The 144179-nt window shown below is 45.9% G+C and overlaps 1 protein-coding gene across 2 annotated transcripts; it reads right to left on the minus strand.

Moving 5' to 3' along the window:
• Window positions 1-23621: 23621 nt before the first annotated feature.
• LOC146186757 (uncharacterized) lies at window positions 23622-108649 on the minus strand. 2 transcript variants are annotated; one of them, XM_084607389.1, is made up of 8 exons: window positions 108502-108649; window positions 60527-63507; window positions 55184-55215; window positions 53694-53826; window positions 51225-51343; window positions 46334-46513; window positions 35454-35648; window positions 23622-28896 (listed from the first exon to the last, which is right to left on the minus strand). In XM_084607389.1, exons 2-8 carry the CDS (start codon window positions 63492-63494, stop codon window positions 28717-28719), a joined length of 3807 nt encoding a protein of 1268 aa, XP_084463515.1. In that variant the 5' UTR covers window positions 63495-63507; window positions 108502-108649; the 3' UTR covers window positions 23622-28716. The 2 variants fall into 2 exon arrangements, with proteins under 2 accessions (XP_084463515.1, XP_084463516.1); XM_084607390.1 differs by lacking the exon at window positions 23622-28896 and adding an exon at window positions 30844-30967.
• Between the last annotated feature and the right edge of the window lie 35530 nt (window positions 108650-144179).

The following is a 144179-nucleotide window of genomic DNA, read 5'->3' on the forward strand; positions in this document are numbered from 1 at the left end:
TAGCCAAATCTTAGAGGTAGTCCCAAGCGCGGTGATGCGCGTTGAAGTCACTGAGGATGAGGAAGGGTTGCCCCTGCGCCATCAGCTGGGCTTTGAGGAACAGCGGACCGAAAATATCCTTATGGGCTCGGGGCGGGCTGTAAACATTAATTATAAACAGACTAGTGCGACGTTTACGTGACGGTCGAGGCAATATTTCTAAGACATGTTTGGTGGAAGTTGGATCAAAATTGTGTTGGAGGACAGTGAGATTGCGTTTGACGAGAGTTCTAGTCGAGGTTTTACTCGTTCCGATAGGTATGTACTGTAACTGGCAATTTGCGTGTTCTTGTCGCCTTCCGAGAAAGCTATTAGTTCGGGGCGATCACTCGCGGTGAGGAACTGCTGGAGGACCGAACCCTTACGCGCTAACCCACGACAGTTCCACTGCCAGATAGTGGTGTTACCCGAGCTGCTCGCCATGATTAGGCTGGGAAAGTTGGGAGGTTTGAGCGGGTGTCGGCGCAGGGGCCGCGGGTACCACGGCAGCAAGGAGTTTGCCCTGTGCCGCATTGCTCTTACTTTTTTGCTCAGTGTCAGCGAGGCAAGGCTTTATCATTTTCTCAGTCGTACAAGGTGCTCCGAGGAGTATCTAAAAAAGATCATGGCCACTCGCGTCTGTTTTTGCAATGTAGGAGGTCTAGCTAGCGACTTTCTGGAGCCTTACCTAGGTGTTTCTTCGCCAAATCTAAATTGAGCGCTGAGGGGGCAACAGGCATTCATAGTTCGACGGGTGACGAGCACGCTTGCAGCTACCGCTGCCGCAGTGTCTGAATTCTGTTGCGCGTGCAGGTGATACCAACAAATATTTCATTTCTGTGCCACATACGCCTGTTCGTTTGTACCTTCGACATTGTCACACCACGTGACAATATGTTGCAGGCATGTGCACGTACTTGGTGCGGCGGGCTTGTCGACGCAATTCACAGGATAAAATTTGCTGGAGGCAGTTCGGACCACTAAAGTGTGGTGAGGTCAAAGCCCTTAAGTGCGGTTGTAGCGTGTGAAGCGGCTACGATACGCACGACCGCTCTTTTTTCCTATCCCGCCACCGCTCGATCTCCCCACGACGCATCGCGCCACCGCCTTCTCCCATGATGTCACTTTGTTGCTAGGATGCACCATGACGTCAGCGGCGGCGGTCTCCATGGCAGCCGCATTGGCATGACGCTAAAGAAGGAGAACAAAGATACGTCTCTCTCGTGCCTGGTGCGAAATACATAGTTTTAGCCAAAGATAGGCTACCGATTTTATGCCTGTATGTACTTTGTTGACCGACAATAAATAAAAAAGAAGTCCGGCATTTGCTGCCTGTTAACGCGCTTCGCTGGTGGTCGGAGGGATATTAGCTCGACTACCACTGGAGTACAAATTTTTTATTAAAGGTTACATGGTGCGGCGTTTGAGGAAGCACCAAACGAAAGGCTCAGGATGATTGACAGCTCTGGTGTGATAAGAACCTAAGCTATCCGCGGCGGCGCGCGCATTCGCAGTGCGGAAACTAACCTTCTCGTCCCCGCACCACCGCGCGCATCTGCTGAGGGGCCGACGCCCTCCTGCTCATCCGTGGGAAGCAACAAGTGTCTGAGCAGTCACTGGGCGACCTGAATAACACAACTAGAGAGAGCGAGCGGTTGGAGCTACAGTCAGCTCAGCGGCTAAGATCACTGCGAAGGGCGAAGGTATGGTGGCCCCGTGCCTACCGTTAAAGGCCCCTGCCAAGGCAGATTTGACATTCATCTCTGCATTCAAGAATTGGAGCTTCGCTCTAAAATGTTGGCAGAGTATGCAACGTGCCCCGCCGCAGTGGCTAAGTGGTCAAGAAGCTCGACTACTGAATCGGAATACCCGGTTTCGACCCTGGCAACCGGCGGCCGTGTTTTGATGGCTACGCGTTCGTGTGCTGTGCGATGTCTTGTATACCGCCTCATCGCGAAGTGGCGCCAATAGCACGGTAGACGAAAACAAGTAACACGGACGGAAAGAACAAACAATGTCGAGACATGGTGACACCTCTAAAAAATAGCGGCACGTACACAACGGCTAACCAATGATGATGATGATGATGATGATGATTATGTACTCAAGCACGCTATTGCCCCTTGGTAGCGCACACACACACAACTAGGCCAGCTAGTTTCAGTAGCGTTTCAAAGATGACGTTTGCTACTACTAGCAGGCGACTCTCGCAGTGGTAATTTTTGTGGTGCGATGATTATGCGAGAAAAAAAAATTCAAATTGTTGACAGCCAATGTGGAGGGCGCGATCATTATGCGAGCAGCCCAGCATTACGGATCAGCGCAGCATCTTTCACACTTATTCGTGGAAAAGTGAACTGCGCACTAGATGTTACTTTGAAGCCTGATTTGACCTTCAGCGCTGCATGCGGGACGTAGAAAATGACCTCTAACAGAGTGGGTATCGGAAGGAAAGGCGCAGTATCTGTCGCACTTTCTTCGTAGACACCGGAATCGCTCTGGAGACTTTCTCCGGGATCAGAACAGTGACCCCGCGGTGGTGCACTGTTTAAAATGCCTGACTACTGTGCCAGAGTACGCGCTCGATCCCGACCGCCGGGAGCTTCGTTTCAATGTAGGCAAAATGAAGAGGCATCCGTGTGCTGTGCGATATCAGCTGCTGCTGCTGTGGCTGTAGGAAGACAGAAAAGAAAATGCACGGGCCTGCTACTGTTTCTGTAGCTGAGCCACCTCCGCTGCCTGGTGCGGACAGAAGAGAAAAATAGGCAAAAAAAGAAGGCGAAATAGACGCGCGCCGCAACAACAGCCGTCGCCCACCACCACCGAAGCGGTGGCGGGTGCAATGACGGCCTACAACACATAAAAATCAGCGTTGACCTACCGTCCCAGCCCCGTAGGGCCAGGAGCTGCCACCCTTCACTACCTCCTCCTCGCGATGTCAGCAGGTGGTGAAGGGCAGTTCTTGCCTTATAGAGCTGGGACGGTAGGTCAATGCCGCCTGTGGTGGGGGCTAGCCAGGCACCAATTTTTATCTGTTGTAGGCCGTCATTGCACCCGCCACCGCTTAGGTGGTGGACGACGGCTGATGCGGCGCGCGTCTTTCTCTCCCTCTTCTTTTTCTTTTTCTCTACTTTCTCTCTCTTCTGTCTGCACGAGGCAGCGGAGGTGGTTCAGCTACAGCCCCTGCCGGGGTGGTGCAGTGGTAAGACGCCGGACTAGGTAAAAATGTTTAGTGAAAATCCGGAGGTTGTAGCGGTGGTTGGAGTCCTCAGTCCGGAACCCCATTGGCGTAGGCTGCTGTCCTCGCTCTTTCGATGAGTTCTTTTTGACTCCTGGCGTCCGAGCTGGTCAGAGCTGCCTCCCACCCCTCCTGCGTTGGCTGGTTATTAATAGTAACAGTCTGATTTTGCTGGCATGCTCACACCACGGCCGCTCAATGGAGGCGCACTTGGGTGCGGCCCGTCGCGTCGCCCAAAAGAGCCGTATTGCGCCTAGTTCTCATCGCCACCGCTCCGGGACGACTCTGGGCGGAGAGCTGCGCGCAGCGGCCGTAGCTGTGCTTTCGTTTCGGCGTCCACGTGGTCGGCGCTTGCTCAATTTAGGATTATGAGCGGCGTTTCACACATTATGTGATGCTACGTGCAAGTTTGCTATTGATAAGGTGATAGCGGCAAGTCATCATCACTAGGCTTTTCCAAGTCATTCGTGGTCTTCCGTTTACAACGAGAATGAGGCAGTCGTGTGCTTCGCTAAGTGCGCACCCATTTAGTTGCGCTTCAACCACTGTAATAACGTATTAGATATTACAATCTTGAAATCGGGACACGGTTTGGGGCCATTTATTCAGCGTGCACTTTTCTGGAAACTTAAAATTCAGGACGTAGTGTTCAACATTATTATTCAGCCTGTTCCTCCGTTTTCACTGGAAATAATATTCAAGTGGGTACCACCACCAAAACATACTAACACAAACTGTTGCAAAAGAAACAACACAAGATAGCCAGTTCAACGACACGCCCGCAGGCTCAGGCAATTTTTTTTTCTCGTTTGATTATGAAGCCGCGGGATGCACAGAAGACACGCAAGCTTATTTTACAAGCGTTTCTTTTCTCGAAAAAGTTTATGTGCAAGCGTGATTTTTTTCCACTGTCTCATTGATGTTGCCTGTCCAGTTGGTCAGCAGTGGTCGCATTAGTTTGGTTAGGTCCTTATAGTGTGACTGCGGTCTTCTCTCTCGCAAATCAACTCCGGAAATTGCACAAAATAGGGAAGAAGGAATGAAATTAACATGTTGCATAGCTTGCTGCTCCTTATGACCTGCGGGAACTTCATCACCTTGCTAACAAAGGTGCATGGTGATTTTCAGATACCTTAGGCGTCCATCATTAAGAATTTTGATAAGTCCAGGGTTTTGCAGGAATCACAAGGCACAAAGTTAATTAATGGATGGGGACTAATAAAATAAAATTATTGACACTCTAAAGTAAGCACTAGAAGTTATTTAAACTTTGGTAATATATAAATAATGAAAACACGGGCAGGCACTGAAAACAGAATAAATAAAAATGTTTCATGAGATTCTGTAAAACTATTCATACTTTCTCTTCAAATGGACGTGCAAGGTAACCAGCCAAGAATGCAATCGGTGCTAACTCTATGTCAGCTGCTGGTTCACACCACACATGAATTAATCCAAACTGACTCGAAAACTCTCTCGCAGCAGACGTGATATGGCAGTTGGCAAGGTACGACTTTCATAATCACGAATGCCAAGTTTTATAGCTGCCTATTGTTGATAGGTGCATTTGCAGACTGATGCTTGCAAGATGCCAACGTGCACAAAGCATGGCAAAATGTGTACAATCTCAGTCGATATTTTTTTTTTTTCGCTAGTGGTACCTTCAGTATTTTCTCCGAGGTGAAAACTGCAGCCCTTGCGTCAACTTTGTCGTTCCCGCCTTTTAATTGCCTTAGGCTGCTAAAAAGCAATACTATAGACACGCTTTCAGAACCTGCTTTAGGGCGTATCAGAAGCTGAAAATAAGATTCGGTTAAATGCAATGCACTAGTAAGGCACACAGAAGACATTGTTGTAAGATACTTGATGTGATCAAGAAGGTACTTAATTTGCGCCACTGTGGATCTGGTTGTCATGATTGTTGCTTCGTACGTTTGTTTCGTTAGCCTTTGCTTCGACGTGCCTCCTTGGACCTGAATGTCTTCAATATGGCAAAGTCCAACTCTAACCAAGAGAGTCACTCGTCATATGACAAATAGAGCGGCTCCTCTTGGTGTCTCCATGGCTTCACTTATGCGATGTTGAGCAAGGCACACCATATTTGATATCATCGTCATAAAAGTGATCATGGCGCAGCTATCTTGAAACACACATGCTTCAGGATGACACGGGGGGTTGTCCAGGAGGAAATGAAGTGTAGCTATAACAAGTGGGGAAAATAAAGTTATTGACCTGCGCACATTAATTTTTTCAAGGTTGTTTGGTTCAATGCATGAGCCCACGTGAGTAACTTGTAATGTGGGCAGTTCGGGAACACGGAGGGGACAGCTGAAGGAAGCAGGATCTTCCGTTTTATGTTCTTCCTGTAATCGTCATCTGTGAAGTGCAGTGAGTATACTAGTGACTTGTCACTCGGCTCCCACCGGCTTCCTTTTCCATCCTAGCGCTCCCGAGATATGTTTTTCAGCCATGCTGCTCGACGTTGTGAATCGCACGGGAACTCATGGTAACCGATCTTTTCTTGCTTTCGTGGTGCACAGCGGCACACAGCAGTTGCCTGACATGGTGCTGCATACGCTTAGGGCGCTGTTATGCTGAGTAGTCAAAACAATAACACGCGCCAACCCAGCCAGCGCCCTCCTTCCGCGTCGTCTGCTCGTCCGTGCCGGCGGCGCCCTGTCCTGGAGTGGTGGCGCCCCCGCAGAGAATGACGGCGGAAACTGTAACTTCTCCCAATACGCGCTTCCCCAGCCATTGAGGCGCGACGCGACGGGCCGCACCAAGTGCGCCTCCATTGAGCGGCCGTGGCTGAAGTATTTGAGTGTAGGTTAGCAATGGGGTAGCAGGCTCCACAAGATCCATATTGGGTCCCCGAGGGAGGAATGCTTGGGCTGAGGCGTGTGCGCTCTTGTTCCTTGGGATGCCCTGGTGACCTGGTACCCATAATAAGTGTTTATGCGTGGGTTGGTAGATACGGGTGTAAATATCTTGCAGGATTTTAGCTGCTAGCGGTGCAATCCTGCCCCTGAGGTAATTGCGATATGCTGTGATTCGGTAAAAATTTATTCTGAGGTAGTATGTGTTTCAGCTAGGGCAATCGCCACTTCTTCCGCAGCCACTGTGTCTTGGCTGAACAATATTAGTTCATTCACTGTGATTTTGGTGCACTACCGCAACGACCAACATTCCTCGTTCAGGACCCGCAGCATCGACATAGAACATGCCCTCGCGCCCGCCACAGTGCCTTTTTATAGCTTCCGCTCGTGCTTTTCGTCTTGGTTGGTGAAAATCGGGGTGCATATTCCTCGGCAATGGAGTTGCCTAGAATTGTCCTCTCCACGAGGCTAGGATGTCGCTTTTAGGGTCTAGCCCGACTACACTGCTGGAGTACCCGGGTTTGAACCCGACCTCGACGGCTGCGTTTGGATGGAGGCGAAACGAAGAGGCGTCCGTGTGCTGTGCGATGTCAGCGCACGTTAAAGATCCCCAGGTGGTCGAAATTACTCCGTAGCCCTCCACTACGGCTCCTCTTTCCACTTTCACTCCCACCTTGCTCCCTTCCCCTTCGGCGTGGTTGAGGTGTCCACAGAAAAGAAGTGAGACAGTTACCGCGACTTTTCCTTCCTATAAATCAATCAATCAATCAGTGGTAGGCCCGTTCATTTTCGTTTCCTACTGCCTGCAGCCACAACTACTACTAGTATTCAGCGCACGTTAAAGCTCTCCAGGTGGTCGAAATTACTGTGAAGCCCTCCACTGTGGCACCTCTTTCTCTCTATCTACTTTCACTTCCACCTTGCTCCCTTCTCTTACGACCCGACTCATGTGTTCACAAAGCAAGTGTCACAGATACTGCACATTTCTCTTCCTGTGAAACAACTATTATTAACATTACGGCGGTTCAGGTGTCCAGCGGCTGCGTTCTGATGGAAACAGAGAGGCGTCCGTGTGCTGTGCGATGCCAGCGCACGTTAAAGATCCCCAGGTGATCGAAATTACTCCGTAGCCCTCCCCACTGCGGCTATTTCTCTCCTGCCACTTTGACTCCCACCTTCCTCCCTTACAGTGAGGTCAGGTGTCCACAGAATGTGCACACATACTGCGCCATTCCTTTCCTGTCAACCATTTATTATTCTTTATTCAGGTGCCCGCAGAAGTAGTGACAGACACGGCGTCTTTCATATCCTTGTACGAATAATTATTTCTAAGCGTGTATTGACTTTCAAATGACCTTTATCGGAAGGGTTTATGGAATGAAATGGCGGAAATCGGATAGGCGTCGGTGTGCTGTACTTTTAAGTGCACGTTAAAAATTGAAAAATTGTCAGGTGGTCGAAATTATTCGCGGCCCTCCACAAGGGCAACTATTTCTTTCTTCTTTGACTCCCACCTCCCTCCACTCCCTTGCGGTGCGGTGTAGGTGTCTACCCAGAAATGTGGCAGATGAATTGGTTATTTTTTTCCTCAAAGCCAATCAACAGTTTATCGCCACGGCCTCCTGAAATTACACCCATGTTACGATTACAGTGATCAGAAGTCCTCGGTACGACTGTCTCACACATATTAAAGCTCGACTCGAGTAGCAAATTTGTGTTCATTAACCCAACGAACCTTAACACCGGCCCAAACCTCGAATGACCGCCATGAGACCACAATTTTGAACCAAAATGCCGCTCCCCGTCCCCGCTTTGTTCAGCACCATGAGTTTGGAATTAGGAGCCGCCAACAGACCTATAGAATCGCCAAACGTGACATGAGCTTAGGTTCTTAAAAAAACACATACACGAGTAAATGAATTTACATTCAAGGTCATCATCATTTGGTGACCAGGGGATCCTTAGGATAAAAACAAGACTGTCTGCAGAGAGGAGCAGACACTGTTAACACATACACCCGACATTGAGAACTTGAATGTTCCCCTCACCTCAAGCTGAGGGCAAATTCAAAAAATATATGCTCATCCTCGTATAGCGGTCGCTTGACAGAGGCCCAATCGTCGCTTTATATGCAGCGGGAAATATCGACGGGTGGTAAGCAGGGTGGCCTTCTTCATTAGATTTCACACCACCGACGAAATGTTTGCTGCATATCCTGCTATGCACTGCAGGTCTCCAGTTGCAGCCGTCATTGCTGTAAAAGCAACACATTCATCGTTAACGCACTTGGAATATTGCCGGAACATAAAACAGCTTACTTCTGCCGTCGGACGAGCGTGATCCAGCGGTAACGCAGTTCTATTTCATACGGTCGGCTCGGAAACCTATAAAACTTCGTTCCTGGTGAGTTGGTGTACGTGCTGTTGCAGCCCACGACGCAGCAGTTCGTGTTGCATTTCGGCATTGTTCCGAAAAGGCAACAGCTACGCGCGAAAGAGCCCTAAAAGGCTTTCCGAACGCCAGCGGGCCGATCGTATCCTTCCGAGTGTGCGCTCGCCGCCGTGAGGGGCGCCCGAGTCGGCGCGGGAACGACGTTCGCTACGAGCCTATAGACGTCTACATAGGAGGGAAGAAGATCCCGGAAGAGTCGCAAACCAAAATGCTAGGCATGCGGATACAAAGCAACTGCCGTGTAGATCAAACAATCAGGCAACTAATAAATACAACAGCGTAGATCACGCGAATGATCGCAAGAATATCCAACAGAGGACGAGGCATGTGCGAGGACGACACATATGTAGGCTGGTACAGGCCCTCGTTGTAAGTCGCATTGTATATGATGTCCCCTACAAAATTACGCTCGAACAAGAAAAGAAAATTGCGCTCTTGGACTACCGGTCAACACCTTGGCGGAACAATTCTCTAAACTGGGCATAAACAACACAGTGCAAGAGCACATCGCGACCCACCTTCTCGAACAGAAAATAAGACTCATACAGACGAAAACGGGAAGGAACACGCTGAATATACTGGGAATGAGAGATGCTTGCACAGAAATAAATAGCACGGGGAGCATACCGAAGGAGATAAGAGAGATCATTAAGTCAACCCGATTCCGAAAAACATGCATCTGAAAATACACAAGGCCAGAAGAGAGACACGATCAGAGGCACACGAAAGAAGCCTCGCAGGTGGGAAAAAACATACTTTACGTCGATGCGACCACATACAAAGAAGAATACGCAGCGGTAGCCAGCGTTGTTGATCAGCAGCTTAGGTATAGCTTAGGGAAATCAACTGCGTCTCGATCAAGTGCAACAACATTCTCGAGGCTGAGGAAGCTGCAATCGCTCTCGCTATCACCCACCAGGGTAAGGAGGCTACCAAACAAATAATTACGGACTCGTAAGAAGCATACAAAGTTTGGTGTCATCGATGATACCAGAACCATGGAAGAACACAAACATTATCTTATTTGATAAGAAAGGGGACGCTAAGGATTTGAAAAATTACAGACCAATTAGCTTACTGTCTGTTACGTATAAGGTATTTACCAAAGTAATTGCTAATAGAATCAGGGCAACTTTAGACTGCAATCAAGCAAAGGATCAAGCAGGCTTTCGGAAACGGTACGCTACTATCGATCATATTCATACCATGAACCAGGTGACAGAAAAATGCTCGGAATGTAACCAGCCCTTATATATCGTCACGTGGTGGTGACAAGGTCGATGACAGAAATGATGAGTCGGTGATTGCACTGAAGAAACTCTTTATTGGGTTGACTTGCGCCCGCAAAGGAACTAAGCAACTCGGCGGCGCCGATAGCAACAAACGTGCTCGACGATCGTAGAACAAAGAATGTCCGTCGCACTTGTCAACACTCAATTTAAAGGCTGCTCAGAGCAATCTAGATAATGTCGCAAACTGCTAGTAGCACAACCTGGAACATTGTAGAAACCTACGCGAGTGATCGGAATTTTCGAGACAGATCTCGGCGCATTGTTCGCGACAAAGAAAATGATAACGCGTCGTATAGCGACAACGAGCATGAACAAACTCGAGATACAGAATTGATAAGCACGCCAGAATAACAATGATAAGGCCGCATGCCAGCGGCTGTCGAACAGGAACAAATAAAGATTTAAACTGCTCGCGGCATTAGTCCCCCCCTTAAAAACATCGCCTCGATGCTTCAAAATAAACAGATATAAATTAGCATAAACATTGCAAAGCAAACATGAATAGCCTTTAGCGTGCATAATATGGCTTAAGGCGTACAACATGCACAATTTCTGGATGTACTCGGCGCCGCTGTGAGGCTGCCGCGCCGTTGGGACTGACCTCGTAGTTCAATTGTCCTAGTCGGCGAAGCACCTTGTAGGGGCCGAGGCATCGGCGTAAAAGCTTTTCGCTCGGTCCGCGGCGGCGAATCGGCATCCAAACCCAGACTTGATCTCCTGGCTTGTACTCAGCATCGCGTCGTCGTAAGTTGTAACGTCGGGCGTCGGTTCGTTGCTGATCTTTAATGCGCATATTGGCGAGTCTTCGGGCTTCCTCTGCACGTTGGAGGTAGGCGGCGACGTCCAGGTTATCCTCATCGCTTATGTATGGCAGCATTGCGTCAAGTGTCGTCGTGGGCTCCCTGCCGTACACAAGGCTGAACGGGGGCGACCTGGTTGTCTCCTGGACGGCGGTATTATAAGCGAAGATGACGTAGGGTAGAATGGCGTCCCATGTCTTGTGCTCGGCGTCGACGTACATTGCAATCATATCCGTAATAGTTTTGTTGAGACGCTCCGTAAGCCCATTTGTCTGAGGATGGTACGCAGTAGTTCGTCGATGACTTGTATGACTGTATTCTAGTATGGCTTGCGTCAGCTCTGCCGTAAATGCCGTTCCCCTGTCCGGGATGAGGGCTTCTGGGGCGCCGTTCGCAAGAGAATTTGTTCGACAAAAAACTTTGCGATTTCTGCCGCAGTACCATTGGGCAGGGCTTTTGCTTCGGCGTATCGGGTAAGGTAATCGGTGGCCACAATGATCCACATGTCACCCGCAGATGAAGATGGAAAGGGGCCGAGAATAATAATAATAATAATAATAATAATAATAATAATAATAATAATAATAATAATAATTGGTTCACAGGAAGGGAAAGGCGCAGTATCTGTCACACTTGCTATGTGGACACCTGAACCGCGCCGTAAGGAAAAACTGATTTATTTATAGGAAGGGAAAGGCGCGGTAACTGTCTCACTTGTTTTTTTGTGGACACCGCAACCGCGCCGTAAGGGAAGGGAGGAAGATGGGAGTGAAAGTGGAAAGAGAGAAAGAGGAGCCGTAGTGGAGGGCTACGGAGTAATTTCGACCACCTGGGGATCTTTAACGTGCGCTGACATCGCACAGCACACGACGCCTCTTCGTTTCGCCTCCATCAAAACGCAGCCGCCGAGCGTAAGGGAAGGGATGAAGGTGGAAGTGAAAGTGTAAAGAGAGAAAGAGGAGCCGTAGTGGAGGGCTACGGAGAAATTTCGACCGCCTGGGGATCTTTAACGTGCGCTGACATCGCACAGCACACGGACGCCACTTCGTTTCGCTCCATCGAAACGCAGCCGCCGTGGTTGGGTTCGAACCCGGGAACTCCGGACAGTAGTCGGGCGTCTTACCACTGCACCACCCCGGCGGGGCGGGCCGAGAAGATCCATCACAATTTTTTGAAAGGGCAGGGTTGGGGGTGGTATCGGGTTCAGTAGCCCAGCTGGCCTGATCGGCGGCGTCTTGCGTCACTGGCACTCAGAGCACGTTTTTACGTAATGGGCAACATCGGCAGGCAGTCGCGGCCAGAAGTACTTCTCCTGGATTCAATGCAACGTGTGCGTAAAACCGAGGTGCCTTGCTGTTGGCTCGTCGTGCAACGCATGAAGAATTTCCTGTCTGAGGTTTTCAGGCACGACAAGAAGCTGCGCTGTCTTGTTGGGAGCGAAGTTCTTCTTTACGATGACGTCATTGATTAAGGCGAACGACGACAACTGACGCCTAAACACAGCAGGAGGAGAAGCGGTCTTGCCTTACAAGTAATCTACTAGGTCTTTTAGCTGAGGATCTGATCGCTGTTGTGCAAAGCTGCTGGCGCTTACTGGTCCCAGAAAGGCATCGTCGTCATCGTCCTTCGGAAGAACGTCGACGGGAGCGCGGGATAAGCAGTCTGCGTCTAAATGCTTGCGGCTCGACTTATAGACTACTGTAACGTCAAATTCTTGAAGTCTTAGGCTCCATCGGGCAAGGCGGCCGGAGGGGTCTTTCAAATTAGCCAGCCAGCAGAGCGCGTGGTAGACTCTTACCACCTGGATAGGTCGACCGTATAGGTATGGACGGAACTTAGAAATGACCCAGATGATCGCGAGGCACTCCTTCTCGGTGGTCGAGTAATTTACTTCGGCTTTGGTGAGGGACCTGCTAGTGTAGGCAATTACTTTCTCCAGTCCGGTACTCTTCTGGGCGAGAACGGCTCAGGCCCAAAGTGCTTGCGTCGGTGTGAATTTCGGTCTCGGCGCTTTCATCAAAGTGGCCAAGGACAGGAGGGGATTGCAGGTAGCGCTCAAGTTCGTCGAAGGCTGCTCCATGCGGCGCTTCCCATTTAAAAAATACGTCAGCCTTTGTAAGCTGCGTCAACGGTTCGGCGATGCGCAAAAAATTTCTGACAAATCGTCGATGTTAAGCGCATAGCCCAAGGAACCTGCGCACGGCTTCCTTATCAGCAGGCGGTAGAAATTGTGTGATTGCAGCTGTTTTCTCCTAATCTGGCTGAACACCATCCCTGCTAACGATGTAACCTAGGAACCGCAGTTCCTAGTAGGCGAAGTGGCACTTCTCTGGTTTTAACGTTAGTCCCGATGATTTGATGGCTTCCAACACTGTCTGCAGCCGTTTCAGGTGGTCTTCAAAGTTTGGCGAAAAGACAACGACAGCATCCAAGTATACCAGGCAAATCTGCCACTTCAAGCCCGCCAGCACATTGTTCATTAGTCGTTGAAATGTTGCTGGTGCGGAGCAGAGCCCAAATGACATCACCTTGAACTCGAAAAGGCCGTCGGGTGTGATGAATGCGGCCTTCTCGCGATCTTTTTCGTCGACCTCAATTTGCCAATATCCGCTCTTCAGTTCGATCGATGAGAAGTACCTTGCATTGCACAGCCGGTCCAGTGTGTCGTCGATGCGGGGAAGTGGGTAGACATCCTTCTTAGTTATGCTATTCAAGCGGCGGTAATCGACGCAGAAACGAAGTGTGCAGTCTTTCTTCTTCACCAAAACGACAGGTGCCGCCCAGAGGCTGTTGGATGGCTGTATCACGTCATCACGCAGCATTTCCTCAACTTGATCGCGTATGGTCTGGCGTTCTCGTGGCGATACACGGTGGGGGCTTTGACGTAGCGGTCGAGTGTTTTCGTCCATGATGATGCGATGCTTTGCCAACGGAGTTTGCCGCACCTTCGACGCTGAAGAAAAGCACTCGCTGTAGTTTTCAAGAAGAGTGCGAATGGTCTTGTTGGCCTCGGGGGAGCGCTGGGTTAATGTCGAAAGTGGGCTGCTTGGCTCGTTTGGGTGCATCGTCTTCAAGTTGGCCGGGGAGGGCGAAGACTTCTCGGGTGTCCGCTAGCTCGTCAAGGAATGCAATTCTCGTGCCCTTGTTCAGGTGCCGGTATTCGTCGGTGAAGTTTGTGACGAGGACATCAGCTTGTTCATGACGGAAACAGACGATGCCTCTTGCGATATGAAGTCCTCTGTCCAGTAACAACTGAGTGTTTCCTTCGACAACCCCTTCCGTGATTTCGACTTCTGTTGTAACCACAGGGACGATGACGCTTGATCGGGTCGGTACGGTCAATTCTCCGTCGAGGACGTTGAGAGCGACGTGATGCGCCGAAGTTTTTGTAGTAGGTATGGCTTTGTCGGTCGAGAGCTTGATTAGTTTGGATCGGAAGTCGATGATCGCTCGATGTTCGTTCAGAAAATCCATGCCAATAATAACATCGCGGGAACAGTGCTGTAGGACAACGAAGCTGGTAAGGTAGGTACGTCCATTTACTGTAACCATTGCGGTGCATCGCCCCGATGGCGTAATAAGGTTACCACTAGCAGTGCGGATTACCGGGCCGTCCCAAGTGATCGTCACTTTCTTGAGCTGGGCGGAGAAAGCTCCACTGATGACAGAGTAGTCGGCACCGGTGTCCACTAGGCGGGTAACCATCCGTCCGTCCGTCGACAGCAATCTCAAGGTCGCTTGTTCGCGTTCTAGTATTGCGCGTTGGCTTCGGTGTTCGATCTCTGCTTCGTCTCGTGCTGGGGTCGCGGCCGGGGCACGCCGTCGTCACTTCGCTGGACGGCAGTGGTAGCTTGAAGTTTGGTCGTGTCGTCTTGGATGTTGACGTCGGGCGTAGCGGCGGTGTCACCTTGAAGTCTGGGCGTGTCGAGGACATCTTCACAAGTAATGTGGGCGTCATAGCGGCGGCGTCGTTATTCGTCGTCGGCGGTGGAGGATATTCGTTAGTTCGCCGTATAGCTACCTCACCTCCAAAGGTTGCTGCCTTTAATTTCCACTGCGAGGGCTTGGGGACCTTCAACGCACACTGTCATCGTAACTGCGGCCTGGCGACGAAAAGCGGGCCCAGTACGGCGATGGCGACCTGAATCGACGGGTTTGTGGCGCCAACACAGCCCTACGTAGGTAGTTCTAGATTTCCTGAGGGCGTTCACCGGGGCGGGGTCGTGGGGCGTCGACTGCAAATCCGCGGAGGCCGATTCTTCGGTACGGGCAGTGGCGTAGAGTGTGGCCGGCCTCACCACAGCGGAAGCATAATGGCCTGTTGTTCGCAGTCCTCCAGGCGTCGCACTTCCTGGTACTTGGAGGTCGTTGGTAGGCTTGGCGGGCGGGGGCCAAGGGGCGGCTTTCAGGAACAGGACGGTAGCGGCGAGGGCTTGGAAAGTCATCACGTCGGGGCGCAGGGCGACGTAATGCAGCAGCGTAGTTGATCGTTGTTGCCTCTTGAGCTGGAACTGTTGCAGCCGTCGCTTGAGGAACGACCAGCGCCTGCTGGACTTCGTCACAGACGATGTCCGCGAGCGTCGCAACCTGGGGTTGTTGGAATGGTGGCAGTAAGCGACGAAGTTCCTCTCGGACGATCTCACGGATGAGGTCGCGAAAGCTTTCTCTGCCTGCAGATGCGCTGTGGTAGTGGCTTCAGTAGCCCGGTTGAAGTGGTCGCTCGTAGTGGCGGATCCGGGTATCCAACGTCTTCTCGATGGTCGATGCTTCCCTTTCAAATTCGTCCACAGTTTTCGGTGGGTTCCGGACAAGTCCTGCAAAAAGCGACTCTTTACCGCCTCGCATTAAGAATTTCACTCTATCACCTTCGGTCGTGTTAGGGTCGGCGCGGCGAAAGAGGCGCTTCATCTCCTCTAGTAGACCCGGACGGGCTCGTTTGGGAGTTGAAGTCTTGATTGAAGGATGACCTTGGCTCTTTCCTTCCGAACGACACTTGCAAAGGCAGTCAGAAACTCTTTCTTGAAGATCTCCCAATCTTTCAAAGCTGCCTCGCGATTTTCGAACCATATACGGGCAGATCCTTGAAGAGCAAAATAGACTTGCCTTACCTTCGCTTCGTCGTTCCAGCCGTTGAATTCTGACACACGATCGAAGAGGTCCATCCAGTCCTCCGCATCTTCAGTGGGAAGTCCTTGGAAGATGGGGGGCTCCCGGGGCGGCACCAAGACACCTGGTGCTGTTGACTGGACCATTTTTAAAGTTGATGCCTTCCGATGTCTAACGGGGCATCAACAGCAGACCGTGTTCGGGTTGTAGCCCTTGAAGACGGCGGCTGGCTCGGTGACCTGTTGGCTGGTCCCCCAGGGCGACAGGAACAAGGCTGGGGTCTTCGCTTGAAGGATGAAGGGCAGCACCTCCACCAGATGTCACGTGGTGGTGACAAGGTCGATGCCACAATTGAAGAGTCGATGATTGCACTGAAGAAACTTTTTATTGGGCTGACTTGCGCTCGCAAAAGAACTAAGCAACGCGGCGGCGGCGATAGCAGCAAACGTGCTCGTCGTACGTAGAACAAAGAATGTCCGTCGCACTCGTCAATGCTCAATTTAAAGGCTGCTCAGAGCAATCTGGATAACGTCGCAAACTGCTAGTAGCACAACCTGGAACATTGTAGAAACATACGCGAGTGATCGGAATCTTTGAGACAGATCTCGGCGCATCGTTCGCGACAAAGAAAATAATAAAGCGTCGTATGGCGACAACGAGCATGAACAAACACGAGATACAGAATTGATAAGCGCGCCAGAATAACATAAATAAGGCCGCATGCCAGCGGCTGTCGAACAGGAACAAATACATTTAAACTGTTCATGGCAATATAGCAATCATTGATTATGAAAAAGAATTTGACTTAGTAGAAACCTCAGCAGTGATGCAGGCATTGTGAAATCAGGGTGTAGACGAACCGTACGTGAAAGTGCTGGAAGATATATATAGAGGGTGCACAGCAACCATATAGTTCTGCATAAAGGAAGTAGCAAAATTCCTATAAAGAAAGGTGTTAGGCAAGGAGACACGATCTCCACAATACTATTCACATCTTGTTTAGAAGAAGTATTCAGAGACTTGGAATTGGAGCAGTTAGGGATAAGACTAAATGAAAAATACCGCTGTAATCTGCGGTTTGCTGATAACATTGCCTTGCTACGTAACTAAGGGAATGAATTGCAACGAATTATTGATGACCTAGACTGGAAAAGTAAAAAGGTAGGCTTGAAAATCAATATACAGAAGACTAAGGTAATGTTCTATAGCCTAGGGAAGGAACAGCAGTTTATGCTAGGTAACGAAGCACTGGAAGTAGTAGGCAAATATATCTATTTAGTACAGGCAGTAACCGCAGATCCGGACCATGAAAGGGAAATAACAAGGAGAATAAGACTGGGATAGAGCGCATTTGGCAAACACTCCCAGATTATGACTAGCAACTTACCGGTATCGTTCAAGAGGAAAGCACACAACAATAGCATCTTACCTGTACTTACCTATGGGGCTGAAACGTGGACCCTAACAAAGAGGGTTCTACTTAAGTTGAGGACAATGCAGAGGGCAATGGAAAGAAGAATGGTAGGGATAACGTTAAGAGATAGGAACCGTGCAGAGTGGGTCAGAAAAATAACTCAAGTCAATGACATTCTTATAAATATCAAGAAGAAGAAATGGGCATGGGCAGGACATGTAGCACGAAGAAAGGATAACCGATGGTCGATTAGGGCAACAAACTGGATTCCAAGGGAAGGAAAGCTTAGCAGGGGGCGGTAGAAAATTAGGTGAGAGGATGAGGTTAAGAAGTTCGCAGGAGTCAAGTGGGTGCAGCTCGCACAGGACCGGGTTAATTGGAGGAATATGGGAGAAGCTTTCGCCCTGCAGTGGGTGTAGTCAGGCTGAAGATGCTGATGATGCTGATGATGATGATGAAGAGGAAGCACGCAGAAGGTATAGCAGCTTACGCATATCCACCGTGGCCATCCGCATACTCAAGGCTAGAAAAATCACCTTTTCGAGATGCTTCATAATGTGGACAGCAATCCATGAGACTGTCAAAGGTTACCAACGTGCCGACGCCAATGCCCTAGCATGCGCCATCCGAGGGACGCACAACGACGGGGAACTGGATGCTGTCACTTGGCGCTATGGAGCCATCCTTGAGCATCAAAGATCCTTAAGGAGGATCTACCCACCTCCCCACGAAGACCTTAATAGATAGCAATCGGTTGCCTGGAGACAGCTACATACTAACACATACCCCAACCTGGGTCTACTCAGTAAAATATTGCCACGTGCCTAACGCCGCGCGACAGCCGTGTTTGGTGCCGACGACGACGAAGCGGTGGTTGGCACGAGCGGCGCGCTGGTGCTGGGCTCTGTGACTGTGTGTGTGTGTGTGTGTGTGTGTGTGTGTGTGTGTGTGTGTGTGTGTGTGTGTGTGTGTGTGTGTGTGTGTGTGTGTGTGTGTGTGTGTGTGTGTGTGTGTGTGTGATATATTCCACAGCATATGAGAACAAATGCCCACTATGCGAGGAACCTCCTACACTCTACCATGTTACATGGGCGTGTGAAAAAACACAGGTACGACAATAAACATCACACAAACACCGGAGCAGTGGGAGGCTGCGCTGTTCTGCTCGACACATGATGACCAGCTCAAACATCGACAGAGCGCGCAAGACGGCAAAGGCCACTGGGGCCCTGGCCTCAGGGCCCAAACCACGCCGGAAGAATTTCCTTTGTCTAAATAAAGTTTTTCATTCATTCATTCATTCTAGAAAGGTCATCGTCTTCGCCTTCTGAAGGAAACGCCTGGCCATTGAAGGTTTTGGGATTTTCGCTTGCTCTGACAAGAAAGACATTCAAAGTGCACATTGTTTAATACATACAACGTACAAACTTTAAAGCGCCTGAAACGAACTGCTCCAATGTAAGAAAGCTTTCTGGCTTCTACACATTTAAAATGATACGTAACAAAGCTTGAATAATCTGAATGCACATTATCCAGTTCAGAAACGCTTATAAAATGGCAAAACCTTACCGGTGTTACTTCATGAGAGCTCGTGAAGCTTCCATCATGCCTGTTTTTGCAGTAGTTCAGGTGAAGCGGCACAGATGAGAGCACAAGGTAGCCCGTATTTCAAATTTATGTTGCAGAAATGCAACAACGAGGAGAAGAAGCTCGCGTAGATGCAATTTGATGCTCGTTTAATCACTACACGCTTAATTTTTAGCTGTGTTATCTCACCACATACTCATTAGCATAGAGTTGGAAGCTGCCATCTTGTCTTAAATACAACCCGACATAGATATAATGCTCTGTTTAACCAAGATATACGAGCGTGCATGCGGTAGCAGCCAAGGAGTAGCATGTCAAAATCGGAATGCAAGGGTACTCGATGATCCGATTTTCCTCTCCTGATACGAGAAGCAAGAGCTGGCTACTTCTCCCAAATGAGCCACGTCAGGTTGTCGTGTGACATCAAACAACCCTGAGATGAATCAGGGCCTGTCCATGTTACTTACTAGTAAATCGAACTTGCCAGTGCCAAGCCCGTGTTTGTTCGATCCTAAAACGCCGACCGTGCATGAACAGGATTTTTTTGAGAACTGTGTTTTTAACGCTGTTGTGTTAAAAACGGAATATGTTAAACAGGAAGGAAGGGGTAGCAGCCTACATTGTAAAACGAGATGAGGACGCCAAAGATGGTGAAGCTACAAAAAGAAATTTAACCATAGCACCACACGTAGCCGCTATGGGAAGCGTGTATAAACAATGAGACATGTTTAACTAAAAAGTGTCAGTATTCATTCGGATCTCGATGCAAGAGCAGTCGCTCTCTCTGGGGCGCGGTTGTATAGAAATATAAAAACTAAAATATGTAAATAAGCGGAAGGCGTTAGAGAAAAATTAGTTTTGGTTTAACTCTGGTTAACCCTGGTTGAATTGCGATAGCAACGGCGGAAGCTTCTTTTGCCTGCTACATTATTCTTCTATCACGCCCTATCAGTGTAAGGTGCTACATTATTGGGGACACTTAAGCTCATTCTTTAAGAAGTATGACGCGAAAGCGCAAGTTATCAGTCTTCTTCTTTTTCTTCTCATTCTTCTTTTTTCTTTATCTTTTTCTTCTTTTCTTCTTCTTCTTCTGCTCCACCTTCTGCTCCTACTCGGCTGTTCTAAGTCAAGCGTGGACTCCGCTGGGACCATGCGACGGCTCGAAACCTGGCGCAATAAAAAGCAATTTCAAAGTTCGTGGTTTAAAAGCAGGGAGGTGACGTAAAGATGCAAGATCAGGATTAAAAAATAGTCGAATACAAATTTCCACAGAATTTATATGTAAAGACGAATGTAGAATATAAACTATTATGCTTATTATGAGAAGTTTATAAAGAAATACAAATAAACAAATGCAGAGGCTGGCGTCAGCTGCCTTTAACCGGCTGAAAATTAAACACTCGTATGACCCATGCAAACACTGTAAATAGAGGGAGTGTTACGTTAATGGAGAGCCTCGAAAGAGCGATGTCCGAAAGGAAACGCTGTCTGAAAGGAAGTGATATATGATAACTCAAGAGGCAAAGCTCAAGTCAGGAAAATTCAGGTTCTGTTATAACTAGACAGTACACAAGCGTGAGCAGAAAGATGTTTGTCTAGAATGCGGGAACAGTGCAGGAAACATCAACGATTCATGACAAAACTGTTTCTGAATACTTTATTGGTCGAGGCTTTGCAGATTTTACCGGTGTACTTTCTCCTTAGTGAATGGCACACAATCCAGGCTCCAAAAGACGCGGCTGCGCGGCGCGCATTGCGATATGTAATTGCTGACCCTCGCAGCAAGTATAGTGCCAAGTTCTCTCTCTCAGGAAGTTCTCGTTGGGATGTAAGTTCGGGAAAGTGATAAGAGGAGTGGGTTGTCTTGACAGGCCCAGCGGAATGGTAAAATATGTGCTGTTGCAGGTGAAAAGACCGCTCTAGTTTGGGCATCTGATGGGTGGCGCTGGAGAATATATATTGAGCGTGAGCGCAGAAGTCGAGAGATGGCAGCATCCTTTCGGGAAAGAAAATGGCGAGGAAAGAGATGGTGGTATTGGCGGGCTCTGAGGTGAGGCGAGGCGCTCCGCAATGGCGCTTAAAGGGGTATAGACACTTCATTTTTGATTTCGTGTTTTACTTCTGTAAAGATGCGTAAGACATTACCACACATGAATCGCCTCATGAGATTCGCCTGCTGCCGCTGAATAATTTAGAATCGACTTTCTTTTATCACCAGTTTCGGTTTCGATTTCAGCATTCGAGCAATGGCTGTGACGTCAAAGGCAATTCTAGGTCACGTGGGGGATGAATAAAATAGCGATATAAAATTCCCTGCGTCGTTTTAATCCACCAGAACACTAAAGCCAGCCGTGCCTCAAGAACAGGAATTACAAAAGATGAAGCGTTAGCGATTACGTGGCTATGTTTTCATGCCACATGTGACTTGGACTTGATTGGAACGTCAAAATTATCACTCGGCTGCTGAAAAGGAAACCAAAGGTGGCAAGGAAAAAAGCTTATATAAAAATTACTTAGCGGTCGTAGGCAAAAGCCACCTGTTGATACACATACAGGAATGTCTTAGGCACTATTAACAAAAAAACAAAACAAAAAAAATAACTGCCAACAAATTTCAGCGTCCAAAGTCCTTTAAGAAGCTTTGCTGAAGTATCTACGGCCGCTTTTGGGTTCGTGTGAGTGTCTCAGGTACATTGCCCGTTTCATGCGCGCTCGGGTAAAGGCATGTGATAAACCTCATTTTTCACTTCACTTTATTAGCTTAAATACTCAACGTTGTGTGTATCGCATATATGATGGGAAGGCAAACATCGTTTTGTTTTGGAAATCACGGGACATTATGATTGCATAAATTGTTTCGCAAAATTCATGGGCTGGTGATTGCAGCTATACGTTGTGTGAAATGCCGTTCTATTCAGTTGCATTGCAAAGAAAAACGGATGCGGAAAAGGTGACGGTGGGGGCCAGTTGGCGAGATACTTGGAGGGAACGGCCAGTGCGGTGAGAGATGCCATTTGGAGACGAGGGAGATGAGGCAGGCTGATTGGCAAAGTGAACTAAAAAAAAAAAGCATATGAGACAAGAAAAGGCAACGCAACGATGTAAGCAAGAGGTGTCAGACATGATTGGTCTTTAAGTGACGGTAAACGGATCTGATGTTATATGAATAAGCAGAATGACTGAACCTTGTGACAAAAGTTTGAGCTGATTGAAGTGTGTGATTAGATGTTCTCGGTGTGAACTCCAGATAGCAGATGTGTATTCTAGCTTTGGTCTGATAAGTGATTTGTACGTGACGAGCTTGACATTTTGAGGTGCATGTCGTAGATGATTCTTCAAAAATACCAATGATCGGTTAGAGGATGTGACGACGTACGTTTGTTACGTGTATGCTGCAAGAAAGATCTTGGCACAAGGTGAAGCCTAAATACTTGCATGAGTGTGCAGATTAGAGAGGGGGCGTTAGCAGCTGAGTCCCTGCAATATGGTGTGGATTAGGTTATCGATAAAAAGGCATGACTTCGCATTTACCAGTGTTATGGAACATTGACTTGACAAGTCAGTACACCATGCATGCACGTGGTTAAAGTAATGTTGGAGCAGCGTTTAAGTATAAGTGCTTAATTATAAGCAATTTCCGATAGAGGATGAAGTCATGGCAAAACAAGTCAACATTAAAAGTTAGTGTCGGAGGTGTGTCATTTATATTAAGAACAATAGGCAAGCTAGTACAGAGCCCTGGGATATGCCTGAGGTAACGGGAAGAGGGAATTGGAACCGTGTTCATTAGTTTTGGGAAGTTGCAAGAGGCAACCGTTTGCTGAGGCTGTGTAAAACTGGGGTTTATTGTTGGTTCGAAACTAGCGTACAGTGCCTTGAACACCAATCATATTCAAGATGAAGTAAGCTGTGTCCGTTTTTGTTATTGCAACCCTGGTGCTTATGCTGTGGTGATGTCCGTGGAGCTGATACTTGCTGATTTGAGAAGATAGTCTATTTAGTTTTTGTACGTGGCGACATACGGTGGCGTCGTAACCTTTCAGGACATCAAAATTAGTCTTCACTGGAGCAAGAAAATGCACAAGATAATGTTCATGTTGAAACTAAAACAAAGTTTAAAGCATGATACCAATAAAATTGACGTCTCCGTTTAGGAGGCAAAGTGGCTCTAGCTATTCCTGTTTTTTAAAAGAATGCTAGTAGTACGTACCTATCATGCAGGCAGAAGTAATGTCATTCAATAAAAATAGCTACTTAATGTGAGTTTGCCTTTTTTTCTCTTTTGTGGTCATACATTCCTTACACATATCAAGTTCAAAGCAAAAGTTCAAAGCAGGTAGTAAGACAGGTGAACGCGAGCACATTCCCGGGCAGCACAAAAGGGGCGTTTTGCATTTTCTTTCAGTGGGTGGAGAAAGGGAAGGGCAATTTGCATATTCCGTTGCACCACCTGATGAGGTAGAGCACAAATTTTTGCCTGTCGTAAAAGTATTTCAGCTCAGGGCTACATTAGAGCAATGCAAGCTTTCATGAATATTTGCGCAGTTTCGGTTGATCTGTCTACAAAGTAACACATATAAACACCAATATACTAAGCACATACTGTTGTGAAACAGTGATAACAGCATGCATAGTTTTACGTAGAGTGTCCACGCGATCTTGCTGGCACTAAAATAAAATTATAACTTCCTTCAGCAGAGCATGCATTCCGTTTATTCAAAAGTGCTTCTTTTCAATCTTAGCTGAAAAATTCATGTAAAACATGCACTCTTGCAGTTTCAGCTTCATCCGCTGACCTATGCATGTGTCAACAGTGAAAGGCATTCACACCAGTTTCATAGTGGTCGCTTGATTCCTATGGTTTATTGGGCCTACAAAATACAGTTCTTGTTTAGAAGCAGGCAGAGTGGTGGTGTATCAATTTGGCAAATGATGCATAGCATGAGTTCAAATTCAACAACAATCTGATCGTTATGGGGAATCCTGACCAGCAATTCAAGGAGTGCAACGCAAATTCTGGGTGGGAAAAGAAACAAAGAACTCATATATAAAAAAAATTCTCATATATAACTGCTTTCATTATCACGGCTACGGGCATGCTACAGGGAAAAGGTGGGAAACTGGGACGATGTCGTTTCTTTTAGGTCATGTCACGTAGCTTCGACCTGATACTTGTTCACTTTGTAATCCATGCTTTGGTGTGTCTGGTATTCTTTGGTTTTTTAGACTTCTCATTAACAAGCTGAGTTATCTGTAAAGACACGATAGACTCATGTATGAAATCCAAACAAAAACATTTCAGAGCAAAGAAACACCAGGTAAAGAAAAAAAAAAGCCAGGAAAGGCTTAGTTGGCAATGTTTTTTTTTTATTTTTTCTGGTTGTATAATAAGTGCAGTGCACCTGTAACTCATTTGAAAGACCGGGAAAATAAAATAACCTGATCGATGATGAAAGTAACAGTTTGCTTTCTAAGCTGTACCTAACTGTAGAAGTCATATGAAAACAGCAAAAAAATATTTCATGAATGTCAAGGCGAAGTTACAAAAATTACATTATACTACTGAAACTCATATCAGCCGAGCTGTTTTTCAGAGTCTAGCTAGTTGCTTTCTTTGCTAGGAAAAGCGATAATTGTAATAATGTTCATATTATCCTCAAATATGTTCACTATCAAATAAATTAAGCTATACATGAATAAACATAACTTTCTTAACCAGAGCACTGCCGTACCCGAAATAGAACGGATGGGAAGTATGCTATGTGCTCTGTGTACAATTGTTATAAAACATTCGGTACAAAATGGCACATGAACTCCGCCGAGAGCAGGCTCTTATGTTATGTATACTGTGTGTGCGTGCGTGTGTGTGTGCTTTTATTTGAATGTATATAACTTTGTCTGCTGCTCCAAACATCCTGAAAACCCATGCCATAGACGTCCGCGGCCTTTTATGAACAGCGCAAGAAGACGCAGCAAAAAAATCCACCACTCAAATAGCAATTTCAATACTGCTCTCATAGCTTTATTATTTTTATATGTCCACACTTATGTTCTACAAATTATAAGATATACGTGGAAAACGTTCTGTCAGAATCTTTTTCTTTCTCTAAGGCTAACTTTCGCTACAAGTTAATAAAACAGCAGTTTGTCAAACCAGGCACAACATTAACTCCATCCCGTTAGATGTATTGTAAACATTACTGGTCAGAACTGGTCATTATTCAAAACCAAATTCTGTTTGCTTGATTGAATTCGATTTTCTGCTTTTGATATTGTCATTAAAGTTCACTTCGCAAAATCACAGGATCGTTCGCATGAGATAGTTATACATGACAGCTCCTCAAGACCTACGTCTGTAAATAATTAACCAAAGGAATGTAGCTTGTTGTTTCTTAGACACCGATACCTTATCAGCATGTAGCTCTGCTCAGAAGAGATCACCAACGACGCAGCATTTCACAAACATCTGACACAAACAAATAAAAGGACAACGCTTCGCACCTTAGTAAAGCGCCAAAGAAACACGGCGCAGTTCAGTAGGGAAAGCCACGCACGTTACACCTACGAGACGCTTACAGACAATTTAGGCAGCATCGCAGCGGCCAGGCGCGCTTGGGATTGTGACCTAAGTCGCTTGGAATATTATTTAGAAAGAAGAGAAAACGTTCTTCAGATCGGCTTCCATGTCCTAGAAAAATGTGTCCGGCTGTTTATATATGTACAAGCAGATCCGCGGAGCTCTTGGTGAACAAGGCTCGGTGACATATGGCATCAGATATTGATTCCCTGATAGCCTATTAGTGAGTCATGTGTAGGGGACAATGCCGTTCAGGCGGAACAAAATAGGCTTGTGACAGAAACAGTATGGCTTGAGTTGGTGCCAGGAGTGGACAAAACACCGAAAAGTTCCTCCGTCTTATGTTAAGATCCGCGATTATTGCGCGTTTTTCGCGTACGCGAAGAGAGACGAAAAGTGCAAGTCCACCCACGACAATTCACTGTGTGGTGTCATTTTCTTTACATGAGGGTTACAGTTCAAAGCTACATGTTTGGTGTACAGGAAACACGTCCATGCGTTCATAGGAGACTGACTGACCGACGATATGCCGTCAGTAGGCAAGTGTTCCGCGGTTACACGCTACAACCAGAACAGCTTTCTATCAAAAAGAAGAGAAGAACGCCTTGCGATTTGCAAGGTATTTTAAATAACCAGTCTCTAAAATAAAAGAGTATAACTACACCTAAGCAGCCCAGCTAATGTTCCCTGCACAAACCACTGTTGTGAAGAAAAAAAGGAAGTAGCTCCAAAATTCTTATATCACACCTAGAAAACCTCATCTTGCGAAACGATGAGACTGATGAGCCCATACAGTTCAATGCCAAAAACGAACGGCCTATGCTTTCACGTCTTTCCTAACAACTCTTGCGCAACCTCCTAAGCCTCCAAAAATCTCTACCAAGTCCTTTACAGAGCAAGCCACAGCGGTCAGCTAGGCTTACAGGCACTCTTTCCGCAAACGTGTACCAGCTTTCGAGTGACCGATTGCATTTGCAGCCGATCTCGTCGAAAAAGTACCTCGCACCACCGTAAACAAACAAGCACCCGTCGTGCTTCATTTGCGACGGTGAAGTCTCTCCCTTTCTCCCTTAGATGCGCCTAAGGTGACGACGAAATGCTACGGGGTCGGGGTTGTCACGCTGACAGGTCGCTGGAAACAAAGCGGGCTCACAGCGATTCCTGAACCCTGGATAAACAACGGGCACGTAAGCGAGTACCGATAAGCTATAGCAAAAGGCAGTCACAGTACAACAGCTGTTACGGTAGAGTAGTGCTCTTCGAGAAAACAGAGAAGAAAATGAGACAACTTGTGCTGCATCATTGCGTCCCGAGTCCTATATATTTATACACATATATGGCAATAACGTCACAAACTGTCGCTATTGTACGGGAATATGTGTCGGCTAGATGCGGACACACCGAGTCGCCTTCGTGGCCGTCGCGAGCGCAGCTCTTCGCAGCGCCAGTGATGGACTTCGCCTTCCCCAAGGGACACGTCTTGGTGACTATAGTATTTTGGTATAGGCTTCCTACGTCACAGTTTACACACACGTTGAAGGAAAGGAGTCGGTTGGCAAAGCGTCGGGGGGAGGCAACGACACGTCTACCTGTATGCACCATAACAAGTAACCGGTCGTGTCAGCGAACGCCACAAGCGATTTTAGTTCTGTTAGGTAATACGAAATACCGCACGTGTATGTCTTGAAAATTACCAAAGTTGAGGGGATACAGCCGGCCATTTGTCTTCATGATTGACAGAAGGCAGGATATGACGAATTAAAATTTCAGAGCTGTTTGCAATTATTCTGCTGTTCAGATGAAGGTCCGACACCTCTGTCGAAGCCCCTTTTTATGAGGAAGCTGTTTTAAACAGAACAGCTGAACCATAACTAGCATTTGAATTTACAGCCAGTTAGCCGCTTCTTCAAACGGCCGCATCTGGCGGATGCTGCCTGCGGGAGACTTAGACGAACCGGAAACAGCCTCTCGTGGAATAAGATATAAACACCAAGCTGAAACTATGTTCAAGGTTAAGGCAAGAGGGGATGGTGGAGTCCGTGACATGCATGGGACAGGACGTGCGTTATTTCCCTATATAGAGAGACGAATAAATTAGTACCACATATCCGATTCGCGGGAAATGGAAAGAACGCATACTTTGTTAAATAGAGTGGCGCCTGTCTGTCTGTATCCGGTGGTCTTTTTTTTTGTTTTTTTTTTGGAAATGCTCGCGGCCCACATAAGCTAGGCAGAGTTTTCTACTCATTTCATTGTTGCACATCGGTCTACGCTCTTTCGGGTAAAAGGTTTTGAAAACATGTTATGGAAACTCTATCCTTAAAGTACCGTGTGATGCGTACGAAGCCAGAATTGTGAATGTTGAAACATGACCAATATTCCAGTAGCTCTTTCAAATAGTGGTTGCAAGCATGAAGGCCCAAAAACGAGGATATTGGAGCAAGCATAATCAGCTTCTTCGATAGCGCTTAACGAACTCCCTTTATCATGCACGTGTAGGTCACTTTCTACTTTTTCCGCCTGGCTCAGTTACTTTCTCACGACATACAGATATTAGCCATCGCGAGACTGATACTCGACGTCTTCACTAAACATCTAACGTAAGCTGCCCTTCACGTTTCCCTCGTATCCGGGAATGATTTTGGCCACGTGTATGATTCCTTCGTGGTTCCTTCCAGTGCTGTTATCTATAATACAGTGTTCCCGGAAGGAACGTTGTAATCCGTCAAAACATTTCTTCGTTACTCATGTATCTCACTGCCGAGGCAGCGGACAATATCGGACGACATCATTATGGCGCGCTGACGTCAGTGCTCGCCGCATCATCACGGAATGGAACCGATTTTGTGCGCTTGGCCAAAGCTATATTTGCGATCCGTTCGAGCATCCCATCCATATTTTGGGTAATAATGCCCAATTTGGTGCCTAGTTGATTCTGGTCAGTCGCTTCTGGTTCTCAAAGCCTTGACAGACACGCTTCAATTCACTGGGACCATTAGACACAAGGCTTTCAGTTCATAAACAATATAGCATTACCCTTCTAAACCGGCACAGCGTTCTTGTAAAAAACAGCTCGTCCTCTAATTCATTTACTTCATTTTTTTAGCAGCCATCTGTTACTGAACATTGTAGAACATTTCAGAGTTCTTCGGCCACTGCTTCATTTATCGCGCATGCCCACAGTTAAATTTCTCAAAAGTTTGCAACAAGGACCGCAGTTCAACAGTGATGCCAGAAAGAAAAGAAGAGCAGAAATTGTCTTCTCGCGAAACAGTGAGGCAGGTAGAAGCGCGCCCAGTTTCGGAGGCCACGAGCATTTCCCACACGCGCTGTCGACTCCTCTTCGACTACGGCCGATCAACACTGGGCAACCTCCGGCGGGGGCGCCGAGGCGGGCACGCCGCTGGGTGGCGCCGGCACCTCGTCCTCCTTGGTGGGCGAGATGTCCGACTCGTCGTGGCCGTTGGCAGCCGCCACCTCGTCTTCCTGGCTCTGCTGCGACTGCGGTGGCTGGGGACTGGTCAGATTTGTGGGACTCTGCGGGTAGAAGATACAAGAAAGCAGTCACTCGCACTATATATGAGTAGGTAAATAACATAAAAAAGCTACCATTTAGCGAAGGGTAAACTTGAAGAGCACAAGCTGTCGGGCTAGCTGGTTTTCCATCGTTTTCCATCTAGAGAAAAACATCATGCGCCTTCTATGCGTCACACTTAGCGCGATACAAGATGGTTACTTAACTGGACAGGGCTCTACTTACTGAATAAAAAAAAATTATTACCTTCACATAGGCAACTCGGACGGAGTCATGGTTACGCAGCTCGCTGTTATCACACATTTTGACGCACGTATCTGAGCTATCATGGGCTCAAAGTGCTTCATACTCGTGCTCCATACATTTATGCAAATGCACTGACCCGAATGCTTCAGTACACTTGTACAGTGCAAAGCTTTGCAACACGCTGTCGAGAAAGTACTCTCAATAAATTTGGTTTCTTCTCGACTGCATGGGTCAGAATATGCTTTCTGATATGCTCCTATACAATCAGCCAGATGCTATAAAGACCGTTTAAATCGCTAAGCATCAGTTTGTGACGTCTGGGACACTTAATTACGCCGGAAGAGAAAATTATAGGACACCTTACAGGGGCGTAGTTATAGATATTTTAAGGGAGTGTTAAACATTGTCAATTCATGAACGACAAACAGGTTTAAAGGAAGAGGAGGTGAGGGAGGAGGCGGGGGGGCATGGAGCGCTCCGAAATTTTGGGGGGAGTTGTGACGTTGAAACATTCCCCCTGTCTACGCTCTTGACACCTAATTATATTAGGTTTGAAATGCGACAGCATTGAAAAATAGTCGCCCTTATATCATGTATTGCGTCATTATTTAGTGTCATTGTGTTTCTCAATCCCTACACGTATGTTTTCACCACAACCGGACATATTCGGTCATCGGATTTGTTGTTACGTAATTTAGAAATTGTATCTGAAGGCGGCGGCACGAATGGAATCAATATAGCGGATTGCAGCTCCTCGTGATCGGCACACCAAGCCGACTGAAGCTGTGCTATAAGGCTTTGATCTTATCATTTAAGTGGCTGATGCCGGATGCCACATTTTCTACCAGGTGGGGCTTCTACTGCGATCACAATTGCAATTAAAATAGTTATTTTAAAGTTTACTCTTAAATTGCAAAACGACATTTATAATGGTGTCTACAGAGTAATGAAAATCATTTTATGCATGCCACTATCGGCGATATAGGCCCTTGAGTCATCTCGCAGCATTTGGCTAGTTCTGGATGTCAAGAAAGGAAGTTTCGGACAGCGATCAGCAGTTCGTGCTCAAGGAGACGTTTCATTTGGAGCCGACTGCAGTGACTCAGTAGTCATGATATATGAAAGCCAGCACGATGTGTACTGTTCGGTCCTACACTTTGGCCTAATACCTTACGCGCCTAGTGCTAGTTACCAGCGGAAAAAGACCGAAATATCCATATCGTAACAAAAATCATACAAACGGTTATTACTGGGAAAGACGTGCATGTTGCAGTTGTAGCAACGAAATACTGTCTCTGAATTTGAAATTGGTTTACTTTGTCATTAAGTTTTCGCTGTTAAGCATCCTTTTATTGTTTGACGCGTCATCAACCTTTGCCATTGTCTGCCCCGTCGTCCCTGCTTTCGCTATCCTCATCAAAATGTCCATACATCTTTGCCTGAAATGCACATACAGTCTTGGATATATCGTCACTGCCAATTGTCTAGAAGCTCACGGATGAAAAACTTGGGATACAGTTAAGCTGCCATAACAGTACCATATCACACTATTTAGGTTCATAGAATCTCTGTAATTGGTGACACTGTTGACGCGGAGGTTACTATGGTATACCGTTGCCTACTTTACTGTTCGATTGTTTGTGGTATCCTCTGCAGCTGTTGTGAAATTCATTGTCATAACAGAACTTAAATAATGGTGCTTTTGTGAGCCAATGCTTTGAATTTATTTTCGATTGCGCGGGCTTAGAAACCGTACTGGTGCTACGAAGGCTGCAGGCTCCTGTCGTCGGCCATGCAGTCGGATTAGGCACAGTCTGAACATACAGGCTGGAAAGAGAAACGGAAATAATAAGCAATTACTCAGCGGGTTTACGTACATTGCAAAGGTACCTTACGCCACAATGTTGCAAAGAATGCTGACCACAATGCAACGTTTTCAAGTTCAGTATCCATATTAATTGCTTATTACTAAACAAGAACGCTTGATGTAATCAAATGGTATAGGGCGTAACGTTTTGTCCTTAGGTTCGGCAAGCAATAATGATTCTCACACGAGATATAGCAGCCGCTCTAGCAATATTCCGCTCGATTCTTTACTTACAATGCGTGGAAGCTGTTCTGAATCGAGCTGGTCTTTTCTAAGGAGGAAGCCACATTTAAAATACGTTACACTCTTGACAAGCTCGTACATGCCATATAGGAATTTTTCATAGTCCACTACGCGGTAGCACAGCTGGTTGGTACTAATTTTCCCCCTTCTAATGCCAAACTACCAGTTTGCCATCGGGTTAAATGTCGATAGCCTTACTTCCAGTTTAGAAAATCCTGAGCCAAAGTGTACAGTCAGCATTCGTGGCACCCAGTACAATTAGAGGACTAATATAGTGCCGATGGCTAATAACTGTAGGATGCTAGGTGCACTCAGTGTGGGTTATTGATTTTGGAGCTGGTATCAAAAACACAAGAGAGTGTGCGATGCCTTTCTTGTTTCCCGTATTTAAATAATGCCACTTCACTTGGCATTGCCAGGCGGGGCTGATGTAACATCGAAGATGATGATCTACTGCTCTATCATGCATCTGCTGCCATTACTACTGCCTCTGACCAAAGTTTATGTTTACGCATTAGTGTGGATTTAATACTTGCTGGAAAGATAACGATGCGCTAAATGGCGTCTCATCCACTAACTTAAAAAGCGGCTGTTGGCAGATTGAAGTGGGCTAGCCGGGCCACTAAACACAATGACATAAGATTTAGCATGTTTGGTCAAATGCGAACTTCGTGTGCTAGCACTTACATTTTCCTTTATGCCTTGCCTTCGGTTTGAAGTTTCAGTTTTTAGGGTCATGATTTCAAGCAAAGACCTGAAATCTTAGCGAGTGATGCCTCATTGGTAACCCAATATAACATTTTGGAGCAACTTAACCACCTTAGGAAGACGATGTGTAGCGGTGTGTCCTGGGTTCATTGGGTGAGGATTAAAGTTGAAGACACCGAAAGGCAGAGCAGAGCGTACGTGAGACAGTGACAGTTAAACATGCGGGGTATTCAGCTGAGGTAATTGCGTAGTGGCCTATGCAGTTAGCCAGCGAAACTATTGTGTTCCCGCCACTACAAGGTTGAAAACCATTGAGGCAAAAAGTGTATTGTTTTAATTTTAGCCTCAATAATAGAATGGTGCTACAACCTGTCAGCGGCCAGTGCACAAACATTGCCAAAATTGGGAATGCGAATTATAACTGCCTGCAAATTACTGCTTTCAGGGGCAGCAGAAAAATAATCGGTAAATTCTGCTAGTATGGGCTCTAGTGCATGCGGACCAGAACCACGTTTGTCACTAGAGATAGACTCTATTATCCCATGGTGCTCCCTTTTGCTTTTTGCCTCGCCCCATTCAATCACGAAGGCTGTCCTTCAGACCTCAAGTGACAAAGTCGCCTTGCCAGAATTGCCGTCGTTTCATTAACACTTCTATTAACTGCAACTGCTGACAGCCCACTAAATCCACTGTTATGGGAACGTCGTTACGCTGGACCCAGTTTCGGCATCATTTGAGCGCTGACGAGGTGCGGTAGTAACCTCGATGTGACAACAAAGTTTTCCTGAAATAAAACTTTTTTTTACACACATCAGCAAGATAGGACCTTCTTATTGCTCCACCAGTGCCTTTACATACCCCTGCCCTAGCGCAATTCGACGGAAAAGCAGAAATCGAGGTCTACATCGGCGCTAGCGACATCGGTCCAGGTGGTGTCGAGCAAAATAATAGGGTATTGCGAGGGTTAAATCTATGCTAGTCGCACTGACTCGCGCGCCAAAGGGAATGCCTTGCAGTCGTACGCATGCGCCGCCATAGGCCCATTCAAGTGGCAACATATAATCTCAAGCTATGTTGACCGGCCAATCTGCAAGACCCATCTGAACGATGGGCTCACTAAAGCTCAAAATTTCACAGCACTATCGTGTAGAGGTCAGGCTGCTAGCATAGACCCTGGTCGTGCACACCAGTATGCACCTGGGGATACAAAAAGAGACGACGAAAGTGCCCTTTTTAGTACTCTTCTTACGCCACATCTAATCACCTCACACCAAGCTGACCCGAACATTTGCCCTCTCAATGACTACTTTGAGAGCGGATGCCACTCGGCCTCGACACTACTGTAGATGCTTTGGCTGTGTTTGTTTGCGGAAGGTCTCCAGAAGAATATGAGAACCTGCGGAACAAATTGCCTTCTAGTTTTTCCAAAGAAGTTTTGCGTAGACACTTTTTTTATGCCATGATGAGCTCATGTTTGGCCACCCACGTCTGGCCAGTGGGCCACATGCCTCTTCTCTGTGGGCCTCATCCAACACGCTTGCCTAGTGCTTGATATCCACACTACGCAAAACCAAATGGATTGAGTTAATAAAACTGGCAAGTAAGTTGAATAACTACGTAAACATCAATCCCGCGCACAAGTTTCATGTGTGGCACTAGCTGCACCATCTGGCTTGTCGAAAAGCAGAAGACCTCAGAGGTCCATGAGCTCATTTAGGTTTATGAAGGCACGGCCGTGATAAAGGAAAGGAAAAAAAAGCTAAAGCTATCGGTCCACGGGCTGCGCCTAACCGAGACTTTTTGTGGCACTCTGCGTCTGCCTATATTATGCAGTTCCAGCTTCAATCACGCCAGGAATTGCTACCAGGAAATCAGCTCAGGCAATCACATCCAAGGGTAAGCTTATCACAAGCCTAGTCCCGCATTCGTGTTACAGTCGGGCAGCAAAACCCTCAAAAGAAAGTGTTGACCAACATACAATTATGCTCCAAGCTTAAGATTTGGGCAGTACATTATCACCTCTTATTGTCTGATCCCCTTCCTAGCTTTCTCAAATGAATAGCGAGGCTAAAAATTCTGGTCACCCTTGGGAACTGCATAACGCATGGCACGTAGGTTATTTAACAGTCTGCTGTCAATACATGAAGTTTCCTAGTTTTCTTAAGCAGAATTCATGCTATTACTTAAAGCATCGATAACAATCTGCCAATCGATAGAAACACTCAAAACTGTAACAGCTTCGTGCTTTTGCTTTCCATTCAACTCAGTCTGTGATGCTAGACTTCATGAACAGCACAAACGCTGATATTCGTTCCCTTAGCCGTGCCGCAATCTGATTAACGTAGGTTAAATGAGCAAGGTCGTTCTAAAGACTGTTGCTATGGTTCCCTCAGCACGAACCCTTCAGCTTTCTGACACATGGTGCTCTAAACAAACTGTCCATGTCTGGATGATAATGATGTGAGACGTATCACGTCCAATACAGCTCGTAAAATTGTAATTGGCTCTTGATTATGCTAAGAAACAAATTTAACGACTTGCAGATAGTATTACGCAAGCAGCTTTTGCCAAACACTTGCCGAAATAAACAGAATGTGTCAGCTGCTAGAGACGGAAGACGGAAGAGATTTTATCACAGACTGCAAGCTGCAGCAGCTGACACTGCTCCCGAAAGTAAGTGAAATTTCATTTCGACTACTGCTGCTGCTTTAGTAGCTGGCAGAATTATTTGGACCTTTCTTTTTAATAACTATACGCACAGTTAGGAATTATGCAACGCCTCAATGTGCTTGGATTAAGAGGGATCGTCACATTTTGCGATTTTGCGTATGGCAGTAATTAAATTTCTTACAAACATACAGATTTTCACTTTTTTATTGCGTGCAGGCACCAGCATCAGCTTAACGACGAAAGTTCATAACCTTTATCTTCCACGCGCGTGTTTTCGCCGATCCGGTACTTGCCAGTGGCGTTCGCAGGATCCAGATTACAACTGCTCTCTGCTTTCTGGGTGCCATGATGGCAATGCGCGTATAGTCAGCAGCAAAAGTGGTCCATACCACTACACCTTCAGTTAGATTTCCGAGCCTATGTGCTCTGTGACACGCCTTAATGATGAGGTAGAAAAGGGGAGGACTACAGTCGTTTTGGAGAATGCCATTTTTTGTTACGATCCGTAGTGCTCTGGCTTTGGGGCAATGCATAAAGGCATATCAATGTCAGGCAACAGCGCTCATGCACCAGGTATACACAGTTTTTTTTTTCCAGAGAGCACATTTCCAAGCACAGAGTCGAGCAAAAACGGAGCAGACAGCAACAAACGCGGTCTAGGTGTAAATGAAGCAGTGAGTTCCACCAAGAGCCTTGCACACAGGCTACAATGATCAGTGCAATTGGACAGCAGCAAGAAGACTTAAAGACAGCACTCTATGGATGTGCTATATTGAGGTAGACACACACGTAAGGCACAATAGTTAAAAGGAAACGGTCACTCACTAGCGATTCCGAGCCTCGCGTGCTACCGGCATCTGAGGCTGGTAAGGAGCCAATCTTCGAAGCTGCCCTTTCCTTGAACTCGAGCTTCTCGGACAAGATCTTTACGTTGCCGCCGCCCGCTTTGTGCTTGACGTTGTCCATGGAGCCCACCTTGGGAGCTGCTTTGTCCTTGAAGTCCAGCTTCTGGGTCTCCACCTGCGTGTAGGGGGGCGCAAGAGATCACTATACCACATATGAACTCCACTAACACTTATTTCTTCCAGACCGTCATTACCTCATTTTAAAGACAGCCGAATGGCAAAAGTTTCGAGCGGTCCGCATCAGCGTGATGTCATCTGACTTACGATTTGCAATATCTGCTAACCCTAGTATGCCTGTGCATATACCCAGGCATTTTTCAAACCACCGTAATTACAACGACGCTTTATTACTGGGTCATTGTAATCATGAAGCCAACATATAAAGGACATGCTTTGGACTCCCATGCGAAACTTTTACAAAGCCCATCAAAGCATCAAAATATATCTGCGCTCAACGACATAAGTCAATTCGTTTTTCATGATTTCGACGTTCCATAAACGGAAACCTATGCGTTCATAGCAATGTCGCTGACACTACATTGTACCCGTAGTTTCCCCGCTGCGTCGTAAAACGAAGCTGTTGACCTAGATGCTAACGACATGAAGAGAAGTCGAACAATTTTGCTTATCACATTTTGCATCGCATTGTAGAAGGTTGCAGGATGTTCGTGCATACGTGTGAATATGAAATACTGAACAAAGCCGAATTATTTTGTATGTTGAACGTTGTGGAAAACAAACACTGTAAGTTTGATGACAGCCATCATACTTGGCAATCATGGAGTGTAGAGTTACCCTCCACAATCAATTAACTTGAAAGTCATGGCAAAGAAAACGAAACATTTTCTCACATTTAGAAAAAAAATATGCAGCAATCTGTTGCAGTTCAGTAGGCCTGCTGTGGTCACATCTGGGCATATATAGCTTCCCCAAAAAAAGGTGGATATACTAGACCCGCATTTAGACCAAAAGCTTCAGTTCGTATAGGTCAGGGGATAGCAGTTTTGTTTGGCTTCCATATTCGATTAGGGTAAACGTTCAATAAACGTAGCATGCTGAATAAAACGATTAACATCCAATCGTATATCAGTTGTGGCCTCTGCGGCCGCTTTTCGATGGAGGCGAAAAGCAAGGCACTCGTGTGCTGTGCGATGTCACCCAGATGGTCCAAATTTCCGGAGTCCTCCACTATGGCGTCTCTCATATCCTGAGTTGCTTTGAGACGTTAAACCTCATAAACCAAACCAAACCAGAGAGCTTTTTTGCAGTTCACTTATAGCTGAAAGACTGCCGTGATGGTTTAGTGGGCAGGGTGCTCAACTGGTGAATGAGAGAGCGCGATATAGTATCCCAGCCGCGGTGGCCGATCTTCGATGGAGGCGAGAAGCAAGTAGCCCGTGTACTGCGCGATGTAAGTGCATGTCGAAGAGCCCCATTTGGCTGAAATTTCCGGAGTCCTCCACTATGGCATGCCTCATAGCCAGAGTTGCGTTGGGACGTTAGAACCTAAAAACCAAACCAACTTATAGCTGTAGAAATTCTATTGAAAATGTTCTTCACTTTTCGTGCAAGCTGCTGTCCAAATGCGTTCTGTGCAGCATCGGTCGCACAACAGGTTAAAACTTTGAACAATACGCGTGCAAACTGCATTCAAAATTAGGCTGTTAGAAGTAATTGATGCAAATAATCATTAGTGCACAAAAGCCCTTTTCTTTGCGCGCAGCACTTGTCAGCGTGTTGACGCCACTTGAGGCCATAACTGTGATCACTATAATCGAGGAAGTTGATAGAAAAACCTGAGAGATTTGCATGTTCTTAGGTTATTTATTTGATACTGTTCTAATAGCAACAGTGTAGTTATCATATTCAACTTCAATGTTTCAACTAAATCTGTGTATCTGAATATTCAGTGCAATGAGGCTAGCCTCAAAGATCTTCCCGGAGTAATGCATGTGATGCGTGTGGCATTGCGCCTGCCAGTGGCCTAGAATATGTGAAGGTAATTAGTGATCATATTTATTTTATTATCAGCAGCGTCTTTGAAACAAAAATGCCACATGGAATAGCTGTCCTGTCCAAGTGATACCTAGGGAGATGTATCACTCCGATTTTCGCCCTCTTAGGTGCATAAAAACTGCGACTTTATATGAAACTGTGTAGGCCAAAAATGTGAGAACATGGCTGCGCAACGAGAGTGCTTCATTCCACCAAATATTGTAGTTTAGACCTTTCGAGTGGCTCTGAGTGCACTCTTCGGACATGCACGCTATTGAAACGGACAAAGAAAAATATTTGTCTTATTCTATTGCTTCTTGTCCTCAGGGCACAACCTCTGTGCTGGAAAAGTTTCCGCGCACTGGTCATCGCTGGTCATCGATTGTCCTAAATAAATTTTTATAGTCAGATGTACACCTTGCATATTTTTGTCCCTGCCGGTCATTAAATTGTCGACCAGTTCCTGATTCTAAAGCGTTCGCCTGCTGAATCCGGCAGAGCGTCTCAGTCCCTATAGCATTCTCTTTTTACTTAAGAATAATGCATTAATACAGTTGGTTGCCGTAGAGATTTCTCTCAAGGTCACCACTCTAGGCTCAAATGAGAGATAATTTCTTTCCAAACAAGTTTAGTACTCCTTGTAAATTTTGTTCGGCTTTGTACCGTTTATTTTGCTACTGTGTGACTGAATCATGTAGATATCATAGCTAGAACAAATTGCAAGGGCTCAACGCTGCTGAACCAAATATTGAGCGAAAGCACTAGCTGCGGGTGACCGAGCGTTCTTCTTCATCTGCTTCTTCTTCTCTTTTTCTTCTTCCTCAGCCCCCACATAAAGCCCCGCTTTAACCAAGCCGTATGAACGTGCCTTAGTGGCCTATAGGGGTAACGTGATTGCCAGGGTCCTAGCAGGCTGATTGTGACATAATCGTCTCATGTGAAACGAGAGACTCAAGTTGGCAGCTCCTGCCAGCCCACGTGGGGTGTGACGTCACAGCGTCACGTGGGTACGACGTGGCTACCAGCCGCGCTACGCTGAAGGCTCGAAACTAAATATTGCGGAGATGAAGGGGACGCTCTAGGCTTCAGTTTTAGCACAGTTAAGTCGGGTCTGATGATTTTACAAGGCCATGAAATACCCAGAGTGGCAGAATATAAATATTTTGGAGTATGGGTAAACGAAGGATTGGCATACATTGAAAAGCATGAGTAATCACTTAAGGCATAAGGGCGAAGAAATGCCGTGACAATGAAGCATAAGGCATTGTGGGGATACAATAGGTATGAGGTTTTGAGGGGTATTTGGAAAGGAATTATGGTGTCCGGACTTACTTTCGGGAATGTGGTTTTGTGCCTAAGATGAGAGGTACAGTCGACATTAGAAATAAATCAGAGAGCCGTTGGGCGATTAGCACTGGGTGCCCACGGCAAAACCACAAATGAGGCGATACAGGGAGATATGGGCTGAGCATCTTTCGAAGTACGGGAAGCTCAGAGTAAAATATTATATGAGGAACGCGTGAGGACATTGAATAGTAACGGATGGGCAGCTAAAGTATTTAAATACATATACCTAAAAAGCGTTGACTCACAATGGAGGAAAAGAACTAGGAAACAAACCAGTAAGTATGCTGGTCACAAGCACGAAGAAATAAAGAGCGTTAGGCAACAGGTGAAAAACACAGAAGGTAAAAATTGGATAAATTCGATGGAAAAGAAACAGAGTGTGGAACTATACCGAAATTGGAAAAGGTAGATCAGGAAGGAAGCTTTCTTTGATAACTCAAGAGGCAGTGCCCTACTTTTTGAAGCTAGATCAGGGTGTCTTAGAACGCGCAGCTACAAAAAGAAATTTAACAAGGAAGATGACACATGTGCAGTATGTGGTAACTCCACAGAAACAATTAACCATATTATACTCGATTGTAATGGTATGCATCTGGAAGTCGATGCAGGCGCAGTCACTCTTCTTGAAGCTCTGAGGTTTAGAGATACCAGTGGCCGGGTGAATGAACCTGAGGTGGAAACTTGCAAAAAAACGATTGGAAGATTGGTGGCTTAAAAGCAGAAAAGTGACATAATGTTAGTAATGTAGAAAGAAAAATTTAATAAATAGAATGATGGTATATATAACCAATCTAAATAATAATTAGGATATAGGGGGAAAATGAGCATGATAGCAACTGCTACCACCCCGTTTCAAAGGGGATGCTCCTATATTCCTTCCGTCCATTCAAGAAAAATATTCATCATCATCCTCAACAGCAGCAGCACCAGCAGCAGTAGCAGCCAGACTATACCCACTGCAAGGCAAAGGCCACTCCAATGCTCCTCCAATTAACCCGATCCTGTGCTAGCTGCATTCACTTGACCCCTGCGAACGTTTTAACCTCATCCGCCCACCTCATTTTCTGCTGCCCCCTGCTGCGTTTTCCTTTCCTTGGAATTAAGTTTGTTAGCCTATGCAACCGTCGATTATCCTCTCTTCACACTTCATGTCCTGCCCATGCCCATTTCTTCTTCTTGATTTCAACAAGAATGTTATTAACTTAAGTTATTTCTCTGACCCACTCTGCATGTTTCCTATCTTTTAATGTTACCCTCAACATTTTTCGATCCATGGCCCTTTGCGTTGTGCACACCTTAAAAAGAACCCTTTCTGCTGGCCTCCAAGTTTCAGGCCCCATAGGTTAATGCAGCTAAGACGCAACTGTTGCATACATTTATTTTGAACGATATCAGTAAGCTGCTAGTCATAATCTGCAAATGCTAGACAAATGCGCTCTATCCCAATCTTATTCTCCTTGTTATTTCCTTTTCATGGTCCGGATATGCGGTTACTACGTGTCTTAAGCAGACATATTCGCCTACTACTTCCAGTGCTTCGCTAGCTAACATAAACTGCTGTTCCTTTCCGAGGTTGTTGAACATTACTTTAGTATTCTGCATATTGATTTTTAAGCCTATCTTTCTACTTTTCTTGTCTAGGTTATCAATCATTTCTTGTAGTTAATCCCCTGAGTTACTTAGCAAGGCAATGCCATCTGCAAATTGCTGATTACTGAGGTATGCTCCATCTACCCTTATCCCTAACTGCTCCCATTCCAAGTCTCTGAATACTTTCTCTAAGCAAGCTGTGAATAGTACTGAGGAGATCGTGTCTGCTTACCTAAAACCTTTCTCAGAATTTTGTTACTTTCCTTACGCAGAACTATGGTTTTTATGCACCCACAATCTATATCTTCCAGCACTTTCACGTACGGCGCGTCTATACCCTGATTTCGCAATGCCTCCATGACTGCCGAGGTTTCTATTGAGTAAAATGCTTTCTCGTAATGAATGAATGTTTCGTATAAGGGCTGGGTATATTTTGAGAATTTTCGATCATCTGATTGATAGTATGGATATGATCTATAGTTGAGTACCCTTTCCGAAAACCTGCTTGATCTTTTTCTCAGTTGCAGGCTAGGGTTGTCCTGATTCTATCAGCGATTACCTTGGTAAATACCTTATACGTAACAGACAGTAAGCTGATTGGTCTGTAATTTTTCAAGTCCTTAGCGTACCCTTTCTTATGAATTAAGATAATGTTTGCGTTCTTCCATGATTCCGGTACCGTCGATGACACCAGGCATTGCGTATACAGGGTGTCCAGTTTTTCTAGCACATCTCAGAGTACTGCCATTTGGAAAGCTATTCGGCAGGCAGCTAGCTCTTAACAACGATTCCAAACAATACAAAGTACTGGCAAATCTACCGATAAAGGCATAATCAGTGAAGAAACAGTGATCGTCAATACATTTAACAAGTCCTTCTCTAACATTCCTTCCCCGCCTAAAGTGCTCAAGCCTGATTTTAATGATTTGCAGATTCCGAAAATTGAGCGAAACCCATCGTCATTTTCCCCTAGTCCCTGCAACGAAGTGAACACATCATAGGAAGGCATGCTAACATATTCAACAAACACTCTCAAGGCAATCGCACATCACGTTTCTTCTCCGCTATGCCAATTAACATATGTTTTCACTCTGGTGTATTTCCTTCAGCTCTTAAAATATATAACATAATACCAATATTTGAAAAGGCGATAAGCTGAAGGTTGACAACTACCGCCCAATGACTGTTTCATAACCCATATACAAAGTCACAGAGAAGCTACTCCTGCGACGCTTGAACCAATCTTTCCTGTGCAATGATTTTTTTCAGATCGCTAGCAATACTGATACACTCGTGGTTAGTTGACTAAATTCGCTTTGCTTAACTTTACAGAAAAAATACGGAAAAATATCGAAAATAACCTTTTCACAATGGGTGTATTTGTCGAACTAAGCAAGCCTTTTGATGCCTTCGATCATTCAAGACTATTAGATAAATTTGTCAGTTATGGAGTCAGGGGAGTTCCGATATATTTCACTAAAATCTTTTTAAATAATAAGCAGCAATACCTGGTCGTTAATGGCATAGTGTCAGAACTCTTCAGAAATAATATTGCAACCTGGCTTACCAGCTGGCAGAGACAGAAGGAGCTCACGCAGTTGGGAGCTACGGGCGCTGACCACAAGACAGTCTCTGTCAACTGAGCTGTCCCTATTTTGGATATTCGTGACACATTTGGTGGTGGTTTGCTGAGTAGCGGCTCAGTACTTATGTCCCGCACTCCTCCTCTCGACCTCGACTCTACATCTGCACTTGTTGAGACAACGATCGACCATGTTAGGTGAAAGAACCTGCCACCAGAACATGAACCTTTGGAGTCAATCTCAGGGCCTGTCCTTCCAAGGCCGCAGCAACCCCAGCCGGCCGCTGCAGCTGCCCCTTAACACCCTGCGCAAGGTAATCATCTTTCCACCCTGCACACCCGCGAGTACCGAAGTCATTCTCCGGTAAACCGGGGAGAGACGTAGAAGACTGGATCTTCCAGTTCGAGCGAGTCTCTGCTCTTAATCACTGGGATGACACCCCGAAGCTTAACTACGTCTTCTTCAGCCTCAAAGACGGCGCTTGCACGTGGTACGAGAACCACGAAGCGGTTTTGCCTTCGTGCTGTGACATTCGCCTTCACATTCTCGAGGACTACATTAGTCCACAGCGCCGCGAACGAGCTACGGGCACTCCAGCCTCGTTTCCAGATGATCAATGAAACCGTCACAATGTATGCTGAAGATAGGACGCGACTGTTCCGCCGTGACGATCCCGCCCCGTCGGAGAACAACTGCGCCACTTGATGCGTGGCGTAAAAGAACAGCTGTTTACTGGCATTGTGCGCAGCCCGCCGGCTACAGTGGCTGAGGTATTGCCAGAGACATTTAAAATGGAGATAGTCCTCCAGCAGCGGGCCAAAGCTCACAATAGACCGTATTTCGCTGCATCCCCTACTGAGTCACTTCCAGCTTCTGGAGGAACCGGTGAATCGTTCGGCGAACTCATTCGCTCTGCGGTGCGAGACGGACTGCAAAACCTTTGCGGTGTGCCTCAACCGCAGGTCACTTTTATTGCCGATATCATTCGCGACGAGGTTCGTCAAGCCATCAGGCCTCAGTCAGTGGATGATGACTTAAGTCTTGCCCATCATTGTGCTGAGCTTCAACATACGCGGACGCTTTACGACGTTCTGCCCCACCATCAGCGTTATTTGTGCCAACCTATACTCTCCGTGTCGCGTTACAAATGGGCACTTTAGGAAAGACCTTGCGGTCGCTAGTTTCAAACTCATTGCCGAAATATTCTGGCAGCTTTGTTGAATTTTTTAAAATTGGCAGTGCTGGCTTTAGTATTCGGAAGAAAGGATTGTTCTCCGGTTGCTGCGCGCTCCTGCCCCCATCGTTCGCAGCCGCGTGTACCCCCCCCCCCCCCTTCTCTTCGTGCGAGGCTCCAGTTGCCGAAGCGCCGACTCGAACTGGGGGGGGGGGGGGGAAGGGGTGAAAGGGGGCGGAGCTGGTTACGAAGCCAACGACGCCGACGCGAAGCCCAGTCCTATACGACAACCTCCAACGCTGCCTTTGTCTACTGCACCAGATTTGGCGCCAATTTCTCCTGTATCTCATGATCCTCTGCCGTGCGTGCAGCCGGCCCATGGACGCTCGAAGACCACCTCGACGAAGACCAGACATCTGGTGTGCTCCCGATCGAAAGCCCTCTGTTTTCCCTGTGTCGAGCCTGGCCATCTCTTTCGACAGTGTCCCTGTGGTGAACTGGGCCTGCAGGGTTTTCTCCCCACTGCGCAACGACCACCCAACGGACAACGACTCAGGGAAATCGAAGAGCATGTCGCTGAACAGCATCTCTCTTCTCAGCGGCGGCTGACACGGTCTCCTCCTCCTCGCCGCCTCTCTGCATAATCCCAGGCTTTCTCACACGAAGCACCCGGCTGATCCCCTAGCCTGCAACGACACCACGTTTGTTGTAAGGTGTCTTGTGCTCCAGGAGTGACCGCACGACTTGATACTTGGCGTAGATTTTCTGCGGGAGAATGGAGCTGTTTTTGACCCTAATCAACGCACCGCCACGTTTTCAATAGAGAACGGGGATCGTGACTCGGTCATTCAACAGTCTTGTTCGGCGCTGAGAATTTCCGCGGACAGTGTTACGATTCCCCCCGGGCCAGTGTTTTCTTGCGTCTCGCCTGTGAACGTCCACGTGATTGGACAGTGCTCACCGAGATAAATCATTCACTTCTGTTTACACACGGTATCTGTGCAGTGCGAAGCCTCGTCCACCTTCGTCAAGGACAGTCAGCGGTCCTAATCACTAACGCTTCGAATGAACACTGACACCTTTTTCGTGCTACGGCGATCGCCTTTGCCAGCCCATTCGAAGAAAATTCAGCCTGCTCTGCATATGACACAGTGAGCCCTCCGCCCAGCCCCCTCAATACCATTGATATTAGTTCGGAGCTCGCCACAGATCAGTATCGTGATTTAAGGGCTCTGCTGCAAGAGTATGTACCTTGTTTTTAAGGTGAAAGCCTGTAATGTCTCATCGTTGTCGACATAGGGTTGTCAGCAGAGGTGTCACGCTTTTGAGAGCGAGGGTTAAAAAAAAGTTAGAGGGTCTCTTAGATGTCTCCCAAGAAGAGAATGGCGAAAGCCTACCCTTCCTATCCTATAATTTGCCTCCCATCGTTAGCCTCTTGTCGGACTTCGTTGCAGTGCTACATATAAATTATAACTGGTTTAGAAGAAAGGAAAAGCGCATTATCTATCACACTTTCCAGCGAGTGTGTTTGGACGGTACACCATCGCTCCTTGGCGCGTGTTAAAGTGTGGCATTGCAGATGGCAGGGATGCATCCAGCTGCCTCAGTTAATCATAACGCCACAAAGCGGGACACACTTTGTCCACGACAGCATGAGCCATTAAAGGCTCTCGCCTTAATATGTCAATAAACCTTGTCTTCATCGAGAATCGAACTTCCATCCCTCTTGGATCCTCAGCACTGCGCTTTACCAACTGCGCCACGCCCCGGATTGTGAAACGCTCTTCATAATTCTCTTTGTGTACCGTGAGGATGATAGCGGGAGTCCGCGAGTGACAGGCACTGCACCTTACCTTTCCTGTAAACGAATTATAGAACGCCGATGAACATTGATGAATTCAATTAAATGCTGGTTGTGCTCGACAACGGGCGCGCGATGTACCGCCACGACAGGTCATGACGTCACCAGGCGATCCATGCATATATAAAGCTGCCCCCGCCGGGCGGCTGATCCAGGCGTCCGTGCGGCGCCTTTCATTTGCCGCTGCTTCGAACGCCGCTTCAGACCAAGATTCTATGAGGTGTTAGTACAGCAGACATCAGCGGCGTTTGAAATTGGTTTACAGGATAGAAAAGGCGCAGTATTTGTCACAATTCCTCTGCTGATTGATTTATAGGGAGGGAAAGGCGCGGTAACGGTCTCACTTGTTTTCTGTGGACACCTCTACCACGCCGTAAGGGAAGGGAGGAAGGTGGGATTGAAAGGGGAAAGAGAGAAAGAGGAGCCGTAGTGGAGGGCTACGGAGTAATTTCGACCACCTGGGGATCTTTAACGTGCGCTGACATCGCACAGCACACGGACACCTCTTCGTTTCGCCTCCATCGAAACGAAGCCGCCGAGGTCGGGTTCGAACCCGGGTACTCCGGCACAGTAGTCGGGCATCTTACCACTGCACCACCCCGGCGGGGCTCACAATTCTCCACGGACACAAGTACTACTGTGTTCACAATTCTCCACGGACACAAGTACTACGCAGTAGAGGAAGGGTGGAAGGTGGTAGTGAAAGAAGAGATTGCGATAGACGTGCCGTAGGGGAGGGCTACGATAGACCGCGCTATAATGGCGTTCCCCTCATCGCACTTTAGTGATTCAAAGTGCCCTCTGGCAGTTTTTCATGCAGAAATACGTGTTATTTAAAGTGGTGTTTTAAAGGATGGTAATTATGCTTATTGAACGAAATGCGCATGCAGCTTCAAAAAGCTGCTGGTCAGCCGAATACAATGTGAAGCGTGCTAGACTAGGTGCTCAAAGAAAAAATAACGTTTCAGGTTCAGTCAGATACCGCCAGGTAGAGGCAGATGCCACAAAAAGGAAAGAAAATTTGGAAGCAAAAAATAATAAAAAATGACAAATTATGAGTGCGGAGTACTAAATCTAAAGAAAACATGTTTTAAGAATGTCACGTTATCCATCCTGGACTGCAAAGTTTGTCGCCTCAATTTTGCGAACATTTTATCTCCTGGGAAAGCTGATTGTCACCAGAAAAAAAGAGAAACCTCGAACTTATGAAGCGCATTACGCATTCAAGGTTGTTTCCCCATTGCACTTGCCTTGACCTGACCGCCAGTTGGCTTGTGGTCCACGTTGTCCAGCGATCCAACCTTGGACTGGGCCTTGAAGTCGACCTTCTGCGAGACGATCTTCTTGTCTCCGCCGCCCGGCTTGTGCGCGGCGTTGTCCAACGAGCCCACCTTAGGCGCGGCCCGCCACTCGAGCTTCTGGGTAGTCACCTAAAGAAACCGGGGACGCCCGTTGGAGGGTTGACATCAGACATACGAGCACCTGCTAGGATAACTTTCTGCACAGTTTGTGACGTAGTCAGTATGATCTTGTACCATCTAAGCATGTTGCTTGTCTAAGCCCCAGACACTGTTAACACATGCTCATTGTTTAGAGCATTGCTCTACTGCTACCCTTCTCCAAGGTCATTCAGCTGCACAAGCTAGGTACTACTCATGTGCCAGTTTCATCTGCGCCTCGCCACAGCTGCGCCGCATCGTCGCTTCTTCTGCTCGCCGCCGATCAGACTGCGAGTGATATACCTAGAATAAAAAGGTAGCGCAATAAGGACGACCACAGGACAAAGACACCACAAACAGTGACGTCAGCCTCGCAATCACGTAACCACTTGCTGTGCAGTGCGTTCCTCCACCGCCTCGCCAGCGGTTTACACCGGTGCTCTTGCCGCCACGTGACAACCGCTTATAGAAGCTATATAGGCTGTTTACCTCCGACTCGCTTCCTCAGTCTAGCCATGGTTGATGGGGTGCTGGGCCATCGGTGTCTGCACTCTGTAGCAAGCGTCAGATTGAATCCAACAATCCTGCTGGAGTATCCCAGATCGACAACTACAAAGCTTACGCTCGATAACTAGGTTCAGCTGCGCTGAACCCCGGCAATTTTTCTCATTTTCTCTCGGTCTACGCAGCATGCACTTTGAAACTTAAGTTCGTCCTATGTACATAAACATGCACCAAAACTAAAAAGCAGCACGCGAGCGGTGGAAAAAGCAATTGCGCAGCAGAGAGCGAGGGAGGGGCTTCGGCACCTCTGACTGGCCCATTTCGTTTACCTGATGTTCCCCTTATCGCCGGACCCAGGCATCCACGTTGTAAGCATCAGTATTCACCACGGTCGCTTTCAGTGCTTCATGCAGCTGTTTACCGTTTGCCCATGCCGTGCAGAAGAATAGTTAGACAAGCGATTTCTGCTTCGCCAGGAATGGGGCAATTCTTGCCTCTGTGACCGCCGTTGTTCGCGCTTAACTTGGCGGCGAGTTTGTGGGCTAAGCAGCACCAACGCTCGTGCATCACTAACTTCGCTAAGGTCGAACGCCTTCATCGCGCAACACTACGCAGTATTACCCGTCTACCTAAGCACACTCTAATAGAAAAACTTGAGCGTTTGGCCGCTCTTCCACCGCTCACTACCATCGTTACCGAGTCACAGACGCGTCATCGAATACGTCTAGAGAACACTGTCCAAGGGCGTCGCCTGCTGGCCTGGGATGAACAGCGTAACGACAAAACACCAGCCCTATATGCATCTCTTCCCCCTTGGGAGATGCCAGTAGTCACACGCCTCCATCGCCGACCTATAAACCGCGATTTCGTCATTCCCCAGGAGCTCCTCGCTGCCCATCACCGACAAGAGCGAATCCTTGATACGACTGACATATACACCGACGCATCGATTACAAGCGAATTTGCATATATGGGCTGGGTATGTGATGACAACCCTTCCCTTTCAGGCGCTTATGCCTGCCACCTACCTCAAGGTACCCCTCTTCATGCTAAACTCCTCGCCATTTGGGAAGCCTTGTCAGGCGTGCCTTGCACCGGAACTGGTTCAATACGTATTCTTACTGATTCCTATGAAGCTTGCAAGGACATCGCTACTTCGGGTTCACAAGATGCAACAGCTACGACCATACAGCTGCTCCTTAAACGCCACTAACTCGCGACCAGAACTGTCGCTATTCACTGGACCCCAGGTCACTCGGACGAATCAGGGGGCAATGCGGCGGCACACGCCGCGGCTGTCTTGGCAGGTGAGATGTCCACATTTACTTCCCCACCCCCCTTGCTTTATCCTTACGCGACCTTGGGCGGGCAACTGACCCCTTCTCTTGCCCTTATGCACTATACTCGGACCAGTCTTCGTAGCCTCAGTCAGCATCGCATGCAGGTGGCCGCGCCAGACCCACCTTTTACGAGAAAAACCCACCTCACCCGAAGTCAAGAAGTCTTTTTGAATAAGCTCATCGCTCATGCGGCTTACACGCCACGTATTATGGGCCGCTGGCGTCAGTATACAGAGAAAATGATTACGTGCTCCCACTGTACGACTCTAACTCGCGGCGGGAAATCACATTTACTCTGGGATTGACCTGCTTTTTCTACTGGACGCTCCAAGATCAAACCCTACCGCCTGAACTACCGTTCCCTTCTAGAAACTGATGCTAACACACAGATGATATTTGCAAAGTATGGCTCGCTTAGTGGCCTGGTTAGAGCAATGTGATTCGAGTGACGACCTAAACAATGAAGATTCTGTGTACTCCCCTTTATCCCCATCTATGGCCATGAGCCTTCCCATTCAATAAAGGACATTCAATCAATCAATCGCTTTGGGAAGTGCGATAACAAAATTTGCTTGGTGCAAGGAAACGCATGAAAAACGAATATCGCACATGTATTGGATGCGTTCTCCTTGCGAGCAGTCGCGTAGATGCGTGGATTCTCTCGTTCCGGCAATAATGGGAGCACCCGGTAATCTAGATGGGTCAGCCGAATGTACTGACGCATGCTTTTTCGCTGCTTTTTCCTTGTTCCAGAATATCTGCTTGCCATTTGGTCCTAGAAGCCAGAAGTTTAGCCGCACTTGAAGGTATATGCAAAATTTAGTTTCGATTTTACTCCACTCGTTTTTTCCATCAATAATTTTTGGTCTCCGGAGTCGATCACAGGAAAAACTCTCGCATATATCTAACGGCTTAGGTGGCACAGCTCGAAGAAAGAAAATTTAATTGTGAAAGTAGTGCATATTTTGCAAAGGAGGCTAACGCTTGCAGTTATATGTCCGAGTTGTTTCTCTTTATTCTAATCATTCGTTTTTTTTATTGTTTTATTTGGTCTCGTTTCCAGGCTCAAAGGCAGCTTTGGCCAGAGTGCCATGGAACAGGTAATTTTTTTTCTACGTCACGTGGGTCAAGGACCCATCCTTCAGGCACTTCGACCCGAAGATGTCGAGAACAATGCCATCGGATGCTGTGAACTCATTGGAAACACGTGCATATTGTGAGGTCCAACCCAAGACCTCCCGCGAATAAGGAGGACACTTCAACGACGGCGACTGTTACGGTTCCTCAGTTTATTTAAAATATTAAACATTATTGACGCCTACATACATTATATGCTGAGGCTGCAATGCATTACGCTTGGTTTAGTTTTATTTATAGTCTTTAACGTCTTGAACCGACTAAGCCTATAAGAAACGCCGTAGTGGAGGGCTTCAGAAAGTTTGACCACCTGGGGTTCTTTAACGTGCACTGACATCACACAGAATACGGGCGCCTTGCTTTTCGCCTGCATCAAAATGTGGCCGCCGGGGCTGAGATTCAATCCCGCATTGTTGTGCAGAGCTGTCGACTGCCTTAACCACTGCACCCCCCCCCCCCCCGTCGGGACATCATACATTACAAGCTGTTAATGTCTTTACATCAAGGTTTCTGTCATGATTTCATGGTTCTGTCTGCTGACACCTACAGATGCGTCATCTGCCAAGCCTGACTTTGGATCAACTAGCTGGTAATGTCTCCCCGAAGTTGTTTAGAGTTTGTAAGCCAGGCACAATGCAGATGCATGAAACGTATAGTTGTCCCTTCCAGACTGATGATGTCACCTCGTTCCAGTCAAACATCTTATTTTATGATTGACGACACACATTCCTGCTACAATGCTAAAATCGATGTCGGTCAAATCCCCGTATTACTGAAGGCTACGCGCCCATATTCAAGTGTTACGAATACACCTAACGCATATGCAAAATATGATTTTTTTTTCTGCCATAATATGCCGTATAGCCGTTAATAATTTACGAAAATTGCATTTGCGACACTTGACCCACTTTTGACAGCGCCTCATTAATCACAGAAAGATGCATTGCCACGCGCCAGCGTAAGCAGCGACGATAAGGCACCTAACTACGAGATTGCACTGGTGATTAGAGTTCAAGTTGCACGCTATTCTCGCTTACACATTACTCAAGAAATTTGTTGCTTCCTTTGGCACTACATGCATAGGCTTATCACGCTCAGCCAAACGTAGGCCGTGCTTTTTGTATTAGGGTGAAAGCCTCTCTATTCTCATGGAAAGCAATCCTGTGCGCGAGAAATGTGCGCGAGATGTGCGTGGGATCTGTGCATGGGATCTGTGCGCTGATGTGTCACTTGTCAATCACCCTGATGACGTCATTAGAAAAAGAAAAATACTGTCTCGAACAGGAATCGAACATTCAGTCTTCGGATCCCCAGCAAATTGCTTTAACCAGCTGCACCACGTCCGGGATCGTGAAAGGCACTTAATAATTTTCCCTTTCTACCGTGAGGATTATAGTAGCGGGGACAATGACGCTGCAATCAGTGATAATGACATTGGTATGACAGTATCAATGACGGTGCATTTAGTTGACAATGATAATAAGAGCAAACGCGATGCACCGTAGGCCGCCGCAACGCTTAGGATTTCACATTTCTGCACTGTAGATTAAACCGCGCTCTCGGATTTTTTTTAGCCTACATTGTGGCTACTATTACGACTTAATTCCGTGTTCATTGGTGACATTGGTGACATTGGTGACATTGGTGACATTGGTGGCATTGGTGGCATTGGTATCGCAGCGCGTTCCCGGCGAGGTAATAAGCACAAGAGTTTTGTTTACCTTGACTTCGCCTCCCTTTGGCTTGTGCTTGATATTATCCAAGGATCCAATCTTGGACCGAACGTTCTTCAGGTCAGGCTTGGGAGCCTGTCCGACGGGTGCCTTGATGGGAGGCAGTTCTGGAGGCGAATAAAAAACAAGGTCAACGAACAGTGACTTGGATCAATGAAGCGTTCGACAACTGCAATCAACTAGAGGCCTATAGTCCTGATTGCCTGTTAAGTTTAGGATGGTTATCGCTAGCACTTGCCCTGAACTTCGCAGTCACCTTTTCCTTTCATCCAAATTCAAGTGTCAAAACGTTTTCTTTGCAAGGCTATTTGATAAGAAGTTGCGTTGTAGTCTTGCATTCTTCTGTCACCTATTTTTGTTTTCTATGCTCTTTCCGAAACTGTAAGCACTTCGTGTCCACAAACCCATGGAGGAAGGAAAAAACTGAGGAGAGGCCCCATGTATTCCAGATCCATTGTGAAAAACGTGCCGGAAGTCACGTGCTTTTTTTAAGCCTAGATATGGGGCAAATAGCAACAGCGTCAGCGTTGCTATGGGGCAGCATGGCTGTCGGCGTCGGCGTCGGATGGCGCGGAGAAGCGCTCAGCTCCGACAGGGAAGGGCACACAAAAGAGTGCGAGGGGAAAAGCGGCCCCATGTGTAGGTGACGCCACAGCATTTTCCGGTCGCGGGCCGGCGTCACGAAAAGTGACGTCATGGCCTCTCCTCAGTTTTTTCCTTCCTCCATGGCACAAACCATTGCACGTGCAGCGCGATGGCCTCATATAGAGCGTCTACTCCTACTTACTTGCCTCAATATTTTACATCTAATTAGTTTCACGGTACGTTTGTTTGCGGAATAATACACCTTATCTCTCCATAACAAACAACTCTTCACTTGAAATGCATGATTTCAGCTCGACCACATCATGCGGTGACCGCGGCTCGTTTAGCTCTGGTTTATTGATAAAGCCTCAAATGCTTTGCCTAGTTGACAACATATAACTCAGCCGTTGCACATTCAGACCGCCATGCGGCGGTGAATTCGCCAGCACAGCTCTAGTGCTTCAATAACTCATTATCATCATCAGCACCACCATCTATGTTTATCCGACTCAAATAGATAGGCTCAACATCCTCCAATTATTCGTCTTTACTGGAAGTTTTGCAGCAGTTATTACTAATAGCACACGTTTCCCGGTTTTTAAGATCGCTCATCATTGGCACTCCTCAAAATCTAGGTTATTTTTCGACATCCCCATCATTACACCGCTTCAAAGCATTCCTGCAGCCGAGCTGGGGACAAGTTAGCTCTCCGCAGTCGTTTATTTATCCCATTTTCTCCATAAACGCAAACCGAAAGAAATCAGTAAAACAACTTTTGCACTGACGACCTTTTTACTTGACTTATCTTTGCGTAAAGGCCCTGCTAACATGCCACGAGTCTGCTTCCAAGAACTCGAACAGCAGTGTTCATTTATATAGGCTCAATTTGCTAATACCGTGAATTATGTCAGACCAGCCATGCCTCAAGATTTAGCGTTACAAAGGTTACGTTTTTTTCAGCGCTATGTACTCACCTACAGAATCAGCAGTTGAGTATACAGTGGCAACTGTGGCCACAGAAGGTCCTAAAGAAATGAAATAGCCTAGCTATTGCTGCTCATCACACGTTAACTGTTGCAGGAATCCTTGAAGAGAGGAAAGGGCAATGCAAATTCACTGCCGTTCAGCAAACCCTCAACTCATCTCATCTCTCCAGAAAGACGAACAACTGCTCTGAGATTGGTGCACTTGCAGGATGACTTCTGCATAAGCCACTTTCTTTGCTATTTTTATTGCCTTCTCTGCGTACCTGCACTGCCTTCTTACTTTCTTTAATGCATCTGTAGCTATGGCATTCCATACCTTTCATTTTTGTTCGCTTTTTATTCTTAGGCATACACATTGCACACTTCAACATTAATTTCTTTTTCGCCCGAATAACAACTCCTTTAAGCACTTGTTTTTCCCAAGACCTCTCACTGACTGGAATTTACTCACCACCTGCAGGTTTTCCAGCCATTCTTGGAATTATCTGAACGCCATCTTTAGGTATTCTGTACGTTCTTGTCATGACAAGTATTACTGTGCTTGATGCTATGTTGTTTTGCACTGTTGAAACAGGCAATTGTTTTTATTTATCCCACTTCCATGAATTCTATTCCTTATTTATGGGTTCTCACCCTGCTAAAATCGCCACACGGGATTGCAGTATATACTAATTAATTATAAATAATAAATAAATAAGTGACGGTCGACGAAAAGTACAATTTCCAAGAAGGTAGCCTACGTAGGCTTTCCTAACATTGGTCCATTAAGCTTATGACTTTGCTCCCATAACGTAATAATAAAAGTTTCTGTTGGAGTTTTTATGCACCTTCGATATCGATTTTGTTGCCTATCTACAGACAACTCAAAACGTTCGAAAGTGCTCACTTTTCTGCTCAGATCCGGGCGTCCGCGCCGTCTTTGATGGAGAGGTGACTCCGTTCTTTGGAGGCACAGTCTTCTTCGGCGACGGGCCCCCCTTCTCATGGATGCTGCTGGGCTTCTTGGGAGAGCTGGGCGTCTGTAAGGAATGGTAAGGTTGGCCAAAACTCAATTTAGAGTTTGACAGAGCCGAAGCGTAATAAGCATAAGGCGCGCCCTTTTTAGACAAGGGCGGAAAGATAAAGATGGGCAGGATGGGAGTAAGTTGCATATCAATTTTTTTCATTCGCACATTTTGTTATGAGCATAGCGAATATTAAAGATACGTCTGGATCTTCCTGTGACCAAATCATCACATATAAATTTTACTCTAGAGTACCTCAACATCCGGCGTAAAATAGACGAATTCGCAGCAGTCCCTGCCTTAACCAGAGACTTTGAACATTTTCCGGTAAAGAATTTCTGAACGAACTTTTTTTCACATATTGCTTAGCATCGCGACAGCAACCCAACAAACTTCAAAAGTAAACGATTGCTAAACATCACGAGCTCAGACAATTTCATTAAGTATGCCCATAAAAAGCTCCTCGTAATATTCCCCAGCTGCCTTTAAATTTTCAAACACGCAGACCGTTAGTTTACTGTGGCAGTGTAAACGAATCTCTGTGAGCAAATGAAGCAAGAACCTCAATGCAAATTATTATGGCTAACCTTCCGAAGCATAGGGCCTTCCAATCAAAGTGTGCACGAATGTATTTTATAACATCTCACAGTTGTCACAGTTACAAGCTGTTAAGAATTCTGCACCTGTTTCATCTGGCATTTACGGCCCATGCTTGTAACAAAAACGAATTTTATTACTTTGCATTCACGTGGTAGCCAACTAGCAAATTATCATGTATTGTTGCTTGAAGAATCAAAACGCCAATTTATTCACACTTTCCTTGCTCATACGTCCATACTTAAGCATACATACTGCGGGAAGGGCAAGAGAAAGAAATGAAGCACTCAGGACGAACGCAATATCTTGCCATGTGCTTCAGTTCTGTATCTCGTCCTCCGTGCTGCCTAAATAACGTATAACAGCTGTCATCACAAGAACGAGATCGTCAAATACTTGAAGTAGGGTCGGACATTATTATTTCCAAGTACTGGCAGTTATCTAATTAATAATCATTTCAATGCCACTAATAGTCTAATATCAAGTTATCTCACGCATTTCCAGAAACACGCACGTTGCTGTGCGATGTCAGCGCACGTTAAAGATCCCCAGGTGGTCGAGATTACTCCGTAGCCCTCTACTACCGACTCCTCTTTCTCTCTTTCAACTTTCACTCCCTTCTCTTACGGCGCGGCTCAGGTGTCCACAGATCAAGTGCGACAGATACTGTGCCTTTCCTGTAAACCAATTATTAATAATTATTATTATTATTATTTCAGTCTCTGCTACCTGCAGACACGCCGCTACGGAACATTAAAGCTTGGTCATTACCTACCTTGGACTTTGCATCAGCCGCGGCTGAAGGCTCTGGAAAAATAAAAAGGGAAGAAATGAGAACTGTGTTATTCGCTTCCGGAAACCTTTTCAACCACTTACTAAAACCGCAATAAAGGTGGTTTTAAACACGTATTTCATGAAATTCGGGTCCTTTTTTGCCCGTTCACAAACGCCGGTGAGCATTACGCACGGTAATGCGTTGCCATACGGACATAGAAAGGATGAGTTCTCAAATAATTGTCCGCCGACAATACCTGCATTAACATTACAAAAAGACGATCAAATACATAGGTGTCTGACTTGTAGTTAATGGCTAGAGGACGAAAGAAATCCTGCAGGTCATCAGCAGCCTCGCATTTGTCATTTTTAACTTTCGCCTCTATAGTAATGACGTGAATCTTTTCGCAAACGCGGCTCTGAAGATTAAAATGCTAACCCTGGCGGTTCTCGAGAGAACTTGCGCATACCATTTATTTCAGTGTGAAGCGTTGCTGCACGTTTGTGACCCTAATTACCCCCATATAATTGCAAAATCAATCACATGCGCGCAGTAACGAAAGATGACAATAGAGACTCAGCCCCACCGCCCATTGGCGTGGTAAATAATGGAAGGTTATTATTTCGGACACCAAATGAACAAAAATTTTAGTGTATATTGTAAGATGTCCGAGGTGTCCAGGTTATGAACAGCTGTGGATAGATTTTCAGCAATTATACATTCAAAAGCTGAAAACTTCAGGGAAATCATTCTATTCTGACAGTACGTCTTGAATAAAACGTAAAGCTACAAGGGGAAACGGCATTTATCTGATGTCCGGGACATTCATAAAACGCTGTAATTTTATCATGCCATTTCAGCAAACAACGCACCTTCCTTGCTTTCTGCTTGACTAAAGTTAGGCAGCATGTTTTCAAGAAAACGTAAATTGCGTATTTTGCTTCTTTTGACTGGGTCTTTGAGGAGAGCGTACTGACTTCTGAGTAGCCTAGAGAAATGCCCATTTACTGCTACACGGGTTATTACTATCACGTTTAACCGCTAAATGACGTCAAAACATATTTTAGATAGAGAATTGTAAGCAAGAACACGTGAAATAAGAACACGACAGGCAATTTCGCCATTTGAATGATACAAACAAAAATTTCCCAAGCAATTTGACGCTGGTAATATCGCTTTCAGCTCTCCTACCTTTCCAACATGTGCCTTTCATCAAATCGTTTACAACTTCCCACCACTCCTTACGTTCTCTTGCGTCGTTTTCCTAGCAGAACAAGATAAATTCTCACCATTCCTAAGCCTGTACAGATACCGGGATATACGCTTAATTAAAGAGACTGTTTAATACCCTATAATTATGTGCTACATACTTAGACAGGAAGAATGGCATACTGAACTGGCGAGTGAAAACTGGCAACGTGCAAATACGTGTAAAATAATATTACATCCGATAGTTCATTATAATATGGCATTACATATTCTCAACATTAGTTTGCGGGACCTGTACTCGTAGTTAGATATTTTTATTGGGGGCAGTACTAATATCAGCCGCACAAGCAGCATTCGAGTTACTGCGGCACTGAACATTTGCATCCCCTCTCACGTACGCAATCTACCCAAGCAAAACATTATTCCTAAATAGAGTCTCGAATTTGGTACGCAACAGCATGCGTCAATTATTCGAAATCCTAGACCCTTGAGCGTATAGACAATAGAGTAAGGACTAGTGTACCAGCGTCCTGTATATATATCTAACGAAGAACTTCATTCCTTAAATTCAGGTGGTCTCCTGTGTAGCCGTTGAGTTTGGACTTTCGGTATATGTGTATGCAGTTATCGGCCGTGTATAATAAACTGATCCTTAATCGAGCTCTGAACGAATAGAGCGGCCCATGGACAAGCAAGCGACGCTTAGAACCCCACATTCGGGTCATTACGAAAGCAATGAGGTCATTTTTTTTTTTTGTACCGATTGTTTCACCGGCATATTGACGTAAGGAAATGACACTGCGTGAGGTCTCGTTTCGGCAACTTGTGGCCAGGAAATATGTGGGTAAAGAAAGAACTTCAGCAGCGCAAAGTTGCTGGGAGTATAATGTTTAATGAATACGAGTTCTTTTGAAGACACTGACAGCTACCCCAGCTAAACCTCGAAGGGAACACCTTGGAAGGGCTAAAGACACGATTGTTATGATGAGCTAATAAGAAATGAAAGGCTCCTACATCAGGCGAACACTTCATGGTACTTCAGGAGACTGGTAAAGCGCTTAACACTTCTTTTTCTCGCCTTCAAATTCTGTCCACTAGAAGTGCATGTCTCGCATATTTCCCGTTTCAACTAGCCCAACATCAAGAGCTTCGAAGGCCTAAACTTTCAGCTTAACTTGAACAATGTCTGCTCAGTAACGGTGAATACGTATAAAAACGAAATATATGCAAATAAATGATAGCCATATTTCCCCCAATACTGCAGCGAAATGGGAAGAAAAGTTGCTCATTGCTTTCGGTAAGAATTTCGCGGAGGAGCTGTGGTTTCAGCCTGAGCCATTTTCGCGCTGCCACACCTTGATCTAATACCAGCTTATCGCAGAAAGGTGCCAAAAAGCCACACTAATTCAATTCCTAGTGCTCCGAGCTTGTGAAGCAACTCTGATGTTTGGGTGGGTTTTGATATATACATATCATGTGGTTGTTTGCGTGTAATCTCGAGTTACAGAATGTTTTTATTAAGTTCAGTTTGAAATGTATGTTACCACGTGTTTTGCCTTCATTTTTCTAGCGACCGAGACTGTCCGCATTCCAGTGGCTTTAACTTAGACCGCAGAAGTAAAATTGAAACTAAAAATCTTGGCGACTGAAATTTACCACTTGCTACCAAAAAGCACTAAAAATGATAACGCTAGACGATATACTGCTTCAAGTGGCTGTCGGATAGTCGAGCTGTAAGGCACCAAACCGGAAACGGAACCAAGATTCCTCCTTAAAGCTATTTACAAGTACAGATTCTGCTACTACGCTCCCACCGTCATTAATTAAATTAATAAATAGCAATTGTAGGAAAAAGAAAAATTGCAGAACTTCCGGACGTTTACTCAGACGGCAGTGAAACGTCGTCATTGCATGGTAACACAAAGAGCTAGCGTTAGTTTGTCAACAATTTATTATTTTCTTGAGTTCGCGCAGATACCCTTGCCTCTAAAATAATTTCCCAAATACACTTGTCCCAAATACACTGCGCTGTCATCTTTCCCAAGATTTTTAAAAAGTGCCGTATGCTGAAAATACGATTTCAGGAAAAAAAGAGAGAGGATAGAAGTGAAGTGCTTCTGTCCTATCCTCTCGCTGCCTTTCCCGCGATCGTATTTTCAGTGCCCAGCACTTCTTAAAAGTTATGTACCAACTAGGTCGTTAGAAACTTCTACTTCCCCAAGGAGGCCTTTTCTGAGAGTACAACAAGTTACGTTACAGTCGCGCAAGGTAAATCTGGAGACGCATGTTTCCCTCGATTTTGAGCAGCGATGAACTTTCAATTACCGTTACTAATATGTTATGAACTTTAGTGAGGCGAAAAAGAAAGCACAAATTATTTCTTGCCTCAACAGGAATGATACATCATTTTTCTGTCTGTAAAGATATTTTACGACATTGTTACATTTTTGCGTGCCTTTTCTGGGGGGAGGGGGAGGGGCGGGGGGATTTTCTTATATTAAGCCACTAATTTTATTGTAGCCCCCTTGAGCCGCAATAGAGCCAAATTAAATAAATAGTACAGCTCTACGCGCTAATTCTCGTAATCGTGCCTGCAGCACGCCAGCCAAAAGAATCATTCAGGCTACTCTGAGCCTGTGGAATGAAAGCATAGCGCTTAAACAAAATGGACGCTGCCTTGCAACCATTTTTCAGCAGCCAGGTCTTCGCCTTTAACGAAGACCTCACAAAGCACACCATGAGTCTCCGACAGTGAGCATCCAAACACGAGAAAGTTGACACACACTGACCTTTGGACAGCCACCTCTGAAAAGGAAATGTCAGCAAGTAGGGAAGACCGCGCGCCGTTGCGTCCTGCATACTGCCCTTCCGCTATAGCTCCGCTGAGCGTCGAGCGAGAAACTACCCGAAAAATCTCGTCGTCTTTGAAACTCGGAAAATGCTCGCATGTTTACTTCACCCACGCGCGCGAGGCTCAACGCGGCCCCGAGCACGTGCGCAGCCATTCTCCACCCACGAGCGCGCGCTTTCCGCTCGGTAGCCAGAACTCGGACGCGTAAGACACGAGCGGGGCCCTCACGTCAAGGGCAGAATCGTGAGCGGTCCGCATTGGCCACGCGTCTGACACTGGGACCGACCAGCGCCCCTAACGGAGGCGAGGCCACTGGGATGCCCTTACAAGGCCACGCCTAGTCGCTGAGAGCGCCTTTAACGTAGAAAAGAAAGGAAAAAGAACTAGAGGTCAGGACGCTAATCTTTTAGAAACCGGAACAGTAGCAGCGACTTTCAAACCGGGTGCGGTTTTTGGTACGTGACTGCAGCCACTTTCACTTGGAAAGGCTTACCGTGGCGGCTTCGCCGAAGTCGTAAACACCACGTGACTGGTTTTATGTGGAACTCCAGAAGCTTCACAATGCGCGTTCACCAGTTGTGAGGAGATTAAGCACAGCTACTGAAACGGGCTAAGAGAAAAAGAAAAAAACTAACGGTTTTAACGACTCTAGTACAGCGGTTTCCAAAACAACCCTACCAGAAAAGTGGCGGCAGTTTCGTAAACCTACTACTTTTGTCAAGGTCGTCGCTTGTCAGACTTCAGTTTCCATGACACTGCTAACGAACTTTCGAAGGTGTATAGAAAACACAACGCCTTTCTTGTTTTCTCTAAACCCTACTTTCAGGTAGGCAGTGGTATAAGATAATACTAAGCTGTTCGTAAACGACGCACCCCTTGGTTAGATGTGCAGGTTTGATGACGCATCTAGGCAGTATTTCTGGCAATTTGTTGTGCAATTGGAGGCGCCATCAACCGCCAGCGTGATTTCGAGACTATTTCATGACGGTAGTCATCGACGCAGAGACTATAAAATCCGTCACTTTACCCTATTACATCCCTGTGGCCTCTGATGACTTCTACAGCTGAGAAAGGTAATGTTAAGCAGCTGATAATGGGATGGGCAAACTTCGTTCCCTTCACAATACAGCGAACGCTTCGTTAACGTGCACGTTTTGGAAACACTCACTGCACATATAACGAACGATGTGCTCTTTACAGTTTTGTGAGATGGAGCTGAAAAAAGATTTACCAAAGAAACCTAAAAGCTAAGCAATTAAGCAGCAGCAGCGAACGGGGCCCACCTTTCTTGTCGAGTGTCTTTGGAGGACCCTTGCCGGTCGCGCGTTTTGAGGGCGACTTGGGCAGGCCGGCTTTCTTCTTGACAGCTTCTGCAGGCAGTGGTGCTTCGAGTTCGGAAGGAGCTGCTCCATCGACTACTTCCTCAGATTTCTTATCCTCGCACACGGCATCAGCCTCCGCCTTTTCGCTTTGCTCGTCAGCTTCAGCAGCCTTCTTGCTTTCCGCAGAGGGTTCCGGCTCCGCTTCAGCGGCAGCTCTAGCTTCTTCTCCGCCTTGATCCTGAGATGCTTCTTCTGTCGTTCCTTCAGCACCGGCCGAGGCGGCAAGACCAGTGTCTTCAGCTTCTTTTTCAGCCGCGTCGGCTTTGAGCGTCTCTTTTTCAGGTGCTTCGGGTTCTTCCTTTTCGACTTTTTCTATTTCTGCTTGCTCTTCCGAAGCGGTTGCCTCGGCTGCCTCTTCTTTGACCGCTGCCGCCTCGGGAGCTTCATGGGGCGCGACAGTCTCTCCCTCGGACAGAGCGACTCTGTCTTTGGCTTCTTCTGCAACGGTTTCAATAGGCTGAGCGGCGGCCTGCTCTTCGGAAGCGGGCACTGAGGTGTCAAGCACTTCTGCATCGCTAGCTGGCTCTTTTGATTTTTCCTCTGCCGATTTGCTCTCCGTGTCTTTGCCTTCTTTTTCCAAAACGGCGTCGGCAGCGCCCGCAGCAGGACCCGTTTCAGTTGTTTGAATTTCGTCGGGAGCCTTCTCTGGTTCGTCTGGAGGAAGTTCTTGAACCTGGGGTTCTTCTGGCTTTTGCTCCGCTGTAGGCACCTCTTGCTTTGTTTCTAATTCTTTTGACGCTGATTCTTCGGCGGTCGACGGCGCTGCTTTTTGGTTAGCATCCAACTGGGGAGAAGGCTCAGCAGCTTTGTTCGTTTCTTTAGCAGCTTCGTCACCGTGCTGGCGTTCTGGTTCCTTTGGAGGCTTGTCACTGTCTGCAACGGTGTCTTGCGCTTGCGCGGGTTCTTCTTTTGGCAGAGATGGTTCGGAGGGTTTCTGGACTTCATCAGAAGGAGCGACCTGCTCGGCGTCCACGTCTTTGGGAGCCTTCTCTTCGCTTTTTACTTCTTTTTCTTTCTCAACGTCGCTAACCACTTTGGCCGTTTCGCCCTCTCGTTGAGCACTCTCTAGACAGACTTCCCCTTCGACCTTTTCTGGGAGCGCGGATACAGTTTCGACGGCTGTCGTTGTTCCCTCTTGCTTCTTCGTGGTGTCAACTTTTTCTTGTGCAGGGGCAGATTTCTCTTCTTTCTCGGACGCTTTAGCCTCCACCTCAATTGGAGCTGCAGGAGATATCTCATCGTGCTTCTCTGGTTTACTTTGTTTGGCATCATCCTTTGTTGTCGGAGCTTTCTCTTCCTGTGAAACTTTTGATGGGGGCATTTGTGCGTGCTCATCTGTTTTCTCCTTAGCCTCGTGCCCTTCGTGCGTTTCTTTAGCCCCTTCATGCGTGCCATTTAGTTGTGGAGATTTGGCATCGGGTTGAGTTTTAGCCTCGATGTCTCTTGGAAGGCCATCGACTGCCCTTTTCTGAGACTCGTCCACTGTGGCTTGTAGCTTGCTAGGCTCTAGCGGTTTCGATACTTCAGTCTTCTGCTGAACCGGCTCGCCCGACACAGAGGGATACAGCTGAGCTCTAATTGCTTCCTCGTCTAATAGGTCGTTTACGGCGTCACTGGTTGCATATGCTTCCTTCGGCGCAGCTTCTTTGCGGATGGCATCGGGGAGGGTCGTTTCCACTATGCCTGTGTGGCACGCTGTTGCAGCTTGAATCGATTCGGTCACTTCCTGTTCTTGCGTTGGTTTTTTGAGACCGTTACCCTTTAGCGACTCCGCCGGTTCTTCAGACACCGGCGTTTTTTGCCGCTTTTCCTCTACGGCTTCCTGCGGCTGTTTCGTCTCCCCTTTTCCTGTGCTAGCTCTCGATGGCTCGTCGTATACCGGTGGCGGCGGGATGGAAGATTTCGGCCTGGTGTCGTCCGGAGTTGGCTGTTTAGCATCTCCTTCGCTGGCCACAGCAGCTCGTAAACTCGTGGCGTCTCCGCTACTACTTTCAGGTTTCTCGGCACTTTTAGTGTCCTGTTCCGCAGCGAGAGATCTGCCCGGCTCCGGGGACAGCCGGGCCACTTGGGTTGGCTGATCGTCGGCCACCTTTCCCTCGACAGCTTCACTAGTTGCAGTGACTTTTGCTGCTTCGCTGGCAGGTTTTCCAGCTTCACTTCCGGACTGCATCTGCATCTTCTCTTCGTGACTAGTCGCTGCTGCGGTAGGGGCGACTGCGTCGGTAATTTTGGCACCGGGCTTTTCGGCCACTTCTTCCGCTTTTTGGTCAGCATGCGCTGGCGTCTGTTTGGCGCCACTATCTTTCGCTTCTTCCACTTCTTTGGCAGGTTTCTTGGCCGCTCCGCTATCGGCCTCAGGATGCTTCTGCTGCGAAGGCACTGCACTATCTCGATCGGCCACCGGGGCCGAGGGAGACAACTCCTCCCGTGATTTCCTCTCTGGTCCCACGCTTTCTCTTTTCTCCTCCATCACAGGCTTCTTCTCTGGCACTTCGGTGGAGACTCTTTCTGGCTCGGGATATGTGCTCGGGGTGTCGCCGGACGATTTCTTCTCATCCGATGGCGGCTCACTCTTGGCAGGCGATACCGTCCGTTCACCGACTACAGCGTCACTCGCTGAAGGCGCAGCGACCGTCGTTGATGCGACACTTACGCCGGCCTTCTCCTTTTCCTGAGCCTCAGTATGACCGCCGGCGGCGACAGGGGCGGCACCTGCGCCGGCGCTCTCTCGTGATGAGTCATGACTTTGTGCTTGGTCGGCCGCAGTCGCCGAAGTGCCAGTGGCGCCCGCGGCCGCCCTATCGTCGCTTCCGGCTACTGTCTGGGCGGCGCTTGGCTGGGACACTTCCGCTGTGGTAGCCTTGTCCATGCGGCAGTGGTGTCTGCGCGCAAGCACACGGTCCCCTTTCAGACAGCCTCAGGCTGAAAGGAACAAGCGCTGTGGTGGATTCGCTGCGCGTTAAAACTACAAGACTGTGGCGCGCGGTGCTACGAATTATGAAAAGAACACCCTTTTTCATGACTGTTCGGCACACTGCTTTGAATTTTCTTCACATGCCGATGCGCTTCCCTCAGGGAGCGAAACAACTCCTCAGCCTCTTTTACTTCGAGGATAAAATGTTAGCGTCTTCTTTCGTTTGGTCCTCAAGGAAGCACAATTTTCTAGCAATATGGGCTTATTATTTTTGTCTCTCTCTTATTTCTCTCTCTCTCCTTTAAAAACAAAATTAACACAATGCGTTTTATCGCTTCTCCGTATTTTCAATACAAAAAAAATTCACGGACGATCAATTAGATTCACGTGGCATATGCGCGTGAGCTTTACTGGCGAAAGCGACGACGACTTAGCACATCATCATCAACTGTGCGCCGCCTCGCCATTGCACTTTCGACCAGTCATTCCCCGTACATGTCACCTGCCCAAGTCATGTCAATGATTTTTCTAGGCTGCAGAGGTTTAACTATAGTCAAAGACGCCGACGCTGTCGGACAGTTGTTTCTCGCATGGAGGTATTATCGCGTCAGTTCAACGCAAGCAATACAGCTAAGCGACAAACAGAAGCTGAAAGGCGCACCAGGCGCATTTTGAAACCACTTAGAGTCATTTTGCTAAGGTAGCAAATGTTTTCCATTATAACTTCACTTTGTCTTCCCCAACTGGAAAGCGGATGGTGTATTGGCCAACTGTTTTCCTCTTTCCTGCATTCTATTTAAAGAAGAAAAGAATGCTCACAAGGCCCGCACCTCCGATAGAAAAAGGAAAAGAAGCATAATTTTCTAGCCAGTATGGGCTTATTATCTTCTCTTCAAAACTTCTTAATAGAAACAAAACATCTACCTTGCTAATATGCTTTGAAGTTTTAATCTGTACATATAAATCCTACTATTCTCCTACTGCGTGCGTTAGTATTTACTCTTTTATATTTTGGTTTATCATATTTACATTTCCTTCTCTATTCCCTAGCATTTAATTTTTTTTTTGTTCTATTTTTGCGATGTAGTTATACATCTCAGAATCTAATATCTCTGCACCCCAATTCTTGGCCGATCCCCCTGTGTGGTATGTGCCATCACATTAGAGGAGCACAACAACATCTTCTCTCTCTCTCCTTTAAAAACAAAAATGACGCCATCAATTTTATCTTCTGTCGGTGTTTTAGACTACAAAAAAAAAAAAAAATCATTTACGAGCAATCGATCAATCGCGGCCGCATAGTGTCTTGGCTCATTTTCTAATTAAACATTACAGAAGCTGGATAGAAAAGAAAACCAAATTTATGCATCATGAATTGCGGTTCTGTACGTTTTTATTTTGGTCGACTATAGCTGAATCCGCTGTCCCGGTTTCCGTGCAGCGAGTTCGACAACCGACGAGCGCCGTTGCTGCTTTTGAAGTCATCGTGTTGCTTTAGTATTTTTCGGATGAAATTCAGCACAATAATGAGTTTCTTTCAGTGCCATGGTAGTCCCTTCGTTCCTCACCAATGGCAGTGTTACAAGCATGTGATACAAGCGCGAAAGGCAGAACGTTAGGAGTTTCGGCATACGCAGTCTCACTGCAAGCAAACTGTTCATACCGACAGTTGTTTCTTCCCGAGCTTGGCATCTTTGGTGCTGCAGGGATCAAGGCCTGCTTCCAGAAATGTTAAACGGTCATGATGTCTACGCCCACAATGAGCTAGGTGCATTATTCTACATTAATTTAACGATACCGTCAGAATGAGCATCTATGGCCATAGGATGCATTCTTCGACCATGGACGAACAGTTCGAAAAAGGTGACTAAGCAGCAGGTTGATGCGGCGCGGGATCCTGCCTGAACGACACTGTGCGATACGAAGGAGCCTATGGTGGTCCAATGCTATCATTGATCGCTTGCTCAGCTTACCCTCAGCAGCGCTAAGAAAATGGCAACGATCCAAACAAATTTGAATAGCGGCGACTCGTATTCTTCCAGTTGCATAATGGTTGAGATACGAACTCCGTAGTGTAGGGCTGCGGAAACTTAGACCGCCCAGGGTTCTTTAACGTGCACTGTGCTATATACGAAGAGATACGGCAGTAGCAGTAGTTGTTTTGCTGCAATATTATTTGGCAGAGAAATCCGGAAGCAGTTAATTTTAAAGAAGCAGGATCTAAGCTTTATGAGCGCCGAATATAAAAAAAAAAGCTCAAACGAAGAGCCTGAAAGCCGCTGATATTAAACAAAAGACAATGTGCGAAAGACTTGCTCCCAACGTAAAATTGCTCGAAGATAGAACCATTGCAGTGGGCAGTATCCTCGAAGCAAGAATGTGGGAATAAAAGGCATTGCCGGTAAACCGCAAGAAAACCATCCCAAAATGATTGGAAATATTGGTGAAAAAAATAGATGCATTACAGCTTCCAGTCGGCATTGTGGCTGTTCATGTGTCTCAATCATAAACTCTGAAAACAGATATATGTCTGCAGTTCGTTCACAAACAAGTGTGAGACAGCCTCCTTTAAATGTCCTGGTGTCAAAACCTTCACTGCGCTGACCTCGGTTTAGAAACAAACGTGCACGTGTTCGTAAATTAAAACATTTCATAAAGGCGTTCTAAAATAAAATCTTTGCCCGGAACTGAAATGGCAAGTAGGCCAAGTGGCCCAAATATAAAACACACTGGAAATGTATGGGGGGGGAGGGGGGGGGGGGGTGGAATGGGAAAGTTTATTTTACCGAAAACAACCAAATTCCTTAAGTTAAGAATTATCATCGAGCCTAATGTAGCTGAATATGTTCTACATAAGGCATTTTTTGTAGCGAGAGCTACATTTGCAACAGTCTTGCCATTTCGCCGTGCCTGTCCGAAGAGCGAAGAAAGAAGAAGAAGAATTCGGGGGAGGCGGTAGCTTGCAGCCGACATGGCCAAGCACTAACTAGGATGTAGGGCTTCCTGACATTACGTTTGGCAGGAGCTGGCAACTCGGACCTCTTCTTTCATATGGGAGGGTGATATCCCAATCAGCCAAACAGATTACTTCGCATTAATTCGCAGTACAAGATCAAACGTAGCTATCAGTAAAGTACAGTTACTTGAGAAAAAGCCCTGAATCAGGTGCCTGAATTTTGCTGGGACGCACTTTCAATGAATCAGATTCAAACATTCAAGATTTTACCTTCTGTTACGATATACGGCTATCGACTAATAACAGCGTATAAGACATGCTTGAAGTTCAATAACAAATATTTTCGCTGATCAGTTTGAAATGGTTTTCTGGCGTTGCAGTACTCTGTTCTCAGCCAGAACTCACGGCTAGTTCCAGATGGCACAGCGATGAAAATTGTAAAAGCCGTCTTTTATGCGATTTAACTTAAGAACGTGTAAATATAGAAAATAAAAAAGAGCAGAACATAAATTGCACCTGCTGAATTCGGAATATAAGTGCTTGCAACTGACCACAGACCCCGGATAAACCTACCTAATTTTCCTTGAAGTCCGTGTACCCCACTCCTCTTTGCACGCCTCAGAGGATATCTCATTTCCGACGATAAAGTTAAACTCTTTCAGTGCTTCCGTTGATGCCGTTTCTTGTTGCACTGCATGCCAGCATTTTGTAGGGAGGCGCGAAAACCCCGTCTGTCTGCCTTCGTCACGAGCTTTTGGTCCATGAGATATTACTTTTTATAGAATGCCGAATAAAATTTATTTTGAAATTTAAAATGTAAACAATGATTTCGCATCAATCTATGCCATTTTTAAATGCGACTAGGGTTTGAAAATGCTACCACCGCAGCCCTGCGATAGCCGAGTGGCAAGTGGCTGTGAGACATACGGTAGGCGAGAAAAAGCGCTTCTGAAGCAGAATTATCACAACATGTAAGTAAAAACGAGAAGCCACTGAACAGTTTTCCATGGCATGAAATAGCTCCACAAAGACTGCGCGACAGAAATCAAATATTGGGTGACTGTTAAGCTTAATTATTATTTTAATTCGAAATGGCACTTCGATTTGGCACTTCGAAATGGCACTAATTTCGAAGAACGCTGAATCCGCTACTGAAACGTTTCTGCCGTGCTTCCTTTTCGCTCTTCTGTGACACGCTGCATGAAGTACACAGGGCGACAACAGTGCACCAGACACGAACACAGCGCATTTCGTGCGGCAACTCGCGGAAGACTTTCTGAGCTCTGGACATTAACGCCACCGGGTATGTTTCGACTACCTGCAACTCCGTGCCACGCATGGGGCCATTAGACAGCGGGCTGAACGGCTTAATGGCTGCCGACGCGGCGACGCAACAATCTGGCCACGTACACGCGTATTTGCGCGAGCAGCCCACCACCCTCGGTAAGGAATTCGACGCGCGCCTGCAAAGAGCACCTCGGCGTGACTTCCACAAATACCGAGCAAGGCCATCATTCCCTCGAACGCCCTTTTATTACTGCCGTTCGCTGTTCTTGCCGATGCATCACAGAAGAACCATTATCCAGCGGTGAAAAAGAGCACCTGTAGTGCACACCCAACCAGCTCTTAAGGCAGAGGCAAACGTCGACGGTATGCCACGTAATAGCGCTAGAATCGAAAAGTAATAGCGCTAGAATCGAAAAACCTGAGCATGTCCCGTAAATACGCGAGGCGGGCATGCTTGTCACAAGAAGGAGTTGCCTTCATTATTGCCATGATATGCACTGATTATTTTTGGGTATGGTGCGGGTCTTGACACGATGCGGCAGTTCCAGCGAATGCAATTTAAAATTTTGTTTTAGAATTCAAAAGTAGGAAAGATTCTTGTGTCCGAAAAAAAACCGGGGAGAAGAATGCAGTTTGTGTTGCATAATAAAGAAATATAACCGATGGTATTGACTGGTTAGCATTCAATTTTAATAGATGGCGCTCATTTTCCCCACGACGGGTCAAACGAGAGCAGCACCCAGCTCTGTTTGTAGCATTTTTATTACGATTCTTCCGTAGTAATAAAAACTAGATCCATACATTATATACAAGACGATAAGTGTGTCCTGAAAAGACGAATGAAAGATACAAAGCTACTTCTAACCTCGCAAATTTATCGAGCTCTTTCCGCACTTCTAATGAACAACTGGAAATCAAACATTTCTAATTAAAACTCAAAGATTGTAGTGAAAATTACAATACAGGTACAAAAGCGCATTTGTTTTCTGTTGTCCGCACATTGAAAGCCACCCTACTCAAGCGGTTGTCTTTGGGCTGCCCCTGCCAAGGTAGTCTTGTGACTGCAATAAACAACCCTCAGCCTCCCCTAACGAACACAAAAGGTCAGCTCTTGAGCAAAAGAGACTCTCTGGTTATCACCCCCGTTTCCTGGACGCCATCATTATCGCTCTAAGCCGACGTCTGGTTAAGTCACTCTCCTCTCTAAATTATGAGCAGCACACATTCACGAAAGAGATGAAGTCGTATATTACACCTCTGGCGTACCATGCGTGACTCCAGCGCTCAAAGAATACGCCAGAGTGCGCGGTTGAAGAAGATGTCGAAAGAGGGAAGAAAAAACAAAACAAAAAAAAAAAAACGAAAGGGTTTGAAAACCGCTGCTAGTCAACCGACTCGGGAATAAAAAACCAAAATACTGGCAGTCAGGGCGCCGGTAGGTAGGTGCTAGAATTTGCTTAATGAGCTGTTCAGAGCATACGTCGAGCACCTCGTAAAGGGTTGACGTGCACCCAGTTTTATGACCACGCACGAAGCACGTCGCGGAGGCGCTTCTGATGGCGCCGCGTTAGCAGCCATCTCCGCAAACAGTCTTGGGCGTCGTGAACGGAGCAAGGCGCCGTAAACGGGTCAGGTATGCGTACGTGTCCGACGTACTGCTTGGCGCAAGCTACATTATCAATGAGCCGCGCTCTCCGAGCGCTGGCTTGAAACGGCCCGATAACCGTAAAAGTGGGCGACTCGCCCAGTCCCCAAAGGTACGTGCTCCTCCTTGAACGTATAGTCACGTTTGAGAGTGCCTTGCGACACTATGAAGAGTCTCGTCGCAATCGAAGTCAATCATACGACTCACAAAACACAATTCTGTAAAGTTCTTTAATACGTTCTGGCATTCTAGCTTCGCAGTTGTTGGAGCTCGTACCCTGTCAGCATGAGTAAGTATATAATTCTAAAACCTCACGTTATTACTATTATTGATTTATTATTGCTTTTCATCCTGTTTCTTCGGTTGACAATTTGCGTTGCCCGCTATTACAGTTGCACGACTGCTTATATTGACCTCTAGACGCTTCCGCAGATTATACTAAGGATACTTTAATACCAAATATATTAAACATACAAAAGGTGGAACGCTGTAATAGGCAGCGAATAACATCGGGTTCATGAGGAGAGGTTACATGTTCGATTGTGGGTAACAGAGGCTGCACTTCGGCTCAGGTAAAATGCGCACACGCGTGCTTTCTGAGGCTTCGGAGCATTTTAAAAAGCATCGCACTGTCGAACTGATTACTCCGCCTCGCGCACTGTGGAAGTTCTCAGAACGCAAAGTTTAGATTTGATGACGAACAACTCTATAACAGGATGCATACTAGTCTCCGATGTCTGCAGCAGTCACCACCACCCACGACAAGGGCTGAAACGTAATGACATACGCTTGGATGCCAAGCTTACCAAACACAAGCCGAAAGGGCTGTAGAAGTTCAGACCGAGACTCACCCTCACATAAGCCGAATACTGAGTTTATGTTTAAAACTGCACATGAAATAGCTAAGGCAGTCTGTAAGGTGTACCGATGAAGCTTTAGAGAAATTGTGTTCCAGGTTACAGTGAAGCAGATGTGTACATGATATCAGGTGGATTTGATACATATGCGCATATTTTCATGCTTTTTATGTTAACCACGTTACCAGTACAGAGAAAAAAACTGCAAAGAGAATTGCAATGCGTCTTCGCAAATGTATGCAACAAAACTTCTGCTCTTGCCCTAATTTAGCGAATAGTCTTCTGCATACATATGAACAATGGGTGGAATTCGACACTTCTGCTTTTTTGAATTTGTACGAGCAGTGCATCGTATAAGATTGCAGGTGACATATTCAGACGACTTTCCATCTCTCCTAAAGTGTTGTTACTCTCTGTGCTAGGCGCAGCGTCTCTTATCCGCAGGTAAATTGCGCTGTTTTGTATTACTGACAATGCTCCTTATTTAGAGGTAATAATAACACGTTCATTATGTAGCCTCAAAACGTTTATGGTAGATAATTACAAATATATCATTATTTTATAACTTGGAAAATGAAGTTTTTCAATCAATCAATATGTGGCATAAATACAGACGGATTGTCTCGTTACACACTAGAAGCATAAGGACGATTTTTTTTTTTTTTTAACTACGAAGTTTCTGAGAAAGCTGTATAGCTTTCCTTTGTAGCCGTACGGCTGCGCTCGGGTGGATGACAATGAATAATTATTCCCTTATTATTGTCTCGTTACGCGCTGTGTGTGTGTGTGTGTGTGTGTGTGTGTGTGTGTGTGTGTGTGTGTGTGTGTGTGTGTGTGTGTGTGTGTGCGTGTGCGTGTGCGTGTGCGTGTGCGTGTGCGTGCGCGCGCGTGTGTGTGTGTGTGTGTGTGTGTGTGTGTGTGTGTGTGTGTGTGTGTGTGTGTGTGTGTGTGTGTGTGTGTGTGTGTGTGTGTGTGTGTGTGTGTGTGTGTGTGTGTGTGTGTGTGTGTGTGTGTGTGTGTGTGTGTGTGTGTGTGTGTGTGTGTGTGTGTGTGTGTGTGTGTGTGTGTGTGTGTGTGTGTGTGTGTGTGTGTGTGTGTGTGCGCGTGTGTGTGTGTTTCAGAGCTTATGCTTATCGTTCTTGTTAGTAGCTCACTGATGATTTAATTCTGCGCTGCCATAGAAAAACTAAAGTTTCCGACTCTGTCAGCCACTAATACGCAATGCCGCCATGTAGTGGGTCTGCAACAGACGCAGCCAAGAACGATTCCAAAGAAGTTTGAGGGTGCGTAAGCAGTGAACCATGTCCTTTCCTGGTTGGCTCGCTACGACACAATGAAAGCGCTGACGTCCTGATCAGTATGGATGGAGACGCTGACATAGTTGTGAGACTCCAAGTGTCAGATGAAATAGATTTAGTTCAGCGGCATTCTAATTACTTTCTTCCTCAAATCCCTTACTTTGATCTCTTCGTGGCTTTAAGGAAAACATGTTGCCCCATACTACCAGATTTTTTTCTTTTTTTTTTTTTCATTGCGAAAGCAATATTACACCCATGAACGGCCTTTCGCGTAATCCTGGACCGTGCCACGTTTGACCTTTAGGCGTCAATCATTGATGACCTATGACGTCATACCAGCTGCGAGAGATGTGCTACCAAGTCGAGTCGTCGGGCGATCCCGGATCGTGCCACGCCAGCCGGCGGTTCTCCCGCTAGAGGCACTGCCCTCCCAAAATGAGCATGATAGCTACTGCTACCACCCCGTTTCAAAGGGGACGCTCCTATATTCCATCCATCCATCGAGTGACGGTATAAAAGAAACGCGCTGCTCCTCGTTAGACAGACGTTATGGATAAGGAAAAAGAAAGATTGCACCAGGTCGTCGCATTGCTTCCGCAACCTACCACGCTTAACCAAAGCTTACCATGGTACTCGTTCGACATTGTCTTACATTAGGCAGCTTCTATTTTGATCGCAGCGGCCGGCGAGCCATTTTCGTTCAAAGCCATTTTATTCATCCCCTTGGTGATCACTTTCCAGCATATAAAGAATAAAATCTCGCTGCTAATTCCATAGAAAAATTTTCAGATGTAAACGAAAATGTTCAAGCTTGGGGAATATTGGTGTGGTCAGCGTCCAAATCTTGCAACTGCAGCTTTTTTCAGCACTACAATTAAATATCAAGAACAGTACTTGGAAATGCGAAGTCCTTTCTAGGTACAAAGCATAGTGTGCATACAGTATGTAGATTAAGCTTAAAGTGATAATAGACTGGAGAAAAAACGGGAAACATTATGGAACAGGCCCGACAGCAGAGGTTTTGCACATACTCCCCTGATATCGAGGATGAAGTTGCATACCCTCTGCTTGATATTTGCACTATACTCTCCTCATTGTACTATCCCATATGGGTGGGAGTAAAAACGTCCCCGGTAAAAACATCCCCGGTAGATAAGGCCACCGAGGTATGCATACGGTTAGGGAGTTTTTTTTTCTTTTTTTTTTTTCTACTTTGCCAACGGAGACTTTTTCTAGAACTTTTTTTTTTTTTCGCGGACGTTCACTCCGGGGAAGTTCTTTTTTTCTTTTTTTTCCAGGACACGCTCCAGATACTGCCTTTGGAGCACAGGCGGCTGTTGATGGTAAGCGACATCATCATCGGTCGTTATCCGGATTCAATGCAACTTCAGGTCCAACTTCCTTTGACACAAGCTAATTGTTAGACAGTGTGGCTGTTCTGGCAAGATGGTTCATTTCGATAAACAATGCAACGCCTCAAGGACGCAGACAGATACAAAGTGGCCAACGCGTGTGCTGCACAGATATTCAACTGGCTAGCTGTGCTCTATTATAAAGTAAATTCCATCGACACTGACAGTCGGTACACCGACGTTTCGCCAACGTTTGATAAAAAATTCAGGGGGCACTTTGGCTCACTAAAGTGCTTCAAGGCGGAGGCCTTCCCCGCCGCGCTGCTTGTCTAGAATTGTGACAGATACTGCGCCTTTTCTTTGCTGTCAACCAATTTTAAACGCCGCTGTAGCTTGCTGTACTTCGTCTATTTCTAGAGGGTTTTGAATATTTGGCGGCTGGGATTTAAAACATTCCTATGCAAAATCTACTACACCATTCGAGCTGAAATAACTTTCACAAGGTAGCAAAATATCGTCTACGTTATCTGATAAGTGATTCAACATCGGTACTTGCCTAGATTTTCCGAAATCGAGAAAAAAACTTCTATCGGCGGCGTGCACAATTTTCGCAGAAGAGAGTCGAAAAGCTATTTTAACATGGTGCGTCATCTGTCGGGCAGCAAGGCAAGCGCGCCAACGGCCGGGATGGAGCTTGTCTCACTGCTCGACAGATGAAGCATCATGTTAAACTAGCTTTTCGACTCTCTTCTGCGAAAATTGTGCACGCCACCGAGAGCAGTTTTTTCTCGATTTCGAGAAATCTAGGCAAGTACCGATGTTGAATCACTTATCAGATAACGTAGACTATGTTTTTCTACTTTGTGAACGTTATTTCAGCTCGAATGGGTTAGTAGATTTTGCATAGGAATTTTTTAAATCCCAGCCCCCAAATATTCAAGGCCCTGTATATATGCTCTGTGGTGCGGCGTTCGAGGAAGCGCCAAATAAAAGGCGCCGGACGGACGCCTGGATAGAAAGCCCGGCGGGGGCAGCTTCGTATATGCGTGAATCTCCTGATGACGTCATCACCAGTCATGACGCCATGACATGATGTGACGTCATTATAACTTCCGAGTATTAGGCATGACTGTATATGGCGTCATGATGATGTCACATCCTGCCATGGCGTCACGGCCGATGACGTCACCATGTAATGGCTATGGACGTCTTGAAACGTCTAACTATTACTATTGGTAGTGATAGTTAAGCATGACTTGCACTTTATGAGTACTAGTTAATGTCTGGTTAGTGTTAGTTAAACACCCCTTAACTAGTAAGTGATGGTTATTGATAGTTACGATGACTTCCAAGTGCAGGGATTCCTATGGGCATCTGCTTAACTATTTTATTATTAGTCGTAAGTATTCAGAAAGTATCTTGAAAATGCCTTAAATCATGTTTCGATATCATGAAATTGCGAATTATTAAGTAGCGATTCAATGTTGATTGGCATACGCCCATATAGGCATGCACCCAAAACGCGGACACATTTGCGGACGACAGTATGAAGCATGAAAGGCTTTTGCCTTAATAATCTATTAAAAATAACTTTTCTCGGATGCAATTAGCTCTCTCAGTAGCGGACATTCACGGAACTGTTGTCGCCCTCATGCAAGACACTTTTCTGGGCGTTGTCTCTGTAAACGGCTGTGCTAAAGACCCCGTGGTCGCCGACCTCGTTTGACCCGAGCGGGACGTAGGGCGGTCACACGTTGTGGACACCGGGTCATGAAACTCCCAATTCGAGGCCGAGACTCGCCACCGAGGTCGATAGAAGGGTACTTGTACGACGAGAGCATCCAGGCGTTTCGATGGCCGATCGAACACCTGCCAGGCTACAGCGCAGCGGGCGAGGGGGACACTGACATCGATACACAGGTAGGGCGGCGGTCTTGGCGCACGGATTACCAAACAGGATGAGTGTACGCGGCGCAGTGCCCATTCCCAAAGCAGGGCGCTTGAAAAATAGAAGTCAACCTTCGGACTATCCCACGACATGGAATCTATGTGTCCTGCGCAGTGCTGCATTTTCATTCACTCAGAGAGCGTGATAATCCAGTAGACAAAAAAAAAGAAAAAAAGAAAAGAAAGAAGTGAAGGGGTGTTTAAATAGAGAGAGGGGGATCGTTGCGCGATATTTACTGTAACCTTTACTCCATTGTTTTTAAGCAAGCGTCTTAAGAGGTCCCCGAATTCAATCGCGACTATCTTCTTCGCCTGCTACGTATTCTTCTTCTTTCAAACACCACATGAATGTCATGGATATCCTGTCTGCTCTCCATGTAACCATGGTTTCAGCATGCTTCCTATTTGTTCGCGCATGCAGCTTGCATTTGCGAAGAACACATGGAGGAGGCCGCGGCTTTTTGGCGGAACGAGCTTAAACAAAATCCAGTGAAATACTGTCAATGATACGCGCCTCATCGAGGGGTACGGCTCACGTCTTTACTGGTTATTATGACCGAATATGACCTCGGTCACAGCAAATAGTATTCAAATATGGCAAGAACGCAGAAAAAAACAATTTTATATTTCAGGAGACCGTATCCTGGAGGACATCCACCGTATCTTGATAGTCGCTGGAATCACGGGAAGGCTAGCACGATCACAGAGTGCAAGCCGGGAAGTGTTGAAGAGCCACGGTCGGATCTACATCGTGATAAAGAAGGTGTTCACAATAGATCTGTGCAATGGTGGGAGCGCAGCTACCACGCGGACGATAGCAACAAGACCGCAAAGACAATAAATACTAAAGAAATCTGGTAAAAGCACAGCAAATGTTAAAGACAGAACCCCAGTGTTGAAGATCAAAACAATTGTGGATTCGTCTCCGGCCGTGGCCCACCAGGTACGGGCCTCAAACCGCTAGAACGGTCGGCAAGGCTGCTTGATGTATAACGAAGATGAAAAAAAAAAGGAGATGCAGCAATTAAAATAAAGTAAGATACTCGCATTTATTCTCAAATTTCTTTCCTTTTTTTTTTATCTTCCGATCAACTCTTTCAATATCAAGACACTGCTATAATAATCTTGCGTCATTCAGGGGCGGTTATCATAGGGTTCAAAGCTTTAACCTTTTGATATGGTTCTACAACTATTTCATTTGGCAAAAGAGTTTCCACAGTATGGCGATTTGCACGCAAATTATTCGGAAAAATTAATTCACAACGGTAAATAATAAATATTAACTTCTTCCTGCGTATCCAGGTCGATGGGGGCTCAAAAGCCATGAAGACGGACCAGGTAAAATATGTAGCCAAATTCCGCACCAAAATAATCATTGACAGCCTAGAATCACCAGCACGCCCGTCAATATATTGTAGTTATTTCCATTGACCCAATCAGTGACTAAAAGGCGGTGGGTCATGATCATATCTGAACAGCAAAATGAAAGGAGTCAATAACAGAAGTTATGAGACCCCCCCCCCCCCCTCCCCACCTAAAATTTCAAAGTTAAAACTTAATGCCCGCTTTTGTCTGACGCACAGATTCCGTTCGTTGTACTCGAAGTGCCTAGAACGTATACATGCCCTATTCCAGCCAAAAGCAATGCAAAGTTCGACAATCGTGGCATTTATATCTTTAAAAAATTGTTTCCGGATGTCTGCTTCTGCAAAACAGGCACTAGCAATCTGTTATATCAGCTGTCCATCCTGATGATATTATATTGGCCGAGACACTGTATAGGCACTGCCCGTTTTACGAACGCGATAATAGGAAAGCAGCGGTAGCAACTGAGACGTTCACTACATCTGCTGGTTGGTCGCCGCCGACGTCTTCGATTCTCGACAAGAAACAACGGCAAAACTGCCACAGCGCTTGCGTGCGCAGGAAGTACCGCGTGTCTGCTATCTGTGCCGTACCTCCACGTAGTAGCGACTAAGATGACGGAGATTCGTCTCTTCTTGTGGACGCGTCTTTCGTATCTGCTAGTACTCCCATTTCGTTACACTTTGGAGATTCGACTGGACAGGAGAAGCACGCCACTGACCGGGTTTACAAGCAAGGCGTACCTCGTGGCTAGTATTTAAAACGCTGATTGTAGTTGGTCACTTGCAGTGCGCAATAGCTTGCCAGGCAGCGATGCCCCTCTCTAGCGCAGTCGTCATGGTTGTTCATTTTATCTGAGACGTAGTCGCAAATCCCTAATATGCATCTTGATGATAACCCCACCCCCATTTGTAATAAAGCGAGCGTTCGTTAAAACTACGGCCAGCCACACACGCCACACAAATCGACTTTTGAGAACTGCGTACATGCGCTAGCTGCAAAGTTACCTGTAACGTACTACCGTCAGTAAGATTAATACGAATGCTCGAGTGCGTGCTCTGGACGAGCCTTAGGGCCTCTTAGCGTTTAGAGCAGTGCATGTGACCATGCCGCACAATGTGTATGTGGCCGGTGTGGTGACAGCGGGTGCCCTGCAGCCCCCCCAACATAATGTCAGACATATGGCCGGCGGTAAGTGCTACCGTTATTCATAGAGGCCGCACGTCCCATCATTCGTGTTAAGCGTGATGACAGCGGCTCAAGGTATGCTCATTGTAGGCGTCCTTACGTACACAGAGCCTTTTCGCGCGCTAAAGTAAAAATGTGTATTAAAGAGCTTTCTGTTTTCCTCGCGAGGGTTACAGATACGCGGGTACAATAGGTGTTTAAATTTCCGTCTGATTCACTTTATTTTGCCTTGAATTGTGGAAAATGATGCACGAACAAGGAAAAATAAAATGGGTTATTATATTCAATCACAAAGCGCCATTCACGAAGAGAACAATGTAATCGCCCAGAGCGGCCGGTGAACGGTGGCTGTAGTGACCACGCCTATGCCCCCACCTAGCGAAAATGTTGCCTGGTGGGGGCAACACTGTCGTGAACATCAGCGAAATGGTTAGCGAAGGAGGGCCTATTATTAGACCACATGCTTTATAATAGGGCTCGTAGGTTCAATAAGTCTCTAGCAAAAACTATATATATATATATATATATATATATATATATATATATATATATATATATATATATATATATATAAGCAGATGAATGAAGGGGAAATGAGGGTGCTCGTTATAATACATGAAGGAAAGAAGCCAACAGTCGGCGAGTACAAGGAAAGCATTGGGGATTGTATTTTGTCTTTTTATTTTTAATTTTACATCGATAATCACATAAATTAGTAATGTAATATGTTCAAGGGCAAGACGATTAAACGCAAAGTAGAAGAATATATATATATATATATATATATATATATATATATATATATATATATATATATATATATATATATATATATATATATATATATATATATATATACACAGCGGCTGCGTTTCCCGGTCACAGCCTCTTGCCTCCATAGAAAACAGCAAACGTCAACTAATTAAAGAGCTGCTCTAATAAGCACTGACGTGTCATAAGGCCCATTGCACACGAAATGCGCTGTTAAAATCCTGCACCGATAATAAAGAAAACCAAATCAAAACTCTACTCATTAACGACCGACTGGGGAGCAGAAAACCAGTCTCAGGGTATTCAGAATTCATTTTCAAGTACAGTCTTATGAATATATGTTTTACATATGAATTCTGAGGCGAGGCTCTCGCTAATGAATCTCCTTGTGTATTTTTCCTTCAGTCCAATTAGTGAAAATTAGCCATTAGACTTAAAGAACTGCACAATTATTTGTTTGATTAGCGAGTATCATCCGTGACCTTGAAGACCTCATGGAGAGTTTTCATGCAAGCTATCTTTACGGTGCAGCTTAGCATTCTCCTCTGGCCGTTTCAGAACCAAGTGAGCAGCAAACCCGCTGAAATCATCCTATCTATTGGATTGTCTTTGTCCTCGCTAGTGTGGCACCTAGTTCTTACAATTTCAAAGTATTTATTTCCTTTTGTATTTACATTGTTTACCAGTGCTACTAGAGGCTACAAGTTTGTTCAAGTTAATCGTCACTGTCTTGGCATAAATCCAACGCCAGTACTCCTTCACACAAAAAGCCTTCATCACTTCACTGTCTTGGCATAAATCCAACGCCAGCACTCCTTCACACAAAAAGCCTTCATCACTCCCTTCTGTGCCATACCTAGCCTAACCTAACCTAACCTAACCTAACCTAAAAATAGCTTTCGATAATGTTACGAGCGGCCTCAGACGAAACGTCTTTCTGGTCGCAGTGTTTTCACATAGAGTAACCGAATCATGGTACAGCGGCAGAAGCTTCCATTATGGGTGAACCTGCACAAATCTCCTCAAACAGCCCGCATGCCCTCAAAAGGCTCCTGCAGCTCTTTATTATAAAGTGCAGCACCAAGAAGAACGAGGGCTCAGTTTCCAAGAAAGAAAGCGTGACAATGTCCCCAAACAGGGTGCGTTTCGCTCAACAAAGAAAAAAAAAGAGACAAGAGTTTATTGCTCTGATATCCCCAAATATTTCGCGACGTATATGGTAGCGTGATATTGTTCCGCTGTGAAGCAACACAGATGACGCAATCGCAGCCATGTCGTTGCACTCCGAGGCGAGCGGGACTTTTTTTGTGTCGAGGAAACCGAGCCAGTACCAGACGTATCAGATCGTATTGCCAGCGTGGATGATCTCGCATGCGAACTGATAACCTTGCTGCGGGGTCCTGGGCTCAGAATGACCTAGCTAGTGCATTATGATCGGAGGACCCCATATTCTTCCCCGCAGCAGCCTTCCGGGACCGTAACCGTCGCTTGCTGGCCGCAACTCTTTATCCTAAATTCGCGTGCACCACGGGCTCGAGGCGCCACCGTCGTATCGATCGCGCCGGCAAAGTCCTCTCCCGCGTCTCATCGCGCGTTTTCTTTTTAACGCGCTTCGGAAGGGGGGATAAATAATGGAAAGTGGCGTCGGCGCTTCTGCTGCCGAGTGGCGCGCCAGTTGTTGGCTGGCATGAAACGCGGTGGTCGCGCCGTCGTCCCGGGATTGCCGCCGGGAGGCAGGCGGCGACGCGTGCGCACCCTGGGCGTAGCTCGTGGCAGCCGCCGTCTCGATTGCAGCGCGGGCGGGGATAAACGACTGCCCGTTTCCGCGCGGCATTCAATATTTTAGCCGGCGCGGCACCGTCCCCGAGAACAGTTTATCCTCCTCCGGGTAATGCTTTTCTTTTCTTTATTTATTGCTCATTCCTTTCTAGTATTTCTCTGCTCGAGCGTGCTCTTTCATTACAAGGTGTTCAAAAGCGGCAAAACGTTGCACAGATATGCAAGAATCTAGTAGCTGATATAGCTCTATAATTCATTCATTCATTCATGCATTCATTCATTCATTCATTCATTCATTCATTCATTCATTCATTCATTCATTCATTCATGACAAAGGCTCGCAACCTATCCTATAACAAGCTAACATTTGTTACAGACGGCAGATGAGTGGCGCGTCAACATTAGTCGAGCCCGCTTATAATGAACTTGACGATCACACGGATTTCATGAGCTTATCCGAAGTTTTCTGAACCTGACCTCACCATATTTAAACCAAGAAGTGTAAATTTCGACAACATTGGCATCTATTTCTTCAAACGATCGCTTGTGTTTCTCTTCTACTTCAATGCAGACAGCATCAAGCTGCTTTTTGAGCTGTCCAACGTGATCATATTCATTTATGTGGAGACACCTTCTGGAGACGCAATAACACCGACAGTGAATGCGGCTTTCACGGCATATGCTGAGAAATCACCATCAACTTCTTCGATTCTCGCGGCAAGGAACCAGGGGCAAAGCTGCCAGAGGGCATGTGTGCGCGGGATGTGTGTTTACTACATGTCTGTTGTAAGAGCCGTGCCTCAATGCGGCAGAAGCAGAAGCCAGTGAAGCACGCCCAAACATGGCGGGCCGGCGAGGAATACCTCATGACTACACTCGCGGACAGCATTTCGTGCCTCTGAAGTGGAAGCTAGGTAGGACAGCGAAAGAGACACCCATTTGTCACTGCGCCCTGTTGTGCATTTTTTGAATTTGGGTGCGCTGGGATGAAGCGGTGAAGCCCATCATCTATGAGACGGGAACAAAAACCCGCCACCACCCCTTTACTGCCTAGCATTCGTTGCAAAGCCACGTAGCGCTGTCCACGTATGTAAATCTATAATTGGTGACGATGGTTCCTCACCGGCTGTGAGCAGCTAGTGTCCTTTACAATATCGCCTCTTTCTTGCTTTTACAGCTTTTTTACTTCCACATCAGGTGCTTTACACACCTCGAGTAGACGCACGTACCTTGCAGCCTTTTATATGGGAGGGTAGACAATTCTTTTTGGGGATAAGTTAAGGAAGGGGGAGGGGGGGGGGGGGAGGGGGTAGTATAGTACGGTACACGGTACTCTCACCATTGGCAAGCAGCGTGTCTTTCGACTGTGGTTTGAAGTCTCCGAGCCTCCCCATTCGTTACAACCGAGTTGTGCGGCCATGGTTGTACGCTTTATTTGCGACGTAGCGCCACAGCCGCGATGAACATTTTGACAGTAGCCCCAGAATCGTTCTTAATAAGTGAGCGTTCGTTATAACTGTGAAGCCTAAAGGCTGGTTCGGTGGTATATCTAGCAAATTCCTCCTCTAAGACTGAAGTAAAAGCGCCATATGCTGTTGACTAAATGGCGCTATTTTCAAAGCACTCGTAATAAGTGTCCAGGACGCGCTCTACAGTTTAAATGCGGCCCACTGCACGATAGTCTGTGGCAAAATGAAACATTCGCAGCGACACTTTATTCTTCACGTAGCCCCAAGTATTGTCGCATCTGAAACTGATTTACAGAAATAATTAAAGTCATAAAAAGGGAGAATGGGCTCACCAAATGCAGAGTTTAAGAAAAAATAGACTTTGGAGAAAGTCTCGTGATTTGGTGTAACATGTTAGAACTACATATTCACATGTAGTTTCCTGCAAAAAGGTGATCTAGCCTTTTTAATGCAGCATCCCGTTGATTACGATATACACTCTCTGCTGGTGCGGTGTGGTGAACAAAACGACGCTGAAGCTAGGCTGGGTTGGTCCTGGCTGGTGTAATTGCTTTTCTCTTAACGGTAGGGTGCCGCAACTTCTTTCTCTTCACTGGCTGTCTCTCAGCCAGGTTAGCGGCGATTGTTACTGAGAGGTGCCTAAACGCAACCTAAAGGTAACATACACTCACTGAAGATAGGAAATGATTACTGAGAAGGTAATTGCATAGTGTAGCCATTACCATACTGTCACATCCTGGCTCTGTTCACGGCTCGTTTTGCGGCTATTAAGAACCAAAACAGTACATAAAGCAACATAAAGGAGATCACACCCCAGGAAAAATGTCACTTATTTGAAAGCTAGGAAAGAAAAGAAGGTTAAAATACTGCCGTCAGTGGATTCGGACTGACGTTTCCGTGTTGAGATGAGTAGAGGTAATCCATTGGGCCACAGCATGTTTTTCTTTTTTTCAGCACGTTATTTATTACACTGAAACAATGTCTTATATACATGAAGTATGTACAAATGATTAAGAAAAAAGAATCAAATCAACACGATGCGGAATAGGATACAACAAGTCAAAACTCTAAACAAAAGGTAATGTACAGTGCATCACTAAGATTGAGTCCCATTCCGGTTCAAAGTCAGCCTCTACATACAATTCCCTTAAATTAATAATCATCTTACAGAAGTGGTCGTTTCTAGAAACAACAAATGTACAATGTCAGGAATGGCGGATTTTAAGTTCGCTCTTATTCGTTTTCACGATATTGTAGCCAGGTGACGCTGCTCAGATGACCCTAGACCCTACCGTTGGTAAAAGGGAATCCCGCTCCTGGCAGTGCGACCCTAACGGTGAACTTTTGCTGTTACCTGCGTGTACTTCCTCGTAACAATACATTGTGATGGAAGAATTTGAACCTTGTCATCGTGAACAAATCGAACTTAGCGACCGCATCATGTACTCGGATAAAATGACACTCCAGAGGTTTAGGCGAATGAGCTCAAAAGACGAGGTGCACGCGTTAAACCTGTCCTTACTATAGGCGCACCACAGCCGTCGGCATCACTCAAAATGTGGACGAGGCAAAACGTGCCCGCAAAGTTGGAAACCAAATACCTCTGAACCACCAGACGCGGATACTCGAATGCAAACCACAGAAAGACTGATAGATCTGAAAATGATTTGTCTCGGTCGGGAGAAACGAGTAAAGAAACGCATGAAAGGAAGATAGTGGCGGTCTACGTCTGCAGACATAGCAGCGACTGAATATCACACAGCTGCATGATGAACTCAAAAGAAAATGCATCATCCGCAATAAATGTGCATGAAGCAACCTCCCCGCTCTCCCTTTACTCATCTCCCATTCCATACGCGACGGCAGCTTGGTCAGAGCTCTTCAATGCATCGTGCATCTGCTTGTTGGCGCTCTTGTGGACACTGACCCGCATTCGAAAGCGAGCTTCCGCGCGCTCTCTCTCTCTCTGTCGTCGCTCGCGTGAAACTTCCCGAGCGGGAGCCTGTTTTTGCACAGCTCCCCACTCTTCTTCTACCTGTTCGAATCCTCGAGCCCATTTGAATAACGGGAGCACAGTATAAGAACACGCAACCGCGGTGACGCCTTTCTACGCTATGCATACAGCGCAGTCAGAAAAGTTATTTTTTCTCTCTTTTTGCTTTGCAGTTTTGTCACGGAAGGAAATGTAAGCAGTTTGATATGGAGCTAGACTAGCGATGCAAATCCGGTGCCTTAAACCGACAGGGGAGGCATGCGCTTCGTTCGGAGTTAATTACCATGCCTGCTGTTTCTTAAACACGGGCAGGAATGTCAACAAAAATAAGCTTTCTGCTTGTTCATTTGTTTGTTTGTTTACTTATTTACTTTACTGCTCCAAATCTTGAACACATATACATGGTGCGTAGAAAAAAGGTGAGTGCGCGAAAGACTACCAGAAAACAAGAAAAGCCGGTATTGGTAGAAGCAAGTTGAAATATAAATAATGCAGTTCTTTTAAATATGGCACTGGGCTTCGCATGATATCGCTGACTATCTGATAGCGAGCGCAGTGGCTTTGGTTGCCTCGATTATTTCAGAAGTGCAAGAGAGCAAGTTGCTCCCGAAAACTCCCATGCTTTAACCCTTGCATCAAGCAGTTGTAGGCTTACGCCATGTTTGTACCAAGTAGTAACTTCGTAAATATTATAACCAGGCCAGAGATACGCATTATAAATATTCGCTCTTACCTGCTGCACAGCTCAAATTTGTCACCAGCTCAGTAAATTTCCAATGAAGATAATTTTTTGTGAATACGCATTTCCCAAGGGGAGCTAGTTGTACAAGGGAACATGGACGACTCCCAGTTCGACTGCCAGCCAGTTCGTACGTTTAACTTCCCCGATCGTAATTATCATGTGTGGAATTAAACCTGAAAATTCGGGCCTAAGGCAAGCCTCCGAGTACCAGAAGGCAGATAAGGCTTCTTATAGCCAAAGACGCGCCTCAGCGGACAGTAGAAGAGAAAAGCCTGAGTAACGCTTCATGCTTTGTTATACGAGGCACTTGTTATACTTGAACTGAAGTGAAAATTTTCTAAGGCTGCATTCTGCAATCCACGTGCTTTTCCGATAAACATTCTTCCTTCAGATTCAATAAGAAACAATAAGGGAAATGCCAACTGACACTTTCTCCAAGCTGGTAATGTGCATACAGTGGATTATTAGAAGCGTAAAACAGACCAGAGTTTTTCTTATTTTTTAAGCGTTAAAGTTTCACAGCGAACAAGAAACCTAATACAAACACAGGCAGTGCGAAGGACGGATGCTGTCTCGAACTTGATTTGTTTCAGCATAAAAGCAACGAAAAAAACTTGCCTATGCGTGGAAAGATAACAGATGACAAAACAAAAAAAAAAAAACCCAGCCACAAAGACTAAGATGCCAACGTCTTATTTTCAGTTTGACTACAACCGCTATCTTATGTAGCCGAACTTCGCAGACACACTGATGCCCCCCGACACCGGTCTTTCGACAAAAACTTTTCCCAGCAATTCATGTGCGAGTGTTTCCTTGCTTCTACTTAGAATTATCTCTTTCAATCTTGGCTGACAGCATGGCTTAAAAATATAAAATATGCGGTAGTCGGGTAGGTGCGTATCATAGTTCTCTAGGAGGCGCTTGTGTTATTCTGATTCCTGCCCGACCATTCACACATCATCCAGTTTCGGTGAAGCAAACCTTTCCACATACTAAGGGGGTATCATGAGAGAGAGAGAGAGAGATGAGGTGGGTGCGTGCGTGCGTGCGTGTGCGTGTGTGTGTGAGTGTGTGTGTGCGTTTCATTTTACCTTTTAGAACGAACCTTCCCCTGAAGCTCTCTGACAGGTATATTGGCAGGCAAACATCTCCAGCAGGAATAAAAATATGCCTGCTCATCTTCCTCTCAAACACTGAACACAACAGGGAGGTGAAATTTACCCTATTTGCGCTATTCGTGACTCCGTTGGAATGTAGAACCCCCAGAGGAATTAAGGAGCGCCGACTGTGGGGAACCTTGCAAACCACCCATAGTATTCAAACCCTCCGCTATTGACTTGTTGATTTTCAGTAGCGAATCTGCACAGTGACTGAGTAGCGGAATAGAGTGAGAGATTCCTTGTCCGATTTGACCGATAGATAAACTCAGTGCATGAATTACTGAATAAAATAATTTATTCGACAAGAAGGCTTTTTTCTGCTGTGTATGGAAGGAAAATGTGTTAGGACTTATAATGTGCGAGGCCTCGTCAATCAAAAATCATCCAACCCACCACTGGCTCAGTGCCCACACTGAAGAGAGGCCACGCCGAAAACATCACACATCTGGCTGTGGTTGTGTATCACTGCTCAGCCTAAGATACATAACTGGTCCATCACAAGCCAACAAACCGGCCGTCACATGAAGAGGGTTCTTCAGCATCCAGGATGCAGATAACTCCCTCAGAAGAGTGTAGTGCTTCGCCTTCTGAGTGTAAGCTCCACATGTCTGTCTGATAGATATTAGATAGAATGAGCCTAATAAATGTTACGACAAGAAATAAACATTTCGTGCATTATGTACGAAATTGGGCACATGGTGACTTCAAAGGTTGTTCGGACAGTGCGCAGCAGCTAACAATGATTTCTCTGCTTTAAACATATTCAGCACCCTTCTTAATAGAACACGGGTTCATGTGTTCTACCTATGTCCTTATTCTTTTCTGCTAGCAATCCCAGCGAATTTTCAAGAGTCAGCTGAGCATAGGAAGGAGGGGGAGGGGTGGGGCTATGTTCTTAGACATACTCATGCAACAAGATGCCACCCCCCTTAATGTCACTTTTCATATTTATATTGTGTTTGCTTTGGTTTGGTTTGGAGGGTTGAAAGTTCCAAAGGAACGCGGTTATGGGAGAAGCCGTAATGAAAGGCTCCGGAAATTTCGACCATCTGAGGTTTTTAAACGTCAACTGACATCGCATAGCACATGGGCGCCTTGCTTTCCGCCTCCATCGATACATATTGTGTGGATTTTGAATGAAAGGGCTTCACCTTTCATCTCTACAAGTACTTCCCTCACAAATCCTAAAATTTCGATGCTAAAACCAGGAATATTTTCCGCATTTTTCATGTGCCTGTAAGAAAAACCTAGCTATTTGGCGTTCACGTTTCAAACCGAACTAATCAGTTTTCTAGATGCTCTCATGAAATAAGCCACATAACAAATTCTCTTTCCCGAGCAGTTAACTGTTTTCGTGCAGTCCCCAGGAATCGATATTTCCACCATAGGCTGCACACATACATACATGTGGTCTTTTAACACCAATAATGGTTCCCTGTCCGATAACCACTCTGGTTTAAAGGGGGAAATTTGTTTCAAATATCTAAAATAAGACCACCGTTGATGACAGAGACGCGTATCACCTGCTTAAGAATCACAAAACTATAATTAGGGTAGCCAACCAACAATGTACCCCGAACAGCAAACCATTGGTTCTGTCCCGACGGGTGATGAATTCGCCCAGAACTACGCTCGCGGGCGACGTTTGCACTCGCTCGCATGGCGTATGTGCCGCCATGTTTACCTAAGGTAAATACCTTGGTTGCGAGAACTCGGGCAGCGGCTTCAGACAACAGAGTCCCGGACTGACGACCCGACCAAGCTCAAACCCAGCTCCTAAACCAGCTTCAAGAAGTGCTTTATACTACTACTACCTAGTTTAAACGAAGCGGCGCAGATTAAACTTCATGAAAACGATGATACTCACTGCACAGAGCGAGAGTGTTTCAGTTTCACACGAGGTGGGATCGGCTGAGGCGATAGCATAGTGCTCACGTGACTGGGGCTAGGAAGCTGATTTTATCGTTCTAGCGCGTGTTGAAAACCCAGTCGTAGCAATATTTTTCTCTACTGACCGTTCGTGCAGACACGCTCTGTCGAAGCACTCTATCCACAATTCCGGTCGACGCCTCTAATGAAGCCAGAAAGACTTTCGCCTTAGCAATATTCAGGGAAAGAGGTTATGTAAATTGACGAAAACCAGATTACGCACCAAGTGGTCATTGAATTTATTCTGAGAATATGCAGAAGGCGGTTATCGGATAACTAACGAAAACTTCGTAGAAGCGCTCGCTGAGAGTAACATGACTTTTGCCTTAAAAACAATATATTTATATAAAAACCAGAACATGTAAATTAACGAAAACCTAATTACGTTTTAAGAGCAGTCAGAGCCAATATTTCAAGCATAATATGCAGAAGCAGGTTATCGGTTAAGTGACCAAAACTTCGCAGAACAGCTCGTTGAGGGTAACGCTGCAAATGTTGAAATATAGCGCCACAAGTTTAGGTATTTCATCATGTAGCCTCGCGCACTGTCTCAAAGGCGCGTAGTCTGCAGTATATTTTAGCAATATAGGGCAACGATTTGAAGTTGTTGAGTATTTACTGCACGAAGGGCGCGTTGAAGTAGCGTCCAAAGTTTCGTTACGCATACGCTATGCCGCGCAAACAATATTTATGACGTCAAACCAAAGTGCAGTGTTCGCAACATCCTGTCTCAGGGGTGCTAGTAGTACGAAGTTACGTTATTCTAATTTTTCTTGCCCCCCCCCCCCCCCTCCCCCCTTCTCCTTTTCTTGGACTACCAGTGATGGCTGAGCTATTAAGGGAGGCTGTAGTGGACGAAGAGATGATGGCTACCGAGTGAAAATTAGGCCGAGAGTTCTTGGGACACTATGCACGGCATGCATAAAAGACAGAGCGAAAATTGACCCTCTGTCACGAAAAAAGAAACAAAATGTTGATGTAGTGGTTTAAACTACTTGGCTTCTCGAATGAAATCGGGCGAGGGGGGGGGGGGGGGGGGAGCGATGTTCACTGTTCACTTAACCTTTCTCTATATGAGCATGAGGCGACTGCGTTAATGGCTACCCTCCGCTGGTACATCAACAGATTCTCGTTCAAGTTGTTCAAGTACGTGCACTTTTCTACTCGTACATCAATGACCTTTTCAATTTGTGTCTGCATTATCTCACTTATACTAACTAGCATACACTGTAAAATACCACATTACATGAAAGGCAATCCGACATAGATATAAACCCATAGATAGATATAAACATAAGTGGGGAGTCAAGGATGCTGGGGACTCAATGATGCTGGAAGACTGCACTGGGGAGACGGAGATCCTGGAGGACTGCGTTTACGAGCTCAGTGTCCCATCTCAAAAGCGAACCTTGAGTTGGCAGCGCCTGCCAACGCGGCCATGTCGTGCGGTGTCGTGACGTCATACAACGCAGACGATCATTCAGTGCACGGCTATGTCCGCTGCCAAATAAAACCTGCCAAGGCAATTGCCTACGATGTTTTCGCTCACAACGCAGACGCCAGATTTCCTGGATAAAGGAGCCCTTAATGCTCTCCCGTTAAAATATTCGGGTAGATTTTACCCGACGCATAGTTCGAGCTATTTGCATAATTTGTCAGTTCGTAGCTGGGTTGCTTAATTTTTTTTAACACAGTGCAACAAACGAAGGACAAGCGAGTAGACAGGAACTCTGCTGGATTGTCCTTCGTTTGTTGCTCTGTGTGTTTAAAAAAAAATGTTGCACCAATTAGCTCAACTCTACGTTTTGTTGCTTAATTAATATTCTTCGGTGCGAGTTTGACAAATCAGCGCGAACCAACGCTAAGCACTTTTACGATGGCGCAGAAATGCACGAGAGTGCACGTTAGGAACCTAAGTAAAAATAATATTCGAGGAAATAACCGCTGATCAGTGCTTTTTTCTTTACTTGATGTTCCCCACAAAGCACCTTTAATTAATCGCGTGCCCTAGTAACCATAGCAACATGTCATAATTAACGAGCGCCGTCTGATGTCTCGCTGCTGGAAAGAATGGGAGCGGTGAGTGATACGCTGAATTATTAATAATTAAGCAAGATAAGTACATCATTTTATGAATCCAAGAAGGTCTTTGAAAGTGCGACAAACGGCATTACAGCAGACATTCGCGCCTTCCTTGGCAAATGCTAAAAGCGGCGTTTGCTAATAAACTTCAGTAGCGCCTAGCAGGGTACAAAGAAAAGCTTTTCCGGAGTAATAACGCGTTTTGATCGCGGCCTCATAATGAGCTTCGCCGAAAGATAGGGCAATGCACCCGTTTATTGCATTCCGCAAATGCCATGTCAGCATAGGTCCAACTACCTGTGCTACCGAGATAGCGCACAAGGCCCCTGGCGGCCGGAACGGAAGTAAATAACAAGAAGCGCGTCGCCGCCAGTTCCATGGAAAAACGAGCCGCCTGACTCATCAAAGTCGTTCTTGTTCACAGCTGCCCACGTGAAAACGTTTGTGCAGGCGGTTACCGAGGCAACGGGCGAGTGTGCAGACGACAGACGAGTTTTGTCTGGACAATCGGAAGAGAAGACTGTCTTGTCGGCCCGTGTTGTCAAACGTGGGAAGGCCTCTAGACACGCGTCAGCCGCAGAGGACGACACGTGCAATCAAAGACAGTGTGATCACTTTTTTCACTGTCGAAAGGAAATTGGCGTAAGAATGTTAATATCAGCCTCAATCGTGAATTTCGTAGAACGACTCTGCCGCAGCCGCCCACAGGCGCTGTCATACTATACGAAAGCATATAGTAACTGATAGGCCACGATGTGCTCTAGTTTTGTGAGCTCATGAGAGATTACTTAAATATTGGTTAGTCTAGTTAAGATAAGTTTTGCTTCAACGAGTGAAAAAAGCTGTTCAGCTGCCAAGAACCGCCCGTTTTCTGCGTTTTCGGCGCGTTCCAGGCGAATACTCGATCCTTGTTGTTGTTGTTTTATTGTTGTCTGGAATCTCGTCTTGCTGGCTTATCTCTATTCTATATCTTCCTGGTAAAATATGTGACAACTGCTAATATTATTCGTAATATATTTTCTACGTATAGTTCTCTACATGTTTCTTACATATTACATATAACTTTGCTTGCTGTTTCCTACACCGTATGAACCCAAGTTCAAAAAAAGTATCTAAACGCATGTTTGTATTTCAGTGCCGCTTATTTGTGCTTTCTGGAGAATGACCCTACAACAACTGAGGAGTTCTCACTGAAACAAGCAGAGATCTGCTTGAGCGAAAACATGTTCGCAGCGAGTTTAGCTGGGCACAAGGTCAACAAAAGCCCGTAACCGCCTTTCAATTAAATATGCACTATTAGCGTTGACAAAAACATGTGCACTTAGCAATGCTTCACAAACTGCTGAAAGCCACCTGACCGTGAGGAATATTAATGTCACCTAGCGTTCCTTCTACCGCATTTGTATTAGTCTCCCTACCAAGTGGCCGATGCGATGATAAGGACCGTACAGTCGCGCTATAATAAATGAATCAATGAACCCGAGGGACGGCAGAAATACATGGCGAGGACTTTCGTCACCACGGCCTCTACGTTACAGCAACAGAAGCGCGGAGCGACGTTGTGAGCTTATACTTCCCTCGCGTATCGTAGCAAGCACTTTAGAAGCACTCCTATGGAGTTGTTGCCTGCTGACGACAACATTGACGTCACATGAGAGCTGTATATAGAATCTGAATAATAACGTCGTATATTACTTGCCCCCCAATCGTTCTTCGCTATCACGGCCATGCCTTAGTAAAGCAAAGGTAAACACGTTGCGTGGCAGTAATATTGGTGCATGTCCGCGAGTCAAAACCTGCCAGGAAGGGGATACAAAAAGCAACACCAAGGTGCCCACTGTCCTTGCTCGCGCTCCTCGTAGTTGAGGGAAAAAAAATAAGAGATTCACTAAACGAAGAGAGTAATTAGCACGTACACGCGACTGCTTTTTGAGCAAAAAGCCAATTTTCTTGTAGAACCTAATTTGAAAAAGCCTATGCGCACTGGTATTTTCCTTGAAGAATGTCAGCACCCACTCCGGAGTACAATGTTTGCACCAGTTCATCTGATAAAGCCCTACACTCCAACAAAACAATCTCTCACGTTTCTGTGTCCTAGGTGTTGCTAAGCGTTGAAATATGCATTTGAATGGATCGTTAATTTAGTGATGAAAAAAAAAAAAAGCGCCCCATGAGAAAATAGTAAGCAAGCAAAAGTTCCAGTCTAAATAACTTCTTGTCTCGTCAACAGCATGTGAAATAGCTTCTTTGAAGGCATAGGTATGAGCAGTGAAACCATCCACAAGCCACCTTATTTGTCATTCACCAATTAAAACTGCCTTCAATAACAGATAATTCTTGGGTTTTCAATTAGTTTTTTAATTAAAAACATCCTTTACTGTCTATTTTTATCTTAAAGCCCTCTGTATCCAGAACGTACAGTAGGACGTGCACCGTTAGTAAAACCTTCTGCGATTTCCAGATAACCACACTGTTTTATATGCGAGCCCCGCTTCATATATCCTGGCGCTTCAATTTGGCATCATGGGAATGTCTACGCGCGAAACGATTGCACGCTACAACGCTGTGCCTACGAACACGTCTTCTACAAACAATAAATTTGCTTAGAAAATTTAAAATTGAAGCTGCTCGAATTTGCACCGCGTGTTCCGGGGCGAGGAGGCGAGACAAGCGAAGGATAAAATGTCGCGGTGACAAACAGCCGGCAGCCGTTTTCCAATGCGCTTACAAGGTCATTTGTATCGCCTATATTGTCTCCGCAATCCCTCACTTGCGCCATGTTCCCCCCGCTACCTCGTATGTTGCGTCCAAGTTTGCACAGCGTCCGCAAAGCGGTGGAAAAGTGTTCTTTGTGTTCTTTACTCGTCATCTTGTTCTCCGTGAAGGCGAACGCGCAAGTGAACATTTGCAAAAGCGATGGGGCATTCTGGCGAAATGGCTTCTCCCTGCACTGCTTCTCGCAAAATGAATTCTCCAGAAACGGACGGCTGCACGACTTGCGAAGTGGGAAATAAAAAGGTACAAAGCGTTTAAAAAAAATTGTGAAGGAACCAAAAACCCATTCTGTGCCGCAAAGTACAGTTAAACACGACATTCTTTCTTCGTGTGTTGATAAGGAGCAAAGAAGCAAGTCATACTTCAAAATTACTTCGCTGTTCCTCGTCCAAATTTACTTCAATATTGAGGTACCATACTCTAATTCCTGAAGCTAATATATCAACACCGTTCAGCGGACACTCGGTGCTGTCAGGTCTGACATATTATAACCGATTTTATAACGCATGTGCACTCGACATAACGAATATTAAAATCTCCTCTCTTCAAACCTTCTTAGTGAGCTTTCCCGACTCCCTTTCTTCCGAAGTACGGATGTAATTAAGTGGAACCTTTTTGAAGATGATACAATTTTAAAAGGAGCGAAAAAAAATCTCATTTTCACCTCCTTTTCAAAGTCAACGGTGCACAAATCTTGCAGGGAACGAAGGCTGAGTAAATGCTTTTTTCGTAAAAATGCCATTTCAATTTAAGTGCAAGATCTTGTAGTAGTTCAGATGAAAAACGTTTTATATTGTTGTAATTTGTTTTGTTTTGTTTTATTTCTCAAAACAGACTCGGTGTTGAAGATAACTAAAGACGTCAAGTGTTCTTGTCGAAACGTTTGCTAACGGCATGAGGTTCTCTCTCAGCCCTTGCTCACTTTTATTTGTGTTCACAAGGATCTCTTCTTTCTGGGTTCTTTCTACAGTACTAGAGTTCATGTAGTTAGGTGATTGCACGCGTGTATTGAAAGATATATACAAATATTATGCTTTCTCACCTCTCGGAACACGGTTACTCTCTCCTCACCGTGGTCATATTGTCAGGTATACATATTGTAACACTCCTGACGTCGCCACGTCATCATCATCCACCTGGTCTTTAACAACACATATTTTTTTTTTTCTTTTTAATCCGCACCGCAGTCAAGTGTTTGCCCACTCGAACCAAAGAAAGAATAATCTTGTCTTTATGATGGTCGCAAAACACATTGTCATCGCATAGCCCATAAGAATATTAGTACACTGCATTTCTCTTCGGTATTTTACGTCCAGCCCACGCCCCTGCACAAGCCCTTCAGTGACAATAGATAGAAAGCATACTAAAGCATGCTGTGAGCCCGGTAATATAAGCGAATGGGTTGGGAAATGATCTCGTCTTCTGCAACATTATTCAGATATCCAGAGATAAATAGACTATGCATTTTCTTGTTAATGCGATGGCGTCAAAGACGTCATCCTCCAGAAATCCGGTGTAGGCGTGTTGTCGACGTTGCGTTGTGAGTGAACAACCATGGGCATCGCACTGGTAGACGGTAGCCGGCAGCTGATGTGACCACACACTGACTGGATTTAGGATTGCCTGAAGTTACGTTTGGCAGGAGCTGCCATTCGGAAGACTTCATTCTGGAGGATGATATCAGAATCATCCTGCCAGGTCAATTGCATTCACGTTACCTTAACGCCACCCAGGCAAATTCATACGGCTTGGTTAATGCGGGAATTTATATATCGGCTGGTCGCCTATAGGCTATGGCTTCATACTATTAAAGACGGAGCTTATAGTGTGTCCCTTAATTTTGGAATGGACATGGATCCGTTCATTCGCACCTGGATCAAAAAAGCTGATCGATTCGGATGGTGGTTCGAGTATTGGCGGTTACACGATTCTTTTTTTCTGTCGGTATGTGAGGACACGTTCTGATAACAGGCTCTGATGGCCGGATCTGTCCACATCACTCATGATCCGAGAAATGGTTTCCCATTAATATATCACACAATATCGGCCTCACTCACAGTTTGAATCAAAAGCCGTGCTGTTTCTCTCCTTAGACTGCGGCGATATTCCATGTCCTAGTGCCCATCTCTTCAGTGACAGGCCAGAAACTTTGTACACAAGGGGCTAAATCAAATCTGATTGACGTCGCCGTTTTTGACGCCACTTTTTCGCGTTTAGCGTGACTTGCCCAGCTTAGTAAACAGACCGAGTCGTCCTGTATTAAACCAAAACCTTCATTTTGCCGAGGTCCACGACATTCAACACCCCTAGTTACAACAGTGCAAAAATATGTACACGGCTTCTAAAGCTGACAACAGCACATGTCTTCAAGCAATTGTCACTCCGGCTTGTTTTTTCTTTAAAGTCTGTCTTTTATCTTTAAAAGCCAACGCTTAACTTTAAAGCTGTAAAGCTTTTATCTTAAATATCTTAAAGCCAGCGTTCATTTATATCTTTCTAATTTGTATTTTCTCTTTCATTGTTTATTATTGGGAACTAATTAGGACGCCAAGGATAGACACTTCGGCAGCGGAATATACACAGGCTTCATACAGAAATGTTTCGCATAGCAAATTTCGTTCGTCGCAGCGTGTGCACCTAATAAATCGCGGAAAGAGCGTTTGCCTTGCTGGAATCTGCACTGCGATCAACGATAGCGGGAGTCACAATCTATTAGGATGCTAAATGCTGGCAAGGAGGCATAATTTTCACGGTCTATCTCTAAGCAAATTCCTTCTCGCTAAGCCTACTTTTAAAAAGATAATTTGTATTCCCCTTCCCAAGTGGAAGTGTAACAGGAAACGCTGGGTTGTAGAGAAAATTCGCCTTCGTACTTACACATCAGTTCACGCCACCATATCTCCTTAAATGCATTCAAAATAACGAAATCGGAATTGCAAACTCACAACAGCAAAGACAACTGTGAGAATGCCAGAAAATACCACTGGTACATTAAACCGGTTTGACATTTTTTTCAGGCCGTGACCAACTTTGTGGACGTACGGAACCACAACAGGACTTTCATTTCCCGTCAGTGGATTCCTGCCCGCACTAGACTTCATATTCTTCAGACGTCTTGCCGCCACTGGGACAGGCTTTCTTTGTGTGTATGAGAGAGTTTATTTCTGTTTCCTAATGCCAAGGATAACCAGTAGAGAATGCTTCAGTGCGCTACTAGAATGGCCTGTGGCATAAATTGTGGACCACCACTATGTAAACAAAGCACGTCGGAAGAAAACAATTGCAAGCTTTTTTTCATTCACCACACCCGACAGCAAAAGGCACTTTCCACAGGAAGCCGCACGCCTCAAACCAGCTTGGAAGAGGCCAATCGAGAAATGGATACGCTACCTTCGCAGGAAAGAATTTGGTGTCTATAAACGTGTAAAAAAAGATGCCGCTGCTAGTACATGGTGTCGTTCAAGCCGGACGTTTTGCTTGTGCTGTAAAAGCTTCGTCTGAAGACGTTTTCGTGTTCCCGTAAACCAGTGATGCATCACAAGTAAATCCGAGGAATACGATAAAAGTCGTTTCAGCCTCAGTGCTCAGTCCTAGAGCTTAAACGAACAGAACGAAAACGCATTGCGGCGCTATCTGGCTCGGCAGCGCCTTCCTACTGGAACTTGTAATTTCTAGGATACTTTGATCTGTACTTGACGCGCTAAAAGAATTCTAGGCACGATTACGATTCTCCGTAATCTTGCGCATATTTAGAGTTTTTGCGATATATCCTGACAAAGAATTAGCGAGATGCTTTTATCTACGTTCAGTTAAAAATCTCCCTTAAGTTTTTTTTTTTCACGACAAAAAGAGCATTCCCCGGGAGAAGAGAAAGAAGAGTCACGAGCTCTGCACTGCTCGTTTGTGGTTCTTGTTTCTCGTCTTGTGAGAATTTTTTTGGCTCCTGGCTTTATCGCCCAGTTACACAGGCAGCTTCACAAATGGCGAGGAGGCTCAAGCGGCGAACGGACACATAAGAATTGCGCTCTAAAAGCGATCGCATACTGCCGATTATTTCATTCATGGAGACTCCGGTCTCTCACCTCACTGAGCTTTGCCCAAATTTGAATTTGAACTAGGAACTAAATGTCACTACGGTGGAGCGACTCCCAACACTACCTTTCAACAAACTAAACCTCTCAAGTCACCTCTCGAAACGTGTTCTAGAGCGAAATGATCACCCGGAAGCCAAATGTCAGGCTCAAACACAGGTTAGAAATCTACTGAAATGCCGCCTTCAACGCCGCATTCTTCAATGGTTTAGTGAGGAATTATGAGCAACTAGCAAAGTAATTTCTTAGCAAAGCAGCGAGCGGTCACTGACAGAGTCGCCTATACGCAGCGCGAGGTGTAATTTGGGTTGCTACTGCTCTTCAAACTAAGCCGCTAACATTCTAGATTTACTTCAACTAACGTATTTCGGACTTAGGCATGTCAAAACAGGAACAGTGACAGCAGCTAGGAAGAAGACACGCAGTGATAGACGACGAACAGCACTCCGTTTTCGTCCAGGCCGGCAGACTAGGCTGACTGCCAACTGTGCCGGATGCCCAGCTCACTCGCACGCCCACCGCTGAAGCAATGACGTCACCCGACCCCTTAAGAAACTGAAACAGGAAGCGTGGTTTGAAAGCGTGAGCCTTCCTAGGGTTAACTAGGCGACGACCGTGGAATGCGGTCGCGTGTTTTCTCGAAGTTTCCTGACTTGAAGGCACTACCCTGCGGAGATCAATTTAGAACCGGAGTGGTAAGAATAAATAAACCGTTATGTTTCGCGCCTGCACGCAGAAAAACAGACGGGGCGGAACAAACTGCGTCCAGCAAGTAAGCATGCGTCTACGTGGGATTTATATATCTAGTTGTGGTTAATTCTTTTACCCACTCCCTTCGGAATGATTCACGATACATTCTAACAAAGTAATCAAATTTGAATTGAATAGCTTCGTCAATGCCTCCTTTTTTATTTCTGAATTTAAATCGACTTGAGTGACACCTTTATAGGTTTCACTTTCTTAAAATGGCGGTAGTTTTTTTGCACTCGCCGTTGCCATGAGGTTTCTATACTTCATCTAAAGGACAAACTGTTGCCGCCCTAGCTGCTCTGTGAGAGCAATAATTTCAAAAAAGTGCTGCTATCATCACTACAAAGCTGTCATCTCGGTTGTAATTCAAAAGTCGTTATCAACCCCTCTCTGATGTAAAGCCCTGGGAGCAAAATAAATCAAGTAATTCTCTCGGCAGTCTGCGTATGTACATCTGGAGGCGAAATGCTTACCTGGCTATTGGTGATAGGTAATTTCGCATTTATTTTTTTCCCACCTGGGTGATGTGGTTGAGCGCGAAATAGGCATCAAGTGAATTCCATCACCATATAGCTGAGCTGGGAGTCTATTTCCTGCATGTTTCGCCCCTATCCCAAAATATTTACTGGCTATTCGCAGAAACGTTTCTCATACTTTCAAAACAAGAGGGTCAAATTAAAAGCTTTTTCCAATGTTTCCCGCAATATATAAGTTAATTCCCCGTAATGACCAGGTGGACATACGTCTTCCTAGTGATAAAACATCGCACATTTGACAGCGATCGTGAAAATGGGGCGAAAAGGTAACACATTGTGCTATGAAAACTTGTTGCTCGCCTAAGAATCGCCGACGGGTCAAAATTTGCCCAATGCTCTCCATTGTAGTGCACATCGTAATCTAACCGTTCTTCTATAGTTAATTCTATCATCTAATTAACACATACAAATATCAAGAATAATTACCAGAGCTCTCCCAGAAAATCAACAAGACGTTATCGCTGGTCGCGCTCAACAACCGCAAGCTTTGTTAGTTTTATTGTACAAGGCTCTGATGCGGCTGGAATAAAATAAGAACTCACTAGCATTTAGTGTGGCATTTGTACAGTCGTTACTGTAGTTTCCCGTTCCTTACATTGCCAGACACTCGTAGAAACAGGCATCTTTGCGATTAAAACGTCAGTGGACAGGCGTCCAAATCGTTCTTAGACTTTGATCGATGGGCATTATTGACCTCGCCCTTACTCTTGAGCATGCGCCATTCCTCACTTACGCTGGCGACATAAAGGTAGCTAAATAAAATAGGTCACTACTGTAATTATACGTGTCTGGTTTCTCCTGCTAGCGTGCCACCGACTAACTCTTACTGAACAGTATGGAGGCTTCTTTGATACATGCGAAAACGAATGGCATGCATTTTATGCAACAGATTTTTGATATCCTACATACATATATGAGGATATAATAGGGAAGTTCGAAATGTTTTTACCTTTACGCTGAGCTTTGCTGCCCGCACAAGCCACATCGCCAGAAACGCCCTTAAAACCTTTGGTTCACTGAGTGGAGCTTGCAACAAAATTTGAAGCCATGCACCAGATATTTATTAAACATTATTGCTCCTTGCATCGCGCAGTGGAGAAATACCCTTAAGTCAAATGAAACCGCACTTGGCGGCGGACAAAAGGTCGTATAGAATGGGTTCGAGCGAAGAGCCTCGCCACTGATAATGTCTCTGTCTAAAGAAAAAAGAAAGAATTACTCCTGCCTCCTATCTTCCCAACTGGATTATTATCGATTTATTTCACCCCAGGAGCACAGAAGCAGATGAAGCCGAACATCTTTGTTATATACTTTCCAGTGATGTTACCGAGTCCCTGGAACCTCTCAGCAACACATAGTTTCATATCCCGCATGAGCTCAGAAAGTATCTCGGCCTTTTCATGTGACCCGGAGCATCCCCAAAAACATAGTTGTAAGCAATTTCAATACAAAACGTATTGAGAGCGTCTGGATGATTTCATCGGTGACTGTCCACTCTATAAAAGGCTGTGGAGGCCGTGGCAGGAACCAGTTCCAAGTCTTCTCATGACCGACTATTGAAAATGTCGTCTCACTGAAATTATTTCACTGAGACCTTCTAGATATTGCATTTCTTGCATTACTTCAATTATGTATATTATACCCAGTGATATGTTATATTTTGTTATTATATACCTCTATACGTAAATCAGGTAAACATGAATAGTTTCAGTCTGCTAAGATGTTTTCATTTCTCTTTCGGAATATTCATATCATTTATTTCCCTTTCCGAAAACTAAGAACTCAGAACTGTTTCTGAAAGTACGCTCCTGTGCTGAATCTACAAAAGTATTTTGTGTTGATGTTGGCCTTTTTATGTATTATATCGCTTATGGCCGTAGAATACGCTGTTTTTTTTTTCGTTTGACAGCCTTATTGTTAGCGCGTCACCATCATTTTCGGATGGAACGGCGCGAATGAACGAAAGAAAGGACACACGGAAGAGTACTGCTCTGACCTATAGTGAACTACTATCAACTCGTCTGACTGTCTGGCTAGCATCAACAGAGACAGGGTGTGCCTTGGAACTTGGAATGATCGTTGGTCGATTGGTACCATCATTTTCATTACTATTGTGTGTATATTGAAATGTTATATGTAAGTGTACCTCTATTAATCCTCATCACGTGTATTCAGATGCCTCTAAACGACTCCTAACGATCTCTGTAAGCCATTTTCATGCTAAATGACATTGGGCTCATGCGATTAGCACTGTGTGTTATTTACTGTTCAGTGCTGTAATTTTTGTTCATTAAAAGGCGTTTATTTGTTCTGTTATTTTTATTACCATTACCTTTAGCTCGCCGATGTTGCCGGCTCTAGTTCTGCTAGTTTCCCGCTAACTTTGACAGGCCCGTTATATATGTTTGTCAGTACGCTGATGCAAGAAATATTATTTTTATAACGATCATTAATGAGCTCCGTAAGGTCCTTAAAACTCGGAACTCAGAACAGTGGCCACACCTTTTTTGGGGGGTTAAATCGCTGATACACACACACCCATTTAACCAATCGTTTGATTACTAACTTAACCGTTCCATCACCCTACAGGTAAGCGTTTACACCTATTTAGCACGCGAAGGTCTTTTAAAGATACGATTGTGGCATCATGCATTGATCGCAGCAATGCGGTTGCGCTTAATAGCGCCACCTCAGCGTGGGAGATGACAGTGAAGCAAGTCGACCATTAGTTTGCTGTTTGCAGTCAGCAATAAAAAACTGTACCGGTAAAAAAGAGAATTTAACTGGGACTGGGAAAGCAATTTCAAATTTATTATTTATGACCCCTTTGTGATTAAATTCCGAGTTCCTAGACATATTACCGCATAAAATCTGCTGAAAAAAAAAAACGGTTAAATGCAGACATAATAATTGCAATTCATTCTAATGTCCTATTTTGAAAACGTTGGAAATGTTCCCCAGAAGGCAAATATTTACAATCTGAATTTCACATAGTAAGAATTAAAGAGGGACTCCTTCGAAGGGCCGCTACTTTGCACACGAGTCCTAAAACCTTCAAACAGCCGCGCCGAGACACGGTACAATTGTCCAAATCTTGCGAAATAAGAGAAATAATGATAAAATGTTGCTCACTGACGCCTATGATTATAACTCTATTAATGTGTGCAATTCACTTAGCGACTACTTAGCTGCCGCGTCTCGCAATATGTAGTATCATGGCTCATGCGCACGTAACCTCTCGGTAATAGCCTCAGCCATTATTCAAAAAATAACTAAAATAGAGCTCTGCAGCATCTTCTCTGGCTTCCGGCTATACAGAAGCCCCGGTATCGACGGTATTTTCATAGCCCTGCTTAAAGGGAACTTGGATATCCTTCTTTGTATTTTTCCTGTAATGTTAAATAGGTTTATCGACTTAGAAAATCTCCACCTGCCTTAAAGATTGCTCTGCTTATACCCCTTCTCAAGAATGAAACAAAAAAAAAAAAGGGATAAAGCTGATAACTATAAACGTATTTTTTTATTTTAACAGCCATTAACTAAATCAATAAGACACCCTTGCGCATTACTAATTCATTAAGATTACTACATCACCTTTCCTTCGGCAGCATTCAAGCACATCACAACGTCAATTGGAATTTGTATCTCTTTTTGGCGAAATTTCCGGCCTCCTTCATAAGGGCTTTAAAGATAACCTGTTTACGCGCACGCTTTTTCCAGACGTTACCGAAGCATACCATTTAGTGATCCACAGTATATCCTCATTCAGTAGCTCCACCTATCGAATGGTACAGGTTACTACTACCTGCTTGACCATTTTCTATCGGGCTGCGCCCAAGTCTTACAGCGTAAAATTGACGACAGCAGGGAAGTCTGTTTTCGAAATGAGGTGGCGCAGGGCTCCGTTTCGTTCTTTTCCTTCCGAGTCTTTTTGTTAATGACTTTCTGAGCAGCTGTCTAAGCGCACGATTTTTTCAATATGTTTGTGGTACTATCTTTGGTGAGCCAACATATCAAAAACAGGGCAGCAATGAACACTCTGCGAGATAACGTTCCAGCTTTTGTCAAGTGGTTCGTGTCGACCCCTCTAATAAAAAGTATTACATGTTTTTGATCCCCCCCCCCCATAAGTAGGCTGCGATGGATATATATATTTACTTTTGCCTACAAATGAGGCCTCTGCTTATTGTAGGTGAGTGCAATACATGTACTCTTAGAAATTGTTGGGACTGTATTTTGAGAGTGACTGTTATGGAGAACTGATACCGCGCATTTTGTAGTAATTTTCGTGTGTATCATTGCTACCATAAATTATCACATCTACACGTCTTTTCTGTTTCCAAAATGGTCGTTTTTGCGCTCGCCGAAAGCAGTCTACGGTAATCGAAAACCCTTTTTTAAACTTCTCTCAGCACCTTCAAAAAGGGGCTGATGTGCTATGGGGCATTTTGATAAGTGTTGCGTACAGTTGCATGATACCGGATGACATATCCTTGTTTGGCTTTCTGGTCACGCTTTTGTTTCCCCTTCTCGAGCATTCTGTCATCTTTCGCTATTTTGGAAGTAGTTATATTAAGAACGTCGATATCCCATGCTGTACAGTTTGCAATTTCTTTTCAGACGACTATGCCCAAATCGATTCAAAGTCGACCCGCCAACGGTTCGTTAAAGGAACAAGACACTGAATTTTCCAGTGTAGTCTCATATGGGTTCCAGGACTGTTTAAATGAGTTTTCTTTTACGCAGAGTTTATATTTTCTTTCTGCTTTTTGCTTGTGCGTCTTATAAGCAATTCTTTGTGTTGTCGTGTGAAAGAGGATTATCGCAGTGTGTTTCGAGCTGTTGGGAACATGCGCACTTCCTTTCCACCTCCGGACGTGGTCGTCTTCAGTGTTGGCTACATTAGCCCCCCCCCCCCCCCCCCCCCCTTCTACCCATTTTGTTGGGTAAGCATGAATGATTTCTTTTACACTCAGTCGCACCTTCGTACCTCTTTCTGTTTGCTTGTGCTCTTTTTCCGCAGTTCGCATATAAAGTTCCATTTTGTTGAAGTCTCTAAAGTACCAGCCAAATTTCCTTTCCTTTTATGTTGCATCTGCCTCTATACCCGACGGTATCTGACTGCAACTGAAACGTTCTTTTTTTTTTCTTTTCTATGAGGACCTAATCTAGCACACTTCCCATTGGATTCGACTGGCCAGCAGCTTTGTGAAGCGCATTTTGTTCTATAAGCATTATTACCGTCCTTTAAAACAACTTTATAATCACGTATTTCTGCATAAATATATTCTACTCTCATATCGTTATGCAGTGATGGAATATGTAAGCTCTATTAAAGATCTCGTAGTGGTCTACGATGGCAGCCTTTCCTGTTATGAACGCGTCTTAAGTATGAGTTTTCTTTACGCAGAGTTTATATTTTCTTTCTGCTTTTTGCTTGTGCGTCTTATAAGCAATTCTTTGTGTTGTCGTGTGAACGAGGATTATCGCTGAATGCTTGAATCTACAGCGACCGTGTGTGTGTGTGTGGGTGTGTGTGTGTGTGTGTGTGTCTCCTACTGGTCATGCGTCTTTTTTTGCTGTTCTTTTCTTTTGAACATGTACTACCCCGCTCAGCAATTCACACTTCTGAACTACGAAAGGCGCCGTGGGTTAGTTCTAATCTGAAATATTTGACGCCAAGATCTGCGCAAAAAAAAAAAAAAAAAAGAAATTGTACATACGCTTAAATACAGTATCCGTGTGTATGGTATCATGGGTTATACTTGCGGGCTTCTCTGTTTATACGGCCGTGTCAATAATATGTAGAAAAAGGCGTTGAACTTCCATTACATATTATTGTCTTCTTACACCCCTCGCTGAAATCCTTTTTAATAACGTTGTTTATTGCCTCAGGACATACTGGAATATCTAAAAAAAATTTAAAGGAGTATTAAATGAAAAAAAAAAAGATGAGTTGTTCAGCGAAAGGCCCACTGCCGTCAGGTGCCTAATTCTCGTCGACTTCAGTGCCGGGCAAACCCACAAGTGGTGAATATCTGCCTCATTCAGTTCCTGTATTTCATAATTGTTTATAAACAGTCGTTCATTGCCGTATTAGGAATTCGATCTTTTTAGTGGAGAATATTATGATTTGTACGCTGCCAAAATCCACCCGATATATGGTACCGCGAAGCTTAAGGATGTATGAAGAACAAGACGCTGTGCTCATTTGTCCGAAATTGTTAATGATTTCCGTGAGGAATTGTTTACCTTTAACTCCTCGCGGAACCTGAGGTCCACTTGAAAGCTCGCGGTTGACATCGGTGTTATTTACTAATTTCTTGTTCATCATCAAGACGCAAGTGATTGTACATTTAGTAGTGTTCACTTTTGGAATAGCTTTTAACTCTGTGCTTGATTTGTGAATTAATTTGGCTTTAGCATTGTAGCAATGAAGTTTTTCATTTAATGATTAGCTACAGCATGTCGCTTTGCTATGACTGCCGGCTTTAGTCCCCAAGTTTCTTGCCGGCATTGAAGAATCTGAGCTTCTTGTACACTCTCTACAAAGTGTATATAAATGCGAAAGCAATTAATGAGAGTTCGACTTCTCTTTTTGGTGCTTTGTATTCTTGTGAGCAATAAAATATTATTATTATCTTGAGGGTATTTGGAAAATCGGGGCACATTTACTTGTCCTTCTGATTACGAACATTCGCAGCCGATGAGTTGAAGAAAGTATACAGCTTGCTGTGCTAGGACGAACTGGAGCGCACAGGTATTGTACTTGCCTAGCAATTGAGTTCAGCGTCATGCCGGGTATTGTGGAGCTTTGTATCGTGATTAGTTACACATAAGTTCAGGTTTTTTTTCTAAATACATTAGTAGCTCACACATTTTCAAGTAGGCCCACGCTGATCATCATACTTCTGCATAGTTATCGCTCAGTCCAGCATGAATTTTACCCGAGTAGAAATCAGCTATAAAATATTCGAAAGTTAAGCCTCAGAATACATTTCGCTCTCCAAAGCCGACGGCGCCTTGAAGACGGCCCCTTCTCTTCGTAGCGCAAATTTCATTTTGAAGAGGATGGCAACAATGGCGCTTAGCATGCATGGGCTTAACTGCAATTGGCGCTCATCTCATGTCATCAGTTTGTGCCACTCACTGAAGCTTCAGCTGATAACAGTTTCATAGTTGACCACATGCATCTACATTGTATATCATGTTTTGGCACGCGGGTTACGTTCACAGGTGCAGACAGAAGTAAACGGACGCATTATGTCCTTCTAATTTTCGTCGTGCATTTCCCGATGGAAATTTAGCGGCTTGCGTGTGCAGGCTTGTAATAATGGCACGCAGAGGTTTTCAAGAACATTCGTTTTTTTTTTTTTAACAAGAAGAAACTCCATTTTTCTTATAAGAAAAACTACATTCCGTTTACGCATATCAGTCCGTGTATTGTACTGTCCAGGAAAATATAACCAAGCGCTGTAGTTTATTCCTTAGCCATGTACCCGAGCACTTATGGCGTCTCGTAAGCTCTGAATATGCGTGCGATAGGAATAGCCCTCGTCTTCACCTTTTCGGATATATCGGTCTCTAGGGGCGATGAAAGGGGACCACAGCAAGGGCACCACCAAAGGTCACTACCACAAAAACAGCTCGTGGCGCTGAAGACGTCCAATTTCTTTGTTTTAATATGCTACGAGCTTAGCTGTTCTCGTCTAAGTATTCCGCCCCCTCGTCACGAAGAACGATCAGGGGCCGAGAGCACTGCACACAGATGCCCAGACACAACTGCCTGGAAGAGAACTCTTCCTAAATGCGCGCGTTGCTGAGGTCCTTGTCCTTTTGCCGTGCACGCCACGCCAGCGACAGTGCATACGCTAGAAGCGGCACCGGCTGATGGTGGAAACTGCAGGCCGTTACTTCACCGTCGACGTCACAGTATCGACCTGACCCCAATTTAGCACTCCTCACGGAGCGCAGTTGAAGCCAGCCTGTCGACGCTGCCATATCCGACAGTGCGTCTCACGGCCGATTCGACTTTTGGACGCCACCACCACTCGACGGACTTCACTTTGTAAGCGCTGAACAATGCCCAGTGACGCGCCGCCTATCGGCGAAAGAGGGCTGGTGCAATCAATGATGAGTGGATGCAGTGATTATGGCCTGCTTCTTTGGTACAGCATGACATTCAACAAAACTTCTCATGAATAAAGATTGCATATTGACTTTTTTTTATTCCGCCAAGCCGCATGTTTCTCAAATAAAAGGAAAAAACAAAAACAAAAGACAAGTGAAAGCCAAACAATAAAACTAGAAAGTGAACCAAATTCACACACCCAGCACAACCACTCTGTTAAAATTATGACGGAATCGTTGAAGTGAAGAGCAAAAAAAAAAAAAAAAAAAAAAAAAACTTCACTTGTTGCTTTTCCCGACGTCTCGGAGTTCACTATTGCCCTTATATTCTAAAGACACTTGACATGTAATGATATGCATATCGTCCTCCTAGTGAATCAATAGTACACGGTTTCTAGGTCGCAATTCGACATCAAAAATTACGGCCATTTTCACGTACATATTGATCGCGAAGGATATTCAAGGACGTTAGTAAGGTGTTACAACGGAATACAAAGGAGAGAGAGAGAGAGAAAGGCAGAAAGACAGTATAAAAAAAATGGCAAAATATTTGCCATTATACTTAGCATGTTCTCCATCCTGGATAGTTAACAAAAACTACTAAATAAAACACACTCCTGTCCCTTTTCTATTCTTTCAACTAGTGCTCGCGTTCGCACCACGCCACACATTATGCATGCATGAGCAAGAACGTAAGCGCGCGATTCATACAAAACAGGAAACAAAAACTAATTTATGTGACAGCTCAATTTCAACCTTGTCTTTCATTTTCACGTGCAAAAACTGTCGGTCGCATGAAAATCCAACCGTAGCGTTGCCAATTAGCCTAATGCGTCTGATCAAAGTGAACAACACAAGCAAAAGGGGACGCATCGCTGGCCGCCGCTTCGCACCTCTACTTGAGATTGGCCTTCACGCTCCGTCAATGCTACCCTTTTAACAGCATTGGACGTACAGAATAAAATGAGCTACTTAGTGCCTTTTTACGGAGCGGTTTAATATTCGGGGAAATGTATGTTACTATCTCCGAGTTTCGCTTTCCAACTAAGTCTCGAAGGACATTTGGAAAAATGCCCGGCCGCGCAGTATTGTTGAGAATAAATGGTGAAAAATAAAATAGGATTCTATTTGTGAGGCTAAGCGCAGCATTTCTTAAAATTACACTAACTGCCGCAGTCCCAAGAAATTTTCGCAGTTCCTCAAAGATTTCCGCATCTAAGAAAAACAGCGGCGTTGTTTTTTTCGGCAGTTCCAGAACCGATCTACCTAGATCTCTAAACAACAAGTAGTGAACACTGCGAAGTCGAAATCTCATCTTTCAGGGCTCCGATATTCATATTTAGTATACCGCAATCGTATTCTAGGCGAAGTGTGAATCATGAACACCGAAAAGCACATCCATTATGATGACGAGTTTCTAAACGTTGTCTATGTTTTTCCATAAAATTTTCGTTAAAACAACGTATGACAGCAAAGACACAGAGTAGGATAACGGATTAAGGCGCTTTCCAGATTAACATTAGCCGTGCGAAGCCAGAAGTACTCGCTAATGAAATATTATAAGGTAGACATGAAGTTGAATTGCTGACAGCTGATGCTTGGATTCGCCTTGCACTAATTTTCCCGTCTATTTTTCCACCGTGGTGACACTAAACTTTAATGGTTTTTGGCAGCGAACTGTAAGCCATTCCAGGTGGCCCCCGACGCACAGAAACGCCGCAATAATTGCCAACTGCTTCTGTCACCATTTGGAGCCCTAATCAGAGCCTTGAAGGATGAATTTGTAGACGGATTTTGCAGTTTTTAATGCGGTAACCAAACCTATAACATGCTACTTTTGAAGAATGGCGCATCGCCGTTATAAGACTCTTAAATATAGAGCAGTTCTATACGAATGGAGCGATAGTTGTCTCTTCTAAATGGGGCTTCAATAATACCTATTCGCAAAAGCATAAAGGGACAGCCAGTAGTGGAATAAATCTTGTCAAATGGAGGCCAGAAGTTTTATCTATGCCTAGTGAAGACTATGATACAGGTTTTTTTTTCTTTACTTTTCAGTGACATCAGCAAGAGGAGTAGAAAACGGCGGATAAGACGGAATAGTCCGTGAAAAGCTAAACGGTGCACTGTCCTAATATTGTTACGACGCAAAACTAAATAAAGGCTTGAAACAAATATTGGCGCAGATTTAGCGGTGCACCAAACTTTCGCTTGCTTAGGTACAATACTGTGAAAATATGCGACAAAACTTACCTTCTAAATGCAATTTGTCCGATTATCCTACCACATAAAGACTCAATGACCCAATAAAAAAAAAAATGGAAAGCGAGACAAACGAAATTTCCCTTTTAAGCGCAACTGATTAATTGTTGAGCTTCCTTACCTTCCCCGTGCCAACAGCGGAGACGGTTTTCACATCCTCTACCGGGGTACGACAACCACTGTCATATCCTAATAGGTAACACTGACGGCATGCAAGATTTGCGTAGCGATGACACACCAGTGATGCACCGGGGAATTAGTCCTCGTCGATCGCTGGAGAATTGGCTATGTAAATGCGCTTCAATCTTAGGCGAGCTAGCAGCGACAACCGCTCTACTGATCGGAATGTGTGGTCCCGGTGTCGAGTAAAGCAAGCCGATGGCTCATGTAGCATCATCTCTGCACAAAGAGCGGCCGAAACGGGAATGAATCGAGGCTGAAGCGGCGGCCCGTGTGCGTTTTGGGGAGGGGGAGCGTCGTTCGCCGGCCGCGCCCGGTGGCAGCGTGCCGAAGGAAGGGAAGGAGGCAGCGCGCGCCGGCCGAGCCGTGGGTGTTCGCTCTTGGCCGGGGCGTCGTCGGCGCCGGCTCTCCGACTCACCGACCGCCGAAAGCGAGCTGCTTCGCTGGTGTCCCGGGCGCCGAAGTTCGCTCGCTCGACGCTGTTTTGGCCGGTGCCTTCTTCCTTGCGCCAACAAAAAACGAAACAAAAAGCACGGGGAGCAACGCCGCGTGGCCTAGCCCCTCCCGCAGTGCCGCTTTGGAATGCCGCAGTGGCACTAGCCGTTGGTGGCCAATCACAGGGGCGCCGAGGGCGCCCCGCCGTGAGCGCGGGAGCCGGCTGAACTAATCGAGCTCGCGGTGCCCCCTGCGCGCCAGCTCCGGTTCTTCTTCTCCCCTGTCACTCGCCGGCTGTGGTGAAGTGGCCCAAGTTCTCTCCCGTCGTGAGCGAAACGAGCGCTCGTGGCGTGCGTTCCTTAGAAGAGACGTGTACGAGAGAGCATGCGAAGGTGATAATGCGGGCATTGAATTGTTATCTGGAGTTGGCTGCGGCATGGTGGTAAGTAACCAAGACGAGATCACGACAACATGTTTAAAGTAGCCCGCGCTGTAGGTTTAGCCGTGCCAAGAACATGACATTAAAATAACGGCCATCAATATCGGTTTACGGGAAGACACATTTTGTGACACAAAGCAGCGACCTTTGAAGTCAGTAGTCACAGCTGTCAAGCAACGTCGCTCGCCATTTCTGTTCCTGCAAGCAGGGCTGAGAAATGGGAGTAGATAAGAAACAAAGGAAATTACAAATACGCTTGAGAAAACACGGTCCATGTCAAAGTTCAGCTCTGCACGTTTTCCATCTTTCTACGACAAGCGCGCTTTTCCGCCAGCATACTCTATGCGCAGCGAAGCACGCTTCACAGGGGCAAAAGCTGGGAGCGGGAGGGGATTGCTAGCACAACTGTATAGGCAACCTGCAATGGAGTTTGCTGAGACATGTGGCGCCACCTGGCGGCCGACGGGAGCTAATACTGAGGCGGCGCAGAAGCTGACGCCGTATATGTTGCGGCCGCTGTGTTCCTTCTGCGTTCGCGTTTTGTTATCCCAGTGAGTGTGATTTACTCATTTAGTGACTTCAGTGGTCTCGTGCGATGCTTCGACTACTACGGATGTGAACAAGAATAAAAGTAAGCGCAACGGTGGAGAGAAAGACTGCCAAAATCACGAAGGAAACCTAACCGCTTGCTGGGAGAACCTGGGGAGAATGATGAAAGAAGGAGATATTGGCTGCGAGAGAGTAATGTAACTGAAATTAATTTTGTTATGTGGCCATTGGCGTACAGACGCCAAGAAGCTAAAATAAGACGATTGCCCGTGAGCGGAAGAAACGGCGTATAAACTTCTTACTCGGGGAGTCGCACGCTGGTTGGGGCACACTACTCAGTACGCGCTCCGCGCTGTAAAATTTGGCGTGTACTAGTATATGCTGTGGAAGATCGAGTGGCATACGTCCAGAAAAGCAACTAAGCCGTGCAGCCGCAGCATCGTATTACAGCCGCATTTCAACGGAGGCGAAATAAAAAAAAAAATGTTCGTGGATCTGTGAACCGGATTTCTAATGCGGTGTCTATTCGGAACCACAAAGCCAAAATATCTTCAGCACTTCCAATTACAGATTTCAATAAGCATATTTATTTGTAAATTAGTTCTTAAGGTGCTGAAAAAGTCGAAGTGGCGGAGTGTAGAGGCCCATGATACTGTGTATGCTGAGAATGGAACTTCGTTCTATCGTTCCGCGCCAAATATTTCTTTCACCTACTCAAGATTCTCTTGTCCCAGACGATAGACTATTTCATCATTAGTAGCAAGAGTAAAAATTCTAACTCTTAGCGACCTCCTTTACGAAAGCTTTGCCATTGAGTGCCAGCATTACCCGCCGGCTTTCCCCAAGATTGAGATACGGAGGTACAAAATGCATACCAGTTGTTGTTGTTAAAAGCTTTATTTTTCCAACGGTGTAGGAGGCCCCCTACTCCCCGCCCCCGGCACGCACAGTTTTCGTTGATGACGCACGCTACAACCGCACAGTGCTTGCAATCGCCACATCCGTAGCGGGTACCGCATCATGCCTCCTGTAACTTCCGCGGCACTGTCGAAAGGTGCACCACGAACAAAAGTGTTCGTCATGGTATTAAACTGTAAAGCAAAACCCCGAAGAAATTATTATGCTGCTGTAATCAAACAGCAAGAACAAAAAAAGAAGAAATGGCGATCAATCTCTTCTCAGGTTCTCTCTGCACTTTCAATGTTTGGGTATGAGGTGTGAACGCAATAGGCAAATGAAAAGCTACGTTTACAACATTTTTCATTCATTTAATTATTTCTTAATTCATCATCACATATCCGACTGATGCCCTGAGAGAATAAACTCCGTTAAAAAAAAATCTCCGTCTACTCACGCGAAATTCAAAGCTGTGCGCGCGGGTGTTCTGTCGCGAGCGGCACGCACTTCGCGGTGACGTCGACACCGTTCACGTTTTAAACATGAGCATTCTCGAACAGGCGGTGTCCTTTCGTCAGTTTTGGTTTTCGGAAGTAGCTCTGAAGACATTCGATTGCCTTAAACCCGCAGAAAATGAGAGCCGAGATGCTCCCAGCCGTACAACGCGAATGCAACCCGACCGCGCCAGCCTACTCAGATTACTCGGCGCCGCCGTTGGCGGCGCTGAACGCTGCGCTCCACTAGCGCCGCCTGGCCACTGCAGGTTGCCTACTGTATTGCCGATGCAGCGCTATCACGAGAAAGCTGCAGCGCCAAAAGACACACGAGCGACATGCAGGACGGAGAGCCGTATCACAGTTGCTGTCTAGGCCTGAATGATGATTGTTGTGAACCTTTCATTTCCCCCATGGTTCCTTCAAAGCAACTCGCTGAATCCACTTGCTTCTTAAATTTAACTACCCGCTTTTTATCTGTAGCACGTAGCTAAACTGCGCACATCAAACTCTAGCCTTAACGGACTGGGGGTGAGTTGGTGCATGATAGAATTGAACGGCGGCGCAACGCGGAAACGCACACTGACAAGAAAAGGACACCACATGCGCACACTACCAACAGAAGTTTCTAGCCATCCTGCATACATTTTGTTTCCCGGATGTATTGTAAGACCCGTACAGTAGCCCTTACAATCAAGGCTGGTAGACCATGAAATTGGGAACGAACGACGTGAAGAGCTGATAGATGCTAATTGGCGCCAGATTTAAATACTAACGCGTACACTGAAAAAAAAAAAAAAAGCAGAACGTGTGGATTATTCAACTCACGTGGAAAGGGGTGAACTGCGTACAAACCGAGTAGCAGCTTACAGGTAAATGTTTGTCTGGAAGGAATACGCCTACACGAAACACAATTAACGTGTGCCAAGCAAATGAAAACAAGCACTTTGCAATATTTTATATCTACGTCATCTAATCGGTACTCCCTGCTAGTAATGTTGGAGATCATGAAGTTACCAACCACTGCTTCTTTTAAAACCTAAAAGTTATTTTCTTTGGTAAGCCGAAAGCTAGCTCACTCTCGATCGCATCTCATCAGTTACAATTTTTGCATTCCCGCACTTGGTAGATAGAGGTAATTAAGAGCACAAATCGGGGGCATGTCTGCGGTCTTCCCAAAGAAGAATAGCAACGGCTACGCGACACCTAATCGGTTGCAAAGTGTCAGCGCGCGGTGAAATCTGTTTAGTACCGGAAACATGCAAAGACACTCTCGACCTCGTTCCGGAATCGAGAACACGGATTTCCCTGTCCCACCACGCTAACAACACACGTGTTGCGAGGGAAAGAGGTCATATGGGTGAGGGAAGTGCGTAATCCATTAAAAGTTTGTCTATCACGTGGCTGTTTCGTGGTCTTCCCTTCCGCCCCTTTCCCCACTATATCTGCAAGGAGTGAGTGCAGCCTATTGCAGTCAAATGAAGCCCCGGCCGGTGAGTGCTGGCGACAGACCCCCTTCTACGTAAGGACAGAGAATTTCGCGCCAGGAAGACATCTGAACTCTCTTTTCATCGATCAAAACATTTTCGGCTGCTCAACTCCCGTGCTCCCTCGCCTGCCCTGCCCCTCCATGTTCCTCTCTCCCTAATGAGGCTCTCTGTTCCGCCACGCCTGCAATTAGTATATCGCGGTAGGGCAGCTGGCACGGAGGCAACACTGACCATCTTCGCGCTGAAATTGCTACGAATAATTGTGAGCTCGTTTTTTTTTTTTTTGTACCATTTATATCCTCGTGCTTAGACTTTTTCTTGGGCGTCCTCGCAAACCCTTATTCTTGCTGCGTTTGCTTTCGTTTTCTCCTCAATCTAGACTGCTGATATTGTTACAAGTTAAATTAAATTTGATAAGCCTCGATTCACTAAAATAAATGTAACTGCGTGCACACCATTCCGTCAGCCGTGTTCGTTTAGTGACCATCACGCAATGTGCATGCTCCGGTTTCAAATGGCTGCACAGTTTATCTTAGCGGATGATAAACACATGTCAATGAAGATCAAACTTATTTGTGGACCAAAGATGACTTAGTGGTTCAGGTCAAGTCACACAATAATATATGCTGGCTCGGATCCCAAAAGGTTGCGTAGATTTTCTCAGCGGATGTTAAATATCACTGCAGATCAAACTTATTTGTGGACCCAAGATTTCTTGGTGAAAGTCCAAAATGCTGCGTAGATTATCTTAGCGGATGATAAAAAGATGTCCATGAAGATCAAACTTATTTGTGAACCACAAGTGATTTCTTGGTTCGAGAAACAACGTTTTCATATAAGAGAACGAGATGCCAACTTCACTAATAATATATTCGGTACACTCAATATACCGGGAGGGATTGATTATCCCTGTAGTAAGTGGCGTTGGCTTAACCTTCAGGCGCCATTTTTCGTGACAGAAACCGCGAAGTTCTGTTTCTGCCCTAATAAGGGTACACCAGAGGTGAGGCTTATAGGAGGAACAGTACGAGCTCTCCGTCTCAAAGAAAGGTTTTAGCAATAAAGCTAGCTCTCTCTGTATTCTTAACACCAAGAGAGCTGGAAAAGTCAGACAGATTCTTTTTTGGTTATTAAAGCTTGTAACAGTGAAGACATGAGAGGTATTTTACAAGACAATATTACGGAACCAACGGAAGCTTTAAACTGCATATATTTTTTTGCATTAGAAGGAAAGTTATTTGTCTTTTTTTTTTCTATACGATTTAATCAAGTATTGCGTAGTCCCATTTATTAAAAGCAGCAAGACATGCTTTCGAAACGTCGTGCGCGACCATGGTTCAGTTCTTTTACATAGCGCACCCTTCTTCACTCCGCATCATTTTCTTGCAGTTTCCTATCGGAAATCATGAACGATCAAACTAGTCGTGTGCTTTAGGGATTTCATACTTTTCCTACAGAATTTACTCAAGAGACATTGTTACCTGACTTCCAGCCGAAGAGCGTGTCCCCAGCAATATCACTACCAGCTTAGTATTTGTCTTCCTTCTCTATTACAGCATATAACTGAAAAGTCCATTATGCTTTGTTTCTCACTGAAACACTACGACGTCTTCGCTAAGTCTTTTCATGTTTCACGAGTGGATCGAAATTGAAGGCTGCTAGGAACTACCATGATTATATAAATTTCAACATTTCTTTTTCTTTTCAACCCAGGTCGCTGATAATGATACCGCTTAAAGGAACGCTGAGGGCAACATCACCTAGTCATTTTGCTCAGTAAAATTGCATGTTCCGCCTTTTCTAGGCTATATAGACGCTTGTTCGCTAGCAGCCAAGTCATTGGAATGCAGGACTGAGGAAAAGCACCCACGCAATTCCGTGAATAAATTGAAGTTTATTCTCTCTCTCTCTGTCTCTCTTTTTCTCTGTGCTAGCAAAATAGGGTTTATTGCCATAGAAGTTGCGTTTAAAAGTGTCACCGCAAGCAAACCAAAAAGCACGGGCTGTCACTGACATGAACGTTATGGCCTTTGAGCCTGACCTCTGGATCCTCGCCTGATAACGTGCTGTTCTTCTTAACTGGTATTTTCCAGCTTGTAAAACCTGCGTTTCCGGTAAGAGTGATCTCGCTTAAATTTGTGCGCGACGCCCAAGTGATAAAAGTTAACTTCTGTTGCAGAGAAGGCAGACATAGGATTAGTTTGTGGTATAGCCCCTTCTCTTTTCTAACCTGGAATGTACAGCGTCATCCATTACACCTCTTTTTCCTTATTAAGTCCATTTAATTTCGACGTGCCACGCAAGTGACAATATGAAAAGAGCCCTAGCGAAAAACATTGTGGGATGCAATAACCTTATACAAGAGTTATTGTAGAGTGGCATACAAATATCATGCACGTCATATATTTGGATAAATTAGCATAACTTTGACAAGTATTTATCGCAATTGTGTAACATTTATATGATAAAATAATTTATATGAAATATGGTAATTGTATGATAAATCATTTAAGATATATTTAATTATACAACTTGTTTTAGCACAGAGGAAATCTCGTTCTTCACGTTGCGTGGAAGTGAGGGCGAGGAAGGAGAGAAGGTGGAAGGAACCTTATGAAGCCAATCCTTGGAAGGTTGTGGCCAGGCCGGAAAAATACACAACATAAATATGGCTAGAGTGGAAGTCGGGGGATATGACGGGAACGAAGCAATGCCCAACATAAAAAAACATGAAGGTGGCAAGATCGCCAAACCAATCAGCTTCATTAGCTTTCACTTATTGATGTGCAAAACCGGTAAGACCAACTCATTGTCCATGCAAGTTGTTTTCATGTAAATAGACAGATTTATTTTAGGTTCGTCATTAAGTGCGAATTTCTGCGTGTAGTTACCATTCTCACAATTCTCCTTGCAACAATAATTGTATGCTCAAATCCGTGGCTCGCAGGGAAAGAATATATGCCACATGGACCTCGTTGTATATGCTTAGTACCAGATATCTGTTAGATTTCGTGCCCAAAATACATCTTCTTCATGTAATAGTAAACAATACAATCGTCACCAGAATAACTAATGTCGATGACACTAATCAACACTCCTTTGGACAGGACAATTTTTAATTCCACGAAACGCTTACATTTTGTTTTCAGCAAAGAAAGTTGAAAAACCTCATGATGTGGTACCGTCGCCGGTATATAATAAAGCAATATTTTGCATAACATAGGGACAAAGATGCCTACATAATAGCTACGCAATAAAAAGTGGGCAACATGCAAAAGCACCCAGTGCACGCTATCTTTTTCACTCACTGTCTGGAACTTTCGGGCCCGCCTTTAACCTGCTTCACGATAACCAACAGAATATAGGATTCAGTATCGACGTGCTCATTTTTCCGCATACATTTTCGCCCGAGGACACCCACCTGCAACCTTTCTGCGCCCAACTGAAGGCCTTCACTGCTGTTATGAAAAGTCCGGCTTGTGGTAGCTACAGGTATCTAGATTGCGAAGGTATTATTACGCACAATTATCGCGACAGCTTTAATTGACCCGTTCTCCATCAACTGTGGTTACCGTGTTGTGAGCGCTATATCAAGGGCATGTCTCTGACAGGCGGTAATTGGCTGGTTATATAGCTGGGCACTTACTGGTGGTTGAGTCCCACGAGACCGCATAACATGACTGAGATGGCCCTGTAGCTCTTGCGAAATCGGAGGGAGAGGTGAAAATTGAACCCAGTACCCTCGGATCCCGGAGTCGGAATAAAGTTAACCCTAAGCCACTCAGTCACGTTCGAGACACTTGAATAGAACGAGGATATATATCTATGACGGGTGGCCTTTCTAATAACATAGTAGCTTATAAATCCATGCTAAGGAGTACGTGCGGGATAAGAGAAGCTTCGACTAAGGGTTTAGTCATTTTTCCTATACCAAATTCCTTTTACGCAAACGAAGATCCAATGGGAGTCATTGGCGCTGGGCATAATAGCCTTGAAAGCGGAACTTAGAGACTCCCGTCAAAATTTTGTTGCAACAAAATATATGAAGTCGCCCCTCATATTTTATAACTCCGGTACCTCCTGCTTAATAAAACAAAAGGTGATAGTAAACTTTGAAGGCAGTTGCAGGGAGGCTCTCCGAAGTGTACGCTACATTTGAGCTGTAATTGTTTTAAAAATGGGATTTCCTTCCTGCTGAACTCGTTTCTCTGGACACACGTACCCTTACGCAGAAGAACGGTAATAGGCGCGCAGACTATGCAAAAAATGTTCCACACTCACGAACATAACGTCGATTGCACTTACTCATACAATCATCAACAAGTGAAAAAACATACATTGTCTTAAGCACCTCGAAGTATGTTTATTACATGGTGTATTTTTATTCTTGTACAATACTCAGCTAGCCTATGTTTAGTGCAGTGTTTCTGAAATGGGAGTCCACGATCCCAGGGGATGCGCGAAACGTACAGTCACAAAAAAGAGAAAGGTCGCGCGATAGCTCCGGATTGGCTAGACACAGTTTTTCAGTGTTAAAACACGGAGGATCAGAGCCGACTTTAGTTTCTCAAAGCGACAGAAACGCGAAGGAAGTACGGTAAACGAAGAGCGCGTGCGCGAGACGAAAGTAGAGATAAAGAGTCATGTCGACACGACAGGGATCACATCCGGCGTCGGCAATGGCTCTCTTTACCACTCCCGGATGTGCGGTAATACCATCACCGACGAAACTCTAGCTCTGGATGTAGTGTTGATGGGGCAGCAAGCAAAGCGTATTGGGTTTCTGACAAGCGAACGGCGCGGTGTTGGAAAGAGTCTAATATTCTACTAGCGGTATGCACGCGCGCTGTCTTATCAAGTGCGAATTTCTAGAGGTGAGTTTAGTCCTAACTCAATCTCATTTCCGCGATCTGCTCCCCGAAACTGCGGCAGCGGTCCACACAAGATCGACCTACCAACGCATAATCCCCCCCCCCCTCCCCTTTGTCTTAAGAGGTCCTCCACCACTTCTATTTGTCTACAAGGGTTCCCTGATACATCCATGGTTGTATTTTGTACAAGAGCTGAGTAAGTCGTATTAAATAGCATGCCCATGCACAAAATATGCAACAATCTTTGACTACGGACAGCTTCGGTCTAGTCGTTCCCTTTGGCTCAACTTTTCAAAAACTCTATACCGTAAAGACACCATTAGTAAAATAAACATTGTTTTTCAATTCGTACCTTGAGCATATACAGGGTAGACTGATAAGTCTCGGAGCTTAAAAAAAATTTACCTTCGACACCGGTACTCAGAAAAAGACTGATAATGCTGCTCTGAAGATTCAGCAATAAAAAAACGCCCTGGAGTAGAGCAGCATTCCGCCCTATACTTACCCGTAAGTGACGTTGGCTGTAAAGTACAGATTTTCGCAGCGTTAATAACTGACCGACTTAACCGCCGTCTTGCGTTTTAGCGTATGTGTGCATGATTGATAGCATAAATGGTTTTTGTTCCACCTTGTTTTTCTTAATAACTTTTGGAATTGCTTACTGAAACAGTGAGTTAAGCTTACTCTTTACAAGTAGGCACTGTACAGCATATGTTTACTGCATTTCTACGTCCTCCCTTCCTTCTACGTCCTCGCTTGCTAATTTAGGCTCCCCCTCTCCGTTAACAACATATTCAGAGATATTGCAGCATTTGCGCCTTAAAAGGCACACATTCCCGAAGCCAGCTAAAGGTCTCAGTAAATCAGAAGAGTGTCACCTTCGAAGGTTACAAACTATGTTATTTAATAGTCCAGCAACACTTCACGCCATTCAGCCCGAATCCTTTTCGGCGCAGTGCAAATTTTGTGGCCAGAAGGCAAGCTTATACCATATGATATGGGCTTGTCAACAAAATACCAGTATTGACATAATAAATCAGCCAACGTTGGAAGGCTGGCAGGCGACCCTGTCCAGCTCGGATTTCTAGGAATAACGTGCCCTTGTCGAAAGAGCACGGGCAGCGGCTTTTACCAACGGCATCCCGGACTAGGGACCCGACCAGCTTTCGCTTAACCTAAGCCAATGTCAATAAATGTTTTCATCATCACCATCATACGCATTTCGTAATTCATAAATTGCCACATATTATTTCTCATTGAATTTTAGGCGACATTTGTAAATGAGACTTCATACACGCGGATGACCTTTATGAAGCCTGCTAGGCTTCACGAAGGTGCTTCGAGTGGATTTTTTACGGGCCCTATTTTTAAATAGTACTCCGCGGTGTCCGGAGAAAATGCGTCCATCATCTCTATACTTTTCCAAAACAGACCTCTCCACCTAACCACTGCCTGAGACAACAATGTTCGCTTTGTCGTTGTTACGATCGTTTAAAAAGTATTTTTGCGCGCCCAGAACGAAAATGGTAGAAACATATAGTGTCTCATGTCAATTCGGCTACGGCTGTTTGAAGAAATACACATGGACTGCTGCTGCCTGCCTTTTTCAGGCTCACTTCTAAGCATTCTTCAAGCCTATCGCCGGCAGATGCAATAAAACTACTACCCCTGAAAAGGCTATGAATGCGCTTGCTGCTATTATCAAGTTTTCCTTCACCAGAAGGCATACAGACTTGATGATTTGTCACGGTCTGCTTACATTACGGAAAACTAATCACCTTTTTCCACATACAGTTCCACAAAGGAAAACCTCTGCTTTTGGCAGTCTCTTAGACGACGGAAGTAATAGAGGTGAGAGAGGAGATAGCAGCGAAGATCTTCTATTTTAAATTCTTCTCATCTCCGACAGTCGACCCCACTTAATTCTTTGTATGCTACACAATACACGGCTATAGCGCTCTGGAAAGATTGGGATCCCACACAGCAATTTCATATGCGATGTTCCAGACTGCTGTAAGTGTTTTGTGCTCGTTACCTCAAAAGTTCGCTGTCGTTTTTAAATTGAATGTAGCAGACAACAACAATTAATCTGATCCCCTCTGCCGCCGAATGCAAGCGCTGCTATTGTCGCCGCCCTTTTGTTCTCTTTTTGTGGGAACATGTTCTTCAAATAAATACGCCCATGCCGCTCGGTCATCCCTAAGTCATCTACAACGTCCCTCCTACCTATCGCACAGATTGCATAACGACTACAGCTATGCTCGCATTTACGGCAGTTCTAACGCTTTTAACTTCTCATCACTCCCGCGCGCCATCCGCCTGTGGAATGATCTTCCGAATAGCATCGCATCGCTCCACAATCACGAAGCGTTTCGCGAAGATATGCTGAAGCACTTCATTGATAACGCTTAGCATATCATGTATGTTCCCGTCATTTATGTAACTATTCCTTGAAGGGGCTTTTTTGATGCGTAGTAGTTCTGTGGCATAGTTCAATCTACATTTTTTTGCTTTTGCATCTTCTCGCTTACCTTATATGATTTGTGCTTAGTAGTTCTTGTAACTCCCTCTGCATTGCAATATATTATTTAGAGGTTTGTATAATTACCACTGTTTTCCTGTACTTGCGATTGTGACTCTTTTTACCCACTTTGCGGATATCTTTGTATTTGTCCCCCTTACACAATGCCTCTCTGGAGGCCTGCCTGTAAGGTATATGTAAATAAAATGAAATAAAATAAAATAATATAAATAGTCGAGTTCTGCACTATTCCATAGACTATCCTGGTAGGACCCGTGAATCTCGCAGCAGCCAAGTGGCAATATGCGTAAACAGCCAGAAGACCTGTACAGTATGACGTTATACGGTATGGTACAGTATTCAATGGAGTGGTAATTACGGCGCGGAATGATATTGTATGGTACGGTATGGTATGGTATGGTATGGTATGGTATGGTATGGTATGGTATGGTATGGTATGGTATGGTATGGTATGGCACGACATGGTATTGTAAGATATGATATGCTATGGCTGGTAATGTGGAGCTAGAGTTCCCAAAGCTGCAGATTGACATGAGAAACGCCGTAGTTGATGTCTGCGGATTAATTTCGACTACTTAGCATGTCAGCATTTCCACATGTGTTGACATCCTTTAGTGTAGCATACGGGCGGATTCTGCGTTTCGATTGCACTGAAATGCGGCCGCGGTGACGGCATTTAAACCCAACACCTTAGACCAATCGGTGAAGCGCCATAGACACTGAGCTGTCTCAGCAGGTCAAAGATGAGAGTCTCGTCTCACGGTGTGAGAGGGCTGCGCAGTATGTTGTTTTCTTAGTAGTGCTGTGAGCCCATGGTGCCGACCTGACTTGCCATGAAGTAAAGCAGAGCAATACATAACATTTCAGGGAAATGGAAAACATTTGTTAGGTAAGGCTAAATTCGAGAGTTATACAGCCATGTTGCAGATGATTTGTGTTGAGTGAGCCCGGCCTGCAGACTAGTGAGTGAAATGCCCATGAAAACAGATTTAAAAAAATGAAGGACCAAAGAAGCGTGACACAGGAACTGTTGGCGCGAGCCCTTTTCTGGAAAATTTCGGAACCTTTAGGGGGCAAAAAAAAATCTACAAAGGGATAAAGGGCAACAAAAACAGCCGCCCAGAATCGGGAAGAAGTCACGATCCGCTCAGCAGCGCGCGAAAGCATGTCTTCCGCGGCGCCCGGCGATCGCAAGTGGGTGCAAAGCTCGGGGTGGCCCTGTCGGAGCGTGCCGTTGTTTCCGTTGGTCCCGCGTATCGTGGGCGCGTTTACGCGAAGGCAAAGGGCGGGAAAAGAAAAACGCTTTCCTCGACGCGTGGTCGGCGTCGAAAACGCTCTCATGAAGGCTGCGGCACGTACGATCGCCCCCTACCAATAACACCGGGCTTCCGTTCGGGGAAAAAGGCAGTAAGGAGCAGCCCAAGGTGCGCCATCGATCTGAACCGTGAAAGTGGAATGGCTCAATTCTCTCTTCTCGAGCCGGCCCATATCGCTGCATGCAAAGAACTGTTACATTTCAAGGAGAAAAGAATCTAAAATTCGGGAATATTACGACTACCTACTTAACTAATTCTTCATATCTCTCTGGTGAATAAGTCTTCGTGTTATTATTTGGAAATCCATTGTGAATCCGTTGTGAATCCGTTGCTTCTACAAAAACCGTAGCAGTAAAATTATTTCTCACCGCCAAGGACCGTACGATCGCACATGTCCCTAGTTACTACTTCAGTGGCAGTACCGTTTACTGGCATATTCAGCTTTGCCGCCCTTTTAGTGATTGGTGCCTTGAGGACTTCGGTACTTAAGTGATTTTATTACCGCTTACTTAGGCTTTATAAAGGCTGGTGTAGTTGGAACAGCATTTCGTTTTATGAATTATTATTTTAAAACTGCCAGCGGGACATTTCAGTAGCACGCCTGAGTCGCAGCCCAAGGAATAAAGGTTGCAATCCTGACCAATGGCCCTATTTTTTGTCAGCCCCATTCATTTTATTTTTAATACTTAGATGCCATAATGATGTTGAGTTTTACCGTGGCCTTTTAATCACACTCTGTAGTCCGTTTAACAACTTTTCAATTCAGCTCCTTAACTTGTGACATCAAACCATTCCGACCAATCCAAAGATTCCTGATACAACAGTGCCAGCTATCGATGAGACAACACTGCCATTTGCTCCGAACCGAACAAGAAATCTCAATTTACCTATGTTTTTCGCAAGTTCATATACGGTGCCTTTGATAACGCATCGAACATTTGGGTTTTATCCCATAAACAAGCAACTAATAAACTGCAAATCTCGAGATATCTTCATCTCAAGCTCACTTGTTTCTGTCCACTGCGACTATTTTTACAATCTCTTTCAAAAACGCTACACTAGCCAAAGGAGCTGGCAGCTTTCGATCCCGAAGCGGAAGAAGGGCGCTACGCGACGAACCCCATGGCATAGCAGGGGGCACTAGTAGCCACTCTATCGCGTACTCATTTCTGCCAACCAGCTTTTGCTAAAGTTGCCACTAGTTAATAGCATGGGGAGATATTAGCACAGTATACCGTCTTAACAAATATGGCGATACCGTATTCCTTTGCGGTAATACGAGTGATAGGTGCTACCTTCCCTCTTGTTCTTTTCCTAGCTGTGATTTCGCAATGCGAAGTTTGGATTGATCGTGAGTTGCATTTGTGCCTTTCTCACGGTTGGTTCCCATCTCGCGGGCGAAAACTTGAGGATCCCGGCGCCTTGTGCTTGGCAAGCCTATAAGTGCCGACCTTGACGTCTTTCTGGGCGCCTTGGAGAACGATTGAACGCAATTTGGGACTACGCACGACCCTTAAGTCCAGAAGGCGTAGCCAACGCCTTTTTTAAATAAACAAAGCCTCTACGCTCTTTTTGTGAGGCATCTGCGCATTAATTGATCGACGGCGCTGGGTTGACAATTTCATGCTATAGCTTTTAATGGATATGGCAAACAAAATTTTAAGCGCTATGAAGGCGACAACAGTGCATGATACGATGCCCTAACTGTCCATCGGTGCCTTTCCAAGCTGTGCGGTGATCGTTATTTTGACGACGAACAATATATGTTTTCGAGGAATTTCGTGGCCTTGTGTTGCGAGAGAATATTATCAGAAGTCAAGGATCAGCACGGACTTGAGGAAAATGCACGCACTAACCCTCTCAGGCCCGGGCCTATGTAAAGCGAAGAGTTTAGAGCGAGGGTAAGAAATAGATACATGGCGGGGAGTCAAAAGCTGGAACTTATGGTATGGTACGGTACAATATGGTATGGTATGGTATGGTATGGTATGGTATGGTATGGTATGGTATGGTATGGTATGGTATGGTATGGTATGGTATGGTATGGTATGGTATGGCATGGTATGGTATGGTGTGGTGTGGTATGGTATGGTTTCTATTGTATGCTATGGTACCTACTATTTTGAAGCCCCAAAGCAATGTCGGCTATGAAAGACGCCATAATCGAGGACTCGAGATAATACTGATCAATCGATCATCATCATCAGCCTGACTGTACGAAGGCCTGCAGGGTGAAGGCCTTTCCCATATTTCTCATATTAACCCGGTTCTGTGCTAGCTGCATCCGCTTGGCCCCTGCGAACTTCTTAACCTCATTCGCCCATCCAACTTTCTGCCGCCCCCTGCTACGCTTTCTTTCCCTTGGAATCCAGTTTGCTACCCTAACCGACCATCGGTTATCCTCTCTTCGCACTACATGTCCTGCCCATGCCCATTTCTTCTTCATAATTTCTACTAGAATGTCAGTAACTTGAGTTATTTCTCTGACCCACTCTGCACGCTTCCTATCTCTTAATGTTACCCCTACCATTTTTTCATTCCATAGCCCATAGTGATCGATCAATGAATCAATAAATCATTCAATCAGGCTTTATTTCGCTGGAAAGGAATGCAGCGAACGCCAGAAGAAAAATCTCCAGCGAGCTTGATAACTAAGATTTATATGAGAAACAAAATAGACAAGAGAGCAATTCAGGCCACGGAGCAAAAAAAAAACATTTAGGAGGTGAAACACCCGCCAGCACGAGCGAGCGCGGGCGACCAGATAAGGTCACAATTGTAGCGCCGACAGCACAGAGCATGACGCGGCCGTATGCAGTGGCGGCGGCATGCGGTGCGTCATAGAAGCCGCAGCGACAAAAGAGAAACCTCGACTGGTTGCCTTAACAACCAAAACGGCGGAATTTCTTTCCACACCGACAGGCGCCGCCAACATGATAGTGGCGCCGCGGGCTTGCGACCTTTCCTGGTCGCCGCAAACAGTGTAGTTTCCGTTCCTAAAGGTTTCTTGCTCCGTGATTCAGGCACAAAAGAAGCGTCTAGCCTGTATCTTCAATTCTGTTTGCATGTATTGTTTTCTTTTCTTAAATTTTACCTGCATTAATATTGTGGCGCGTCTTTTCACCGGTTGAAGTTGCCACTTACGTCACATCCCATACTCCGGTACTTGAACTCCGGTACAGAAGTTCACACTGATGCAAGTGGGATTTGTGTCGGTGCTGTGCTTGTATAACGTTCGGAAACCGGCGAGCATATAATGGCGTATGCAGGCTGTTGCCTCAGCAAACTTGAACGTAACTACCCAGTTACGGATCAGGAGTGCCTGGCTGTAGGTTTCGCCGTTCAGCGACTGCGGTGCTACCGCTATCGACCCCATTTCACGATTATGAAGCACCATCATGTCCTGTGTTGGCTCGTCTACCTTCGTGCCCTATCCGGTCATCTGGCACACTTCGTGGATCCTTCGTCTGCAGGAGTACGACTTCGCTGTTTCGTACAAGAGTGGCCGCAAACACGCAGATGCAGACTGTGTTTCACGCCTTCCCCTTCTTAAGACCGAATGTGATTCTGCCGACTTCGATCACTACATCACCTTCGTCGTGCCTGAGTTTCCCGACGCCTCGGCTCTGCGGATTGCCCAAGCGATCGACATAAGCATCGAGCCACTGTTTGCGGTTGTACGGGATTCCACAGTTATCAGCCCTTTTTGTCAACTCGTCCAACCCAACGTTTTGCTGAGACGAATATTTTTCTAGGCTGCTCGATTGCTACTGGACATCCACTCCAGTTGCCTGTACCGCTGAAAAACAAAGAAAGAAAGAAAGAAAGAAAGAAAGAAAGAAAGAAAGAAAGAAAGAAAGAAAGAAAGAAAGGAAGAAAGAAAGAAAGGAAAGAAAGAAAGAAGAAGGGAAGGAAGGAAGGAAGGAAGGAAGGAAGGAAGGAAGGAAGGAAGGAAGGAAGGAAGGAAGGAAGGAAGGAAGGAAGGAAGGAAGGAAGGAAGGAAGGAAGGAAGGAAGGAAGGAAGGAAGGAAGGAAGGAAGGAAGGAAGGAAGGAAGGAAGAAAGATCTATCAAATCTATTAGAAATGAAGGCTTAATTTGATTTCCCTGAAGTGTTTAAAAAAGTGTTCTTTTTTGAAATGCTAAGCCTGCCGGTTGAAGCCTACAGGAAAAATGACCTTGTATGTTTCATTCTCAGGCACGTAACCTTTATTCCATCGAATGCGTGAAAAGGAGAAGGCGCCTGCAGTACGGTTCAGGGCGAACATGCTCTGCACGAGAGAAGCCAAGGCTATAAACACCCTAACAAAATGTGCATTGCTGCAATTTAGAATTTCTCGCCTCGCTTTCCATTTATCTTTAGCGGCTTGGCCATAGAGGAGCGAAGTGGAGCCGGTCATTTCGGACACGCTCGCATCGTCCGAAGCAGTCCTTCCTCACGTTTGCACTAACCGTTCCCCTCAAAACGAGGGCTGAAAACGGCCATCGACCGACTACGGCCGGCTCCTTTCTTCTTGCCTCAGTGCGCACCCGTTTGGCTTGTTCCTTGAGCACTGCTGCTATCTTTCTGCTGCGGTGGTAACTGGTTTCTCAACGCGCTCGTGGCAGAGAACTGAAGAAACGCAATTACACAAAGACAGACGAGTTTTCGGAATTCGAAATAAAAGCAAAAAAAAAACATAAGAAAGAAGGAAAAAGAAGCGGAGGAGAGGAATTTTAACGCGATTTGAGAGATCCTCCGCGACGAGGATGATAAATGAGCCATGGGATCAAGTTAGATTTTTTTTTCCTTTTAACTTTTCATGTGCAGTTTCTGGTTTCCGACGAAAGACAAGGCACCCCAGGCCTATCTTGAAAACGTAATGCTCCCCATAGAATTCAGAGCAAAACAAAATTAGTTTGAAACATCTGTTTGGTGTAGTTAGGGCGACCTGAAATGTTGGCTATTTTGACAGAATAGTGCTGCCGCTAGAGCAGGAGCACTATACATCAAACCTGTACCGGGGCCTTTGACTGGTGTTGTTTTGCTTTAATGGGAATTCCGCATTAAAATTCATCGGGCCGGCGCTCAGTGTGTATATACTAGCTGCTGAAAGAGCTTGACGCTGTGCACTAAATATAACTAGGCAAGTTGACATTCTTACGGGTACGCGCCTGAACCCATGTGAAAGGCCGCAGTCGGGATAATAAAATAAACGACTGATTGTATTCGTGCGTGTACGCAGTCTCTATTCTCCGATATCCCTGGGAGCACAGCGTCCATTTTTCTCTGGTGATTGTCGTGTATCGTGACACTAGAGGCTGCATATGGTTACTAACAACGAAAGACTCGCACTGTTAGATGATACTGTCCTTTGATTAGCACTGGGCTGTTGGTTACTTTCACAGGCAGTAGAAAATACTAGGAGAGAATGTTGGCGAAAAGGCGCCTGACAGCATTGTGAGCAAAGCTAAGAGCGTCTCTCAATCTTTCTTCCTTCCTTCCTTCCTTTTTTTCTCTCTCTCTCGCTGCAGCTGCCTCTGCGAACTTTCTGCGAGACAAGGAATTCAAGCACGAATTACTTGCCCTCACTCACCTCGCAAGGACACGTATCTTGCAAAATGCGCTCTCGGATGCTTTGTTGAAGCTGCGTTGGGTAATGCAAATGAACAGAGACAGATAGCGCCCCTAACTGCAGCCGATACGAGATGAACGAAACAAGTGCGAGGACCCTCTAAACCCGGCCTGTGGATTGTAGCATTCTCCGTCTAGAATATTCCCCGTCGTTGGGCATGTTTAAGATAAGCACGTCAAAAGGCATTTCGAAGTTTTTCATATCTTAATTTTTACTGTGAGAAGAAAAGAAAGCACACTATGACTAAAAAAATTGCACGTCAACGATCTGCAAATTCCTGACGATAGAAATGCGTAATAAATCCGTATGGAATAATTTGGGTGAAAGACAAAAACAAAAGGGGCCTGGTAGTGATAAAAAACCTGCAAATCCATTTCACTGTGAAGACTCGTGGAAACCATTTTCGGTTCATCTTGTTAAGTTGCTAAGATAAACACGAAGACATATTCTGCTTCCAAATAAAGCCTTTTGTCAGCAGCTCTTGGCTTCCATTCTTTACACGAATAATCCTACGGCTGAAACTGCCAATTCACTCGTTACCCTTTTTTGTCAGTGTGTCATCGCGACGAGGGTGGAATCGCGTATTATGCAAATTCCTGCCGAGCTGCTCCGACTCCGAACAAGAAGATTGAGAACTGTTAGCTCTACGGAAACTTGAGCCCCTGAACATAAGCAATTTAAATTTGCGGCACGTGCCAACGCTTTGAAAGATTCTATTACCGATCCTTCAGCCCATCTACATGTGGCCCGGCGTGTCTTTGTTCGCACAACCATATTCAAATATCTTGGAGGTGATTTGCCGTCGTGCTAAAATGAAGTCACTGTTGAGTGGTCCTAGAATCGACATTTAGGTTCAGAATTTGTCAAAATTCTCTTGTCGTTTCAGTGTCCAGCAAGTGAGTTGTCTGGCATGGCAACATTAGCTAATATTGCATAGCCTTGTGAAACCATTGGTGTGCGTGCGCGTGCACGTGTGTGTGTGTGGTTGTATGTGTGCGCTTGTATGTACGTCGGTGTGTGTGTGTGTGTGTGTGTATGTGTGTGCGTGTGTGCGTGCGTGAGTGTTCGTGTGTGTGCGTGTGTGTGTATGTGTGTGTGTGCGTGCGTGTGTGCGTGCGTGCATGCGTGCGCGCGCGCGTGTGTGTATGTGTGTGTATGTGCGTGCGTGCGTGCGTGCGTGTGTGCGCGCGTGCGCGCGCGTGTGTGTGTTTATGTGTGTGTGTGTGTGCGTGCGTGCATGCGTGCATGCGTTCGTGTGTGTGCGTGTGTGTGCGTGCGTGCGTGCATGCGTTCGTGTGTGTGCGTGTGTGTGCGTGCGTGCGTGCATGCGTTCGTGTGTGTGTGTGCATGCGTGCGTATGTGTGTGCGTGTGTGTGTGTGTATGTGTGTGTGTGCGTGCGTGCATGCGTGCGCGCGCGTGTGTGTGTATGTGTGTGTATGTGCGTGCGTGTGTGCGCGCGTGCGCGCGCGTGTGTGTGTTTATGTGTGTGTGTGTGTGTGTGCGTGCGTGCATGCGTGCATGCGTTCGTGTGTGTGCGTGTGTGTGCGTGCGTGCGTGCATGCGTTCGTGTGTGTGTGTGCGTGTGTGTGTGTGTGTATGTGTGTATGTGCGTGCGTGCGTGCATGTGTGCATGCGTTCGTGTGTGTGTGCGTGGGCGTGGGCGTGCGCGTGTGTGTGTGTGTGTGTGTGTGTGTGTGTGTGTGTGTGTGTGTGTGTGTGTGTGTGTGTGTGTGTGTGTGTGTGTGTGTGTGTGTGTGTGTGTGTGTGTGTGTGTGTGTGTGTGTGTGTGTGTGTGTGTGTGTGTGTGTGTGTGTGTGTGTGTGTGTGTGTGTGTGTGTGTGTGTGTGTGTGTGTGTGTCGGGCTCTTTTCTATGCTCATTTAGTCTAATTTTTGGCAGACGCCGAAAGCGTGTACTTTCCCATGCGCGTCCCATGCCCAGAAAAAACAGCATATTCAGTGACAGTAAGCAAGCCAGTCCATCTTAATTTACTCAGTTAATTTAGCAACGCTTAAGCCAGTTGGCTTAACACGCACTGCACACCCATCGTAATCGAAGTAGGTTTGTGCTTCTATAAAGTTGACACTTGGCTTAACCCTGCTACCGGGATGTCCGCAGTGGACGGCCTACTCCTCCTTCTCTTTGCCCTTCCTTCTCCTGCGAAGAAATATCCCTTGGGACGAAAAACTGCCGATCGTCTTTACACCTAACCGGGCTAGACAGAAACCATTGCCTGTGCACATTGCCTGGACTTTTCTTTTTCTGCGCTCTTTGTAATTTCCTACATACAAGAAATAACAACAAAAATCTCTCCTGCATTATACCCTCCATGGTACCATCAAGAGGCAACGCGTAAATACCCTCCCATGCTCCCACGTCTCTCCGCTACATAATTAAGCCGGTATCCGGACCACCTAAGCTTGACCTTTTTTTTTTCGTTTAAAAACTGAAACTAGCATTTCTTCTTGTATGGGGCTCTTTGCGTGCTCTCAAGTGAAGCGCTGAAGTGAAGTCGTCTTCCTTTTCTACACCTTCGCCATCGTATCGCACGGTGCCACGCTACAGATCACCGTCATCCGTCCATGGTACATAGGTGGATAGCTATAGGCATCTTCCACTGTGGGCTCATATAAAAAATATTCCAATGTTTGCAACCTCATCCTACCCGTAATAATGTTCAAACCACGGTCTTTAAGGAAATAAGTAGAGTGATTAAGCAAGATCTATCGCATTGTAATGTGACGCTGCAGCCGGCGTTGCAGCGATCTGCGTCCGCACTAAGCCACTCCTGTGTCTACGCTCGTCTCAAGATAATGAGGGAAGATGCGTTACCGTGGCGAATGGCGACCCAAACCGAGTTCGATAAGCGGAAACGTTTCTGCCAAAAACCGCTGCTATGAATAGCTGTGAAGGGACTTCTACATTCGAAACGTCTGGTTTTGTGGCAGGTTTAAGAAGCAAAATAGTTCGAAACAACTACGTTCTTGTTTGCACTCCACACTTTAATGCCTCTGCACGATTAGCAAAAGGGCGCTCAGTGGAACTTTTTTCACAACTTGCACTAAGCACTGGAATCACTTTCTATGACCGTTTTCTATGCTATCACTCTAGCCTCTTGAGGCTAGAGTAAGAGTAATTGTACGCGCGCAAACGGACGTACATCCTATCCTAATTTAGCACACAAACTGACGTAAACAGAGATGCGCTGAACATAAGCGACGCAGCATCCCCCACCACTTTTGGTGAAAGGAATCCGTATCCCACGAAGCTTTTGCGAATATTCGATACCGCGCGTTGCTCGCTTTTTTTTTCTTATCACTGGGTTTCACTCTATAGCTGTCGGCGCAAACTCACTTAAACTACTCTCGCGGAACTTATTTTTTTTTTTTGATCTTCTCTTATCGCGTCGATCTCTCCAAGCCTGTCGAGCCACAGGCTGAAAACACGCCTTGCTCCCGAGAAGCAACAGTGCCCTGCGTACTTTTTTTCCCATCACGGCACGCCTTCAGGCTGAAGTGCGCAAGCAAACATCGGGCTCTCTTCATCTCCGAGCTTTCCTTCTTGCTTCCATTTCCAAAAAGGAGAAAGGGTACGAAGAAAAGGTTCGCTCAAACACGGCCCCGCGCTGAGCCTTCTAGTCTTGTCTGCTCTCTCTCTGCTTTTCACTCGACTCCAGCACACTCTACCTCCAGTTTGGCGCACTGCTTGGCCGAGGCGGGGAACGTGTCCTACACAAGCTCGTAAAATGCGCTTCTATTGAATGCACCCTCCTTCGGTTTACGACGACAGCCCATTGTTATTGGGTGGTGCGATTGTAGTAGAGCAGTTTCGTCCCAGTCTCGGAAAGGATTTGGGGAGAGAATCGTCGTCGATTCTGTTCCCTTTACTCGGTTTGTGCTTGTTTGGCAACTTTTCTTCTGAGTTCGTTATAACGAGCAACAATGTACTGAGGCACATCTCGTATATTGCAAGGCTATCGATGGTCACGAAACTTCCTAGAGTATCCCCAAAAGCGAGATTTCCAGGTTAAGTGTGGCCGGATGTCGTAAAGACTTCGTACCGCAGAACAGCAACTCTTCTCCCACTCGATGCCATGCATTGTTATATATGTTGCCTCAGAGAGGCAGGTGGCACTGCTTTCGCGTTTTCGATGGCCGCATTTTGCTTTCTTTGAGACTCAGGTGTACTTTCAAAATTATCTTATCGATAAATGTTTATACGCAGGCTGTGTTGTCGGCTGAAATCAGCTCTGAGACTTAGCCAGTGGCATCCATTTCTTTACTGACTTCTATGAGGATAAACTGGATGTGGTCGTCCTACTCCTTCACACCCAGATAACCTATCTCAAATTAAACTAACCGTAGAATTCCGGGCCTAAGAAACACTACAAAATATATAGCCTGGTACCGACCGCTTTCCTTAGAACACCACAGGAGCAATGAAATAAGAGAGAAGCGCTCACTTGAAACTCCATTCCCGCGGTGCTCGTTGTCTCAGAGCAACACTTAACGCTATGTAGTGTCACGGTACGGGCGAAAGTAAAATGCTATATTTTCTTCCGCATATTTCTTTCTTATCAATAAGCTCACAAGTATCGAATTTTTCCTCTGCACTCTCCACCTCGTTAATGTTAAAGGTGACCGTGAGATATCTTGTTTTTTTTTTTTTTTTCTTCTGTGATGTGGCTCACCATTTATGCAAAACAAAAACAAAATAACAACAATGCTTCTGGTACTTATGTGGCCTGTAAGGCAACAAAGTGATCTTTTTAGTACCTTGGAGCGTGCCTGCTAATGCTGTTCCGCTCATGGTTCATTACGTTTTAGAGTAGCCCATTATTGTAAATGTTTTACCCGGATGTCTTATGGCTACTCGAGACAATAAAGAAAAAAAAAAGGCCTTATGGCTACTCGCACGAACATTATCAGAACATGGACGTCGGCTCAGTGCTGGCTCCTTTCCTTATAAGTTTTCCTTCTTTCTCTCAAGTCCAGTGTGGTAAGGCGAATACCCCGCTGGGCAAGTGGGAGCTACAAGTTAAGGGCCAGCTACAACCTCGCGATCCACCTGCGCCTGGAAGCAGGCACCCTGACTAGGAGGCAGAGGTGGGGTACGATTATCACAGCTTCTTTTTTCTTCTTGCGGATATGCGCGAAATGTCAAGCTTTCAGTTCACTTTTTTTTTTTTTGCCGACTTTTCAACGATCAACCTGCTATAGTGGTGTGTGCCGTGATGTATAAGTTCACTCAACAGACGACGTAAGTGAGTGAAGTGTGGCAATATTACCTTATTTTTCTTTTGATCGCGGCATTAGTAACACTCACTGTCCTATCGTCCTCGTACTTCTGTCCTTATTCTTTGTACGTTGTTAATGTCATCAGTGAACAGCAATGCACCCACTTGAATATGACACTTCATTTGTGACGTTTACTTCAAATATAAAGGAATGTTTCCGCATATTCTACCAGGCTTGTAATTCTTTATTAAATACACTAATTCTTGCAATAGCTGCGCCACCTTCAAATGAAATGTGTATATACGACGCAGCTTCAACGAGACCTGACACTTTCGCTTCCCTGCTGCAAGAAGGAGAAAAATTAAAAAAAAAAAGGGGGGGGGGGAAGACAACACACCAACGGTCACGTGTGTGCAAGGCGAAATCTTCAGCGTTTGCTGTGCATGATACCATAGGGAATTGTTTTTTCTTCATTATCATTGTCCTTCTCTTGCAAAATGGGAGCTGCGCACCTGTGGCAGTAAATCTTGAAGAAAACATGCCGTTAAGGATATTAACGCTTCAAGACAAACAGAAAGTGCGAAAGTTGGAGCTGTTGTGTCCTGTGCTTTTCCTTCCATCGTTGTTCGCACCTTTAGCACAACAATATTTACGCGCTGAGCAAAGAAGAAAAAAACTTTCTAATTCACAAAAACCATCCCCATTTTAGTCGGTACCCCCGTGCGGGTATGTATATGTTATTTGGTAAACAACAAGTATTTCCCATTGTCACTGACTATGGGAAAAAAACGTATCTAATGATATACGAATAGACTGCAGCTCGAAGGTGAACTAAACATTTCTGCGCTGTTTCCGCCTAGGGAGCCGAACGACATCTGTTGCAAGAGCCAGCCCCCGATCTGAAATGAGACTACAGCCCAAGTGAAGTCTGTTTTTGTCACTCGCACTCAGGTACAGACCTACTGCCACGTTTTTTTTACTCCCTTTGGTCTCGTAATCAAATCAGGAGTGTTTTCCTACGACAGACGGGGAAAGAACGAATCAATAATTCGAATTTTCTCACTTCACTGAACAAACAGAGAAAACCGCTTGTGACGGTGCTTCTGAAGGCCGCACTCTATGGCCTCCTTGTTAGGTCTATATCGTCTCAGCTCTAATAAAATATTTACGCTAGGCACATCATGTAGAGCTCTGCGTTTCAAGGAGAAAACCTCTCCGAAAGGATAATATACATGTCATGGTGTCAAACCGATATACTAAAGCTATCTCAGTGAGAATCGTCCTAGAGCTGTCGGTGGTGGTGGTGAAAACATTTATTGTAAATTTTGGAGGTTTGTTTGACGCGGAGCCTTAAGGGCCTCGGCCTTACATTACTGGGTGGAGACCCAAGTCAGGGACCCAATTGGCGGTTGCCGCCGCCCGCGCGCGACCCCTTGGGATCCGAAGCGTGGCCTCGTGTTCGGGAGGTACCAGGTTCGATCCCTGGTGCCGCCCGGTACCCATCGGTTTTTCAATGGGTACAAGCTTTGCCCCGGCCAGGTGCTCGGCTCTTTCGGGTGAAATGTTTGAGAAAGGGGTCATAGGTCCCAAATAGTTGCTCCGTTATGGCATTGACCCGTTCCGCCATCAGAGAACAATAAGTCCGCCTCGCGCGGCAAAAGCCCATTATGTGGCCCTTTTTTTTTTAGAATTGCTGCAGGCTACATTTCCTCCTGGCACCGAGGCTCAGAGTGAGAACCAATACAAAGATGAAGCACCTTCACAGGCTGCAAAGTTATTCGAAACTAGGTTTGGCCCCCCAGGGGCACAGCGGGGTTTACGGAGCGTCTCCCAAGCGCACACCCTTAGGGAAGCCGAGCGCCAGGCCGGCGGACGCTTGAACCCATTTTTACCGGTGGGTGTCCGGCGTCAGGTTTCGAACTGACCACCTCCCGCAGCCGAGACGGGCGCTCTAACCACTAGGCCACGGCTGCTGCGACCACAAGGGGTCGCAGCAGTCGAGCAGGGTCGCCTCCCGGTCCTCCCAGGAAAGGTTAGGGATGGGGGAAAGGGATGGGTTTCGTTGGCAGGCCCATACCATGTGGTACGTGTCAGCCACCTCCCCACAGTACTGGCACTGGCCATTGAATGTAATTGCACATCTTCTCAGTGGCTCCAACGACGGCTAATATTCAGAAAAAATTATAAACGTGGCCATTGACATCTTTACACATTCACCACATGATAACGTTGCATGAAAAGCTATTCATGAAACCAGCTCTAACGCAACACTACATTCTAATAAGAAATGTGCCATTGAAAAGAAGGTTTCACTGCAAAAGAGAAGGAGAAATTCAGTGAAAACAGATGGCGTAGTATGTCCGAGGAAATTCTTGTATGACGAAACTTGATGGTAAACATCTGCTGAACAAGTACTACTTGAGACGTGGTAAGCCGTGTATGAGCACTGTCTGAGTATGTATTGTCGTATGCCCTGCAAGAAAATGGATGCTCAAAATTATCTGTTCTCAATCGTGCAAGTAACTGCGGAAACAAATTTGTAAAATAAAATCCGCCTTCCTTGCAGCTGGTGAGAAAACTGCGGAATATAGAAAGATACATTTGCGAACATATAACGGGAACGGTCCAACCTGCCGATGCGCAGCAAAGTTTTGCTTTCACGTTTCGTGATGCAGTCACACCGAGCAGTCAAGACTACAATAGAAAACAAATGTTTTCCACTTCTTACTATAAATAAAAGAAAACTACAAAAAGTCTGAAAATTGATCTGCAGATATATTGATTGTTATGGTGTAAACAAACGCGACACGAAAACTGCGCTGGTCCAGAATATGTGGGTACAGATTTGTACATTAGATCAATCATCGCAGTCTTATAAAAAAAGTAAAATAGCTAATAATAACACACGAGCAGTAATCGGAAAAACTACCGATGCAAACAGATTATGACCAAATAAAGAGCTACTCTGAAAGCGTGTAAGAAAGCCTAGGCTCGGAAACATCCAGTTACATAGAAAGCGCGTCGCATCCCGTGAAAATGACCGCTCGATTATGCACAAAATATTGCCGCGAAACCTTCCAAACAGTATTTGTTGTTTTTTAACGGCCGCCGGCATACAGGCTTATCACTCTGATTCTGGACCGCGTATCAGTTCCGTAATCTTTGTTTGTTAATGCTCGATGTCGCGAGTCACACCTTTATCAGTTTTGTTGTAGCGCAAGATGCACCGAGATCTGTCTCGAAGGTTCCGGCCACTTGGGTGTCTTTCCACAATGTTCCAGCCCGTGCTGGTAGCCGTTTGCGACGTTATCTAGATTGTTCTGTGCAGCCTTTAAATTGAGCGTTGCCGAGTGTGACGAGAAACCTTCAAAACAGTATTTGTTGTTTTTTAACAGCCGCCGGCATACAGGCTTATCACTCTGATTCTGGACCGCGTATCAGTTCCGTAATCTTTGTTTGTTAATGCTCGATGTCGCGAGTCACACCTTTATCAGTTTTGTTGTAGCGCAAGATGCACCGAGATCTGTCTCGAAGGTTCTGGCCACTTGGGTGTCTTTCCACAATGCTCCAGCCCGTGCTGGTAGCTGTTTGCGACGTTATCTAGATTGTTCTGTGCAGCCTTTAAATTGAGCGTTGCCGAGTGTGACGAGCAATTCTTTGTTAGACGATCGACCAGCACGTTTGTTGCTATCGCCGCCGCCGAGTCGCTTAGTTCTTTTGCGGGTGCAAGTCAGCCCAAATAAAGAATTTCTTTAGTGCAATCATCGACCCTTCATTTGTGTCGTCGACCTCGTCACCACTACGTGACGTCTGGTGGAGGTGCTGCCCTTGATCCTTCAAGTGAAGACCCAAGCCGTGTTCCTGTCGCCCTGGAAGACCAGCCTACAGGTCACCGAGCCAGCCGCCGACTTCAAGGCCTACAACCCGAACACGGTCTGCTGCTTGACCCCATTCGATCGCGGAAGGCATCGACGTCGACAATGGCCCAGCCTACAGCACCGGTTGTTTTCGTCCAACACCGTGAATCCCCCTGCTTCCATGGACGACCGGATGAAGATGCTGGAGACTGGATGGACCTTTTCGACCGTGTGGCAGATTTCAACGGTTGGAACGACGCTGCGAAACTCAGGCAGGTCTACTTTGTTCTTCAAGGTCAGGCCCGAGTTTGGTTTGAAAATCACGAGACTTCTTTCAAGGATTGGGAGATATTCAAAGCACAGTTCTTAATGGCCATCACAAGTTCTGTTCGAAAAGAAAGAGCTCAGGCCCTCCTCCAGTCAAGAATTCAACTACCAAACGAGCCCGTCCTGGCCTACGTAGAGGACATGAAACGCCTGTTTCGCCGCGCCGACCCTAACATGACCGAAGGTGAGGGAGTGAAATTCCTAATGCGAGGAGTTAAAGAGTCGCTTTTTGCGGGGCTTGTCCGGAACCCGCCAAAAACAGTGGAAGAACTTGAAAGTGAAGCATCGACCATCGAGAAAACGTTGGACACCCGGATGCGCCACTACGAGCGACCACTTCAGCCGGACTGCACAATCCACTACCCCAGCGCATCTACAAGCAGAGAGAACCTTCGGGACCTCATCCGGGAGATCGTGCGAGAGGAGCTCCGCCGATTGATGCCATCATCGCAACAACCGCAGGTGGCGACGCTCGTGGACGTCGTCCGTGAAGAAGTCCAGCAGGCGCTGGGCGTTCCTCAAGCGACGGCTGCGACTGTTCCAGCACACGAAGCAACAGCGATAAACTACGCTGGTGCATTACGTCGCCCTCCGCCCCGACGTGATGACTTTCTGAGCCCTTGCCGCAACCGTCCTGTTCCCGAAAGCCGCCCCTTGGCCCCCGCCCGCCAAGCCTACCAACGACCCCCGAACCCCAGGAAGTGCGACGCCTGGAGGACTGCAAACAACCGGCCATTATGCTTCCACTGCGGTGAGGCCGGCCACATTCTGCGCCACTGCCCGTACCGACGAATCGGTCTCCGCGGATTTGCAGTCGACGCTCCACGACCACGCCCAGGTGAACGACCACAAGAAATTGACAAATATCTGCGTAGCGGTGAGATTGCGCCACCAAGCCGCCGATTCAGGTCTCCATCGCCGTACAGGGCCCGCTTTGCGTCGCCAGGACGTAACTATGATGGTAGTGTGCGCGGAAGGTCCCCAAGCCCCCGTAGGGGAAACTAAAGGCAGCAACCTTTGGAGGTGAAGTTGCTCAACGGCGAAAAGACGAAGATCCTCCGCCGCCGACGACCACTAACAACGACGCAACCATTTCATCGCCGCTCCACACGACGACATCGACGACAACACGACCAGAGTGCAAGCAGACACCGCCGCCCAGCGAAGTAACAACGGTATGCCCCGGCCATGACCTGAAGAAACGACGGAGCCGAGATCGGACACTAAGGCCCACGTGCAATGCGAGGACGCGAACAAGTGGCCTTGAAGTTGATGTCGACGGTCGCAGAGTCACTGCCCTAGTAGACACCGGAGCTGACTATTCAGTCATTAGTGGACCGTTAGCCTCTCAGCTAAGAAAAGTTACCACAGCTTGGGATGGCCCACTGATTCGCACAGCAGGTGGCAACCTGATTACTCCATCGGGACGATGCACTGCAAGAATAACCGTAAATGGGCGTACTTACCCCATCAGCTTTGTGGTCTTGCAGCAGTGCTCCCGCGACGTGATTTTACACATGGACTTCCTAAATGAACATAGGGCTATCATCGACCTGCGATCCAAGCTCATCAAGCTCTCTGCAGACAAAGCCATTTCTGCTACGGCGACGTCGATGCAACACATCCCTCTAAACGTCCTCGACGAAGAATTGAACGTCCCGCCCCGATCAAGTATCGCAGTCTGCGTAGGTGGCACCAACATCGAAACCACTGAAGGCATCGTCGAAGGAAATATCCAATTGCTCTTAGAACGAGGTGTCGGTATCGCAAGAGGCATCACGAAATTCCGGAGAGGTCAAGCTCAGGTTCTAGTAACAAACTTCACCGAAGAATACCGGCATCTCAAGGGCACGACGATCGCCTTTCTCGACGAATTAGCGGACCTCAAAGATGTATTCTCCCTCCATGACCAAACGCTGGAAGACGCACTGGACCTATTCCGTCAGCCCACATTTGACATCAACCCGGCATTGACCCACAACAGGAAAGACCAGATTCTCAGTCTGCTTCGAAGCTACGGGGAGTGCTTCTCATCGTCATCGAAGGTACGACAAACACCACTGGCCAAGCATCGCATAATAACGGACGAACACGCCCGACCTCTGCGCCAAAGCCCTTATCGTGTATCGCCGCGAGAACGCCAGGCCATTCGCGATCAAGTTGAGGAAATGCTGCGTGATGACGTAATCCAGCCATCGAACAGCCCCTGGGCGGCACCAGTCGTTTTGGTCAAGAAGAAAGACAGCACACTTCGCTTCTGCGTTGATTACCGCCGCTTGAATAGCATAACGAAGAAGGATGTCTACCCGCTTCCCCGCATCGACGACACTCTCGACCGGCTCTGCAATGCAAGGTACTTCTCATCGATGGACCTGAAGAGCGGATATTGGCAAATTGATGTCGACGAAAGAGATCGCGAGAAGACCGCATTCATCACACCGGACGGCCTTTATGAATTTAAGGTGATGCCATTTGGCCTCTGCTCCGCACCAGCCACGTTTCAACGAGTAATGGACACAGTCCTGGCAGGCTTGAAGTGGCAAATTTGTTTGGTATATTTGGACGATGTTGTTGTCTTCTCGTCAAACTTTGAAGACCACCTAAAACGACTACAGACAGTGCTAGAAGCCATCAAGTCATCGGGGCTAACGCTAAAAGCAGAAAAGTGTCATTTCGCCTACGGAGAACTCCGATTCCTAGGTCACATCGTTAACAAGGACGGTATTCGCCCAGATCCGGAGAAAACAGCTGCAATCGCACAATTCCCACCGCCTGCCGACAAGAAAGCTGTGCGCCGATTCCTTGGGCTGTGCGCTTATTATCGACGATTTGTCAGAAACTTTTCGCGGATCGCCGAACCGTTGACGCAGCTTACAAAGGCTGACGTACCTTTTAAATGGGAAGCGCCCCAAGGAGAAGCCTTCGACGAACTTAGGCGCCGCCTGCAATGCCCTCCTGTACTTGGCCACTTTGATGAAAACGCCGAGACCGAAATTCACACCGACGCGAGCAGTGTGGGCCTAGGAGCCGTTCTCGTCCAGAAGAGTGCCGGACAGGAGAAAGTAATCGCCTACGCTAGCAGGTCTCTCACAAAAGCCGAAGTCAATTACTCGACGACCGAGAAGGAGTGCCTTGCAATCATCTGGGCCACTTCTAAGTTTCGTCCATACCTATACGGCCGGCCATTCAAGGTGGTAAGCGACCATCACGCGCTCTGCTGGCTGGCTAATTTGAAAGATCCTTCCGGCAGCCTTGCCAGATGGAGCCTACGACTTCAAGAATTTGACATGACTGTAGTCTATAAGTCGGGCCGGAAGCATTCCGACGCAGACTGCTTATCCCGCGCTCCCGTCGATTCTCCCCCGAAGGACGATGACGATGACGCCTTTTTGGAACCGGTAAGCGCCAGCAGTTTCGCAGAACAACAGCGATCAGACCCTGAGCTGAAAGCGCTAGCCGATTACTTGGAAGGAAAGACCGCTTCCCCTCCTGGTGTGTTCAGGCGACATTTATCATCCTTCACGTTAAGCAATGGCCTCCTCGTGAAGAAGAACTTTGCACCCAACAAGACCGCGCAGCTTCTCGTAGTGCCTAAAACCCTTCGGCAAGAAATTCTGCAGGCGTTGCACGACGAGCCCACAGCAGGCAAGCTCGGATTTGCGCGCACGTTGCGTCGAATTCAGGAGAAGTATTACTGGCCGCGACTGCCTGCCGAAGTTTCCCACTACGTGAAGACATGTCGTGAGTGCCAACGACGCAAGACGCCGCCGATCAGACCAGCGGGACTACTAAACCCGATTCCGCCCCCAGTCCTACCCTTTCAACAAATTGGGATGGATCTCCTCGGCCCCTTTCCATCTTCGTCTATGGGTAACAAGTGGATCATCGTGGCCACTGACTACCTTACCCGTTACGCCGACGCAAGAGCACTACCAAATGGTACCGCGGCAGAAGTCGCTAAATTTTTTGTCGAACAAATTCTCTTGCGACACGGCGCCCCAGAAGTGCTCATCACGGACAGGGGAACGGCGTTTACGGCAGAGTTGACGCAAGCCATCCTGGAATACAGTCACACAAGCCATCGACGAACAACTGTGTACCATCCCCAGACCAATGGCCTTACGGAGCGCCTGAACAAAACGATCGCGGACATGATCGCTATGTACGTCGACGCTGAACACAAAACCTGGGACGCCATCTTGCCGTACGTGATCTTCGCGTATAACACGGCAGTCCAGGAGACGACTAGAGCGACCCCGTTTAAGCTTGTGTACGGCAGGGAGCCCACGACGACGCTCGACGCAATGCTGCCGCACGTAACCAACGAGGACAACCTTGACGTCGCCGCCTACCTGCAGCGTGCAGAGGAAGCTCGACGACTCGCACGGCTGCGTATTAAAGACCAACAGCGCACCGACAACCGACGATACAATTTACGACGACGCCACGCAGAGTACAATCCAAGAGATTAAGTGTGGGTTTGGACACCAATTCGCCGTCGCGGATTAAGTGAAAAGTTGTTGCGTCGATACTTTGGACCATGCAAAATCCTTCGCCGCGTCGGACCACTGGACTATGAAGTCATTCCCGACGGAACGTCAGCATCACAACGGCGACGCGCACGCCCAGAAATTGTACATGTTGTGCGACTGAAGCCATATTACGCGCGTTAAAGAATCTGTGGTGTTTAAACTTTGCAGTGTTTATGTTTAAGTTTCTCTGTTCTGGAATATCGAGGCGATGTTTTTTAAGGGGGGAGTAATGCCGCGAAACCTTCAAAACAGTATTTGTTGTTTTTTAACAGCCGCCGGCATACAGGCTTATCACTCTGATTCTGGACGGCGTATCAGTTCCGTAATCTTTATTTGTTAATGCTCGATGTCGCGAGTCACACCTTTATCAGTTTTGTTGTAGCGCAAGATGCACCGAGATCTGTCTCGAAGGTTCCGGCCACTTGGGCGTCTTTCCACAATGTTCCAGCCCGTGCTGGTAGCTGTTTGCGACATTATCTAGATTGTTCTGTGCAGCCTTTAAATTGAGCGTTGCCGAGTGTGACGAGCAATTCTTTGTTCGACGATCGACAAGCACGTTTGTTGCTATCGCCGCCGCCGAGTCGCCTAGTTCTTTTGCGGGCGCAAGTCAGCCCAAATAAAGAGTTTCTTTAGTGCAATCATCGACCCTTCATTTGTGTCGTCGACCTCGTCGCCACTACGTGACAATATGAAGTGATATTCGGGGTCATAGTTCATAGGACATTCTCGCTGCGTTCGTTATCCTATGTTCTTGCGACAACCACTGTACCACCAAGACCCCGAGCAAGCGCATGCGCTTCCGTGTTCGTAGTACAAAGCGAAAAGATGGTGCCGAGCGATATGGAAGGGATAAAAATGTGGCTGGGCTGGTCATCAGCATTCCTAAATTTCTGTGTTCAGTTTTCTTGAGTTTTTAACTTTAAAGTTAGCGATATGATGCGTCCTAAGAGGCATTTTCACCCAAAATATATCCACACGACCTAACCTAACCTAATAAGCCTCAGCGACTCTCAGGATTGACACAGATTTCTTCTTTCTACATTTGCCACGGTTCTCAACCAATCGTCCTATTCATTCCTTGCCTCATCTCGCACTGCCTACCCAAAGAAAACTGCATTTTTAGGATTTTCTCACTTTACTTTCCCTTATTTCAAATCACACACTTTTCTCTCAGGCTTCCTTTCTACAGCAACAAGGCCGCGTTTTCTTTATTGTCATTTTTCCCGGGTTTCTCATGCTTTCTTTGTCCGGGTCTTCCGAGCACTTCGCCAGTTCCTTTCATTTGCCCTTCTTCGTTCATTTCTGGCGTGGAACTCAAATAGAAAGGGGTGTTTCCGCCGACGGTTTAAACTCGATGGATGAGGGTCCTTATCTCGTCATGCTGCACGATCGTGAGTACGCCTCGCTCGATGACGCCCTGAATCGTCAGGAAGAAAAATTTCATCAGCAAAACCATATTGCGGAAATCGGCCGCGCTCTGCCCTGTGCCATTAAAACGCCCACTGCAGTTTTAAGTGGTTGTTTAAATTGTGATTCCCACCCCATTTCTCTGAAAGAGTGAGCGCCACGATTAGGCCTAACGAAAATTGTACTTTACCCCCTACCGCCACAGAGCAGCCACCGTCAACTTCTTCCAGCGCACCCGTCAGAGCAATTTCTCCGCTCCGAATACCTATGGCGCTGCATGGGCATACGCGAACACACCACACGCACAAGAGATCAAAGCCAGACGTTCACACCGAAGATGCGCTCGCTACCAACTGGCTGTTATTTGTGATACGAAGAAGAAGAAGAATGCATCACAAAAAACGTAGGGTTACACTAAGAAGAAGAGAACAAAAGATTCAGAAAAAAAAGCGAAGAAATTCAGAAGGAAAAATAAAACGAAAATAAATCGAAAATAATGACAAATTGCGTCGAGCTTCTTGTTACGTTGTCCGAACGAAGCAGTATCACCTCCTTCCTGTTGAGCGCCACCGACGGAACACTCACGCATTCCCCTTCTGCTCCCAAAATCATCTTGATTGCTTCGATAATCTGTCTTATAAAACTCTCTTTTGCGCCAGCCAGCCCCTTGGTCTCGGTGAAACTTGGTACACAATGGGTACCCCTCGAGTCCTATTCGGATAGGCCCCAGATAGGCCTGATGTTAAGACCAGCGTGGCGAAAGGCCATTCAGCGTTTTCACACTGTGTGCGAACCTAACAGCGTTCTCATGCCATACGGAACAACGTAAGCATTTTCTACAGCTAGCAACCGAATTCTATGGAAGTTTAACGACGGGGAATATTTGTGCAAAGTTCAGTGACCTCGTGTGTTGAACTGCTACCTTTTGCACTGGGCATAGCACGTCACCGTCCTCACCAAGTTCCATCCTAACGCAATCGGGTCAAACAAAACACTATCACACTTCCCTCTAAAGGGTATGTTAAAAGGTACCTAAACTTCATGCCCAATCACCGATTTCGCCGATATTTTCTTAAAGCCTGACCTCAAAACTCTAGCGTCAAACCGGAACAGAAACGAAATGTTATGAGCCGTCGCGCATGATACTTAACTAAGCCAAATTAACTAAGACGGCTGCAGATTTCTTTTTTCTTGAGCTTCTTCTTTGCTTTTAAACATTCAGCGCACAATTCACGTATACGATTTGTTTTCCCACGGCCCTCCGAGTTCAAGCTAATTTCGAGTTACGCACGAAGCAGCGCTCTGTTTTTCTAGTCCTAGCCACTACTACGTTGGGGCTTCTTGTTCCACAGGGGCATCAAGCCGAACAAATTAGGTGTATACGAGATAATTTGGCTCCACGAGCGTATAGCTCAGACGACTGATACCAAAGTAGATTCAATTATGCACGTCGTCTGCAGGTGCCGGGATCATGTGCCCGGGAGCATAGCCGCTTATCTAGCTCAGGTCCCAGGAAAGGGCAAGAAATAATGGAAATACAGCACCTCTCTCCGGAGAGCTCAGAGTCCATAAATTGGTTACTGTATACGCTCTGCTGTAGTCTAGTATAATTGCACCATGCGCTAATCAGCTGACAACGAAAGAACATCAATGCTTCTGATAGCCTATCAAGTCAAAACATGGTTTACCCATCGGCCGAAAGGCATTTTATATGAGGTATAATTTTTACATCTACGGGGAGTGAAAAGCTAAGAGTGCAACCAATTTATTTTTAATCGTCTCCTGAGAAAATCAGTCACAAAAAAACCTCGCATGAATTTTTCTGCCTGCGGACCATGTTAGGGAGTTTTGTTCAGGAGGCCAGGGAGGGGGAGGGGAGGGGGGGGGGAGGAATATCAAGCTTTCCAGCGATGTTAAAAGGGCATTAAGCATTTTATACGCACTAAACTCCCACATTAATTTCCTTTTTCTTTTCGGGCGAAAACTTAAGGACCCTGTTGCGTATTGTAGGTGTAGACATGTCACTGTCATACTTGATTAGCACTTAGTGTGTTTTACGCCGTATTGTAAAAAACACCAAGTGCCGCAA

The sequence above is a fragment of the Amblyomma maculatum genome, chromosome 6 (assembly GCF_055883805.1).
Source record: "Amblyomma maculatum isolate TAMU_Amacu chromosome 6, ASM5588380v1, whole genome shotgun sequence".
Classification (NCBI taxonomy): domain Eukaryota; kingdom Metazoa; phylum Arthropoda; class Arachnida; order Ixodida; family Ixodidae; genus Amblyomma; species Amblyomma maculatum.

Coding starts and splice junctions, on each gene's coding strand:
- LOC146186757 (XM_084607389.1), bottom strand. CDS start 63,494: ATGGACAAGGCTACCACAGCGGAAGTGTCCCAGCCAAGCGCCGCCCAG. Junction 53,827..55,183: donor CGGCTGATGCAAAGTCCAAG/GTAGGTAATGAC, acceptor CATTCCTTACAG/ACGCCCAGCTCTCCCAAGAA. Junction 51,344..53,693: donor GCCCGGATCTGAGCAGAAAA/GTGAGCACTTTC, acceptor ATTCGCCTCCAG/AACTGCCTCCCATCAAGGCA.